The following is a 144,179-nucleotide window of genomic DNA, read 5'->3' on the forward strand; positions in this document are numbered from 1 at the left end:
GGATGGTTCGGAGGTTCTGGGGGGCAGGGTGGTCAGGGGACAGGGAACAGGGGCATTGGATAGGGCGTGGGAGTCCCGGGGGGTTTGTCAGGGGGCGGGGGTGTGGCTAGGGGTCGGGGCGGTCGGGGACAGGGAGCCAGGGTGGTTGGATGGTTCAGAGGTTCTGGGGGGCAGGGTGGTCAGGGGACAGGGAACAGGGGCATTGGATAGGGCATGGGAGTCCTGGGGGGCCTGTCAGGGGGTGGGGGGGTGGCTAGGGAGTGGGGCAGTGAGGGGACAGGAAGAGGGGTGGGGGTTGGATGGGTCGGGGGTTCTGAGGGGTCAGTCAGGGGGGCGGGAAGTGACTATTAATAACGGAAATGCTCGAGGCCAAACCAAGTTCGATAATAATGCGATTCCACTGATAGTGCGGTAAGATTTTGGGCTCCCGAGGACCGCGTTATATCGGGGTAGAGGTGTATTAGAATTGGAAAAGGTACAGAAAAGGGCAACAAAAGTGATCAGAGGTGCAGAAAAGCTTCCATATGAGGCGAGATTAAAAAGACCGGGACTGTTCAGTTGAAAGAAGAGATGACTAAGGGGAGATATGAGAGAAGACTACAAAATCATGACCGGTGTGGAGACAGTGAAAGTGTTCCTTACTCCTTCACATAACACAGGAATCATGGGTCACCAGAAGAAATTACCAGGCAGCAGGTTTAGAAAAAGAGGAAGTATTTCTTCACACAATGCACAGCCAACCTGTGGAACTCATTGCCAGGGGATGTTGTGAAGGCCAAATGTATAACTGGGTTAAAAAAAAAAAGAATGAGATAAGTTAATGTATGATAGGTTCATCAATGGCTAGTCGCCAGGTGGTTAGGGATGCAGCCCCCTGCTCTAAATATCCCTAAGCCTCTAACTGCCAGGTGGGTCTAACTGCGCCATGTCACTACCGGTTCAGTCAACAGAGTTATGCCGATTTACTGGAGGTGAGGTTCTGGCCCCAAATGTCTGAGTTTCCACACAAACCTGTGCAAATATTACTAATTTGCATCTGAACATTTACAATACAAAAGCTATGGTTTTACTCAGCTCTAGTTATGGTGGAGGATCAGTATCATTAGCTCCATTTCCACAGGGGAGGAAACTGAGGCGTTACTCACAAGCACTCAGCAGGCCAGGGGCAAAGCTGAGGACAGAACCCAGCTCTTCTGAAGCTGAGACCACCTACTAGCTGGTAGGCCACACTGACTTCATCCACTCAGTTATGAAGAGTATATTTTTTCTTCAAGAGGCTTCTGTGCTTTGGACAATTCTCCCTGGGTGACAGGGAACTCGGATGAGAAAGAGCGACATGGCCCATCTGCCTGACAAATGGCTGGCCTTGGCTGCAATGGGACCAGTTAAGGGGTGGTGAGTGGCATGCCCATGCAGGGAGACTGGCATGTCAGGGAGCTGTGCCCTTCTCCGGTGCCTCCATGCAAGGGGATTTTGGACGCAGGGTTGGGCGGAGTGGGGGCAGGGCTCGTAATTCCGTGACTAGGCAGCTCCACCACCCCTTCTCCTCATGAAGGGGATACAGCTACCACAGGGGTGCGCTACAGTGGGGATGGGGGGATGATTCCTTCCCCCCCCCCCCCGGCTACTGCAGACCTACCTGGTGCACAGCCTGGCGACTCAGCTGTGACTGGAGACAGGATTTGTCCCTGTGCAGAGGGCAAAACCTTCCAACGTAGTTGCCTGAATGCCCATATAGATCGCTAAATAGGCAGCCAGGCTGCCAGGGCTGAGCGTGTGGCAGTGCTCCAGAATGTAATGTGGGAACTAGAGTAACTGAGAGGAGAATTTGCCCCCCAAAGGGCTATGTACATTTTAGGGATAACAATCATTATTTTACGTCTCATCCTGAAAATGGACAGCTGCTGCTTTCTTCTTCCGCGGGAGGAAGATCGTGGTGGTATCTGGATTGGCAGTCGGGAGCCCTGGCTTCAATTGCCATCTCTGCCTTAGGCTTCCGCTGCGCCCTTGGGCAAATGACTTGAGGACAAATGTTCAAAAGCTCAGGCCTAGATCGTCAAGTGCTCGGCCCCCCCACCTTAATCTCCCTGTTCCTCACTTCTCCATGTGCAAACTGAGGCTAATCGCATTTCGTTTCTCCCATCCTTTGTCTATTTCGAGTGCAAGATCTTGGGGAAGCAGCTGTCTCTTATGATGTGTTTGTACACCACCTAACCCAATAAGGCACTGATCGCAGTTGAAGTGTCTAGGTATTACTGTTATTAATTCTTCTAATATGCTCTATATACTCAGACCAATGAAGTGTGATTGCTCTCTTCTAGTTCGCTTTCTAAAGCATTTAATATTTTGTCTGAAAAAAAATCATAAATATAAATGGTGCTGTTTTGGGCCCATGGTTTTTCTTTTCTTTACCCAAATATACATTCATCTGGAAACAAAGTAATACAGTTAAGTTATTGCAAAATACTGAAGTGTGATCCTACCAAAATGTGCTATAAATGTTTCCCTCCTCCTCTCAAAGGAATCCTTTCAACCTGGACTTCAGAGCAGGTAAAACTTCCCAGAAAATATCATAGTCAATGAATTTTTACATCACAGGGTCTCTCTTCCACTCCTTTCCTGGATTTTTTTTTTTTCCTTTTGAAGTGGAAACAGTATTCATTTTCAAAGTAGATTTGTGTAGTCAGCAATGATGAAAATGAAGGTAGCTGTCAAAAATTCTGCCAGAAGGGATTTCTCTGCTTTAATTTCTGCTTACATTATGAAGACAAGTAAATTATCTTTTCATGGAATGTTTCCTTTTTTTTCTGGAAACGCTGCTGATAAATGATGTAATATTCTAGGGTCTTTCTCCGCAGCTGTTGGAGGCCCAGAAACAGTCTCTCCCCTACACCAAAGTAGACAGAGATGCCAAGCAAAACCTGAAGCTGACTTTCATGATTAAATGTTATGGTATCACAGAGGGAAATAAAGAATCTACAAATATTATTTTGAAAGCGTTAGCTTGATTGAACTTTCTTTCTTTCACTGTTGTTGTAACAGGGATTAGGAAAAACCCAAATGACGCTGCTGAAATAGAAGCCAAGATGAACGGTGCCTAATGCAGAATGGCAATACTGGCTTATAACAAACTTGACAGGAATAAGTTATAACTATGGTGGCAGAGAGGAAGCTTGTATTTTGATTCAGTGAAACCGTAACCCATTTGTGTGAAGGGATTTATTGCTTTTCCTACGTTCAGATTGTCACTGCCATTTCCAAAAAAATCAGACTGGGGGGAAGGGGGGGCGCAGGATTGGCATAACTGAAAAAGACAAATAGTTCACCCACAAACTCTTGGAGCCTGGCAGCGCAGCGTAAGCCATGTTTTGAAAAAGCAGCCCACTGACATCCTACTGGTAAAGGCCTCTTTTACTCAACAACTAAAATAAATTAGGCCCCTTCTTGACATATTAGTTCAAGTAGCTTATCTTAGGGGTAATGGCTGCTTAACCTATTGCAAGGAGAAATGGATTCCTCCCCCCCCTCCCCCAACATAAACACTCCATAGAGTATCTAAACATTGTTTGGGAAGCATGCTTGACATCTGACATCATGCAATTTACTATTCTGCAGGGAGAACAGGTCTGTCACATATGACCCATACCACTTCCAGGCAAATATTTGCCTGTGGCCCAGACTCTGACTCCCTTAAGCATGGGAAATAGTACTTTCCCCCACAAATACTCCCATGGACTTCATGGGTGATGCTCACAGTGAGTAGGGACTTCTATCTGCAGTTTTGTAAATGCATCGCACTGGGAGAGAATGCTAAGGGTGAAACCCATACCTGACCCTACTGAAGGCAAGAGGAGTTTTTCCATAAACTTCAGTGGGGCCAGGAATTTACCCTAAATTTGCCGACTGTACCCACACAAGGGAGTCTGACTTCCCTTTAGCTTTCATAAACGGGCTACCCAGACCTTGGATCTAGGTGTGTAGGAGTCAGCAGACACTGCATGCCTGCTTACTCACTCCCCAGAGTAGGTAGGCCGGGAGAGGGTATGGAGGGGTGAGGAATGGGTGAGTCTAGCTGGTCAGCTGAGCCAGCTGGTGGGGGAGTGTCATACTTTGCTGCTAGAATAGGTCAAAATCTAGGGGTGGCTGGGGAGGAATCAAGCCTCTGAGGAGTGCATCCCCGTCTGGGGTGGCACAGCTTAGGTTGGCTCAGGACAGTGTCGAAGGTTGCAAGCTACCCCCTGTTGTTTCTCTGTAGTTAACAGGTTTGTAAGGCGTGCTGTATACAAGTGGACCTCTGCACCTGGGTTACGTGTAGCTAAGTAGTGTAATGGAATGCCCACCCTGATGGGACGTGAGAAGTCAGTGAGATATTTTAAACAAGGACCGGGGCCTGGTTTAAACAGCCATGCTAGGGCCAGATATGCAAAGAAAGCTGCGATGGGGGCATGGAAAAGGATCCTATCAATTTCTGCCTGTGCAATGCTGTCCTCCTTTCAACAACGTAGTGCTGTTTAAGCACACCCGTCATTCAGGTAGTGCAAAGCCATGCTCCCCCAGGGGCGCTCAGTGAGGACCGGTGCAGGAGCAGGTGCTCCGTCCTTTAGAAGGCCGTACCCTTCACCCCCTGGGTGCGTCCAGCCTACAGGATGGTCCAGTACGGAGGGGACCTCTCCTTCTCACCCCTCCCCACCCACTTTGGGGCAACGGGCATCCCCAGGGAAGGGAGCAGTCCCTGCAGTCCTCGGGATTGTGATGGACACTAGAGCAGTTGTGCAAGGTGAGGAAAGACTCTTTGCATCCTTAATATTAAATTACACAGACACACACACAGTGTTAAAAACATTATTAAAGTTCAAGGTCAAACACTCAAACTTGCTCTTAAGGTTGCCTGTGCAACTGTTATCTGCTTCTCTGTCCCCCTCCCCATCTCACCAGTCCAGTCTTCCCACTGGTTCCTTGTCCAATTCCAGTCTCTCTCCCACTCCCTGGCTCCCAGTTCCCCTCATTTCCATCCTGGATCCCAGTCCCAGTCTCCTTGTCCCAATGTACTCCCCAGACACTCACTTCCCCTCAAGTCAGGCTCTTGTCCTCTCTGCATTTGAATCAGACAGCTTCCTCCTCACTGCCTGGGCATCGGCAGGGGGGTCACGGAGAGCATAGGAGAGACAATGCTCACATTTCCAGGACCTGGTCTGCAGCACCAGCCCATAGCTGCAATTGCAGGACAAGTCCTAGTCAGTCCCAGGCTGGAGCGTGCTCATCAAGGATGAACGCTCTGGAGAATTTAGCTGCAAAACCCTAGCAAGTCTTTAATGAACATGTGCCAAACTGCAATTTTTAAAAGTCTTATGACTCAGCCAAATTTGGTCACAAGAACGTTTTTAACATGGGCAAAATGCTGTACTTCCCCCCTAACTTTGTTCTCAGAAAGAGCTGATCTCTTTTGGCTGAAATTTTCTGAAAGATTCAGCCTGTGGTCAGACATTGCAAAAACTGCAGTCCAGATGGTTAATATCCGGTAAAGTTATAAGAAACTGAAAAGTGGGACTCATAATGAGACACGTCAAACAGCTTTAACAGTCCCACCCATACCATAATGGATCAGATTCATCCCTGGTGAACACCACTGAAGTGAATGGAGTTGCAACAGGAATGTACGCTTTATATCAAGGGTAATTTATATATACTTTATAAAGTGTTAGTAAGTGACTAATGGACATTATAAGTGCATTACAGACATGAATAGCACATGTTATGGTTGGTTATAAGAACATCAGTAGAAGTTATTATTAGAGCTGGTCAGAAAATGGAGGTTTAGTCCATGAAACTTTTCAACTTTTTAAGTGAAAAATTGAAACCTTTAAGCTGAAATCCAAAATTCCAAGTGGGACGTGTTCCCACAGTACTTCATAACTCCATTCTCCAATACGGGCAGGCTCCCTGGCCAGACTACATTCCCCGCCCCCTCCTCTTGGGGAACTGTCATGGTGCATTCTGGCAGTCCCTGGCTATGCTGCATCATGGGAGATGAAGTCTGATCTGGGTATCCTGCTCTTCGAGGATAACAGGAACATGAGGTAGCCAAATTACCAAATCCCATGAGGCATGATGGTAGCATCTCTGAATCAAAATATTTAGATTTTTGGCCATAGTTTTCAGATTTCCGTAGTTTAGTTTATTGAGCATGTTCAGGGCTTGTCTCAACACCAGTTCCTGGAGTTTGTTTTCTATAGAAAGCAGCCAGGTGGGACAGAGTCCCTGGAGAAGGGGAAGACTAGAGTGGCAATGAAAGACTGAATTCAGGCAATTTCCAAGAGAGACCATCCCCACATCTGAACTGAGAGAAACCTGCACATCAGAAGATCCTTTCCAGAGAAGAAGCTATAGGGGCAGATTGGGTCTGATAGGTTCCCTATATTAATACAGTAGCCCTGATTCTGGGTTTCACATTGAGGGATGCTTTGTTCTCCTCCACCAGCAGATCCAGCCCCCAGAAGAGGTACCTTGCACAAGGGCTTCTCATGTGGCAAAGAGCAGCCAGAGTGGCTCCTACACCACCCTCCCTCATGGTTGCTAGGGAAGGGATGGTGCAAGCCCAGGACTCCTTTGCACCCTGGTTACTACAACAGCCCCTGGGACTGCTGATAGCTGGCACTGACTAAAGTTGCCATTAAAAGAACTTGGCACTGAGCATCTCAAAACCTGCTGTTCAGCAAAAAATACGGGTTGGGGTAAATGAAAAATGTCAAGAATTATTTTTAAAAAGTTTCAGAGTAACAGCCGTGTTAGTCTGTATTCGCAAAAAGAAAAGGAGTACTTGTGGCACCTTAGAGACTAACCAATTTATCTGAGCATAAGCTTTCGTGAGCTACAGCTCACTTCATCGGATGCATACTGTGGAAAGTGTAGAAGATCTTATTATATACACACAAAGCATGAAAAAATACCTCCTCCCACCCCACTCTCCTGCTGGTAATAGCTTATCCAAAGTGACCACTCTCCTTACATTGTGTAGGATAATCAAGGTGGGCCATTTCCAACACAAATCCAGGTTTTCTCACCCCCCCCCCCCACAAACTCACTCTCCTGCTGGTAATAGCTTATCCAAAGTGACCACTCTCCTTACAATGTGCAGGATAATCAAGGTGGGCCATTTCCAGCACAAATCCAGGGTTTAACCTATCCTTGCAACAAAGCCCGTTGCCAACTGTGCCCTCATATCTATTCAGGGGACACCATCACAGGGCCTAATAACATCAGCCACGCTATCAGAGGCTCGTTCACCTGCACATCCACCAATGTGATATATGCCATCATATGCCAGCAATGCCCCTCTGCCATGTACATTGGTCAAACTGGACAGTCTCTTCGTAAAAGAGTAAATGGACACAAATCAGATGTCAAGAATTATAACATTCATAAACCAGTGGGAGAACACTTCAATCTCTCTGGTCACGCGATTACAGACATGAAAGTCGCTATTTTACAACAAAAAAACTTCAAATCCAGACTCCAGCGAGAAACTGCTGAATTGGAATTCATTTGCAAATTGGATACAATTAACTTAGGCTTGAATAGAGACTGGGAGTGGCTTAGTCATTATGCAAGGTAGCCTATTTCCCCTTGTTTTTTCCTACCCCCTCCCCCCCCAGACGTTCTTGTTAAACCCTGCATTTGTGCTGGAAATGGCCCACCTTGATTATCCTACACAATGTAAGGAGAGTGGTCACTTTGGATAAGCTATTACCAGCAGGAGAGTGAGTTTGTGTGTGTGTTGGGGGGGGGGGGGGGGTGAGAAAACCTGGATTTGTGTTGGAAATGGCCCACCTTGATTATCATACACATTGTAAGGAGAGTGATCACTTTAGATAAGCTATTACCAGCAGGAGAGTGGGGTGGGAGGAGGTATTTTTTCATGCTTTGTGTGTATATAATAAGATCTTCTAAACTTTCCACAGTATGCATCCGATGAAGTGAGCTGTAGCTCACGAAAGCTCATGCTCAAATAAATTGGTTAGCCTCTAAGGTGCCACAAGTACTCCTTTTCTTTTTAAAAAAGTTATTTCACTCAAAATGTTGGTTAAAATGGTAAAAATATTGCAGAAAAGTTCAAAAATGAAGCTTTTCACCCAAAAAGTGCAGACTTTTTGTTTAAAAGGTCATTTCTGCACAAGAAACTTTTAGTTAAAACATTCTGGCCAGCTGTGATAATATTTTATGGAGACCTTTTACAAAAGGTTGATACCCCCTTTTATTTAGCCCATGGTCTCACTAGACTTCATTACCATTTCCCAGAATATCTCTGTGTTTTCTTTTACATCTGTCTTTTCAATAGCATAGTACTGATCCTGACATGTAACAGCTGATGCTCAAACTACACTTCACCCAGGTGGAAGGTTGTAAGTGATGGGATGAAAATTGTTAATTAGCAATATAGGGCTCAGTGGCCTTTACTGGAGATTTCAATGGCAGTGGCCTTTGACACTGTGCAGCATGTCTGAGAGGTCACCTTGCTCAGACAGGTCCCTGGCCATTAAGGGATTTCCACTTAAACCTGGTAAGCTATAGGCAGCCAGCGCAAATCACAGGGCAGTGATGTCACATGCCCATGGTGCTCAACCAGCAAGCTCTACGCAGGCCCTTTGCACAGGGATGACACCCTGAGCTACTTAGGCACTGATCCCGCACCCCTGAATTCAGTGGGTGTTTTGCTGTTGGCTTGAAAGGGAGCAGGAGCAGGCCTTTATTTTATGTCCAGTCCTGCAGTCATTACACAGCCAAACCATTGCGGAAATTCATTGGGAGTTTCACCTGATTAAATGACAGCAGAAGCTAACTGTACATGTAGGTGCCGCACAGCGTGGGCGACAGCTCCTTCGTTGGTGCAAAGGGGCATCGAAGCGTCTGAGCTGATTTACAGCAGATAAGGAGTTAGCCCAGGAACTCTGTTCTTTTTCTATTTATCGTGGTGGCAGCAATTTGCAGACGTTTACCAGGAACAGGCCCAATAGTTCAGAGGAAATTATGGAATATCCTCAGCAGACCCTAAATTAGTTGTTTTTAAGTTATAGGAGCATAAAATCATAGCATCTGACACCAAACCCTTCCTTAAAACTGTAGTAGGGCCGTGCCAAACCAATTGTTTCCAAATTCCGTCAAAAATATTGTCCTTGGGCAGCGAGCTCAGATGCTAAATTTCAACCCAGAAGGATTTTTATGGCTGAGTGACAAATTTCTTGAAAAAGGGATTTATTATGAACACAACTTTAACTAGCGTAGTGTGAACAGTGCTGCAAATCTCATTAGCTGAGCTTCCCCCCCACCCTTTTTCCCCCCAGAGAATTTCAGAGGGTGTGACTGGCTGTGGGAAGTAGCCAGCTTCTGTGGACACTTCTGTTGTAGCAGGGAGGGAATGCAACAACTCAGTTACCCCTCCCTACCTTTCATCTATGGAGATCTGATTGGGTTCAAAGAGTGTCCCGAGTTGGAAGCTAGAGGAGGTTTTCATGTAGTGATCATGTGCATGGGCAGCTTGTGGGGCTGCGTTTCATGACCAAAGCCCCCAAAGTGGACTTTTATGTAATGAATTTTAGTCACTGGGGGACATGGGCAGAGCTTAAGATTTGAAAGCAAGGTTTCCCAAATGGGGAGGCCGGAAGACCAGAAGGGAACGTATCTGCCAGACTCGTTTTCTTCTTCTGGGTTTAACTGCCACATTTCATTTTTCAGATGATGGGTAACATAACAAGACTCTGCTCTGTATCTATCAAACACCAGGTAGGGAAGTGGCAGTGGAGGGCTGGTTGGAGGATTCCGTTTATGTGCATAAAGTTTGCCTGACTTTTGTTTTCCGGGGACAGTGTTCATCAAGTTTCTACCGTTTGAAGAGGTATTACGGGTTATTCTGGTGTCCCCCAGTTTAAGTAGAAAGAACCTGAATATGGCACAACCTTTCAAAGCAGGTGATACTTTTAAAGTGTGACCATTAGTAGTAGTAGCAACAAATATTTATATTTTGATAGCATCAGTACCCTCCCATTTTGCTGGATGCTGCCCAAACACAGAAAAGAGACAATCCCTGACTCAAAGGACTTACAGTGTAATGATCACACCAAGTATCCACCATAAAAGCTTGACAGTAGGGAGTGAGGTTGTGCTGTTGACAACTATAGTGGGAATTGAAATCCAGGTAAAGGCCCCAAATAAAAAGTGAACTGAGCGGTCTGTGGGCTCACCTCAACATTGTCTTCTGAGTTTTCAAGGTGGAGGATGTGGGAGTAGTGCCCGGATCATGATATGGCTGGAATGAAGATCTTTTAGAAAAAAAAGTTAAGTTAAAGGTTCTTAAGAGTCCTTGGCCTGCACTTTCCCAAACCACAGTCATAACATCCACACACAATTTGCTTGAATGATGTTTGAGGGATGAGCAATTTCCACTCCATCCTATCCCAGTGTGGAAGATGCAGAATGGGAGTGGAGAGCTTTGGCATACCTATGTTGGAACCAACAACGACTGCCAACACACAGCGCTATCACCACATCACCTTCTTCATCTCTCATGCTGATCATATTCATTCAAGATTAGGAGACAGAGAAATTGAAACAAACAAACAGATAACCCCAACTACTGTGGCTTCTGGTGCCTGTTCTTTGCAACAGTTGTTCAGAGAGGTTTTCTACAGCAGCTGACACCGTGGCTGTAAGCGTGGTGCTTTTATCTTGTCTCTAATGTTCTCTTCTTGTAAAGTAGCTTCTGGCAACTACCTTAGCACTAAATATGAATGAACCTAACTGACCACGAATGGTGGTGACTCAAGGTTTGATCAAAAAGAAGAAGCTCTTTGACCAGGAAGCAGTGATGTTTCATCATGCGGCCTTTGGTACACACTCCTTTAGAAATGCTGAGGTTAGCAGGAGATTCCTGCTGGCGTGCATTTTGCAATCCTGGGCAGTTGCAGATATTCTGCAGCCACGTAGTTAATATCTGTCTATGCAGTCCTACTTTACCGATGCAATGAAGAAGCTTCTTGCAGGTGGTTGGGAAATTGCTTCATGCAACTAAATGTGCCCAAGGAAACATTGCCTCTCCGCAGTGCTGCAAAAATTGAACAAATTCCGTAAGCCAGTAAGACCTTGTGCACTATTCACAGCCTAAGAAGTGTTTTTCCTATTGGTAATTGTCATCTAACAGATGCAGAAATTGCTAGCTTTCCAGCAATTTTATGCATGATCTGGGCACAACCCGGAATTTTTGGATTTATGGGTGTAACTGGTAACCCCAGTCTGACTGATAATAAGCCCGGTCTCAAAGAAAATATCTGTCAGCTTAAAGACAGCAGGTATACCTACTGTGTCGGGCTTTATAGACCCGCCTTCTTTTTCCATCAGATCTTACAGAAGTGGTGTTTAGGCCAAAGAAACAGTCACACCGAGACAAATCCAGAAGAAAATAAAGACAACACACATCACAAGGTTTACCAGCTAATCAGTTGCTGCTATCCTGCTACCCTAGCCGATGTGAAGAAAAAGAAGCACTTCAAAGCAGCATATAATAAGATGGGTGATGAACAACAATTAAACCAACCCCTGCAGGAAGACATCTGCTTGAAAGAAACAATGACTTCACAAAGCTTTGAGATCCATTCAACACCTTCTCCTCTGTCAAGGGCATGTGACAAAAATCAGCTAGGCCCCGATTCAAAAAGGAGCACTTAAGGATGTGCTTAAACCCCTCCCTCTTCAGGACAGCTCCACTTCACTTTAAGTGTGTTTTTATGTGTTGTGATGAGCAGGGTGCTTTTCTGAATCAGGGCCCTGCTTCGCCTAGATGTGCCTTTCTGCCACTGCAAAAAAAAAAAAAAAAAAGATGTAGAATCTCGTCCTTTTAGTTTTTGCACCATATTGCACAGCGCACTTGGAAAAATGGATAGTGAGCCGACTGGCTGACATTCATCCACCTGTACAGCTGGCCAAAAATACACCTGTGCCCTACCGAGGTCTCTAAAATGGGGCTCATGTGGGACAGAAGTGCTGCCCAGAATTTTTGCTGGTCCTCTGCGTAGGGGTGCATTTCATCGATTGCACAATAAATAAATAAATACAAATACAGCAGAATCCAGCTGAAAATAGGAACAAAAATATAAAAAGTGCCAGGTTTATTTATGATCTATAGAGCATGACACTTCACAGGCTGAAACATTCAAACGTTCAACTACCTATTGTCTAAGGCAGTAGGACAACCAATTTCCAACTAAAACGAGCGGGAATGAGCATCCAAATTGCTTAGGCAGCTTTGAAAACCTCATCCAGAAATTGCAACAGCCCTTCCCAGAAGACCTTAATTCAGACAATTCCACCATGGAAGGCTGTGATTATCAGGATTGAAATGTTTAGTGAAAGAAATGGGGTTTGAGGAGGGAGCTGCGGATAAAAGGAGTCACTTGGTACATGACCCAAAGGCAAAGTGTGAAAGCAAAGAGTGGATGAACAGAAGGAGAATGGTTTTGAGGGAAGTTTGAGAGGAGTATAGTGAGCAAGGACTGTGGGAAGAAGAAGGAAGAAAAGCCCACTAAAGTCAGTGGAAAGACTCCCACTGGGATTTTGTTCTGGGTCTTGTTGCCTCCATTACTTGGGTAGACTGATAGAAGAAATGGCTTTCCATTTTACTTTCTCTTTATCACAATTTAAAAACTAAATCCTCTACAATCAGCTTTATATTTATATCAGGATAGTTATAATCCCCTACTGGTCTCCCAAATAAAATCCTTATGAAAGGTCTAATAGGGTTTTTTTATCATCATTTAATTTACAGCTTGGATTAGAAAGTGGCTTTGTTATTAGCTGATGATTGCAAACAGTTCTGAAGACCTTTCCATTATTTAAAAATCCAACCAATCACTTTCTAGCTCTTAAAAACAATAGTAGCTACCAACAAAAGTAGGAAATTGGAAAAGCCATTAATTGCTGTCTTCTAATTTACAAAAGTAAATTCAAATTTCGGTGCTTTTTTATTACCCCCCCCCAAACATTAATTCATCAAATGCATATCATTTTGAAGAGCAGAGCTACTATAAACTTGAGTAATAAGTCCCAACAATGAAGTTAAGTTACAGCCGAAAACCATGTTTTATCAATCAACTGCTACTTTAAAGCCTGACAGCTTTCGTAAGCAGGAAAATGTCAATTACATAAGATATTTGAACCTGTGGAAATAACCCATGGAAACACAAAATGTCTGTTCACACATCAAAATGATCCAAACTAAGAGGAAGTTAAAAACCAAAATGCACTAAGGAATTATCTGATGGAAAAATGGAAACTTTGTAATTAATTTTCAAGAAACAGTGGCTAATTAATTTCTTTGATGAGTTTATAAGGATATTTAGGGTTGGAGCAAATGAGGTAACTTCCCTATTTTTCCTGATGTGTAACAGCTATGGAAACACTTTCAAATGAGTGTCCCATTGTTATGAATCCATTTGGTAATCCTTGAATAACAATGATCATAAATAAAATGCCTCATAACAAAATTAAAGGACAAATTTTTTTTAAAAAGCATTTTTCACTGAAAGCTCAAACCTGGAAAATTAATTTTTGTGACGTAGGAAGTGTGATACTTTTAGGCTAAGAAATACACTGTAATGAACTACCCCAATTTATTACTGCATGTATAGAATCCCTAGTAGCTTGGCTTACAAAGTTCTATCAAATGCACTTGATTTAGGAGCTCAGCTCCTTCTGGAAGTCAATGGGAATTGGGTACCTGAAGTGAGGTCTGCAGAGCTTGGGGCAGCTAATACTCCCACAGTGCCACTGGGGGGCTATGCAGAGACACAGCCAGGGAGCATGGGGGAGAGTAGGCACCACAGGAAGTACTGCCCAAGAAACCCAGAGCGACAGTACCCTGCGGCCCTCTGACTGGCCAAGTGCCCCTACTTAACCCCAGGGTTTGGCATAGGAAGTTGTCTGTGCAACCTCACAGACTTTGGCCTGCCACAAGACCAAACTTCACCTCGTCTCCTGATCTCCGGTCTTTGACTCCAGGCTGACTTCGACCCTAATCCCGGCTTCTCAGTTCTAGCCCAGAACTGCCTCTGGTCTATCTCTGACCCCGGCCTGACTCTGACCCTGACTCTTGTTTATGGGAACTGGCCTTGTAATTTCTCCAACTCCTGCCCGGAGACTCCTGTCCTTGGTGGGCAGGCCTCAGCCCAGCTGTGACTGCTAGGCCAGACCACCTAAGTCATGGTCCCTTACACATATGTCCCTTGGAAAGACCCAGGCATCAGGGTGAACAAAGTATGAATAGTTTTACGTTTTCCTAATTTATAAACTGATGAGCCCTGTAGAAACACTTTTTAATAAATACATAAATAAATAGCATATAAATATGTCACTTTGTATCTACCAGAGTGTCTCTGAGATCACAAGCTATTTTGGCATTTTGAATCTGGGTGCCTAACTCCCTTAGGCTCCACATGGGGCCAAATTGATCCCTGATGTAACTTCACTAAAGTCAATGGATTTAAACCAGAGAGGAATATACTGAGCAACGTATCCCATTGCCTATCAGCAGAGCTGGTCAGAAAACATCTTTTTTCCATGGAAAATTTCATCTTTTGGTTTAAAAAAAAAAGTGAATAGTTTTTGGCTGAAAATCAAAATTCAATTTCTGGCTGGGATGTTTCAGTTTGGGGCTTAAAACTGATTTTTTTCATTTTTTGGCCCAAACCTTTTTAGTTTTGGAGTTATTGGGGTTTTCTTAAACAAAAAGTTGAAATTTTCTCCGTAAAGCAGACGTGCTGCAAAAGTTTTTGTTTAATCAAAATCCCAATTTTCTGTCAAAAACAATACAAAAACCTGTTGTGATGGGAGAATTTCCAGCCAGCCGAACCTTTCAGATTCATTCTTGACAAAGTTACTTAGTCTTGTCGGGTAAGGTACTGGAATCTCAGGAAACATCTCAAGTGCACACTAGGCTAACTGTTAAATGGTGGGAAATACACTTACATTGCTGCCCCTTCTACTGATTGTCTCGTTTCCAATGCAACATTACTACATAAAAGAAATCCTTTGCAATCCCATGCAGCCCAGTGACCCAAAGGGAAGGAGTTGAAAAGAGCATTTTTTGAAAGCCAAACATGATTTATCAGGTAGGGCATGAAATCCTGATGATTTAGTTGGGGTCCTATTTTGAGCAGGGGGTTGGACTAAATGACCTCTTGAGATCTCTTCTAACCCTAATCTTCTGTGATTCTATGATCCTTAAAGTGAAATCCTTAATTGCCTGGTTGTTCACTGTACAATTTTTCCCTATTAAGCTGATCTCAGTGTGATATACACCAGCCATTAACTCATGGAGCCAGATCCTTGGGTAGGTGGCACAGCTTGGGTAGGTGGCACCCACAGCCACAACTGTGACTTCCTGATCCTCAGGCTGCTGGGAGCTAAGCAGCCTGTAAATTGTACCACTTGCAATAATCCTCATAGGGCCATTTCACCAGCAGGGGATTACCAGCATGCTCTCCACCCACAGCCTCTGCAATGGGTGAGGGTGGAGAGGTGCCACTGAGCCAGCATTCTCTCTATGTGACCTGGAGGTTCACATGCACCAGAGGACTCCCAAGGTAGCTGGGAAAGGCTGCTTTGTGCCACCAGAGAAGTGCAAAACAACCTTACCAGGGGCCGTGACCTGGCTCACAATATGTTGATGTCAAAAAATGACGTTGATGTCTCAAAACTAGCCAGTGGGCTAGATGTCATGCAGCTTTGAGACTGGGGAAGAAGTTTATTTAATTCCTGGCAGCTCACCTGAATATGAGTTTCCTTAGCATAGCCGTAGACGGCTGCCTGAGTGAAGTCACATGCATACTTGAGTGTTTTGATAAAGCAGGGCCACATGCCCATATTCCAGCATCCTCACTTCCGTGGTGAATCTTCACTCGCATGACTAGTCCCACCAAGTTTAATGGATTCTTGGTGTTCGTGAGGGGTGACACATCCTATCGGATTATGAAAGATGCTCATCATGGAATCATACCAATGTAGGGCTGAAAGGGGCATCCAGGGGTGATTTAATCCACCTCCCTGCACTGAGGCAAGATTGAGGAAATTTAGACCATCACTGACAGGTGTTTGTCTAACCTCTTCTTAGAAACCTTCAGTGACAGAGATTCCATAACCTCCCTAGCTGACCTCTTCCGGAGCTTAACGATCCTTATAGTTAGAAAGCTTTTCCTAATCTTTAACCTAAATCTCCCTTGCTGTAAATTAAGCCCATTACTTCATGTTCTTCCCTCTGCGGACAGGGAGAACAATTGATCACTGTCCTCTTTATAAAAACTCTTTAACCTATTTGAAGTCTCTTATCATGTTGCCCTCAGTCTTCTCTTCTCTAGACTAAACATTCAGTTCTTTCCATCTTTCCTCATAGGTCAGGGTTTTTAAACACTTTATCATTTTTGTTGCTCTCTCCAATTTATCCACATCTTCCTTGTTCACAATGGAGTGAACTAACTCACACTGTGTCTTCTAGATTAATGTTCTGTGATCACCGATTGCGGGCTCTGATGGTCATCTTAAAACAAATTCCCACCAAGCTGCCTGACATCACTGGATATGATTGCTGACACCTGTTTAGTAAATAATAAAATTACTTCAGATCTTTTCAGCACCAGGCTGTTAAGAGCGGGCACCAGCAAAGACGTACCCTTCAGCATGAACAGGAGAATTCATTAAGCATCATGGTCTTTAAACTCTTCTGGGTTAAGCTGCAATTTACCTCACACTATAACTGTTAGCAAGTGATTTAGTGACAAGAAGTAGACGAGGTACATTTCCCTGGAGGGCACAATAAATACGGGGTTTTTTTATCCTAAAGCATTTGCTCAGCATGTTTATGCATTCAGCTAGTCAAAGTTAATTCATTTCCAGTAGCTTGACAGGGGATTTTTATGCAGCAACCAATGAAAAACTTGAGTGAGTTCATCTCTTTTTACAGTACGATTTGATGAGGTTTTCCTATATGATCTAATTTTGCATTGGAAAATTAAATAAAAGTTTAGTGGTAAGGAGGAATGAATTCACTAGCACATTCAGCTGGACTCCTGGTTGAAGACAATGCCTTAACATTTTGGAAAATGTTATCTTTTTTCGTTTCTGACACTAATAGGATAACATCCTGTCGAGCACTAGCCAGTGTTACTTCAAGTGTTGGGCACACCCTGCTGAGAGGGTCATAAATAGAATTCTCAGCTCTCCTCTAGAGTCTCAGAGTTCATTTTAAATAAAAATTGAGTCTCCAGATATTGTGGTTGTGACGAAAAAGTTCAAACACAAAGCATGTGAAGCCAATGTGTGAGCTTGCCGAGAGCCTGGAACAGTTATTCTGCAGTATAAACTGCCACATTCATTTCAATGTGTGCTAACGTAGATTCCAGTAATGATATCACCCAGTATGCACCTGCAGCCATGTGACTCTCCTGATGTATCATGCCAGTTGGTCGGAAGGGACGCCATGTTGCATCGTGTGAGATGTACTCCGGCCCTGGAGCCCAACCCATAGAAGAGAGATTGGGCATTAGCTGAATTACAACTTACATGAGGCAATGCGCCACTATAGATAAATATAGTTTAATACTGAACTGGCTCAAAATGAAGGTTTTTTCGGTCAAAAACCAAAGTATTTTGGTGAAGTTTGAACCTGTCTAAAATGAAATATTTTGGTTAAGTTTTCCTGGCTGAAAACTGAAAATTTTTGGCAAATTGAAATTTTCCCCATGGAAAAATTCAGTTTTGCAGCAACTGCATGTTACATCGCAAAATCATTCCAACAGAAAACGCCCAGCCAGCTCTAGTTGTTAAGAACGGGCTTAAGCTTAATCAACATACACCAGGTTTAAATGGATTTAAGAGGATTCACACATGATTTTGCACAGGTTTCACTAAATCAATTTAAAAAATACACTTTTAGCTAAATGGGTATAACTTGACATATAAATCGCCCTTTAAAAGGGCCTGATTCAAACACTGCTGCTTCTCCAACTATAAACACTGTGTAGCACTAATGCTTAGAAATGCTGTAAAATATTGTGCACCCTATGGTAAAGTGAATACACTGGAAAGTGGAAAGGTCTTTTGCTAAAGTGATTTGACTTAGGCATTTGCAGGAGCTCTACTCGATATTAACAGCCAGCCTTCAGAGGGCTAGACCTGTCAGTGTGATTTCCCCCACCTGCCCATTCTCCGCAGTGACTCTTTAAATACCTTAATGAAGAGGATATGATTTTGCTCTCCGTTTCTGTTTATTTTTGATGCGATTAACATTTACCACAGTCTCAGCAGAAAGCAGAAGTCATGCCTCTTCTCAAATTGGATATTAAGCACTTAGTGTTTTCCTTTCACTTTGATGGCTTTGGATCAGGCCTGTAGCTCTAAGCAAATGGTCAACTACATTTAATTATGCTTGTGGATGTTAAATAGAAAGATAAAGTAAAAGGTTGAGGGACAGTTTTATCCATCTTGGATCACCAAAAAACATAGTACACCACAGTTCGCTGAAGGAATTAACTAGTGAAACTTCCTTGGGTCATTTCACCCTATAGCAACTTGCATAGAATTGGAGGGAGGAACATAGGTTGCAAGACAGAAGAGTTTGGAGAAGGCACCAGAAAGCCAGTCTGGGTGCACATGGCTGGAATGCTAGCTAGATTTGCAGCCTCTCTGTACATAGGTCTCTTAAAGAGACTGTTTTGTTTTAGACCTAGCATGCAGTACACGAAACACAGCCATCCTGAATATCTCCATTTTTGTAAAGTGGGGACTGTGTCATATTGCCTGGTCAAAATGGACTGAAGTTTCTCATTCTTACTGGAACTGTTCACAAAAGCGAATCAGTAATGTTCCAATTTATTTACAGAATACATTTCCCATTCATGCACAGTTTTGCATGCAAACCCACCCAACACTGAGTCTTAGAAGATGTTTCATGTTTTTGATGGACAAAGAGGCTTGTAATTTAGTTGCATCTTATAGTCTGGGGAAGTTTTCCACTTCTTAAAGAGGTAATTCTGCCTCCTTACTGTTCTTAATAGTGTTACTGCAAATCCACTACCTTTCGCCCCTCAGCTGTTAGTATGCATACGGCATTCCTGTGTAGCTTTCAGGTCAGTTGCCCATGTAGTCTGAGCGGGTGTCTTGTTGCTATGTTTGGAATTTGAATATGGCAGTGGATCGTAGGCTTTCGCTTTCCCCTGTGAAAGTAACTGAGACGTACTAGCTAGTCAACTCGGAATCTTTTCTCGTAGCCATTTATGAGCCTAACTCCCATTGCCTTTCAATGTGACTTCAGCTCTTACGTGCTTTTGAAAATTTTACTCCACCTCACCCTTTGAAAATAGGAGTTAGGCTCTCAAGCCACTGAGGCACTTCTGAAAATTTGACACGAATTCATGATGTAAAGCTGTTGCAGGAGTTGCTCATGCTTTGGTTTGCAGTCACACTGACGGGTATATTCAGAGAGTTGCAGCCTGTTATTTAGGGTATGTCTACACTACATCGTAAACCCAAGCTCAAACTCAGGTTTAAGCTCAACCCCCCTCCCCCCAACCCCCACCCCATCCACACACAAACCCAACTGGGATCAGCAAGCATTCAGGACCTAGCATTATTTTCCCAGGATATTTTTTTTGCACATGCAGAAAAAAGCAGCAAAGAAACAAAGAAACCCAATCTCCCTTTTCAGAGTAACAGCCGTGTTAGTCTGTATTCGCAAAAAGAAAAGGAGTACTTGTGGCACCTTAGAGGCTAACCAATTGGTTAGTCTCTAAGGTGCCACAAGTACTCCTTTTCTTTTTGTAATCTCCCTTTGTTATTCAGCATGACAAAAGTTTAGTAACTTATCCCAAGAGATAGAAGTGTTAAACTACATGTTCTGGCCAAATCTGTGCTAGGCTAACTTTTCCTTTTCCAAAAACTAAAGCAGAGCTTTTCAAAAGTACCCAAAGGGTTTAAAAGCACAACCCTCGTTTGAATTTTAACAGGACTTACGAGCCTAAATCTTATAGATGTTTTTGAAAAGCTCTCCCTAAATATGGCAGAATGCTGCAAAAAAAGGTTTGCAAATATTAATTCAAATTCCAAACAGTTGTTCTGTTCCACCACATTTGTGCCTCATCTTATTCACTATTTATGAATGGGTTTCTGAATGCCTGGGGAACTGCTATTCTTTGTATGAGAACAAGAATGTTTATGAATAACTTTGGTGACCAGTTGTACCTCACAAATAACTAACAAATAGCCAAAGTGAACAATTCACCAACATCCCATAACCTGTGAGGAGCTTGGCCAAAATATTTGAAAAATAAATATTTATAAATACAGCAGGTTGAAATTTTTGTAATTTCAAAATTGGAAAGAAAAAATGGGAACAATTTAAACAAACGTCCTGCAATTCCCATCCCCTCCTCCCCCTCACACACACACCCTGCTCAGATTTTTCAACTACCGATACAGCTGGATGGATTGTTTTTAAACATTTGAATTCTGAAAATTTGAATTTAAAAAAAGGCTAAACTATTTTTTTATATTTGCAAATTTCCCCCGTTCTCCCCCCTCGATCAGCTCTACTTATAAATAAATAGGGTTACAGAAATCTAAATAATTTCACTAACATTTCATCTGATCAATTATTTATCATGAATAATTCAGCTAGCTTTACTTAAAATAATTTCCCAGGAAAAGCCGTTTCCACTAGAGGAGTTATCATTCACTTCCACTGTAACATGAATCTGGATACACTTCATAATACAGGTAGATTTACTACAGTGCATTTACACTTTATTTAGCATGTAGTCACAGTGTAGTTTCTGTTACATGTAAGTACCAGTAATCCATACACCTGGAAGCCCTATACAATGGCTGAATGATTTAGTCTCATGCTAAATATGTACATTTTTAGCATCCTAGTAATATTAATTACATGGCAACCAGACTAATTACATTGTAATTATAGTGTAAGTATGCTGTAGTTAATGTACCTGTATTATGAAGTGTATCCAGAATTCTTTTGTTAGCAGCTGATATTATATGGGTATTGTGTTTCAGGGCTGCATCTCAATGTGACAAATGAGTGATCCCCCTCTATATGGGCTTCTTTCGGTTGCTCTTGCAATATCTAAGGTTAATTTTGCCCTAGGGTTGCATATGGGTGTAACTAACCAAAGAACTGACAAAGGGCCAAGTTCTGCTTTCAGTCCCATTTGTGCAACTTCAGTGACTTTCAAGGGGGTAAACGAGGATAGAATTTCAACCACAGCCTGCAGATTTTTTTTTTAAAAGGCTGAAAAATACTACGTCAGTGTGACATTATTATTGGCACACTTACATTTTGGGAGCCAGATGTTGTATTCTTTGCACACGTAAAATGCCTAGTGACTATACTGCAAGCATTCATGGAGTGCAGGATCGGGACCACACACAGCAGATAGGGACCTCTGCTTTGCCTATGGGGAACGTAAGTTACATCTGTCATGCCTTCTTTTTTAATGGAGGATCCATGTAAAACCTTGATTTAATATAGCTAGGTTTGACGGTGCTTTTTTTTTTTTATGATGCAGAAATTCGGTCATAAACAGTTTTTGATCACTGCCGGTTACAGCTGCGCTCAAGCCTTTCCTTAGCAACTGGCTAAGCTGTGGCTTCGTGCTTTTTATATCACACCACCGAGGGTTAGAACTTGCAAGGGTTATCCTGGGTCAGTTTTTCATTTTTATTTATTTATTAATTAAATTTTTAAAAAAAGGTCTTTTATTAGTGCTCTGGAGAAACCAACCCAACACGCTGCTGTGAGTTTTGTGAGCTGAACCCATAAAAAATTAAATGCATTTATGAATTTTTTAATAAGAGAGCAAGCCCAGTTTCTAACTAGATGTTATGTTGTTCCGTTGTATATGTGCAACCTGATAGCCATGTGTTAAGGTGGGGGTAGAAAGAGTGGAAAACCCCATGTTCTGGGATATTTTCAAGGATTTTGCTCATTTTCATAAGTGAAAATTGTAGTGCAAATGCTTTTTCTGGGTTATACATGCTTTGCTGGGCGACAGTCGGGTACTTTCTACTGTCGAGCTAATACAAATGTTGGCACCTGTATTTTAGCACATTTAAAATTTGCTTCGGGAGTTGCTTTGGGCATCTCACCTTGATGTCTCTCCTAGTGTCATAAGCTTAATGATTTTAATCAATGAAGTTCAATGCTTCTTCTCAGATAAACAAAGACGCCCTTTACAGAGTGGGAGTCAACGCCTCCGGAAGAAAACAGAGAGGAGCATCTGGCAAGTCCAATGTAAAAGTATAAGTAGGCAGGCAAAAAAAAAAAAAAAAAAGAAGAATTTGAAGAGCAACTAGCCAAAGACACAAAAACTAACAGCAACATATTTTTAAGGACATCGGGACCCTGCCAAACAAGCAGTGGGGCCACTGGACGATGGAGGTGCGAACGGAGCACTCAAGGAAGACAAGGCTGTTGCAGAGAAACTAAATGAATTCTTTGCATTGGTCTTCACTGCAGAGGATGTGAGGGAGATTCCCATACCTGAGCCGTGCTTTTTAGGGGACAAATCTGAGGATCTGTCCCCGATGAGGTGTCAATAAAGAAGATTTTGCAACAAACTGACAAACGAAACAGCAATAAGTCACCAGGACCAGATGGGATTCACCCAAGAGTTCTGAAGGGACTCCAAAGAACAGTCTACAAAGCTATTTCTGAATTCGCTGCTCAGGCTGGAGCTCGGGCTGTGAGACCTCGGGACGGTGGTGGGCTTCAGAGCCTAAGCCGCAACTTCACACTGCTGTCTATGTAGCTCGTTAGTGCCCTAGCAGGAGCCCTGCGATGCCAAGTCTGTCGACCCAGGCTGGGATGCTCACTCCCACTCCCTCCAGAATGCTGTGTAGACGTACTGAGTCCCACTTCAGGCCCATGACAGTGAAACACACACATTTATTACAGAGGTGGTTTGCTTTGAAGCTGTGCACTAAATCTAAATAGAGGTTAATTCTTGCTCTGTCTGGAACGCTTCTCTTTTCTGAGTCTATATACATCTTCATTCATTTACAGCTTTGCTTTTTCCTTTCCTCACTTTCACTTACAAGAAAGAATGAGCTCCCAGCCATTCATTCATGCTCTTTTCATTGTGTAAGTGACCCTCCTTTCACCATTATAGCCTTGATTCAGCAGAGTACTTAAGCACGTGCTTATGTCTCACTGGAGTTCTATCACTGTATTCATCAATGCATACTGCATACAGGGCCAGATTGTGCCCAGTCCTGCATGGAGAGGAGAGGAGAAGATGCAAGGAGAATTCCCTTAGATCACTGCACAGGAAATGGGCACAGACTGTTTCTTGACTGCCCTGATTGCTCCATGCTAGTATTGCAGGCAGCACTGGCCACCTCCAAGGGGACAGGAAGCAGCAGAGCGAGGGCAGTGCATTAGCCTCACTTTCCATCTCCTGAAGCAGTCAACAAATCTGAACCTGGGGAGCGTGCGTGGCACACATTCAGAGCAGTGGAGCCTCTATTAAATAGAGGATTCCTCATAGCTCAGTAGCCCCCTTCCTGATGTGAGCTTTTCTGAGACTCAGAAGTCATTCTGGCTAGGTCAGATGCAATTCCTATGATGGCGCCCACTGTTACCCAGGCTCTCCTCACCCTCAACAACACAGACCAGGAGTCAATGCCTCAACCTGTTCCCGAGTGTTTGACTCATACAAGAAAGTGACTATCCTGATAACTACCCAAGGCTTGTTACGAACAAAAGAAGCTGCATGTTTCACTTAAATTTCATTCTTCTCTTTATTTTCAGGGAGACTTCATGGGGACGATGGTTTGGTGAAAGAACAACAGAGACTTCGGCATGAGGTGTTAATTGATGTTTGAAGCTAGTAGACCTTAACGAATGTTAAGGAATGATTAGAAAACTCATTCTGTCAGAGGCTGCTCATTTTGATGCAATATTCTTAACAACGGAATTAGCCAGGATGGGCAGGAGTGGTGTCCCAAGCCTCTGTTTACCAGAAGCTGGGAATGAGTGACAGGGGATGGATCACTTGATCATTACCTGTTCTGTTGATTCCCTCTGGAGCACCTGGCACTGGCCACTGTCGGAAAACAGGATACTAGGCTAGATGGACCTTTCGTCTGACCCAGAAGGGCCATTCTTATGTTCTTGTATTTTTTGCAAGCAACGTTTCCTACTATTTTCACTCCATAATCATACTAATTCGATTCGATAACTGGGTGTGTGTGTTTATGCATAAAAACACATACATCTACACATGTATATATGCATACTACATATATATATATATATATATATATATATATTCATTCACACTCACGCATATATATTGTGATGGGGCAGCTACCCCACGCAGGTTGTGAAAGGGTTGATTGTCCCATTGATGTCACGGGATCATTCCTGTTTCCACTGAAGTAGCTGGGGGAGGAACAAATGGCAGTTCCCCATCCAAATCCCATTGATTTTTCAATGGGAATTAGTCTCTTAACTCTAACTGCCATTTGTCCCCTGCTGGCATTGATGTCCTTGGGAAGAGGTTACTGCCTATGGGAGTAATCCACTCCTTTGCAGAGGGCGAGCTGGAGCCTTTGTAACAGTTTAGTCCCCAGGTGGGTTTAAGTGGACACAAGCGGTGAATAGTTCTTGTGTTGGCCCATTGGCACAGGAGGGAAAGCTGGATAAAGCAGGCAAAGTCTGGCCCAGCATTAGATCTGTGAGCTCCGACAATATGAGTATGTGTGTTCTGTTCCTGAAATCAGCGGGGCAACTTGTAGAGGAAGGTGCCACGCACCGTAAGGAAGGGTGGTAGAATCAGGCCCTTTGAAATAATCCATTGCAACTCGCACCTCCTGGAGCCTTATTTGGCGTGAGCAGAACTGCTACAAAGGATCTTAAATTCGGATTCATAGTGACTTAGTGCAGTTTGGCTGGGGTCTGCAAAAAAGAGTCTTAGGGAGTTAGGTGCCCAAATTCCAACAAAAATCCCATTGTATGGGGTGCCTAAAGCCCATAGGCTCCCTTGAAAATCTCAGCCATTGATCTGATCAGTGTCAGAGCCTTCGCATATATGAGTCCTCCCTGCTCTGGAAGCATAAATGGGGCGACAGTGGATGTAGACTACATTTACAATGCCACTAAAAGAGTCGTATTGTAAATGAGAGTTAGGCTCAGTTCCTTTCTGACAGGTTTCAGAGTAGCAGTCGTGTTAGTCTATATCCGCAAAAAGAACAGGAGTACTTGTGGCACCTTAGAGACTAACAAATTTATTAGAGCATAAGCTTTAGTGGGCTAATTAATTAATATGCAAACTAGATACCATTAACTTGGGTTTGAAGAGAGACTGGGAGTGGGTCATTACACTGGGTCATTACACATATTGAATCTATTTCCCTACATTAAGTATCCTCACACCTTCTTGTCAACTGTCTAAATGGGCCATCTTGATGATCACTACAAAGGTTTTCTTCTCCTGCTGATGATAGCTCATCTTAATTAATTAGCCTCTTGTATGGCAACTTCCACCTTTTCTGTATGTATATATATATATATCTCTTCATACTCTATGTTCCATTCTATGCATCCGATGAAGTGGGCTGTAGCCCACGAAAGCTTATGCTCTAATAAATTTGTTAGTCTCTAAGGTGCCACAGTCCCTTTCTGGTTGCTCCACTGATGTAAACTTGTGGTTTTATCTCTGGGCCCTAGACCTGTATTACCCATTGCTCGGTCACCTTGATTGTAAGGAGGGCACGTCTTCCTCATCAGAAATCCCTTTACCGTAAGTCTCTACCACTACGGCTCGTCTACTTTACAGTATAATTAGATTATAAGCCTGCATTGAGAGTAATGTCAAAGGTCCATGGAAAATCCGTGTTAAGTTTCAGGTTTGGAATAAACAATTAATGAAGCAGAATTTCTTGGCCCAAACCTCTGCTACGTTGAAGGATCTGTAGTAGCTTGCCTCTGTGATGAAGCTTAAACACGCTTATAGTGCAGCAGCGTTTCTAGCATTTTAATGCTAATTATATAGGCTGTAATTAAGCTATATACCAAATGTCTAGTTCTTTGAAATGTATTAATTTTCGGGATGTTCTCAAGCACCCAGTGGCTGAGGAACAATTGTAAAAGAAAACAAGGCTTGAATAATGATGACAGTTGCAAATAATAAGAATAACCTTTCCAGAACAAAAGGCTTAACATTTTCCAAAAAGCATGTGCATTATGATTTGCATGTATTTGCAATTTGTACTTGCCTTGAAGGGACTAACCTCAACTCTAAGCACTTTGGAATAATTGTGGGATGACATGAATGGGCACTCTACTATTGAGTCCAGTTTTCTTTGTTTCAGCATGCCAGGTTGTTGAGGGTTTTTTGTAGCGTTCAGCAAATGGAAACCAAAAAGCATCTTCACATCCATCCAAGTACAAAATAGCAACCGAGCTAGAGAAGTGGTGTAAAAGAACGTTTTCTTATTTGGAAAAAAAAAGAAAGGTTTGAATGGATGCAGCACACAAGTATAAAGGGGCACCATCCACTTAAAGCACAAGCCTGTCTGAAAATGTTACCTGACCAATAGCAATTAGGATAACTGTAACTGAAAAGGGCTAGAGTTAAAAACAAACAACCGAACACCGTGTTTTTCACAGGGTCCCATCCCCCCTTTAGTTTACTTTGTGCACCTGACAGCATGTTGTCTATAGGCCAGTGTCACTATTTCTGTTTTCCCTGTTGGTTGTGTGGGACTTTCACACAGCAACAGGAGAGTGAAAAAATGGGTTGAAAAACTAGGGAAATGTGGTTGTAAAACCACCCCAACCTCCGTGGGGGAGGGAGTGTTTCATGGGCAGATGTAACACCACAAACTACTTGTAAAGCCTTGTTTAGAAACTATGAAGTAGGTTGTAACGAAGCAAAGACTCACCAGTGCCTTCTGCTGGTCATCTTGGGAATTACCTGTTTCCAGCCTTCGGAGTGCCAACGGGTGTCTCGCCTGCCTTAGGCCCATGTCCCTCACGGACCCCGGTGCCCTTTACCTCAGGGTTCTGCCCCAGCAGTACCCACGCTCTCTGGGTCTCCCCTTCCAGGGGAACCCCCAGGGCTCTAAACCCACCTTGCCTCAGTGGCTACTGCCAGTCATCATCTAGCCCCCTCTCACTCGGGCAAACTGCAGTCCGTAATGGCCACTCATCATTGGCAAGGGGGTTGGACCAGCTGCCTCTGCCTATCCCCGGGCTGCACCTCTGCAACCCCAGGACCTCTGTAGGCCTTTAACAAGGCCTCAGCCTGGGGATTTACTAGTCTGGAGCTCCCCAGCCCTATTCCCCAGCACTGCTCCAGTTCAGATACCTTCCTCTCAGACAGCTAGCCCTTCTCCCTCCAGGGCTGGAGAGAGACTCCCCTGCCTTCTGGCCCACAGCCCTCTTATCAGGGCCAGCTGGGACCTGATTGAGCTGGCCACACCTGTGATCAGCTACTCACTCAGCTTCCCCCAGCTGTTCTCACTCCTCTTCCCAGTCGCAGCCCTCTCCAGGGCTGCTTTTAACCCCTGTTCTGCAGGAGTGGGGCAGCCGCCCCACTACACAGGGATTAAGTTGTCAGTGTCCTATTAAGGAAAACCGTTCCCGTCCCCTCTAACAATAAGGGCGGAAGTAGGAGTCAAACTGGGGGTGAAAATAGCAACACTCTTCTAAGCCCAACCCACTTAAGATCCCCAAACAAGATACCACTTCCAGAAGTTGGGTAAACCTATGTAATATGATCACCCTCTGTCTTTCTTTCATGCTTTGCTCAGCAGTGAAATAGTTAACAAGTAAGCTCCTTGGGCAGGGACTGTCTTTTTATTCTGTGTTTATACAGCGCCTAACACAGTTGGGGTCCTAGTCCATGACTGTGGCTCCCAGTCACTATACTATAATTACAACTGCTACTACTGAGATGTAACAAGAAGAGGAGTACTTGTGGCACCTTAGAGACTAACCAATTTATTTGAGCATGAGCTTTCGTGAGCTACAGCTCACTTCATCGGATGCATACTGTGGAAATTGCAGAAGACATTATATACACAGACACCATGAAACAATACCTCCTCCCACCCCACTCTCCTGCTGGTAATAGCTTATCTAAAGTGATCATCAAGTTGGGCCATTTCCAGCACAAATCCAGGTTTTCTCACCCTCCGCCCCCCCACAGACAAACTCACTCTCTTGCTGGTAATAGCCCATCCAAAGTGACTACTGTCTTCACAATGTGTATGATAATCAAGGTGGGCCATTTCCTGCAGAAATCCAGGTTCTCTCACCCCTTCACCCCCCTCCAAAAACCACACACACAAACTCACTCTCCTGCTGGTAATGGCTCATCCGAAGTGACCACTCTCCCTACAGTGTGCATGATAATCAAGGTGGGCCATTTCCAGCACAAATCCAGGTTTTCTCACCCCCCCCACCACCACCACACACACACACAAACTCACTCTCCTGCTGGCAATAGCTCATCCAAACTGACCACGAAGTGGCCCACCTTGATTGTCATGCACAGTGTGGGGAGAGTGGTCAGTTTGGATGAGCTATTGCCAGCAGGAGAGTGAGTTTGTGTGTGTGTGGTGGGGGGGGAGGGGTGAGAAAACCTGGATTTGTGCTGGAAATGGCCCACCTTGATTATCATGCACATTTAACAAGGACTCCACAGCCTGCAGCAGCCCAGCACTGGGGTTTTGCATTCCCATCAGCTTCAAGAGCAATCCCAAGAGCAATGAAGTTAGATTATATATTTTGAGAGGCAGTTTCAGTTTCTCAGTGATACCAAGGCTGAACTTGTAAAAACCTGAATTTTAATTGGTTTCAAAACTCCTGTTTCCAACTGGAATACTGGAAATATTTCAGTCAGTTTTAGCCTTTACAAAAGCTTGTTTCTACAAAATCTAACTCTGAATTTTGGGCCCAATCTGAGTTGTCAGTGTCTCTACGTCTAAATGTGGGTATTTGCGGTGAAAACATTCCTGGTATTGTCACAGCTGAGTGAATCAAACTTTTTGTGCTTCCTCCCTAGCAAAAGGAAACAATTTTAGTGGGCCATTCCCAATTTTCCTCCCCACATTTCCTAAAGCAAATTATAGTCTGGTGCACTGGCCACCCAGCCAATAAAGTCGTGTGGTTGCATGAAGTTTATACAAACTTGGAAAGAGATGGATAAGTTTGGATGAGTGTGAAACCCTGTGAAATTGAAACACAACAGCTTTGGTTACCTTTTATTTGTCCTTGTTTTACTTACTTCGCCAGTTCTGCTTGGAAGCAGAAAGGCCAAAATACCATCAGAAAAATTGTTCTTGGGACTAGAAGGAAGAGGCAAACTGGAAACGAGAAATACCAGATATCACATGAGAATAGCTATTGTTGAGAGGTTTCCAGCTCAGTTTGGTGGGCCCTGGGATTTTAGTTAATTTAGAAAGGCATCCCGATTTGGGGGGTACTTATCTGAACTCTGATCTTTCTCACTGCTTAAAATGGACATCTTTGTTGAGAATGGACATTTCTAAAGAAGAGAAAAGTAATAAACCCTCTTTGTCCAACAGTGCACACTAGATACACCCCTGCATATGTCAAAGTCCACATATGTTAACTTCATTAAAAACAAGAAAATCCATAGTACTGCACTGTAGGTTTATGATACATTAAGAGTCACATCAGGGCAGCCGTCGGCATGAGATCCAAGAAGGAATGCACTTTATGTTTCCAATTACAGATAATGCTCAATTAATGCACTGGATGGGAATGAAAGGGAGTCACTATTTATAAAACCCTTGCCTCTTTCTCTTCCTCAGATCCATAAATCACTTTAAAAAAAAACTTGACAAACAATTCAAGGGTTGCTCAGAAGCTGGAGGAAATTAATAACCAAAGGGTGCATATGCACTGCAATAGACTTCTTGTTATCATGTCAACAAACAAGAATTCTCAGAATTGGAGTGGCATCCTGCTCGGGTGACCAGATGTTCCGATTTGATAGGGACAATCCCAATATTCAGGGCTTTATCTTATATAGGAGCCTATTACCTCCTACCACCATCCTCATTTTTCACACTTGCTATCGGGTCCTCCATCATCCTGCCGTAGTGTCTTTTTGGTTATGGTAAATCATCTCATCTTTTAGAATAATATATAGAAACTTTGACCCCTTTTGCCTCCTTCATCACTGGGTTTATATAATTTGAAATGTATGGAAAGAAAAAGAGATTCACAGAGTTTACTCACCTCCTGTATAACACAGAAGTGCACTGTTATTCCAGTATTGAGCCCAATAACTTTTGTTTGACTAAAACATCTCTTCCAGAAAGGCATCTTGATCTGAAGAGAATCCATCACTTCCACTGGTAGTTTGTTTCAACAGTTAATCACCCTTAGTGTTAAACCTTAGTGTCTCCTTTCTAGTTTGAATTTGTTTGGCTTAGCTTCCAGCCATTGGTTCTCGCAATGAGAAAGAGAGTGAAATTGAGAGACTCACCCATGACTAGATGTTAGAACCTTCCTGAATTATGGACTAGATACTGTAAAAAAAAAATTAGAGGATTTAAAAAAAAAAAAAGTTAAAATAATAAATAATTTTAAAAGGTTGACATCAAAATGAAACATTTCAAAATTATCAAAACAAAACATCACATTTGACTGGAAAATATTTTTGGTTCATGAAAATTATTAAGATTTCAACTTCTCTCCCCAATTTGGGGGAAATTTGTTGATATCATGATCATTTCTGTGGGATGGGAAAAACGTTTCCCACCCACCTCTAGTGACTACATGATCATGCAATACTCTTAATTTCAAACCAAGGTTACTAATCCATGGCTGAATCCAGACAGGGGCAGCCTCAGCAGCTGCTGGCTTGTAGACGTTCTGCATCCATTCTGACACGGCAACTACAGAGGCTTCTCCCATTTCAGGAAGGTGGTTCCCCTCAATACTAAGCCAGGTCTCTTCTCAGGAGCATTGCTCCAGGGCCTGGTTCCGATGTCAGTTACAATGATGTAAATCAGGAATAATTTAATTGGAGTAAAACAAGTACCGGTGCAAGGGAGATCAAAATCAGGCCCACAAACTGCGCCCTGCTCCTATGCTATGCCGGTGGCATGGGATTGATAGCTGAGGTCACAGTGAGCATGCCCCGTGCATCTGCTCCTGTCCTAACCCAGGAACAGATTCTTTCCTTGCTGGCTAATGTCATTCACCCAAGAATGAAAGTGAAAAGAAATACACATGCTCAAAGCATTTCTCCTTGGCTGACAGCTCCAAAACGGAAGTCAGCCAGAGAGAGGAAAAGGCAACGCCGGGCCCCAAAGATCCATATCGCAGCGGAACTTGGGAGCTGGAAGGAGAAGAGAAGCACCTTCTCCAGCCATCAAGGTGAGGGCTCACGGCAAAATTAGGGAAGAGGTGAGACAAAGAGAGTTCTGGGCCCAGGCCCCTCTCACCGATTGCATTGCAGGACAACAGGGGTCATTCCAGACCTAGGAGAAACTCTTGCATATTGTGCAGTCTTGGACCTTGATTAAACAAAGCATTTGCCTTGATTTCAGCCACTGGCATAACAGCACCGGTGCAAACCCCTTGTGCAGATGGGCAAAGCTGATTAAAATCACAGTTTGCACCAGTGCCTGCTGATCCCCAATTTCAAGAATAAGTAAACTGCACCGATGCAAATCATGGTCTTTATCTGTCTACACTAGGGGTTTGCATCACCACAGTTACCCATGGCTAAAAATCAGGGCAAATCCCCCAAGGCAGACAAAGCCTCAGTGGGGAGTAGGGAGCGGACAAGATTTTAGACAGAGATTAATGACGCAGAGATCTGGACTGATCTGCAACTCCAGGCCACTGTGCAAGCCCCTTGCTGTGCAATGCTTTTTAATCTTTCGCATCAAGCCAACCAAAGTGAGTTAACCCACTACCCAGCCAGCAAACGTGGGTGTTCACTATTTCCCTGCTGTAGAAGACGGGTCTATTTTCACCTGGACACAACAAGTAACGTCATCCGCTAGTAATTTGGATTTTCTCTCTTCACTTTTTTTTTTTTTTTTTTTAAATCTAGGTCACCAGAAAAGTTCTTGTTCCATCGAAAATCCAGTCCTTTAGCAGCTCTTCATTCTGAATCAGACACATGTGAGGACAAGGTTTTTCCAATGCCAGAATTAGTTATGACAGACATGTGGTTGTCCTGTTAGGAGAAAACGGTCTGTTAAAAATACAGGGTCTGAGGAACATTGTTTCCCAGTAATCGGTTGCACAAGTTTAATAGCTAGAAATGGTTTCAATATTACATTTTCAATTTAAATAATAAAACCATATGTTAGTGGGCTAGCATCATAAAGAGATAATTCAGTTCAGGGACCTGTTACTTTGTTTTGGAATTAGATTAAGTCATAAATAAATACTACTTTTGTTCCCATCCAAACAGCCTCTTAAGACATTTTCCACCTGTTAAAGGACGTGTAGTATTGGGAGTCTTTCACAACAGTGGAAACTGGCTCGAACTTTCAACGCGTTTGTAAAAAATAAACCAATGTTGATTTATGAGTTGAACTATGACAGTGAACATGTAAGCAAATAAAAACAATGAACTGAGAAAAAAGCAAATATACTGTTGATTTGGCATTGCATGAATCATGCAGCCAAGCCCAAGAGAAAGAGAGATTCCCAGCTTCAGAGTGATGGATTGGGAAAGGGGATCTGATCCCTGGGTAATGAAATGTGAGGGGGTCTTGCCTTGTGCTATTGACCCAGAGGTAGCCCGGAGGAAAGTGATTACTTCTGACTGTGCAGTGTTAGTTAAAACAATCCCCTGGGCTCAAATATCAGCTATTAAAATAAATTCAGGAGACAGAGGAAGTGATGTTTATAAGTTGGAAGTTTGAGCCGCTTTTTAAACAACTGTGGATCTACATATTCTGAAATGGAAATGTGATACATTGGGAAGAGGGCAAAAGGAAATGACAGGAGGGTAAACCAAGGGTGAGCTAAAAGAACGAGGAGTACTTGTGGCACCTTAGAGACTAACAAATTTATTTGAGCATAAGCTTTCGTGGGCTAAAACCACTTCATCGGATGCATGCAGTGGAAAATACAGTAGGAAGATATATATATATATATATACACAGAAAACATGAAAAAATGGGTGTTGTCATATACACTATATAGTGTGTATATAAGGGTGAGCTGTTAGAGAGCAGGGAATCTGGAAGAAAAATTGTCCTTTTCCCCCCTTTTTCTTGAGACATTCTTGCAGGAGAAATTAAGGTACAGAATTTCTGATTTAAGGCCAGATTCTGGTAACCTGATTTATGCCAAGTATCATCTTGCTCTACAAGTAGACCCATCTGTTTACATGGGATTACTCACCGAGTAAGAGACTGTACAAAATGAGTAAGGGAGTAAGAAGTTGCCCCTTGTAAATGATAAAAAGAATGTACTGTTTTATAAACATGCCGTTACAATAGTTCTGAATATATTGCAATCTACGGCTGGAGGTTCGCAACTGATTACTGGAGCTGGCTGAAAATTTTCCCGGTGGAACATTTTTCCATAAGAAAATGCCATTTTGTTGAAACTGAAATTTTTGTTTGGGAATGTGTCAATTTCAACAACATTGTGTTTAGAAACAACATTGAAATAAATAATTTCAAAAAATTGAGTTTATTTTCATTATAAAAAAATAAAGTCAATCAAAACGAAAATTTTTATTGGTCCGAAGTGAATTTTTTTTTTTCAAAAATTTTATTTCACAGGAAATTTCAAAATTCTTTGGTTTTGTTCCTATTCGGCATGAAAACAAATGTCAAAATCACAGAATTTCCTGTAAAACAAAAAGTTCTGGTTCCCACCCAGCTCTATTGATTACCATTTGAGTGGCAGTCACTGGTAAAAGTTATTTAGCAATCCAAAGCTCTAATTTGGGAACCAGCATGGCTAGAAGAATACACTGGGATCAGGAAATCAGGGCACTGGTCTCAGCTGTGCCACTGACCTACTGTTTGACCTTGGGCCAGTTACTTCAACCCCTTTTCCTCTCCCACTCTTCGCCTGTCTTGCCTGTTGAGCCGGTGAGCTCTTTGGGGCACTGATGATCTCTTATTATATTTATAGTACTTAGCACTAATTGGGGTCACAAGGTGCTACTAAAATACAAACAGTAGTGTAAGCAAAAAGCATTATTACTGCCTCAGTCCATCTGGAGTTAAAGTTGACGGAACATTTTTACAAAATGTGAACTCAATCGTAATGCTAATCACTATAAACCAAGCCATGTTTGGTTTGCCTGTAGCTTTTGTTCACGTATCAATATTTGTGATTTAGAAACCACTGAGTTATCAGATACTTTTGTGCTGGACAAAGAACCAGGACTGGTCCAGCCTGGTTGCCCCTGAAGACACCACAGACAACACTGGTCCATCTACTGGAGGGCCACAGGCCATTGGTTCTTTTGTGCAAGAAGACAGCACCATGTAAGGGAGAAGATGGATTGCATGGGAATAGGGTGATGTTAAGCCTCCATAGTTTTGGACTGATGGATCAAACAGACATCCAAACTATGGACTAGATTTATGTAATTTGGTTAAGGGGAGGTTAAATTGTTGATCTTGTCGCTCATTGTTACCGCAGTAGTGCCCAGCAACTTCAGTCAGGATTGGACCCTAGTGTGTTTTGACACATAGGGTGAAATTAGCAAAAGGGCTCATCATTGGCCTGACTCTATTCCGGATGAAAGCAATTGTAAATCTTCTAGTAACTTCACTGGGCTCTGGATCAGCCACGATAAGAATTAGTGATGCTATGAGGTGGTGGTTGGAAACAGGTTGGTTTATCTGCTGCCACGTCATAATACCCAGCACTAATAACCAATCATGCCTTCAGCCTCCAACTTCCTTATCTCATCCAGCTGCTCAAAATTCTGGTCTGAAGTCCCACCCATCCCCTTTTGAGAGCCTGCCCCAATCCCCTAGGCTGTATTCTATTCGTGGAATAAAAGAATTTAACATCATACTCTGGAATTTAAGCCCATAGTATTTCAAAAACTAAGTACATGAGCAAATTCAAGGACTTCTGATAACTCATGGAAACCCTTTGAAAGGGAATGTATTTATGGCTAGGGAACATGACAAATTCTTAGCTATTTTCTTATTATCGTATAGTTATATTATTTCTTATTATAACTATGCTGTTTTCCCTATAATTATATAGATAGAAGGTACAATCCTAAATTGGACAAGATTATTTGTCTGAGCCCTGATTATGTACTGGGACTTTTTCAGGATGGCCGGGGCATTATCTTACTACTGTTCTTTGAGGCCAGGGATATACAGCAGCCTTTTCAAAACCAGCTGACTGGCTTCCCCACTCATCTGAAACCTCATTTGTCTATGATACAGATACACCGAAAAAATCTCCTTGTGTCCCCATGCACAGCCCTGTTATGTCCTTGTTTGGATTTAAGATGTCAACACCTTAATTTCAGGGAGAAATTCAGAGCTGTATTATATGTTAGTTTCCTCTACCCCTCTGTAGTTTAAAAGCACTTTCAAATGTGTAGGTGAGGGAAACAAAATGGGAGCCTTCTTGTATATAACTTTGCCTTTCAAACGTTTCTCTGAAATTTGATTATAGGCTTTCAGAGACAAAAGACATGTCAGTCACCCTGTCTGGAGTTGACAACAATGACCCTGACAATATAGTTGCTCAGGAGTACATCCTCAAATACTGCTCACAGAGATCCAAAAAGTATAGGACGTTTTAGCGGTTGAAAAGCGTATAGACTTAAAACACAAGAATACTGATTAATCTCTGCATCATGCTGACAAGGTTGGCCTGACCATTCTATTACCTTGTTTTTTCATGTATTGGTAACATCATCGTATTATTGTGGTGTTATCTGTGTGTCCTCCCAGGCTCTCATTAGTAGAGCTGAGCGAGTGCCGGAAAATGTGGTTGCGAAGGTTTGTCCTTAGAAAGTAATGTACCTGTGCGTCAATGGTATTCTTGGCCTCTTCTTTTCATTTTTGGAGTCAAAGAGTTTAAGGCCAGAAGGGACGACCAGATTACCTACTCTGACCTCTTGGATATCACAGGCCATCCACACCACACTGCACTGGTACACTAAACCCAACAAGCGAGGGCCTTGCAAAACTTTGATCAACATTTTTAAATTAAAAAAAAAAATTCAGTGAAAAACTCAAAATTCAGAACATTTTAACCAAGCCTAGCAACAATAACATGGGTAACAAATAGTCAATAGTCATTGCTTACTAGTTACTATTTTTACGAGGGGGAGGCAGCATGATCTAGTGGCTAGAGCACTGGACTGAGACTCATGAGACCTGAGTTCTATTCCCATTTCTGCCGCTGGGTGACTTTGGGCAAGTCATGTTAATAGCTCCTTGCCTCAGTTTCCCTATCTGTAAAATGGGGATAATAACACTGAGCTCCTTTGTAAAGCACTTTGCGATCTATTGAGGAACATATAAACTATGAGAGCTGGGTATTATCAGTGTTAGCTTGTAAACTAAACTATGTTTGCATAAACAGCTCACTAATAATTTTGAACAACAAATTATTAAACATGCAAGTAATTAGCAAACAAAGGCTACACTCATTCAATTAATCGGAGACTGCAGATAGGTTGGCTAATTTTCCTCACAGCACTATTTGTGCTCCAATACTCTGTTCACTGCATTTAAAGATATAATTTTGAAATCTAATTTGATAAGCGCATGTTTGTTTGCAAAATATTCATTAGGGTTCCTTTCAGTCTATAGCTTCCATCCCTGTAGCATCGGACACCCTCGTAAACTTTCTCTCTCTTTCCTGCCTCCCCAGTGCTCCTGTGAGGCAAGTAATTGATTAAGGATTAATACCCCTATTTTATAGATGGGGAACTGAGCCACAAGGAGATTAAGTGATTTGCCCAAGTTTACCCAGGAAACATATGGCAGAGCCAAGTTTGAGTTCTGTGTCTTAAGCACGAGCTCATCCTTATGCTTCCAAGCTGCCAGTGGCCCTGGAATCCATCTTGAACCACTTATTAGAATTATCTCCCTGAAAACGAATTGAAAGTCTAAGCGATCAGGAACTTTACCTAAACTTCAGAGGCAGGTTAATATGAGAGCGCTCTTTGTCCTGGTTCATTGGACAGGCTCTTCTGGCACAACCCAGAGCATTACAAACACTCACCACTTCTTTGTGGGACTACTTCATTAGACTGTTCCTACAAATCAATCTTTCTAGCTATCGGTTTCCAAAATCTTGTCCATAGTGGCTCTCATGAAAAACAGACATGAACAAAACTTGTGCAAAGCATAAAAAACAAAAAACCAACAACAACAAGGAAAAGTCTAGCAGTGAACGAACCTGGTTAGATTTGGAGGTTTGCTTCAGATAAGCATCTGAAAGCCGCTTGTCTGAAAGATATCCAAAATTCTGTTTTAGCTCCCCAGTGGCTTTTAGAAGGTGGCATTTGCAGTTCCCACATGACAGCCCACAGCCGAAATCGACAAGCAGCCAGCAAGACGATGATCATTTGTAAATGAGTCGGTTTACCTGTGAGCACAGCATGTGCCATAGTAAAACAAGAGAGATAATTAAACAAGGTGATAGACCAAAAGAGAGCAGGAGTCATTCTACTGTCACAATTCTTAAAAGGTTTAAAAGAAAATCCGACACATTGGCATAGACTTCGAGCAAGTACATCCTGGAGGAAAAGCTGCAAGTACATCATGACAGCAGTGCACCTTTATCCTCTTCTGTTCTTTGAGAGCATGGGGGGACTGGAAATGTTCTGCTCATTCGCTGTGCAAAGTAAGCGGAGACTAAGCCATATGGTGAAGTATTTTTCCCTCACTGGTACAATGTTAGGGTCTCCTTCGATGGAAGTTTTGCCTGAGTAGGGTCCCAACTCAGCCACAGATTTAAGCACATGCCGAACTTTAAGTACATGCTTAAGTCCATCAAAGCACAGAAGCAAGCACGTACCTATAAGAATGGCCACAAGTCTATTTCTATATAGCAAAGCACTTATGCAGGTGTTTAACTTTAAACATGTTGGAATTAAGCACAAGCTTAAAGCTTTGCGCTTTGCTGAATCGGGGTGAACTCCAGCATATGCCTAAAGTTAAATATGTGCTTCGATGCTCTGCTGAATCAGGGCTGAAGTGAGTAAGACATGTGCAATTAGGCACAGAAATATACCAACCAGTAGAAAGCCAAGAAGGGGGACTTCCTTACCTGTTGTGATTTGGGTCTGGAAAAGCGTTGGAAATCTCTACAGCTTCACGTGGGGAAAAAAACAATTTGTGCCACTGACAATATGAAGTCAGCAATGTACATTATAATATTGGCCTTTTTTAATAACAAGATCTTAAACCAACACTTGCTGTGATGGCTTTTTAAAGCCAGGCACTCATTATAGATGGTGGGCGGGGAAATGGTAAAGGTTTTTCAAAAATGTTTATGAAATTATTGCATGGAAATGTCTAAAATTTCAACAAATGTCACCCAGCGCTACTGGATCCATAGTTGGGACCAGATTGTGAACCCTTTACTCACACTTGTGAGGAGGGGCAGTCCCACTCCCCCAGGTAGTCCCACTGAAATCCTCACCAACATAAGGGCACCTCAATAAAAGTGGCCTGACTTTCAGAGGCACTAAAGGTTATTTTCAGTGTAAACTCTGGGGACTTGGCTCCAATGCAAATCAGGCCTCTTTTAATAAAAGGGGAGAGTCTCAAAACTGTTGGCCTAACTCTGCTTCCGTTGACGTTAATGGCAGGTTCACTGTAAATAGCTAACGAGATGCAGAGCACTGCTGTAACAGTTACTTCTGATTCAATGGGAACAGAGATAGGCCAGGCCTGAGTCCTTTTGAAAATCCCCGTGTAGGTACCTGAATATAGACTAACTTCAGTCACCCAAATTTGAACAAAGATTTTCGACGGAACTGGCATTTCATTGGGCCTTGGCTGCTTAGCCACCTCAAGCTATATTTGCAAACCCCAGACTTTGGGTTTAATAATTCCTGAATTTAAGCCCTTCTAGCAATACTACCTGCAAGCACAATGTGCTGTCCATCACTATAAAGTGTGTCCTTTGTTAGAGGCTGGCTTGAGTAAAGAGAGAGAAGTGACAAGGTGCCCCAATATTCTCTGTCCATTATATTTTAGCTACATGTTAAGGAGTAAACTACATTAAGCAGATGTATGGGCCTTAAAAGGAATACGGCTGGCCCAGCTGTATGGCACGGTGATGTTCTGCAAGGCAGCAGTGTTCTTCTGCCAAAGAAAGGTCTGCTTTGAAAGACTGTTGTAGTACCTGTGGGATGAGTGGGCGACACTCAAGAGAGTAAGAAGGAAGATGAAATAAAAGTATAAGGAGAATACTAAATGATAAAACAGAACCAGAGCAGTAATCCCTAATTCGGACTATGTAAATAACACTCTAGAGGCCACACCCTCTTTCTAAGATTAGACTTCCTTGGTGTACATATTTTACATACATAAAAACCACTGCACACCGTTTGCTAACCCATCGGCCTAGGACCACAGCACAATTCTAAGATTTAAACACGCCGGTGATAAATGTGCTGTTATTCTGGCTGCAGCGTGTTATTTCTGGGGTATCAAGTGAGCTCTTATTATAAAAACAGAAAATTGGAGTTACATCTGGTGACTGACGCATGTGACGGTATCACTGCGAGGAATTCCCGTTTCCTGAAGCTTTTCAATTAACTTGGTGCACTTGCCTTCAGGTGCGACACACTTCGTTTTTCAGTGGCGCCCCCGCTTCCAAGCTGTAAATCAATGAGTAGGTTATTGTGCTTTTGTAGGAGCACTTTTACCAGTAAAATGAAACAGCAAATTATAAACCCCAGGGAGATTTATATAGCACGAGTTGATGAAACGGTTACTTTCCCCTTCCTATGCTCTTTCAGAGAGGCAGGTTAAAAATAGCTGGAAATTTACAAGAATCTCAAACCAAATCTGAAAACTACAACCTCAGCAACTTGCTGGGCTTGGCCTAGCAAGCGCAAGATTTACTGTTTGCAATTTCTTCAACTTGTTCAGTCATTTTTATTATTTTTTTTTTCAAATGCCCCTCTCCCCAAGTTGATGACAGACCTGGCAAAAACATCTGTGCAAATAAAGCAAGGAAAAGACTAGGGAAACCTTGGCAAAAAGCCCTGTGTGTCTGTTATGGAAAAGAGATACGATGAAAGCATCCCTTACCGCTCCACCCCAAAGTCTCCCAAGTTCTAATTTGTCACCTAGGATATTAGGACTCAATCATTATTGTTATTAATTTGCACTGCTGTCAGGCCTAGAGGCCCCGATCCAGGATCAGGACCCCCAGCATGCTAGGCATTGTGGGTAAAATTTTCAAAATCATTTAAGTCTAATTTTCAAAAATGGCTTCAGAACCTAAGTCTCATTGAAAAAGCAGCAGGATTTTGAGGATCTGGGCCTAAGTCCTGAGGTAATTTTTGAAAATGAGATAGGCTCCTTAATCACTTAGGTGATTTTGAAAATTTTAACCCATGTAAAAAGGTGGTGTCTACCCCACCAAGAGCTTCTATTCTAAGGCCCTGATCCTACAGAGGCTTACTCACAGCATAGGCCGTATGCACTGAGTAATCCCATTGATTTCAATGGGACCGTCATACGGTGCCTAGTTAAACAAGTGCGTACGTCTTTGAGGGACTGGGGTCTAATCCCATGACAAGAATAAGCAGGTGAATACAACAAAGAGACAGGAGGAGCACAAGGTAACAGTGAGGGGATTGTGACAAAGAGCAGTCACGGGGCAGGGTGGGGGATGGGAAGCAAATGTTCCGTATAATTTCTATGCACACCCGTTGATTTTATCCCTGCCTGAGACATCTGATAAGTGCACTGCTGACAACGTCAGGATCTGCCTGCCAGTATTTTCCATTCTGAGACGGTGTCAGCTCGAGTTCAAGCACTTGGCAGTGGCTAGTGGCATGGGGCTCTGAGACTCTCGATTTACCCCTCAGTCCCTGAAGCACTGGTTTGCATCTCCTTTTGCCCCAGTGGCATTTGTGACTGAATCCAGTCGTCTCTTCTTTACATGACTGAGATGTCCTCATTTCCTGTTTGGCCTCTCTCTCTGTTCATACTGCCGGAGTCCCGAGTACAAACACAAGCTGGCTCTCCTTCTGAATCATTCCTGACTCATGGCCTTAGCAAGGAAACACCAGATGCCCACCCGTCTTGGGACTGGCTTCTTTATTGCCCTTCCAGAAGCCCTCGAGGTCTGGCAATAAAATGACAGAAACCCCCAATAATTGCATCATCCCCCGCTCCCTGCTGAGACCTCTGCAATAATATATGACACACCATTCACAAAGCTGAACTCCCTGTTCACATCAACATCTCTGTATTTTAGAATGATCAGCAAACCTGTTTCCTCCTCTCCCTCTTCGCATGGGACACAGTCACGTAAGCAATGAACAGCTCATTACAAATCCACTTACCCAACCTTGCATCCTTCCCTGCTCTGCATTTCTGTGCTCAAGAGCCCTGTATTTTGCTACCATTCTTAGAAAACTCCTCTTCCTCTTAAAAGGTGTTGGGCCTGATCCTGTTGGGATCTGAATACAATTGACTGTGGAAAACAAAACAAAAACAAACCGATGAAGTGAGCTGTAGCTCACGAAAGCTTATGCTCAAATAAATTTGTTCGTCTCTGAGGTGCCACAAGTCCTCCTTTTCTTTTTGCGGCTACAGACTAACACGGCTGCGACTCTGAAAATTTTCCCTGTGAACATTGTTGACCAAAGCTGTTTGTCTAATTTTTTCCACAATATTTTCCAGATTTTTGTCAAAAAACAAAAAATGGGGCTTTGTTTTTGTTTTGCTTTTTTTTTGACAACTAAAAAGGTTTTGGCAACCCCTCCCCTTCCCCCCAACACACACACATTTTAGCTGAAAATTGAAAAATGTTTGGTTGTTGGAAGAAAAATGATTGATTTCGTGGTTTCCGATGGAAACAAAAATTGTTGTTCAAGAAAACAGATTGTGTCCACAAAATGTTTCATTTAATCGAAAACACAATTTTCTCTGGGAAAAAATTTCAACAGAACATTTTCCACTAGCCCTCTCATTTCAGTTCTCCTGCCTGGTGATACCCTCATCCCTCTGCAGTTGTTTAAATTCTGCCCATCCGTACAACATTGTTCATAGCCGGTGTCTGTATTTGCCTGAAAATCTTCACAATAAAAATAAAGGCAAAGGCCCAGATTTTTAGAGGTATTTAGGCACTGCTCAGCTGAGCATTGCCATGGAGCTTAAACCTGGTATTCAAAAGTGATTTAGGCACTCAGGAATCTAAATCCCCTTGACTGTCTATGGGATTTTGGCACAATGTTCATAGGGAAAGTTTTCAGAACAATGTTCCCTCTGAACTTGACAGATGGTTTTCCATTCACTTTAATAGAAACAGAAATAAGCCAACATGGAGCATTTTTGAAAACCCTCCTGTGACAGTGCTGTAGATCCCGCACACATTTTTTCTTTTGCCACATGGGGTTTGTTTTTGCCCCGTTACATATGCTGTGATGCCAACACATAATGGAATGAACAAGGTGGTGGCGGGGGAGGGGAGGGAAGTTCAACATTAACTATGACCCGGCTTGGCTTTGTAGGACACAGTCAAAGGCAGTGGTCTAGTGACTTAGGCCGTGGAGTGGGACTTGAGACCTGGATTCTATCCTTGGCTCTGCTAATCAGCCACTGAGTGACCTCAGGCAAGTTACCGTGCCTCAGTTTCCCCATCTGTAAAATGGGAATAATGATACGGACCTCCTTTGAGATCCGCTGATGAAAAGCACTAGATCAGAGCTAGGTGTCCCTATTACCATAAATGGAGCATCAGACTCACTCCTACAGCAATTTGATCACACAATCTTCCCACTGAAGTCCAGACAATTAGGAATCGGACCGGATTTTGTCTTGCCCTCGGGTGGGCTCTAAGGATTTAAGAAGGGTGCAGGAAGCTTCCCTTCTTCCACCCGCGAAGCTCGTGCAAGTACAAGTAGCAGTCACTGCACTCCCATGGAGCTCACCTCACTCCACAGGAGGCAAGGGGAGAAGGCGGGGCCATGACTTTGGGCACTTTCTGCAGAGGCTGTGGTGTCCGCTGGGATTAATGCCGGCACCTGCTCCAAAGGATGGTAACCCCCACCCACTAGAGCACTGCAGTGATACACTGTCCCCGCATAGAATCATAGAATATCAGGGTTGGAAGGGACCTCAGGAGGTCATCTAGTCCAACCCCCTGCTCAAAGCAGGACCAATCCCCAATTAAATCATCCCAGCCAGGGCTTTGTCAAGCCTGACCTTAAAAACTTCTAAGGAAGGAGATTCTACCACCTCCCTAGGTAACACATTCCAGTGTTTCACCACCCTCTTGGTGAAAAAGTTTTTCCTAATATCCAACCTAAACCTCCCCCACTGCAACTTGAGACCATTACTCCTTGTCCTGTCCTCTTCTACCACTGAGAATAGTCTAGAACCATCCTCTCTGGAACCACCTCTCAGGTAGTTGAAAGTAGCTATCAAATCCCCCCTCATTCTTCTCTTCTGCAGACTAAACAATCCCAGTTCCCTCAGCCTCTCCTCATAAGTCATGTGTTCCAGACCCCTAATCATTTTTGTTGCCCTTCGCTGGACTCTCTCCAATTTATCCACATCCTTCTTGTAGTGTGGGGCCCAAAACTGGACACAGTACTCCAGATGAGGCCTTACCAATGTCGAATAGAGGGGAACGATCACGTCCCTCGATCTGCTCGCTATGCCCCTTCTTATACATAGATACTGCCAAAGTGGTACAATCTATCTAACCTTTAAGGCTTAACTCTATCCTCATTACACCTGGATAGAGAAGTCAATGGGACTGTTCACATGAGGGTGCCCATCCATTTCCCTGCGTTCATCAGGATATTAAGGACTAAAGGAGTTAAAGCAGTGAAGCAATTATTCCAACCAGGGCTGCTTGAAAACTTTCTGTCCAAAATTTTTGACAATGGAAAACTGGGCTTTCGACAAAACGAAGAGTTTTAGCAAAAGTGTCTACTTGACTTGGAAGTTGTCAATTCTTCATCCGAAGATCTCCAAATCAAACAGTTTTGACCCAAAAAACTCAGCCAAACATTGTCCAGCTGTGGCAGTTTTTGACTGAAAAAAATCGTTATTTTTCAGTTGCTAGAAAACCATTTTTAAAGAAGTTATCAGGGTTCTTGGTTTGTGAATGAAAAGTCAAAATTTTCTGGAGAAAAACCCAACCTTCTCCTGCAGTGACACATTCACCATTGGCTTATGCTGGCAAAATCCCAGACACAGTGCAGAAAGTCTGCTGTGGGGTGGAGGAAAGTGGTTGTGACCTCCTCTTTTCAGGCCATCAGCAAATGCATTGATTCACTGCATCCTTTAAGAAGCTTCCACCAGTGGTGCATCTAAGGAGTCTTCAGTAGAAGCTCAAGCTACCCCAGCCAGCAGAAGCACAAAGTAGGGACTGGTAGAAACTCCTGGAGCCCTGTGCCATGGATGAAGCCAACTGGAAAGAACTGAGTCTGTCTCCCTAGTGCAGGGAAGGAAAGTTTGCATTTCCTTGCACCATCTGGGGTGAATAAGGCCCACAGACGATTGCTGCTGTTGCTCCAAACCTCACAAATGCTTGTGCGTCCCTAGCTCGTAAATGTTCACAAATGGTTTGAGTTTCTACACTCATTAGGGCTTAGAGGGGTCATTTGTCAGGACCAAAGAAGTCCTCCCCAAGAACTCTGTGTAATAAGTCAGCAGCTGTCTGCAAACCACGAGGAGACATTTGTTGCAGTCAGCCCAGCCTGCTGTCAGCAAGCAGGCCCCTGACCAGCTCTAGTAAATGTTTTACTGATTTAATATTAAATTAACTGTCCAGGCAGCAGGAGTGTGTTATTTTTAATGGTATTCTGATAGGAGGGACTGCGCTTTGCTAGAATGCACCTGTAAAATTAGGCTTGCATAGAATTCTGCAAGAGCCGTAAAACGTAATGCCCTTTGTACAGAGCTTTCAAAAGCTAGACATGGGGAATGTTACATGATTTCAATTTGCAGCACGTCCAGTGACAGAACTGGGTTTTTCGAGGAAAGGAGGGAACTGTGTGCTCTCTAAGAATCAAATGCACTTGGTCTTGAATTTAACACCCCAATTCATCTCTGCACTGCCCAGAGCAGGCGGCCTGTGAGGAAGTGCAGCCATGGAGTAGGGTGGTATTTAGGAAATCTGGCTTCTATTCCTGGATAAACTTGGTGACCTTAGGCAACAATAATAGCTACCTCCTATGTAGTGTTTTTCACCCACAGAGATTAAAGCACTTTATGAAAGTGGAAAATATCATTATCCAGCTGTGGGGATTAAGGCACAGAGAGATAAAGTAATTTACTCAGCATCATCCAGTAGCTGAGGCATAAACAAGAACTCAGCTCTCCTGACCTCCAGTCCCATGTTCTAGCCACTGGGATATACTAGCTGCCAAAGGCAACATCAAGAGGTGAGACGGGTTCATGCAGTAGCATCCGCTCCTAGAGCCACCGTGCTTGAGAAGATGATGGTCACGATTGATCTCATTTACACCTGTTTCAATCCAGAGCAGCTCCCATGAAATCAGTGAAATCACACCAGTGCAGAACCAAGAGGAGCGTAGAATCAGGCGAAACGTCCACAGGAGATGTGGGGAGTGCATACTGGAACAGAAATGGGACTGCTTGTATGAGGTTTGCTGTCCCTGAGGATTTTCAGCAAGTATTCCACAGGATCAACCTCCTCACAACTAAGCGCAAAAAGAACAAAAGGAAAGAACATGAACCTAATTCTCAAGCACCAACTTTATAACATCTTAGAATGACAAAGGAACATAGCAACAACAACAACTTAATGTGTACAACAGAAGATGGCCACCTGATAATCCACATATATAATCTTCACAGTTATACATCGACATAAAGAGATATTAAATCTCAGCAGGTCAGTCCCCACAGAAACACAGTCAGAAGTAACTCAGAGCTCCCAGAAGCTTAGGTTCAGTTAACCTGAGTCTCCGTTACAGTCTTTGATCACCAAAATCTACACCAGGAGTGGGCAAACTACGCAGTCAACATCCGGCCCGTCAGACCATTTAATTCGGCCCTCAGCTCCCGCTGGGGAGCGGGCTCAGAGATTGCTCCGCTCTGTGCGGCTCCCAGGAAGCAGCCAGCCTGACCCCCCTCTGGCTTCTACGTAGTTGGAGGCGTGGCCAGGCAGCTCTGCACGCTGCCCCGTCTGCAGGCACCGCCCCCGCAGCTCCCACTGGCCGCGGTTCCCAGACAATGGGAGCTGCAGGGGTGGTGCCTGTGGACGGGGCAGCGCGCAGAGCTGCCTAGCTGCGCCTTGGAGCCGGAGAGGGGACATGCTTCCAGGAGCTGCTTGTGGTAAATGCTGCCCGGAGCCTGCACCCACAACCCGCCCGCTGTGCCCTACTCCCCTGTCACAGCCCGGATCTCCCTCCTTCCCTCCGAACCCCTCAATCCCAGCCCGGAGCCCCCTCTTGTACCGCACGCCTCCTAGTCCCACCCCAGAGCCCGCACCCCCAGCCAGAGCCCTCACCACCACCACCACCCCTGTGTCCCAACAGCCTGCCCCATCCCTGATCCCCCTCCCGCCCTCCGAACCCCTCAGTCCCAGCCTGGAGCCCCCTCCCGCACCCCAAACCCCTCATCCTCAGCCCCATCCCATAGCCCCCCTCCCGCACCCTGGACTCCTCATTTCTGGCCCCACCCCAGAGCCTGCACCCCCAGCTGGAGCCCTAACCCCCTCCTGCACCCTTACCCCCAATCTCGTGAGCATTCATGGCCCACCATACAATTTCCATACCCCGATGTGGGCCTCCGGCCAAAAAGTTTGCCCACCCCAATCTACATGGTCTGCTGAGTCAAAAGCATAGCAACATCTTCCCTCCACTTGCTTGCAGAAACCTCCAGCTGGAACCCATGCGGACTCTGCCACCTCCTTTGCTGAAATCACTCAGTGGCCTAGTCAGTTAACTAGTTAACCAACCGCTCAATTTAAGTATGTAGATAAAAACAGCAAGACAAAAAGCAGAGAACAGCAAAATATCATTGACTCTTTCCTAATCATCACATTTAAATGAGAGAAGAGTTGGTGACTCATAACTGCTTGGGACAATTTAACTAAAACAGTTTGGCTAAAATCAAATAACCATCCAAGTATACAATTAAAATAAAATAAATTCGTTTTCCCTCCCAATTTCTCCATTGTGTAATTAACACTGCCAGGGCTACCCTGTTGGAAGGTTAATGAACAGTATCACTAGCCTGCTGCAAAATGCTTCAGAGGTAGAGGAAACCAGCCTGCTTTCTGCTCTTGCAGCTCAGCTTCTCCCAACCCACACAGACGACTTGCCCTCAATGGAGTGTGAGGCCAGCTACAGGGAACCTATTGAGCATACCCAAAACTAGCACACCCAATTCCAGAAACTTCTGGGTGTGGACTTAATTGTGCATCTGCCTAGCAACAATGACCCAGACACAACTCACTCCTACCCCCCTTCTGTATTGATTCCTTAAAGAGGCATCTCCCTATTAGGCACATGGGTTACACATGCATATTAAGATCTGTGTTGCCAATAGAAGAGGAGAATTTTGCCTTATGTCGCCATCATTCACCTTGCCGTCATTTTCTAACTGTTGCTAGTTTCTCTTGGAACCATTGTAATTGCTGTTTAATCATGGCAGCCTTTCTGCTTTATTAGTTCAGATGTCACATACCCTCGGTGGCATTCCAACTGAGATTTTTGACCAATCCCAAAACTTTTGAGACATGATTTTCATTTAAAAGAGAACACTAAAGCTACAAAGAGTAAAGAAAAGGCAGTGAGTATAAAAAACAAACTCTTAATACTTCTAATTAAGGGTAGCAATTTAAATCTTAGATTATAAATACTTAAGTGATGGGTCACAGGCTGGGATTAAGTTATAGGATTTGGAGTTTTTCACCACTAGGTTATTATTGGGTTGAATCCAGGATAGGTAAGCGAATACTATCTGATGGCTATCCCATGCCTGATATGATTGAGAAGGTGGTGTCAATATAATTCCTTGTTAACATTACAAACAGCAGAATCACAATTCAGCACCCATAATTCCACTCTCAGCAGAGAGGTTCAGGATTAAGTGGGAATAAAACCAGAACCCTCACAGCCTTTAATTTTTATTCACACAACTAGTCTCGCTGAGAACGAGAGGTCAAGTATTCAGCACGGCCAGGGCTGCATTGTCAAGCCATCACTAACAGTATCTACAACTCAGGTTTGAGGCAGTATGGAAAGGCTGTCCTGCCATTGTTTTCTTTCTATCTGCTTTGTTTACCGAGATTATGATATGTTTTTCAACCAGTTCTATTTAACCTCAAGACCATCGAGAGCATAGGGCCGGATGGGACCTTGAGAGGTCATCTACTCCATCACCCTACATTGTGGCAGGATTAAGTTTACTAAACCATCCCTGACAGATGTTTGTCTAACCCAGGGATTGGCAACCTTTGGCACAAGGTCCGTCGGGGAAATCCACTGCGAGAAGCGGAATGGGCCGAGGGATGTGCTGGCCGCCGCTTCCCCCAGCCCCCATTGGCCTGGAACGGTGAACCTTGGCCAATGGGAGCTGCAATCAGCTGAACCTGCGGATGATGCAGGTAAACAAACTGTCCTGGCCTGCCAGCAGATTTCCCTGACAGGCCATGTGCCAAAGGTTGCCGATCCCTGGTCTAACCTGTTCTTAAAAACCATCCTTTTTATTACTAACTAGCCTGGAAGGCCATTACTCACCTCCATCTTCAAATTCATCCTCCGGAATAGAGCTGATTGTGATCTGGTTTTTGGTCCCATGAAAAATTTGGTGAAACGCAAAGTTGTTTCGTTTTTGTCACAATTTTCCACCAAAAAAAATTAGAGGTTCGTTTGTTTTTTCAAAAAACTAATAACCCCCAAACTGATTTTCCCTCTTGGTTTTTGGCAATCAAAACCCAAATCAGTTTTGGGGGGGTTGTTTTGGAGGGAGGGGGGAATGTCTGGATGTCAGGAAAAAAACCTGAAAATTTCCGAGAAAAGCAAACACTTGCTATGACAATATTCAGTTTGTCAAAAGCACAGTTTGCTGCGGAAATGTGTCAGCCCAGGAAGGACCCATTTCTGCTGCGGTGCCCACGTCAGAACAGTCAAACAATGATGAATATTTCAGAGGGGACAGGCCCAGTACATTTATATGACTCCGCCGCATGCGATTGCTCACACAGAATCAGAACCCTTTGTAAGATTCCCATTGACTTCAATGGATGTTGGACGGAGGCCACTGCTATCTTTTTCAAATGTATGATTTTTATCCTGTTACCCTAGCCCTTCTGCCCCCTTTCCTCCTATTGTTTATGATGCTCATTTGCCACTTCTTGTCTGACATTAGACAAATAAAGCTCTTTGGGACAGGAGCCATAGCTTCCTATGTGTTTGTACTGGGGCAAGCACTTTGAGACCCTGATCTTAAATGGAGCCTGTGGAAGCAAATGTCACAGAAATAATAATAATGTCAAAGTAATGTAACAGTTTTTGTGAAAATAGACCAGTTTAATGTTGGTTTTAGAAGTGATTTGTGTGAACAACGTGCCAGTTTCCTCCAGGCATGCGGTTCAGTTTTGGGCTTGAGGATTATGACATTATAAGAAAAACTGGGCAATTTTGGATGATCTTTTTATAGTTGACAAATATAGATAATTCACTACCCAGGCAACTTTAGTTGAGAGAGTCAATATGTACTTTTCTCAAAGGATGTGGTGAATTTGCTTAGTCCCATTTCTGAGTTTGATTTACAACCACATGATTTCATTAAATAAGAACTTAACATGGAGATTTCTGCCGGCCAAGTTTAGTCAAGGTTGTATTCCACAAATCCCCAAATTCGGGGGCAGTGGGTGGGGAACTGTCATATTTTTCCAGAAGACATCCCTTTCCCCCTGGACTTTTTTTTAAGCTTGCAAAACAGCATTTATTTTCTCCTAGTGACCATGAATTTTAACTTTTCCACTTTGTGGCCCTGTAAAGACTATGATGACTTTACTTTGTTAATTAACAGCATCTTGTTAGGAAATACAGAATACATTTTCAAGCTCAGTGTTTCAGTCTCGAATTGGTTTCCAAACGCAGATTGGAAGACGTGGAGTTCTCTCCTACCCACATCTCCTGCAAGCCCATAGATTCACATTAAAAGAGCAAGAAGTGTGTAATGAAGTTCTCCCCTTTAATTATGGGATGAGAAACCCATATCTTGGCAGCTCAGCTACATTAACACAGAAGGAAGCGAGTTCCAAAGAAAATTCAGGGACGGAAGAGAAAAAAGAGGATGTAAACTGGCCAAGCAAGTAAGTTATGTTTATTGTGCCAGACCCTCAGCTGGTGTAAATCACCAAAGCGCTGTTGATTTCAGAGCAGCTTCTCCAATTTACATCAGCTGGGGATCTGACCCATTCTCTTCTTTCTACAATGTCCTAAAGGCCAAAACTATGTGCAAATGCTAACACTACTCCTATGTTGTTCTTCACCTTCACACACAATAATGCTCTGATTGAGGGCCGGGTCCTCAGAAGACATAAATTAGGGTATTTGCAGCTGATGTAAATTGGGGTAACCGGGCCTAAGTAACTGTAGGAACACGGACTAAAGAGCTGGTTCAGGAAGGGGGTAAGTGTAGACTAAATACAGAATGCCAGACCTCAGCCCAAAGGGGCAGCTGAGGATTCTGCGGGCACTGCATGGCCCGCTCCCCACACAACACAAGGGTAGAGTGTGAAGTAGGGAAGGGAGAAGGCGATCTGTTGATCTCCAGCCAGCGTAACAGTTCCTAGAAGATTCTTCCTGCTGCTCTAGATTATACCAGAGCCCAGAATTAAAGAAGGTGGGGAGGGGAGCAGAAAGGTGGTTTACAGTCATTCCTCAGGTTCTGTACCACATACGGCACAGATGAACCCCAAGGAACTGGCCCAGTGTATGTAGATTCTGATCACAGTTGGGTGGAAACCCCACCTGCTTACACTTAGCTGATCCAGTTTTTTTCTTCTTTTCTGACACTCCTTTATGAGCTGTTCAGGCCTTTGGCTTCAGATCACAAATACAACTGTCACCACAGTACCATCCACCATGACTCATGCCAGAGCATGTCTTTGAAACATCTTTAGCGTTCTGGTCATTGCCCCTAGTAATTGTGTTTACATCATCACCAAGAGAGAGAGATACACAGCGAAGAGGAAAAATAGACAACGCTGCTTAGTGCTCTGGGCTTATTGTTTGAATAGTTAAAGACTTTGCATCTGGAAAGAATTCCGTTAATTTGTGGTTAGCACCCATATATCAAATCCATGAGCTTCCAAGTAAACAGATGTCACTGTAGCTGCCATGGAGGGAAATTGGCATTGCTAGCTTGTGGAGAGAAGTAAGGGAACAGACTGGTACAAACTAATCCAAAAAGGAAACATTAACCCAGATGCATAGAGGACAATGAATGAATTGTTTCTTAGAATTTTTCAACTTTTAAAGTGTATTAAAATGAAGAGCAATTAAACCACAAATGACTCAAAGACCAACTTTAACTTGTAAATTATACACACACACACACAAACAACATATGATATATAATACATATATACACGCACATATGGAATAAAGATAATCAATAAAAGATCACATCCCACGTTCATGGCGATAAAACATTTATACCACATCATCATGAACTGTATTCTCCATATAACATAACCTAAATAACCAAGTTACTAGTGGTCCCTTGCTTTTGCATAAGAACATAAGAATGGCCATACTGGGTCAGACCAAAGGTCCATCCAGCCCCGTATCCTGTCTGCCGACAGTGGCCAATGCCAGGTGCTACAGAGGGAGTGAACCTAACGGGTAATGATCAAGTGATCTCTCTCCTGCCGTCCATCTCCACCCTCTGACAAACAGAGGCTAGGGACACCATTCCTTACCCATCCTGGCTAATAGCCATTAATGGACTTAACCTCCATGAATTTATCTAGTTCTCTTTTAAACCCTGTTATAGTCCTAGCCTTCACAACCTCCTCAGGCAAGGAGTTCCACAGGTTGACTGTGCGCTGTGTGTAGCCAGTTTGAGACACAGTAAAGATGCCTGACTGTCAGAGGGCAGGTGTTCAGCATTAGAGCAAGGTACAAAAAAAAGGAGAAACATTTTATGAATTTTTTTTCAATTTCCCCTTGTTTTGAAATTTAAAAATATGAAACATTTAAAATTTGAAAATATCAAACAGCTAATTTTAAAATGGGGCGAGGGGTAAGGAGAAGAAAAGTTTTGAAAACTGTCAATTTTTTTCCTCCCCCCATTTTAAAATTTGGAAATTTCACCTTTTGAAATCTCATAAAAATTCGGGAAATTCCAACCAGCTCTCCTCAGCACTCACTGAAAACCAAGCCCTTCTGAAGATACCTCAGGTTGGGGACCTAAAATCATGAGTCATTTCTGAAAATTTAGGCCAACATAACTGACAAAAAACCCAAACCAAACAAAAATATCCCAGCCATTTCTTAATAAAATGTATAATTTATATATTTTAAAAAAATATTGGCAGTATTTTTGGTAACCCTGCACCTGTGAAGCCAGGTGCCTTACTCAGATTTAGGGGGGAAATATACAATTAATAAATTTAGGACACTCTAAATAAAAACATCTACAATAATTTAGCTAACTTAGCAACATAGTAAAAACATCTACAGTAACTTATTTCAGAGTAGCAGCCGTGTTAGTCTGTATTCGCAAAAAGAAAAAGAGCACTTGTGGCATCTTAGAGACTAACAAATTTATTTGAGCATAAGCTTTCGTGATGCATCCAATGAAGTTAGCTGTAGCTCACAAAAGCTTATGCTCAAATAAATTTTTTAGTCTCTAAGGTGCCTCAAGTCCTCCTTTTCTTTTTACAGTAACTTAGTAACCTATACAAAAATGACACAACTTGCCCATGTAAGATGTTAGTGCTGTGAATCCCGTGGGGAAAATGAGAATCTCCCTTATCTAATAGCATTAATCTCCTGTTTCTAATTCTGGTACCAGTGGAGTGAATATTGCCTGCATCTGTGATGATCGTATCCACTATTGTTGTCGTGCGGGTCCCAGGATATTACAGAGACCAGGTGGGTGAGGTAATCTCTTTTATTCGACCAACTTCTGTTGGTGAGAGAAACAAGATCGAAAGCTTGTCTCTCTCACCAACGGGAGTCGGTCCAATAAAAGAGACGACCTGACCCCACCCTTGTCTCTCTCCGGTGACTGTCATTTAGAGGAAGAAAATGCCACACTTGCAGGAATAGAAGGAAAGCGATTGGTGACAGGTTGGATTAGAATCATAATGTGTGTCTAGAGCTGCTCAGAGGTTTGGAATACTTGTGTAAGTCCCAGAGAGATGGGTCAGTGGGCAGAGGGGAAGGTGAAGTGGGCAGCGGAGTGTTGTCAGTGCAATTTATTACAGAGCTCTGCAATGTATCATGTGTATTGCCGCCACATCGTGTGTGTTTGACTGTAGACAGATCCAGAGAGAGACAAACAGAAAAATATTAATTGCAATTAAATATATCACTCAAGTCAATAATCTGCTCATCAGGTATAAGCAGAATCTAGCAGAGGACTGCAGAACTGTGGGGGTAGGGGAGAGGTAAAACAGAGCCCAGCTAGGGCCTAGCTCCCCCTCCCTTCGCCCCCATAGTATTCCCACCCCCTGCCCCCCCATTCTGTGTCTTTCCATCTAACTCATCCCCTTCTAATACAACCCTACCAAACAGATTGCAAACAACAAAACAAATCGTAGAACGGATGTGACGCTTGCAGCCTTCATCTTCTTCGCTCTGCTTGTGTGTTCCGTCTCCTTCCCCCACCCTGTGTCCATCTAGTCAATGTAGACTGTCAGCTGTTTGGGGCAAGGACTGTCTCTTGTTCTGTTTATACAAAGGGGCCCCGACCTCAGTGGGTCTCTCCCATAATAAGCCTTATAAATAATAGTGAGGGCCTTTTAAGAAAACTAGCCTTTCGGTATAGGAAAGGAATGATCATACTGCATGCTGCTTCTTTCACTACAAAGCAGCAAATTCTTCTTTAACCCCAAACATATTTTAACTTCCTACTTTGAGAGACCGAATGATGGTTCATTGTTGTGATTAACCCTAGTCCCTGGTGAAATACCAAGAGCTTTTTCCTCGGTGCAGGGAGGGATTTCCAACACTATCTAAATGACTTAGGAGCACAAGTCCTATGAACATCCTATCCACAGTTTAAAATATCTTCTGTGTTACTATGTTCGCATTATTTGCTGTGGGCAGATAGGAAATGCAAAGTTTGTCAGCTAGGCCTGCAAGAAATGATTGCCTAATATAATAATAAACATATAATAAATCAGCTGCAAAGTCATTCCCAACTTTATCTAGATCTCCCAGTGCGTCTTGTAGAGGTCACATTTTCCAAAGAGCTCAGCTCCCATTTAGGAACCATAATAAGTGGGCAGATTCTGTCAGCTTCCAAGGGCTGAGCAGGTTTGAAGATCTGGTCCCAGAGGTCCACCTCGGGGGCTGTGATCTTGCAATGAACTCCCTGCAGGTGCAGAAACCTGGCCATCTAAAGGTCATTCCTATACTGAGGCCTTAGATGATCTTTATTCTGTGGATTGTATTGATACTAGGGTAACCAGATGTCCTGATTTTATAGGGACAGTCCCGATTTTGGGGCCTTTTTCTTATATAGGCTCCTATTACCCCCCACCCCCATCCCAATTTTTCACACTTGCTTGTCTGATCACCCTAATTGGTACTAACTATGTGCTTGTTTGACAGGCTAGTCCTATGTCTGGCACCAGTGAAGGATTAAGTGACGTTTTAAGCAATCTCATATACCACTCCCAAGGGACAGTTAAAGTCCAGTCGGGATGTATCTGTACTTTTATGCCATTTCGAGCTGTGGAAAGTTTGTCAGGTGGACCCAGACTGAATGCATGATTTTTCATCCCCATCATGTGAAATTCACAGGGTTGTTTTTTTGCTGCTGTGTGTTTTGTTTTTTAAAGACAGGCATAGCTCTGAGAGTGTGGCAGTGTTTCGCTTTGAATGTGTTCCAACGCTGCCATTTGAGTCGTGTGTGGTTTGTATATGAGGCCCAACTACATAAACCCATGGGAATTCTACAAGCAGGAGTGCAGCCCCTGCAATAATCATTTTTATTAGCAGTCGCATTAAAAATCCCCAAGGCAAGATTTGGACTCCCCTTTGTGCTAGGTGTTATGCGAACACATTGTAAATTCTTCGCATCTCTTACTATCTCAACAAAGGGTGGAGGAAAGGAAGGCTTTATTGTCCTTATCGACAGATGGGGAACTGAGGCACAGAGAGAGTTGGACCCAGATTTTTAAAGGTATTTGGGCCGTGCTGCACTCAGCACTGCCTAAGTGATTTAGGAGCCTTAAGTTTCAATTCCCCCCCCCCCCCAAAAAAAAAAAAAAAGAGATATAGGCATGTCAGAGTGCTGGGCAAAGCAACACCTAAATACATTTAAAAATCTGGGGCTAGGTGATTTTAATCCTCCCAGTAGCACAGAACTGCTCCTTGGACTGGGAGCTGAAGGAGATTTACCTCTTCCCTGTATCTGCCAAGCACCCATTTTAGCTGCTAAGGATGCGTGTTGGACTCAGGATATAGTCTGCATTTACTACTAGCATTGACAAGGTTTGAACCAGTGATCTAAAAGGTGCAAGATTCTAGCATCTTAGTTGTAGGGGTCCCTTATGCTGCTTTATATTTGATTATGGTTCTAGAAAAAATTCAGTCCTTACACTTAGTGTCAAGCCAGTGGTAAATCCCTCTTTGATTTCAGGGTATGTTCTTGTGCTTTCCTTCACCTCACACATCTGCTGGCATATTTACAGTACATGCTCAGGGTTATTTTATTAATTTTGTTTTTATTTTTGAATTAAAACTGAAAGTTCCCCAGGGAAATTATGCAACGGGAAATAGCCACGTCTATAAAATTGACTCACAGGTTTTAATGATTATGGTAAATGTAATTATTCTATTTAAACCTTGCTTAAACAAAAAAAATTATTCTTTTCTTCCTACATGTTTTTTCCTGTTTTTGTATCCTTCAGCAGGCTGGAAATATATTAATTTTTGTTTTTTAAAGAGAAAGATTCTAGACTAGGTTGGTCGCTTTTTGTTTGTATGCTTGCTTACTTTTTGTCTTATACATGAAAAATTAGACAACATACTATAAAACTTATTCAAAACATCCTCAAATTGTTCTATTAGCAGCCAAATGGTATTAAATGAATTATACCTTTAAAATGGTCTTTTGAGCTTTGATCCATACTATATGTGGCTTTATTTGCACAAGGAATCAAAGAATTCAGAGGTGAAGGGGTTAAAATAAAGTATAAAGCTGTGTGAAAAAAGGGGCATATTTAATTCAGGAGTTACCTAACACGTACCTTGCATTATTATTATGAAAGTTGAGCTTACAGATCTCAATCATGATTACGGCCCGTTGTGCTAGGTGCTGTACAAACACTTAAGAGATGGACATGCTCTGCCCAGAAAAGCATGCAATCTAAAGGGCAAGTGAAAAGATGGATTCTTATCCCCAATGTATAGACTGGAACCAAGGCTCAGAGAGACTAAGTGATTTATCCAAAGTCACACAGGTAAGGCTGATTGGTCCCGGAATTCCCATTCTATGGGAAATTCCCAAATCAATCATAATCATTCCACAGTGGAACGAAAACTCACAAGTTTGAAATTTTCCATGGAACCATGGGAATCCCCAAATCCATTCTGATTAAATGAAACTGAGAAGGCTCCATTAGCCGCCTGGAGCTTGAGTGCCCGCCTGGTGGGCTACTGAGAAGCCAGGAGTTGAGAAACTTTGAGAGCCCTGGCTCCAGCCGATGTTCCTGCAAGGGAAACCTGCCTTGTTTCTGTCAGAAGATTTGATGAAAGCGACACATTGCCTCAAAACATTGAATTTTGACAAATTGGTATTAAGCGATAGACAACTGGGGTCGAGCTAAAAATCAAATCCCAATCTCCTGAGTCCCAGTCCAGTGCCTTAACCTCAACACCATCTTTCCTTTCAGTTATCCTGCCAAGTATATTATATTTTGGAAATTGTTGGCAGCCGTCAAACCCTGTAGCTGAAAAGCATCTGTGCTCCTCTCTTGTGTTCTCAGGGGCAAATTTTGCAAATAAAAATGTGTCATTAATATATTTTAGTTTAGTTTAAAGATTAAGTGATTAACACAGTCTTGTTCAAAATAGAGAGGAACAGGCAACTAATACTGCCACTACTACTACAAAAAAAAGCTAAGTGGTTCAATTTTATGTTTTTCCTGTAAACAAAGAGCAACCGTATCCTTTCAGTCCAACAATCTTTGTTTTAGACCAAGGGAGAGATTTTCAAATATGCTTGGTGTTAATCTAATTCCCCTCCTATTCAAATCAGTGGTAAAACTCCCATTGACTTCAATGGGAGTAAAGTTAGGTCAATGTTGAGTGACCCTGAGTGAATTAAAGCAAGAAAGAATCACAGTAAAGTCTAACGAGAGCACACAGTGTGTGTCTCCTCTGACAGTCTGCAGTGATTTGTACTTAAAATGGCAGGCAGTCTTTGCTGGAAAGGGAACTTTTTTCCATATAAAGTTGCAATATCCAGAAAATAAGTCATAAGAGATACAAGATACGGACCCCATGTTCAGCGCCTCATGCTCATAGACTTGCTCAACCTCATATAAATGCACTGCTCTATTTAATCACTCTGTTCCCCCAATCCTGGCATTCTTTTTCTAGCACCAATCACAGCTGGAGCACTCTCTTCTTCATATAAATCTCCATCACCTTCTTTTTCTCTCAAACTTGTGACAGAGACTCCTTCTTTAAACCTATGTACAAAAAAAATCTATTGTATTGCAACTAAAATAGGGCCCAATCTTGCAAGCCCTTATTCATAGGACAGACTTTCCTCTCATGAGCAGTCTGACTGAATACCCTATGACTAAGCCTATGACCCAGGACTATTGCCTTGAATATGGGTTTGCAGAGTCTGATCCATAGTTACCAACTATACCCAGAAATCTGCTCGTGTGGAGAGCTACAATGATTGGAAGAATAAAAAAGTCACTCTGCAAAGCCCTAATAACGAGGAGTCCTTGTGCCACCTTAGAGATTAACAAATATATCTGGGCATAAGCTTTTGTGGGTTAGAACCCACTTCATCAGATGCATGGAATGAAAATACAGGAGCAGGTATAAATACATGAAAGGATGGGGGTTGCTTTACCAAGTGTGAGGTCAGTGTAACGAGATAAATCAATTTACAGCAGGATACCAAGGGAGGAAAAATAACTTTTGAAGTGGTAAGAAAGTGGCCCATTACAGACAGTTCACAAGAAAGTGTGAGTAACAGTAGGGAGAAATTAGTATTGGGGAAATTAAGTTTAGGTTTTGTAATGACCCAACCACTCCCAGTCTCTATTCAGGCCTAATCTGATGCTCAAAGGTATTTAGGTGCCTAACTCCCATTGGGAAAATTAGGTGCCTAAATATCTTTAAGCATCTGTGCCCAAGCTACTCCTGCTTGAGGGGAACACTCTGCAGAGAACTCTGAAGTTCACTTTATAGAATTTTCCTGCTCCATCCCCCAGGGGTGATTTCATGGAAGAGGGAAAGTTGGCCCATGGTTTCAGGTCAAAACTGGAGGTACTGTATCCCAAGAAGTTTTCAGGCCTCCATAATTAGATTATATGCTTTATAAGAACATAAGAATGGCCATACTGGCTCGGACCAAAGGTCCTTCTAGCCCAGTATCATGTCTTCCAACAGTGGCTAATGCCTGGTGCCCCAGAGGCAATGAACAGAACATCAAGTGATCCATCCCCTGTTGCCCATTCCCAGAGAAATAGCTGAAAATAAGCACTTACCTATTTTTAAACAACTTCCATTCAAAATAACTAAAAGGTCCAGATCCTCATCTGCTGCAAATTGCCATTGCTGCGTTGAAGTAACTGGAACTATGCCGATGGTGATTTAGCCTTCAATGTCCACACAAACCATTTTTGATGACCACTTACAAAAATGTAGACTAAAGATGAAATGGGGAGGAACAAAACCAAATCACAAGCCAGGCTGGTTTTGTTTTTCTTTTTTTGGCAAGAAAATCTTTCCAGGAATGTGACCTGATTGCAGTACATATTACACCGAGCCCTTTGCTTAGTGAGCCCATTGCCACAGATGTCAATCTTACTGCCCAAGCTCCAAGAAACATTTCCGTTTCCTTCCCCTTAACGGCCACCACATATGCTCTGCCTGCAGTGGGAAGTCAGCCTTTGCAACAGATCCCCGACTCTTTCTTTGGCTGGATGACTCACAGAAGAACTATTTTGCAGACCGACTGACCTCGGAAACATGCTCCCAATGAAATCAACAGTCCCTGATATCGGTCTAACAAGGGAGGATACAAACCTAGAGTCAACCACCCTCATGGCCACAGCAAAAGATTCTATGTAATTATTAAGCCTCGCTTCCAGTAGCACTCAAAGTGGAACAGGCAGGATGGTCCTGTGGTTAAGATACTCGCCTATAATTCAAAACATATGGGTTGAATAGTTGGTTCTGCCACAGACAACCTATGTTAGTTGATGCAACTCACTTAATTTCCCTACACCTCAGTTTCCCCATCTGTAAAATGGGGATAATCGTATTTCCCCCTCTCACATGGGTGCTGTGAGGATAAATATGTTAATATTGGTGAGGTTGATTAGATACTATGGTGACGGTGGCCATATAAATACAGAAACAGAAACTCAAATTTCATTTTTGAGGTTCCAAAAGCAATCAATCGAAGCTGTATGATGTTGCACATCTGCAGAACGGGACTGAAAAAGTAGCTGTTATTCTAGATGCTGGAGCACACTATATAAGAGATAGTTCTGCTTGACATTTTTCAAACAAAAAGTTTTCGGGTTAAAAAAGGGGCCTTTGTTGAAACCAAATTTTTTTTTGCAAAAAATTTTCCACATTGTCAACATTTGTCATGAAAAATGTCCTGCCTTCTTTTTTTATTTTATTTTTTTCAAAAAAGATTTTAAATATTATATATATATATATATATTCATTTATCAAAAACATTATCAAAATTCGAATGGGTTTTCAGCAAATCAATCATTTCAATAAGCGTACTCAAACACATCAATAATATACATTTTGCTAAACTGGGGCCCAGCGCACTTAAGAACATGCTTAAAGTAAGCACGTGCCAAGTGCTTTGCTGAATCAGGGAGTACACGTACAAAATCGAAATAATATTGAAATCAAAACATTTAATTGTGATGAGTTTTCTTCACACTTGTCTGAGGCCTAGTCTACACTACAGAGTTAGGTTGACACAAGGCAGTTTACATCAACCTAACTATGTAAATGTCTACACTAAAGTTTCGGTCCTGCTGATGTAACTGCCCTGCTATGCCGATTTAACAATGGCACCTCCACAAGAGACGTAGAGTAAAGGTTGACAAAGTATCAGTGTAGACACTGCGTTGCTTACGTTGACTGTTACTGGCTTCCAGAACCATCCCACAATGCCCCACACTGACAGTACAGTCGGTACAAGTGCTCCTGGTGAGGCTGCCCACCACCAACACAAGGAACGTAGTGTGGACACACAAAAGCGATTTAATTACTGCAGCAGCTGTATTCCAACATAACTGAGGTCAACATAATTTTGTAGCGTAGACATGCTCTGTGTCAGAAGCAGTTTTGTTTTTAACACTAGCTTGGCAGGTGGCAGCTCTTATTATGGAACATGCTTTAGTTGATAGGATCATTTTGAGCACAATATATTAATTAGCATTTACAACATTGAACACTAGCTTGGGAGTAGCGCTTTCTTTCAAGGTATTTTATAAGGAATTATCCTGCATAATTGCCCATCGTAAATACAGCAGTCTGCAACCTCGTTACTGGTCATGAACACTGCATCATATGACATTGTTACGCATCAGAAATACAACCTTAAAGACAATTACACGGGCTAATGAGTTTCTCGCATATGGTAATTGTGTCTCTTGAAGATATTAAAATAATTGTATTAAGTAACCAATCCAGAATCATTTTTTAAAAGGTCATTCAGACATCAAAAGCATCCAAAAATAATAACAACAGAAAAAAACATTGAATAATTATGTTGGAGTTTCACTCAGTGTTGGCCTAACTCTGCTCCCATTGAAGTCAATAGGAGTTTCACCATTGACTTGAATGGGAGCAGAATTTGCCTGATGATAATGCTTTCGAACCCCACCCTACGCCTCCAATATCCTCTCATTGCCTTTATGTTTCATACTGTGCCATGTTATTCTTAGATCTTACAGAATCAGGGCCAAATCCCGCAGTCATTATTCAAGTAAAATTTCCATTGAAGTCACAATATTGACTATTTAATAATCTTAATAAAGATCATTCCCACTGAGTCATATGTGCACTTATTGAAAACAATTAAAAAAATCCAAGGTCTCATTAACCCCCACAAAGTTAAAAACAAAAATCATTTTAAAAAGCGAAATTTTTCATTTTAAAAAAGGAAATTTAAGAATTCCACATGAAACAATTCAGCCTTTACTCAGACCAAAGCAAGACAAGTGACTGAATTTCTTAATGCACATGCTCTTGCATTTGTAAGCTTGTATTCACAATGCCTAGAGCCCAAGTCTCCAAAGAGAGAGTCCAGCAAATCTTCACATGCATTGGCAAGATTTAAATTGACACTTACTATGATTGCATGAATATGGTGCTCAATATTTGCATACATGTTTTCTGTGAATGGCTATTCTGGTTCGTTAATACCGTAGAGCTGCTTCTGTAATTATGGGTGTTGTGCACATCAGAGCTATTAGGACTCGGGCCTGTTATGTATTTAGTTAGGGTTACAATTATGTGATTATTATACTATTGTCGTAGGCCTTGATACTCAATGGATTAGAGCGAGAGAGGCATGGTCTAGTGGTCTAAGTGGAGGAATGGGGGGCTGGGAAAATCTTGAGCTCCAGTCCACCTACACATTACATTTCCTTTATAGCTATGAGAAACCTCTGCCTCAGTTTCTCCATCTGTAAAATGGAAGCTATAATCCTTACCTACCTTCTAGCAGTATGGAAATTACTGGGCTAACAATTATAATGCCCTCTGATTATGAAAAGCATGATACCATGTAAACTATAATACTAGTCAAGTTATTGTTAATTGTTATTATTATTCCAAAAATATATTCAGAGAAGGAATTTGGTTCTTACAGGAAGAAAAGAGATCCTGAACTAGCTCTGTGGCAGCCATCTCTGCATCATCAGTATGTTTGTGTCCAGCAGAATATTATATTCCAGGAGTAAAATACATGCAGTGGGTGAAATCCTGCCCCTATTGAATGACGTCAATGGGAGTTTTCCCAATGACTTCAATGGGGCCAGGATTTCACCCAATAAGTGTTGCCTTCCAATACTGTCACATGGGAAAGAGGGAAGGCTATATTTTGGGGGGTGAATAGTGACAGAGCTCCTGTGCCTTTGTTCCTCACGATGAGAAAAAAGAACAGTTTGATACGGTCTGTTCAAAGTCTGCATCAGGCCTGCATAAAAAAAGAAAAAATGGTTGACATTAGAAAAGGCAGCATTGAGTAGATAGGGCACTGGTCTGGGAGTCAAGAGACCTGGATGCTAATCTTGGCTTTGTCTGATTTGTGTTAGCAAAGTCATTTTACGTTAGTTCTCCCTTCCACGCTTTGTTTGTCAAAGCGCCATCTGCTCTTTGGGGCAGGGTCTGTCTTTTACTATGTCTGTACAGGTTTCAGAGTAACGGCCATGTTAGTCTGTATTCGCAAAAAGAAAAGGAGTACTTGTGGCACCTTAGAGACTAACCAATTTATTTGAGCATAAGCTTTCGTGAGCTACAGCTCACTTCATCGGATGCATCCGATGAAGTGAGCTGTAGCTCACGAAAGCTTATGCTCAAATAAATTGGTTAGTCTCTAAGGTGCCACAAGTACTCCTTTTCTTTTTATGTCTGTACAGTGCCTCGCTCAACTCAGGCCTTGATCTTGTTTAGTGCCTCAGGGTGCTACTATAATATAAGTAATAACAGAGATGTGTGATAGCTACATTTTAATATACTCTTGCAGAGATTCAGACTGCAATTATGTATAATAGAAGGCTGAGAAGATATTTCACTGTATATTCTCCTCCTGAGGTACCTGACTATGTTAACACCCTTTAACTTTAAGTGGCATTATGAGGCTGGAAAAAGGAATTTGTATTATGACGAACAAGATTACGATAAGAAAAAGGAGGAGGAAAAGAGGGAAATGTGGATGATGTTGTTATTACTGAAATGAAAGAACTCCTGTATAACCAGAGCAGTTGAGGAAATGTGTTTTTAAAGACCTTAAGAGAGGTCATAATGAGAGTTTACTTTGTAGATGTAATCACAGTTTACAAGAGTATGTTTCAGTTCCCAGTGGTGTCCACAGTTAACACAGGGCACCAGTAATTTTCCAGATGTGTCTTTCTTCACAGAGAGGGAGCAAAACCAGCAAGAAGAACTGGAGTGACCCAGCTCTTGGGGAGCCTCTGAACTCCTCTACATCATTTGGCTGGGACGCCCTCCTGAATAGTTTTGGTTGTTGCCTGGTAACCTTGGCATAAATTCCATTACAGAGCAATTGAGCACACAGGAGGAGTGAAATCTCAGAGGATTAGATGATCCAGTTTTACGGGCACATAGTACTTCTTGCGTAGACCCACTTCTTCACAGATGAGTAACTGCCTTTCAGTAGCTGTTCCAACTGCTGAACAGAAAGGCAAATTGTTGAAGGCAGCATCAACATCTGTCTCCTTGACAAAAAAATACTCTAGGGGTGCAGAGTAATGGTCCATAAAAGTACAGCTGACAAAAGTTACTCACTGATAGTGTTGGACCATTACCATAGAATACCAGAGTATTTTTTTTTCCTGAGGGTTGCCATAGAACCAAACTGAGGGACACATACTCTGAGGCAAAATATTGACTATATCCATTGGCCACATCTCTGGGATGATGCCAATTACCACATAAGATAAGGGGAAATTCAAGTGAAATCAGCTCTGTGCCTTGCACGTCCAGAAAAGGACTTCAGCTAGATATTAATTCTTATTATGTTTAATTTTGTGCAGACAGTAAAAGGGCAATTATCCATAGCTACCACAGACATAACAAAAAATACAACCAAATTAATACCCTGACTGAGCTGGTCAAAATGATTAGGACTAAAAGGGCTTTTGTTGTAAAAAAAATTTTTTTAATGGACACTAAAAAAAAAACACCACACAAATTTTTCAGGAAAAAATGTGTCAACATTTTCCATTTTTCTTAAATGTTCCTTTTTTAGGATATATTATTTCTCTATTTCAATCAAAAATAGTATTGACGGGGCTATCAAGATGTTTCCTTCTCCAAAACATTTTTAATCTCCTCCCCATAATTCTAAATCTCTCCCTCCATCCATTCCCCTTGCTCATCTCCGTTTGACCCCTTCCTCATCTCTCCTTGGCCTCATCTTCCCCTCATTTCTGTTTGGCCCCTTCACCTCTTTTCCCATAGCTCTTTGACACCACCCCAATCCTGAGTCATCTCCAGGAACCCCTGCTCAGGCAGATCCAGGACCATCTATCCATGCTTCGCGTTTTGTAATGTCTCCCATCACTATTGTGCCTGAGCATCTTCCCGGTAAAATAGATTGACAATAGTTAAATCCCTAGCGGACTTCATAGAATCTCTGGCTCTTCTGCTGCCTCAGGTTATAGAAAACTCTGCTGGGGGTAGGATCCTTTGTTTGGAGGAGTGAGTTTAAGAGGGGAGCAGTTGATGATGTCGATGTCATTCAGATCAGGGTGGAAAAGCTCTATCAAATCAGGTTTTGCATCCTTGCCTAAAGGTGTCAGACTCTGGATTCATCTGCTCTCCCCGGAAGTCCTTCTCACAGGACTCCTCATTCAAGATCTTTGTCCCAGCTGAGCTGTCCCATGCTCTGTGATCTGCATTATTCCAGGCGAGCTGTCTCCAGGTGATTGTACATGGTGATGTGGTCTCTGACATCGCTAGGAAATGATCCATTAATTAATCAGAGGATGAGGACCAATGTGTTGAATTGACCGTGGAAGTGGACTAGAAGCCAGTGGAGGAAACAGATATACTCATGGCAGCCAAAACCATGGAGGCGGCTGCATTTTGCACTGGCTGATGCCTATGCCTTGTTTACACAGATGCTGTGACTACTGGAGGAGACAAATGCATGGATCACTGAGGCCAAATCCTTATCTAGGAAGAAGAAATGGAGTTTCCTAGTGAGCTGGAGATGAAAAGACATAATTTTACTACTCCCTGGTCATTGACATTCAGGGTTGAGTCACACAGAACACTGAGGCTGTGCCCTGATTTGACAAATAAGTGCTGTATGTTTTCCAAGGATAGTCTGACAGCAGCCCAAGTTATTTTTCATGTAAGCACCGTAATGAGAGAGTGACTCAAAGCAGTGCTCTGCTGAGGAGGAGGAGCACTGCTAAATGCATTGCTAGGATTGTTAGAAAGACCACGAGAAGGGGAAAAAAGCCCTCCTGGGAGATGGTCTATTTTTAATGAGTTCAAACCTCTTCCACAAATGAAGTGAAACATTTTAAAAGGAAAGAATATTACTTGTGTTTTATTTGTTTCAGCTACTTGGTTACAGCTCCACGCGGACACAATTAATGGAGGAAATAGAGTATTTTATAAGCCCAGGACTCTCAGATAGTTGTTCTGTGACCATGTGAAATTCTTTGCCTTAATCACCACACATTCCTTGTGGGAAGGTTGTACATGGCCTAAGATAATTAACCTGGGGTTCAGAATAGCTTGTGTCTAGTCACTGAATGACAAGGGTCAAAATGGTGTCAATTAAAACACTGTACTGAGTTGATTAATAGCTGATTTTGCCCAAGAGAGGAAGAAAGGAAGGTCTTGAGGTTAAAGCACTGGACTGGGATTCAGGGTCTGGATTCATTTCCCAGCTCTGCCACACACTCCCTGTATGACCTTGGGCAAGACACTTAATCTCCCTGTGCCTCAGTCCCCCATGAGTAAAATGAGAGGAATAGTGTCTTCTTTCTGTCTTGCCTATTTAGACTGTAAACTGTTTGGGGCAGGAACTGTCCCACACTTTGTGTCTGAACAGAACCTAGCACAACAAAGACCTGGCCTCCATTGGAGCCTCTAGGTCCTACTGTTCCCAGACTTTGTCCCTTGGGTTTGTGGACACTCCAAGGGTGGCCCGCTTTAGCCCAGAAGAAAGGAAGGACATTACTTAGATTGTAAGCTTTTGGGGAGCAGGGACTGTCTTTTTGTTCCATGCTTGTACAGCATCTTGCACAGTGGGATCCTGGGCCATGACTAGGGCTCCTGGGTGATATAATAATACAAATATTATGAACAACTTTCTCTATAGCGACTCATCTGACTGACTCAAGGAATGCAAGCAAAAGGATCCAGAAAGGATTGTCACGCTGGAAGGAAAGTGACCAACATGTAGGGCTCCTGGACTTTTGGATGGAGACGACTGGGCCAGATCGTCATCGTGTGTAAATCATCCGTCCTGATTTACACCAGCCGAGGACCTAGGCCAGAATTGGGAGATCCTGGAGAAGAAAACTCTACATTCTATACTGCATGGTGTCCTCTCTGATGCAAAACATTCATTCTAATATGCTGCCCTGCAGGCTGTTTTCAGCTCCGAGCTCAGTCCAGTTGAGAAGGTTTTGGGGCAGTAGATTGTAAGGCTGAGCCAAAACAACGTCTCACACATACTGTAGGCTGCCCCAGCATTCCTAATATCTAAACTATGCAGTCGGATAAATAAGCAAACAACCTAACTGCCCTTTCCCCACCATCCCTCCAATAAATATAGTTTATTGTAGACACAATTCTTTGAGGCCACATCCTGATGGTGTGAATCCATTCCATTAGGAGGGCAAAGGTGACTGACTTCAAGGATCCTTAAAAGTTAATCCAGTGTCGTAGGGGCAAAATTATATGCGATGAGCTCTAAAAAGTGTGATAAAACTGGCTTTAAGTGCACAGCTGGACAGCAACCTATAAAGGAAGGATTTAAAACCATAATAAAAACTTTGTAATCTAATTACAACAGTAAAGTTAAAGGTGAGCTATTCGCAACATGAGTCACATGCACCATGGCTAACCTCTGACATCTTGAATATATTACGTGGTTTCTTCACTTCAAATTTCATCCACTCTCCAGTGGGGCCTGGTTTTATGCAGCTTTCTGCATTAAAAAAAACATATCGTGTTGTACAAGCGTGGAACCAAAAGACAGCCCCGGCCCTTGTGTGGCTGCAGGGTGCTGTTGTAAATCTCAAGACCAGCATTTTCAAAAGTGGCTGTTGTCTTGAGTGTCCCACTGGGGACCCCGTAGATTTTCACAACGTTCTGAGCATCCACAACACAGACTGATGTCTGTGGGAGCGGTGGGTGTTCAGCACATCTGAAAAAATCAGAGCTCCAGAAACTCGGGCACCCAAAATAAATGGACACTGGACATTTTGGGCCTGGTTCTCCTTTATACTAAAGCCACTTTGCCCCACTGTAGCTACATAACTGGGCTGTACAGTGGGAGTGGATCATGGTAACACCCCCTTCCTTCCTAAACAGAAAGAGTGGCCAGATTGCTGGGTGCCGTAGTTCACATTGGGTCTCATGCCCTCATGCATGAAAAAGGGTTTGAATTGCCATTTTCTGGGTCTCCTTATATGTCCTCTAAAGCCTTAGGGAAGCAGACAGGTGCCCTGGCCGCAGTCTAAAGCAGCATATAAGAAGAGACTGTAATGGTGCAGATATTTAAACACAGTTTTGCTTTACAGCAAAGGTATTTCGCCAGTTGCTATAGAAAAAACTAGCTCTCCATGGAGAACTTTCCATCCATAGATTTCAAAGCACTTTATAAAGGAGGTAAGTATTATTAACACCACATTACAGAAGGGGAAATAGATGCACACAGAAGTGAGGTGATTTGTCGAAGGTTACCCAGCAGGCCAGCGTCAGACCTAGAGCTGAACAAAAGTCAGAATTGCTGTCCCATGGGAAATTCCATCATTTCAACCGTCGTTTTCATCCCCAAAAACAGGATGAAAAGTTTTGGGGGTTTTTTTTAAGTAAATTCCAAAATATTTCAGTTCAGAATTGTTGAAACCTTTCATTTTGACATTTTTTTAAATCAAAGACACTGGAGCAAAACATTCCTGCAATCTATATGTTTCACTACATTTTGTGTTGGATCAATATTAAACTGCAGGTTCCTAGCCCAGTGCCTAATGGGAGTTGTAGTTCAGGCCCCTATTGTCTCCTATGAGCTGGGGTCCCAGGGAAGACTCCCACAATGCAATGCAAACCAAGCCAACTGAGCTGCACAAGTTGAAATAAAACTTTTGAGGAGTGGTCAATGAAGTCAAATGAAATAGTCCGATTTGGGTCAAATCAGCATGAAACAAAAGTATTTCATTTTGATTTTCTCAATGGAAAAATGAGATGATTTTTTTTGGCAAAATTGTAATTTTTCTGTGGAAAATCATTCTGATGGAAAATTCCCAGCCATCTCTAGCTAGGACCTAGCTCTCCTGAGGCCCAGCCAAGTGCTTTAGCCAGTAGACCACATGCTCCTTCTGTGACCCCACCTATGAGGAGATCAGAAGAACTACCAAAGATGGGTGTGGGGTGAGAAGACGTTAGTATGGGTTAGAATGGACAACTTGAGTGGTGAGGAAAGGAAGGCTGGGGTATGGGTTAAGATAGATATTTGGGGCTGGTAGCAAAAGAGGCAGGCTATTGGGAAGCGGCACTTCAAAGCTACTGTGGACAGTTGAAATTTGTGCTGGAAGGCCCATCTGAATGTTGTTATTTAGAGGGAACAGAAGATGGTCTTGTGAGTAAGGCACTAGAGTGTGAGTCAGACAAGCTAGATCCCCTTCCAAGCCAAGTCTCTTCATCCCGCTGTGGCTCAATGAAATGGGGAGAGTAACACTTAGATTGTAAGCTTTGTGGGCAAGGATCCTCGCTGACTGTGTTTGTACAGCGCCTTGCACAATGGGGACATAGCTCAGCTGGGGCCTTTAGGCTCTACCATACTATAAATAATAAGTGCTTCCCTCTACTGGTACATGGGAGAGGTTCATGGTTCAAGGATGCCCCGTTGAGGGAGACTGTCACAATCCAGCGGCAGGACTGTGGCCTTGTCTTAGCAAAATGTATATGGCCTTGTACATTTGCGACATTCGCACTGAGGAAAACTACATTGACTCTGCTACACTGGTTCCAACAGCTAACATAGACCCACTTCGTTGATCTCTGATGGGGCTGCCGCTTCTGGTAATTTGTGGAGCAAGCTGCATCAGCGTAAACCCTGCTTTGCCTCACACCCATTAGGGGATTGCACTGCTGCAACCACCTCAGTGTAGCTACACTAATGTGAATTTCTCTAATGGAGACAGGCTCTATGTAATACAATGAAGGCTACAAAGCCAAATGGTGCATTACAGGGTACAGCCAGCAGCACCAAGCCAGAGAGAGGCTCCAAAGAACAAAACCTCAGCCACAAAGCAGAGAGAGTTTCTATCGCGTGAGTAGTGCAGCGCCAGCAACCGCACACCAGGGGTGCAAATGACTTCCGTAACGCACTGCAACCCTGCACACGTGAGCTCCCAGCAACGCACAGACCACAACTGCCTTAAACACCAGAGGTCGGAAAGGCACAGAGAATAGGCAGCAAATATCCTGAGAAGGAAACTGGAGCAAAACCAAGCTTGAGGCAATCCAGATTTTATCACAGAAGATGCAGAGATGGGTAACTATCTGATGTGCACAGTTCCAAGGGCCAGCAGTCTGCAGGTCCACCCAGCCACAGACCAGTGCATTGTGCCACATTTTTGAAACCCACGTGCTCCAAGAAGGTGTCTCACTTGTGCATGGGCAACCCATAAGCTCGGATTTGTGCCTGCAGACCCCTCTACCTGCAAAGCATTGAAAATCTGTACCATTTATTTCCATTCTAAGCAGCTGCCAGCATCTCTGAACCCTGATCAAGCCAATGCCTTCTTTCCTCCTCGTTGCCTGGGATAGACGTGTGTCTAATAAGAAGAGGACCCAGGCCCTGTGGGTAAAAGAGGCTCAGTGAAACATCGGACGCAATGACTATTGCAGATTACACTGTGTGCAGCTGATTGCTCCTACTCAGCCATTGCCATGGCTGAAACGGTCTCCCTGAGACGCAACACAATGCGATTCAAAGCAGGGGCTGAATAGCTCCGAACTGGTCATCCTGTGCAATACCCACGGCTGGCTGCCGGGGAGGAAGTGAGGCAGTTTGAAAGTTTTGTGGGAAAAGACGAAGATTTGGCCCATGCAATCCCAGAATGCTCTTCCTCCAGCTCTGGACTGTGAGACTAGGCCTTGCTATCTGCTATCCCCCCCTTGCACCCTGCATCTCCATGGTATTGGTGAGCTTACTGCTTGGCTTCCCCAAGGCGGGCACGTGGTTGTGTGCATGTGTGTACAGGGGAGCATGAGCATATTGTACCAGATGGAAGGCCTCTCAATCTCCAGCCTTTATAACGCTGCTTTGGGGGAGCACCGTGCAAGAGACTTTCCCAACACCTCATCTCATCGTCAGTAGAACTCCTTCTTTGATCTCACACAAGCTTACTGTGAGAGCCTCACACATGGCTTTAAGCCCCGTCTTCCTGGTGAAGGCAGCATGGGGTACAACAGTCTTCAATTATCGTACATGCTTCTTGGCCCCTTTTGAGTGTCCTTTGCACGGCGTCAGGCCAGTGTTCATGATGCGGGACGATCAGCTGGGGAGGGGAGGGATTCAGCAGCTTGGGAGGATGGGCTGAGGAGGCCCACCCCAGGGGGAAGGTCCACCCCAGGGGCATAGTGGGCGTTATAAGTGCTTGGGTTGCTGGGCAATGTAAAATGATTTGGTTGCTCAGGCACGTGGAGAGTGGGTGTTCTTAGTATGTATCTCTAAGTAGGAAAAATATGGGCATTATTGGAGAGAAAGGCCTGGCGGGGGGGGGAGGGGAGGGGAAGGACGGGACAGGACGGGATAAACAACAAATTGGCTGGTGTGCGTGAAGAAAGAGCCCAAAACACATGGGTCCCGATCCAACACCCACTGAACCAATGGAAAGGCTCCCATTGGTTTCACCGGACTCTGAGTCAGGTCCATGACAACGCCACAGGAAACAAGGCCAGCAGTAATAGTTGGTGGTGACTAGAGTGTGGTGTGTTGCATAGGGGTGCACCCTGAGGTTTTCACTGAGGAATACAGCTGCGTCTTTCTAATGTATCCATTTGGCTTGTGGCACCATCTTGCTGCCCACCCCCCATCAGATTCTAGGGATCTGGATTGTGGATTCTCTGGTTCTGGATTGTGTAGCCAACATTTTTGCATAGCTCTGTCAAAATGTGGCTGCCTTTTTTTCTCTCCTTCCCCCTGTTCGGTGAAGTGGAAGAGTGACCAAGCGGATGCTGATGGACAAGAGACCAGTGACTCGACCACCCTACTGAGAGAATAGAGATCAGACCGTCTGAGAACTGTCAGCCAGTGGGAACTTTCCCAGGGGATCAGCAAAAAATAAAATAATTGAACGTAGGTGATTCTGCAGTTGTGAGACATTTGGAAAATCCAGACTGTCCAACCAGTCTCCCACTCACATTCTTGCCTGCATAGTATGCCGGGGTCTAACAGTAAGGGCTGGAAATATAAAACAGCCCAGAATACCAGCTGGTTTAAGACCTACTATAGAATGCGGAAGTGGGGATGTGGAGACTGCCTCTACGTTTTTGTTTATAAAGGTGGGAGGGGGGTTGCTTCTGCTTTTACATTTAGCACAAGTGGAAAGGAAATGAGTTCTGCAAGGCTTAAGAGGCTGGGAGTTTACCACGTGTACAAATGAGGACCTTCATTTGGCCTCATGACACCTACATGCATTATTAGGCCAGCTGGTATACATTGGCACACTCTCCAGGAAAGTCAATAAGGCTGCACCCATTTAATCAGCTGAGGATCTGGCCCATCGCAGGAGCAAACCAAGCAGAGAGGTGCGATGTCTGGACCTGTAGATGTAGATGTAGCCTAGTCAGTCCAAGCTGCTCTTGCATATCAGTGACATGTTTTGATGTGAGATATTGAAGCTGGGTAGCCTCTAATTCCCCTAAAGGCCATAACAGGAGAAATTATAACAAGGGTTCAGTAGGCCATCAGATGGTCTAACAAGGGTGGGAATTGTGCTGCACATGATGAGTAAAAGAAGCAGGGTGTTCTAGTGTTAGGAATGCATCTGGAGCTTTATTTCAGGCCTATTTTCATTTTCTTGCCTGTTTTATTTCTGTATTTTAACCCCTCTTTGTGGTGTCCTTCTGCCCAGCTGGGGACAATGCCCTGGAAATGACTGGTTTGCAGGGATCAGTGCTGCCCCAAATTCTTGAGGGGACTTGTGGCTAGATATGGGTGAACTTCCAAAGGTTCAGAGCTTGTGTTAAGATAACCCTCCAAAATCTTGCCACTCCAATCTGCACCACCCTACCCTTGCCCCTCTTCCTCCATGGGCCTATCAACCTCCCCACAGGACACCCCAGTCTTCCCCTCAACTGGCCTGGTCTCTCCTTTTCCCCTGTGCTGTTTTTGGATGGAGGCCCAATACTCTTGTACCCTCCGCTCTGGTGCCTTAGAGCGGGTGTAGAAGGATACCCCTAGCTCCTCAGGTGGCAGATGGGGATTGAGCCTGCTTGACAGAATTCTGGAGACCCTCAGCCCTAGAGAGTGTTCATGGACTGGAAAGCAGCTTCTGCAACACTCACGGTAGCGCTGATAGTCCCGGTGCAGAAGGAAGTGTGATGGAGCAGTGCTCCAACCACCTTCCCTGCAGAAGAAACCACCAGATGAATGAGAAGGAAATAATTCTCCCTTCCTCTTCCTAACCTGCAGAAGTGGCTACATAAACCAGGTGGCCATGCCCTAGCAAGCTGGGAAGGGGGATTGGCTCAACAAACCGCCCCCGGAGACCTTGGACTGAAGAGGTAGGAGGCCACCAGGACTTGTAACTGCCCCGGGGAAAGGGGAGGAGGGAGATGGGGTCATCTGGAAAAGAGTGATGTCCTGTTGGGCCATAGGCCCTGTTGGGGGTCAGGAGTAGAGTTGAGATAGATCCTGGCCTTTTCCTTTGTACACCCCAATCCCAAGGCAAACCTTTTTGGAGGGAAGGGGGGAAACAATTCATCATGGCTGTTCCAATTCTGATGTCAGGCTAGCCATACCCCAGAGAAGCAAAGCCTGGCTAGGATTGGTTCTATGGTTGGGTGGACATTTGGGGGTGGGGTGAGGGACAATTCTCATTTGATGGAAAGCGGTTCACCCTTCTTCTCACTGAAAGACACTCTCCCCGCAAAGGACTAAGCATGCCAGGACAGATCCCCAGTGGATGTAAATTAGCAACGCTTGCTTGAAGTTGTGGAGCTACACCGCATTACATCAGCTGCGGATCTCCCCATTGTCTCCGTACCACTCCAAGCGCCTGTTGATTCAACTAGCAAAAGAACAGGGGTTCTCAAACGAGGGGTCGTGAGGGTATTGGGCGGGGGGGTCACAAACTGTCAGCTCCAGCTGTGAGCCCCATGCATGCTGGGGCTCCGGCTGTCAACCATGCACGGGGCTGACAGCCCGAGTCGTTCAGAGCTGGGTGACTGGAGAGCAGCGGCTGCTGGCCAGGAGCCTAGCTCTGAAGTTAGCGCCACCCCCACCAGCAGCAGTGCAGAAATGCGAGTGGCATGGTGAGGGGGGGTTGTCATTTTTGGGGGGGGTCACAGCCTGAAATATTTTCAAAGGGGGTCCAAGCAAAAAAAGTTTGAGAACCCCTGAAAAGAATAAGCTTGAAGTTCAAATTAATCACTCTCTAGCAGCCCTGCCTAATGGCCCAAGGCCACCCGGTTTGCTAGGAGCTTTATTAAAAGGCAGCAATTCTCATTCACCTCCTACTTGTATGCATGTATGCTTCATTCACACCCCCCACTTACATATATCCATTCTCTCATTTACATTGGCAATTACGTGCGTGACTTATGGAGACACCAGTCGCAGCTATGTAGTTAAGGCTGACCCAGATTTTTCACTTATTAGATTTAAATATTGAACATATCACAGTCTCCAGTATGTGTTTTTGGGGGTTCACCTACTTACCTTTCCTGCTGATACAGGATGATCTAAAAGCACCTCAGGAACATAAATTAATGAGCTTCACAACTTTGTATGTGAGACAGGGAATCATTATGTTGATGGATAAACTGGCAAGGCAAGAGGCTAAGGGTATGTCTACACTGCACACTAAGACCGGGTCTGGGCTTGTGGGCTCAGTGTTTCCAAGCCCGTGCTTGAGAGTCCACGCTGCATTGCAAACCTGGGTTTCAAATTGCTGGACTTGGGTCTCACAGCGATGCTAATGCATCTGTACTGCAATTTGCAGCCGTTCTGGGTTGGGTCTGTGGCTTGACCTGCATCCACATTGCAAAATGACAGGGCTTGGACCCGAGTCTCAGCAAGACGGGGGCTCTGATCCACCCCCCACCACAGGATCTTAGGATCTGGGTCCTGAGTGCTGTCTGACCCGAGTCAAGCTGATTTGCGTGTGGATGGAAGGGGAGTGTGGGTTCAAACTTGAGTCAGAGCCTGGGCTTCATGTACAGTGTAGACATATCCTAAGTGACCTACGCAAGATCACAGAACAAGGCAACACTAGAGTAAGGAATAGGACCCAGTCCTCTTCTCCAACCCCACTGGCTCTCTTACATTTAGGTAGGCCAGTTATTTGTATTTTTGGCTCATATATATCCACTTGGATGTCAACGATCCTGCTGACATTATACTGTAATTATGTCCTGCTAATGGAAATGATCTGTCTACTCATTTTCCATCCGTAACATTTGGCTGGTTTCACCTGGTAGTTGCTTGGAATTGTCATGGCAGGTATGAAAGTCCAGAGAATATAGGGATTTATAACTTCATGTGAGTTATGGTGTTTTCCAGGCAGCAAAAGCAAGCATGACTGTGCTATCAGATTTAGACTTAAACAGGATGCTGGAGGAAAACATGACAGCTCTGAGCTTGGATCTCAGGTAGCAATAAAGTAAGCAGAGGCATTTCAAGTCACAGTTCTACTTTTGCTTTTTTGGTTAGGAAGTTAATTTGTCTTTCTTTCCCCCCCTCCCAGAAATTATTTACTGTTCTCCAATTTTCAGATTAAAAACTCTGAGCGAGATTCAGCGACTCTAATTAAATAGCAGCTACATTCCCTTCTGTACACTCTGGGCTTTATTCCGCCCTCAGCTATCTCTTGAGATCAGTGGGGTTCTGTGGCTGGAACGGAGCATAAAACTTGGCCTGTATGTGTTAACGCCAAAGTAATTTATTCTGCAAGTCAGTGCTAGCTCCAAACAAAACCAGTGCTAACCTTTTTCTTTCTCCCCACGACGCAAGCACACGCCACACTTTCCTCGACTGGAGCTCGTTGCTCCCTAACTCCAGATACGACACTATAAACGCTGGCTACGATGCACGTTTTGACTTGAAAACGCAGCAGCGATCTGGGATTTTAATTCAAACAAATTTGAAAATTGATTCAGACTAAGCTGCAGCTGCATCCCTAATAGTCACAAGTCAAAGTGGCTAAACGCTGGAGCTGTAGTAACCTCCTTATTTCTTTTTCGTAGGAGAAAAGGAACTGAGTAGACCTGGAATATTATAATTAAATTGTCATTTGTTACTTATCTGCTTAAAGGTTCTGCCTAATTAAACACAGCTCAGTTTTCACGCTAAGCAGTTACCTACAGCAGAGGGTGTTTGTTTTTTTTAAAAATAGAAATCAGGGGCATGCACAGACTGTCTGTTACAGTCTTCAGAGAGTTTATTGCCAGCCTCTACAGGTTATGCTTCATTAGTACACATTGTCCAGGATAACCCAAGGCTTGTGCAGGTGTGTTGGCAAAATGCACACCACTTCCACCCCCACTCCCACCGCACTTCCAACAAGCTGCTACTTGAAACACTGTGTGGCAAAAATCACAAGGAGTTCTTAAGTTTGTTAGCTTGGAATTCGCCCGGCAGATGTGCCTGCGACATGGTGGGCAGAACCTGGAAGGGAGTCACTGGAAAAACAAAACCATTGAGTCTAAACTTAGTATGTTTTTCCATGATTAGATGAAAAACGTGCATTGGGCTTTTTTGTGTGTTCTTTAGAATCATGCTCAGAAATTAAACATTTTCTGAACAACAAAGACAGGGTTTTTTAATTGTTTGCTGCCTTTGGCCTTCAGAGATGACTATAAGGAATACATTCCAGTCCATTCTCGCTAACCCGTTCATATGGGGGTTTGACTTCCCTCCCACAAAGGTAGCAAGCCTAATTCGATCTCTGTTGCTGGACTCAGCTCATGCTGTGTACACATCCCTCTCAGATAATCAATAATGCCGACAGCATCTGTAAATAACTATATGCACAGCTCTAACACAGCATCCAAGACAAAGACAGAAGCTGGGAAGTGAGCCTTTGCATATTCAGAACTTGGTAAAAGGACTGAAACACAGTGCTGGACTTTATTACTGTATCCTAAAACCCATATATTAGATAGCATTTTTCCCTTGTAGGAATCTGGCCATGTATCATGTGATCAAAACGCTAAACATCTTTCTCTTCCCCTCTTTCTTAGGGAAAAACCCCCCAGTAAATCACTACGTATGATAAAGTACAGTGATGGCGTGGAGCTCTCCTCTTGTGGGGATCAAGCCAGACACGTCTGTAATTAAAAAACGCATGGGCCTGCACTGTCTAAGATAAATACCTGCTCCCCATGCTAGCATGCATTTGTAGACTCACGTTTTTAGATCCAGAGGTCCGAGGCTCAATCTCTACAGATGTCCCATTACACAGGATGGCCTGTGCAGGGCTTAGGATGAGCTTGCCAAGCTAGGGAGAGTATGTAATCCATGCTAATGCCATGTGACCCCTTATCCCATTCTACCGACTAGACCGTATAGACAGCTTCGTAAGTCTGCTACTGCCAGGCTAAGCAACCCGATCCTTTGGCTCATCCAGTAGAATCCTAACAGCCACGAAGGTATTTGGGCTACTCTTTCTGGGGCATAAAATATAGGGTACATTTTCAGAAGGTTTGAGGCCTCAGTTTCCCTTTTCGGAGGTGTAGTTTGCACCCTCCTCTTCCCCCCACCCCAATATTTTTGTATTTGTAAAATGAGCCACAGGAGTCAGTCTGAGCACTTATGCCTCAAGCTACCCAGCATGTACCTGCTATAGATAATTTGTGCCCCAAATATTCAGAACTGCATTGTGCTCAGTAATTCGGTCACTAGGGCAATAAGTATGGGCACAAATTTTGCAGAGGTGCAATGTACCTGCAAAACAAAGCCTTAGAGTGGGTAGATTTAGGCAATAATAAATAGACTATCGCTCACCCACCACCTCTCAGAGCTAATGGTTCCGTCACCTTTTGTTAAAGCTTCTATGTAGTTCATTCCCTGTCTGTCAGCTTCGTGCACTTATTAAGTCATGTCATAAACCTGGTTTGTAAGTGTGAGGTGTTTGGCAGCACCTATCGCAATGGGGACCAGATCCTTGACGAGAACCATAACAATAAAGAAAGAAAAGGAGGACTTGTGGCACCCTAGAGACGAACAAATTTATTTGAGCATAAGCTTTCGTGAGCTACAGCTCACTTCATCGGATGCATGCAGTGGAAATAAATACAGATTTATTCCCACCGTTCTCTTTAAAAAGAAGTAACCATTGGAGGCACTAGGGGATGCTATGGCTCCACAGACGGGACAACGCATGACACCCCCTGTTGGAGTTAGCTCAGAGCTTTAGTGTTTGGGAGTTCCCTAACAGGTCTTGTGCTGGAGGCACAGAGCCCCCAAGAGTTGTGAATCTATCTAGCATGTCTTCAAAGAATGACATTTACATGTCTCCTCTCTGCAGCTACGAGGTCATGTGAGCAGATGCACCACAGGGACTGGGTCATCTACCGAGCGTGACGCTGTTAACGTGCAACACCACTGTGCAAGCGATCGGGACCAGACGTGATCATCTGGGGACACTCACATGAGCACTCTCACATCAGTTCAGAGTCCCAGGAAAGACACAGCTCTGCGTGTTACATGCTCCCTGGCATTGTTTTCATTGCTTCGCCAACCGCCACAATGATGTGTCCCATCACCAGTGTGTCAGCAGCATCTAAACCGGCATCAGAGCTGAGCCTGTTTCGCCTAGCTCTGCTTGGTGCATGGCGTTTGCTTAGTGATTAACTTGTCCACTGACATACCCCGTCTCCCAGCGCTTTCGTTCAATTAACTCTGTTGACTTAGTCTCCGTTTGAGCAGTAACTGGATTTAGATAAAGATGCCACCAAAGCAGAAAACACAGCATCAGCTCTGTGACTTCTGACAATGTTTGTGCGGCTGATAACTCAGCTGGTGTGGTGACTGGGGACAGTCATCTGGACTGAAAACTCCTCTAAAGTGAAAACCCTGTGCAGTACAAATGCCCTGGCCTGCACTTCGGGGTCAGGAGCAAGACATGCAGAAGGCATTGGTGCTCTAGTGTTCAACCGACACATCAGGGGCCGGATCCAAACCCCACTGAAGTCCATGGAAAGACTTCCATTGACCCCAATGGGCTTTTGGATTAAGTCCCATGCGATTTATGCTCTTCACACTCAGCAAGACAGGTATCCACATCTACGCCACACTGTTAAAAAGCAGCTCAGTAAAAAGGTGGAGTTTAAGAAAGTTGCAGCTAATATGCATGTCTTCTACTTATCATTCATTATGCATTGTGAATGGAAGGAATTGAGAGGAACTCCAATCATCAAAGAAGCAGCCTTTACTAGTCATGAAATTCCAGATAGCCAGCACCTAAGCAGTACCTTTCAGTGAGGGGGCACTGTTAAATAGCACTGCCTTTTGCAGAGGGAAACAAAATCAATCCTGGAGGACATCCTCAACTGGTATAAGCTGGTGTGGCACCACTGAAGCCAATGAAGCTATGCTCATATCATATCCACCAGTTGAGAGAACTGGCCCGCTGTATTTTACCACCCCTGGGTCAGATTCATCCCAGACTAGCTTCCTCCACACAATCCCTGGTGTAGGTTCTTCGCCTCGAAGAGTTCCTTATGGTTGGCCCAGTACATTGCAGCTGAAGTCATGCACCCTCCACTGGCAGAGGAGAAAGGTATGGCCCAGGTTGACTGGGGATGTGCTGTTTTGGCAGACCAGCCTCCAGCGCTGGGGCACCTAAAGAGCTAGTGGAAATTAAGGTAATTTCTACTCCTTCTGAAATGCCTAGTTAAGGCAATTTCACCTTCCTGCATCGGTAAGAGAGAAGCCATGCCAATCACTGCCAGTGCAAACACCTGCCTCCAAAATACACTTGCATCTCTTCTGTTGTTTTAAAACTGTGCTCCCGATCCTTCCTGTTGACCTGAAAAATGCGAGGAGGGTAAAATGAGTCAAATGCTGTGGCAGGTTTGAGCGCACGGCCTTTGGGTCACACATTTCCCCTTGCACTGTTAGATCGGTAGGGACAGGGACAATGGAGTGGGGCTTCCAGCTATGGCTGAACCCAAGGAGCATTGCAGACCTCCAGCAAGGGGCCTGCAAGGAGTCTTCTGGAACTCAGGCCAAGGTCCTCAAAATAATTTAGGTACCTAACTCCCAATAGGCACCTAAATACTTTTCAGCATCTTGGCCTGAGTTCCAGAAGGTCACAAAAAGTCTCTGACCCAAAGAAGGTACAATCTATAGCTCCCTTTCCCCTACATGGAGGCCTGCTGCAGTTTGGCCTCTGCATTTGCTTTCCTCACTGCCATGAAGCAGGAGACAGAGTCCTAAATTTGCTGTCTTTGGGCTATTAAAGGGCTATCTGTTGAACTATTAATGTCAGGGGAGAGTTTCAAAAGCAACTGAGACAGACCTGTGCTCCCAAACCCTGTAGGCACTTTTGAGAACTTCCCCTCTTCATTATGAGGCCAATGGCAAATAGTGCCCCAACTTCTGTTACTACTGTAGGAGACCCTCTCTCTTACCAGGCACATACATACATATATATTTTACTGCTAGTACTTAGCATACATTAAGCACATATTCTGTAGTCATGAAAGATGGCAGCCTCCCAGTGTTTTGCACATCTCTGAGCCAGTCAGCTGTTTGCGTGAAAGCACAGAAGGGACTGTTTTAACAACACCAAGAAGTTGGTTAACTCATCCAGCTAGAGGTGGGGACAACCTGATGTGCCCAACCTGCTTTGGTAGCCATGAGTAATAGGTCTCATTTGGTGCCCCCTTAAAAAAGTGGAGCTTCAGGGTTCAGCACCCAGGCCTATACCACAATATGGACTATTTGGGGTGACTACCAAGGAAGGCCAGACATCCATTGCCATCAGTGGTGGCTAAAGGTTTCAGTCGGACAACTGTGATCATTAGATTGGCAGCAAACACTGGCATTAGGCTGTTCTTCAGGGATGGTGGGTTTTGAAGAATGTGCCTGCTATGCCCACTTTTGAAAAAGGGTCAAAATAGGTGTTCCAAGCAGACAAGCTGCTAGAAATCAGAGAGGAGCTTTACAGATCTGACATCACAGTGAGAGTGACAGGACGGTTACTTCCATTTCTCCATACGAGACAGTTTGGCAACAGAAGAGCCAGGCCAAGAGTCAGCTTCAGGCAGTCAAATCTGACTGAATAGATCACATACAGCACTGAACTGAAATTAAAGCAAATTAAACGTCCCAAGCCAGGTTCTGTCCCTTGCTCCGGTAATGCAACGAAGCCTGGGAGACAGCAACCTGACTCCCTGTGTGCGGGAATCCTCCAAAGGCAAAGAACCCCGATAATTGCTCCTAGGCTACTCTCCCTTCCAGTCCCAATCATAGGGGCTTATGTGGGAGAAAGCGAGGGGGTGATCCCCAGTTGCCAGAATGGTCTTGAAGCTGTGCAGCTTTATCTTGGGGATTCTTTTGGGGCTGGCTGACCACAGAATCCAGGGCTGCAGGGAGGGGTATAAAGGTAGCTTAAGCCATCCCCATCTTGCATTGTGCCAAGCGCAGCTCCTGACCAGCCCAGAATCTGGGCTCACAATTCAACTCAACAATTCTGTGTGTGTGGGGAAGGGTGGGGAGAGGTAAAGCTCAGTGAACTCAGGATTAAAGCCATTGAGGGACTACCCAGGTGAGATATCTGGCATTGGCAGCAGTGGACAAGCTAGAGTCACCATCACGTTTCATCCCTGTGAACTCTCTAGTACAACAAGAACACAGGGCCATTGAGCACTGTATGCTGACTACTCATTGCCTCTTAATATAAAGCGAATAGTGTTGTTTATACTCCATTACCCAGTTCCAAATTACAAACCGGGGCTCACAGGAAGCTTGCAAGGCTCTATCTTTTCTGTAACCTCCTGGATAAAAGGTCAGTTTTCAAACATAGTGTTTTCCAGATACACTATTTGAAAAATATAGAGCTGTTCAAATCCTCTGCTTCCTTTAATGCTATTTTCAGGTTGTTTTCTCAAATTAAATATCAGGCTTAGCAGCATATGCTAGCTGTATGATTAAAGGGATGGTCTCACTCCACAGGGCTTGGGGTTTCCATGGCCCTCTAGAAATAGCTTTCCCTGTGTGGGCCAGGTGAACTCCAACAAGGTTATCATTTCCTAATCTTTCCTCAGCTTTCCGGGTGGGGACGTGTAATGAGAGGGCGTGATCTCAGACTAACCGCCTGTGGAAAAAAAATCTACCCAACAGCTCTGGGCTAGAGTCTCAGATGGGGTAAATCAGTATAGCTCCATTGCCATTCCTGGAACCAGGCTAATTTATGCCCACTGAGGATCTGGTCCTTTATGTCTGGTGGGAAATGGGCAAAGATTCCAAGGGGGGAAAAGTGATCGGGGGAGGGCAAAAATCACAAACAGTTATAAAGTTTTCCTCTGCCGGGTGTTTTTCTTTCTGGTTCAGGTTTAAGATGACCACTTTGCCCACACTTTTTCCCTTTAGGAATGAGTGACAAGGCAACAGGCAAATATGCCTGGAGGAAAAATACTTGTACAGCGAAGAGACGAAATGGACCTAACAAGGCAAAAGGTCTGGGTTTTACATCCAGCTCTGCCACAAATTTGGCATGTTCAAAAGACACAAGGGTTGTGCACCAGTGGGAGGAATGTTCTCACCCAACGCCTGATTTCCACATACTCGCTGGAAGCTTTGGGCAAGTTCCTCAGCGGTTGTAATTGGGTGCAGCAGCTCTATTGAAGTCAATGGATCTGTGCCCATTTAGTCTCTGATTCAGCGAGGCAGATGTCAAACTTTAAGCTCATGAGTAGTCCCGCTGAAGTTAATGGGCCCACACCGGGTTCTCAACGCCACAGGCGCTGGGTTCACTTATACCGGCTGTGCGTCTGGCCTGTGGTGCACGCAGACTTTTGAGCACAGACTTCTACACGTGAGAGTCTTCACTGCCGTATGCCTCAGTTTCCTCCTCTTTAATGGGGGGAGAGTAATGCTTCCCTACCTCACTGCGGGGGGGCTGTGAAGCGAAACACGCTATTGTTTGTTTGTGCCTTATGATCCTCCGCTGAAAGACAGGCTGGGATTGAAGAGTCTTATTATTGGGATATAGAGCAATAATGTGTTGAGGTTAGCCAATGAGCGGCTCCATTCTGGGAACATTTTCCTGCAATTTAAATGACCAAATATTTCATAAGCCTGGTGAGGTGACAGAACAGATAATACTAAGTTTAAAAAGCCTCAATACTTATGTTCCCCTCCTCTTCATATGAAGTCACTGGGGATCAGGCACTGGATTAGGGGCATAGAAATTGCTTCATGCATTGCTAGGAGGCATTCAGATACGACAGCAATGGGGCACTGTAAGAACCTTTAGAGAACAGAACAGAATCTGGTTTTAATCCCAGTGTTGTAGCTAACTGGGTGACTTTGGGCAAGACATTATCTGCCATGTCTCAGTTTCCCCATCTATACAAAAGGAGCCAATGGTACGTCCTTTGTAAAACAATTTATGGTCTAGGAATAAGTGCTCATTATAACTATTATTCAGAATTGTGAACAAAGCCAAGCTGTGAGCTTGCAGATGGGCTCTACCGAAGACAGCTACCATATTTAACATATTTTCAGTTCATAGCATGGCTTAATTATATTTTCAGCAATTACTTAGCAGCACAGCAGGAGCGAGGGCTGCAGCCTGGCGAGTGCTAACTTACAGTTTGCAGTCATAGCACTTATCTACACTCGCTGCAGAGTCTGGTGCATCGTGTATGGTCATCATGTCCCATATCAGTTATAAAAGTTAGGAACGTTCTGATGGAACTATTCTTGCTGATGGCTTTGTTACGAGTTATCAGGTCATAAATAATTGTTTATAGTAAGCAGTGTATGTTATGTTAGCAAGTAGTGCTTAATAATTACTGTATAAGGGACCAAGCAACGGATGCCATAGAAATCTATACACGTTTTGAAATATGGACGTGTTGCTGTATTTGAATTCACAGCTATAGGAACAGTACCATACCTGTATCACTGGAACAGCGCATGGGCTTACAGTTCAGCATGTTAGGCAGCAGGTTTAATACAAACAAGAGGAAGTAGTTTTTCGCACAATGCGCAGCTCATTGCCAGAACTGGAACTGGGTTCCAAAAAGAACTGGAAAAGTTTGTGGAGGATAGGTCTATCAATGGGTATTAGTCAGGATGGGCAGGGATGCAAAACCGTGTTCAGGGAGACCCTAAATCTGACTACCAGGACCGGAAGACGAAGATGGTGCAGATCTTTCCATAAATGCCCTGTTCCTTACGCTCCCCATGAAGCTCTGGTACTGGCCACTGTTGGAGACAATATACTGAGCTAAATGGACCATGGTCTGACCCAGTATGGCAGCTCTTATGTTCTTTGTTTTTGAGGATCAGGTCTAATCCTGGTTCTGATACTTATTTGCTGTGTTACTCTGACATGCCACTTGCTTCTTTGACCCTCAGTAAAACTGAAGTAACAATAAGTGCCTAAATCCCCTCTGAAACTGTGATTTAGATGCCTAAATCAGGTAGGCATCGCAACAGTGAGCACCGAGTGCCTAAATCCCTTTAAAAATCTGGGCCTTAGGCACTGACATTGGCATCAAAAGATCTGCCACTGACCTGCTGTGTAAGGTTCCTCAAGTTACTTCCTCTCCTTGTATTTCTGTTTTCCCTCCTGCCCTTTGTCTGTGGGTTTTAAGAGAGAATGCTAGATAGGATGTGGCCACAACCTGGTTGATTTCCAAGCAAAAACCCAGGCTGGAGTTAGCGGTGCTCACGGCTGCATTGGCTCGCCTTTTGCATTTTCCAGACCATGAGCTGTGCACAGGAGGTGGAGGAGGGAGTGCAAAGCAGCTTAACTCCTGAGTGGGGTGGGGGAACACTACCGCAAAGTCCCTGGAACGTTGCAGAAAGGTACAAGAAGGTGCAGGATTCGCCCCAACGCTGCTCTGCCTCTGTAGGTTTTCACAGCCATGTTGCACTGTCTTGTCGGCACAGCTGCCATCTCACTGTGGAGGAGAGAATGCCCTGGAAAAATCCTAGGTCTTGACTTCCCTCTACCTTGCCCTTTGGGCAGTCACTTTTACCTCCCCAAAGCAGAAGTTAAATGCTAGCAGATCAGAATGGCCGGGTTCTACACGGGTTGGGCGCCCGTGTGAATGACTGTAGAAGGTGCAAGGCAGTCCTGGGCCCTGGTCCTGCAAACACTGAAGATGTGCTGAACTTTAACCCCAGGAGCAATCCCACTGCGCTCAGCCGGGGGCTCTCTCACTAGCAGTAAGTGATGCAGTAAGCAGGCAAAATTGTAGGAAAGAAATGTTTATGAAGCAGGCTGAGTGGCCAGTGTTACATGTGGTGCTCTCTCTTGAGTGCCTGAGCCTTTGGGGCTATACCCAACTAAGTCACTCTGGCCCTTCTACTCCTCTTCCACTCCTTGGGCTGTATTTCAAGCTTCTGAAGATTAGCATTTCTCCATTAGCTTCAGTGGGATTCCTCACATCCTTACAGTTAAGCATGTGCATGACTGGGGATCAAGAATGTCCATTCAAGAGGCCTTATTCTCCTCATGAGAATACAAGGCGCTAAAGAGATGCCAGAGCCGAGGGCAATTAAAGAGTTCTGGTGCTAGGATTCCTCGCCGAGGTACTTAGAGTCCTCCTCTTCCACTGACGTTAATAGGAGGGTTGGGCACTCGGCGTCTGGCTGGATTGAGCCCAGTGGGTGCACACTTAGTGTGTTCTGGTAGATACCATCTGTTAGTACAGAAGCAATGTTTTACCTATAAAGTAAATTACGTTACATGGGCTATAATGTGGATTTTCAAAGAGGACCCACCTTAGAAACATTTTGTTTAATAAAATAACTTAATTAGAAAAAAGCTTCTGGCTGGTGTGGTTGAGGCAGTGATAATTTTTCCTTCTCAAATCATTTTCTCTGTTTATTATGTGTAATTATGGTGTAATTACATCTTCATCCTCTAGGCAAATTATGCAATCAGAGAAGGTAAGTGGTTCATTTGCCACTGCAATTAGGCCTGACGTTTACATCTCTCCGATAAAAAAGGTCTGCTGTTGTAAAATGTAAAATACGTGGCACGAAGGATACGGAACGAATGTGGCTATAAAAGGTTTTATTGGCACTCGCTCTGTGTCACCTTCACCACACCAGGGTAATTAATGCAGCCATCCCAGACACACATGGGGAAAAATGCTATCTCAAAGTACGCCATCCTGACGCTTGCTATGAGTTGGCCCACTGCGGGGATCAAAGTGTAAGAAGACAGGCCCAAGTCAACAACCCTTATGTAAGTAATTCTTACTGTCATGAGATAAGTACACCCTGTCACCCTGGAGGTGGGGCAAGGGCATGGTAGCCTTGCGATTAAGTCAATACGGCTACGCTCAGCCTCAGGGCTCTGTGGCCCAATGGCCGGCACCAGTAGGGCTCCCCTCATCTGTGGGGAAGTGCAGCCTAATGGCCAGAGTCAACAGGGCTCCCCGTAGTGGCAGGGGAGCGCAGCCCACTACCCAGAGTCAATAGGGCTCCCCTGGACAGCAGGGAAGGGTGGCCTACTGGTCGGAGTTATTAGGGCTCCATTGGACTTCAGGGAAGCACGGCATACTGGCCAAAGTCAGCAGGATTCCCCCTGGGGGCAGGGAAGCGTAGCCTAATAGCCAAAGTCAATAGAAGGGGGTTTGGTGGGCTGCCTCCAAAGGGAGGGGGCAGCTGGGTAGGGGGACCCAGGCCCTCCCTGCTCCACCAGGTCCCAGCCCAGGGCCCTGGTAGTGGCGAAGGGGTTCACCATGAAGTTGGCAGGAAATCTGCCTGCAACATGCTGACTGCTACGGGGACACTGGCTAGTCCCTCCCTCGGCTACTTCCTACCTTGACTCCTGCAGTTGAAGTAGAGGTGTCCTCAGAGTCTCCAGGCCCCTTGGGTGGCAATCTCCCTGGGGCATCTGCCAGTACCTGGGTGCCTAGCTGGGTCTCAGCATCCCCTATTCTCGCAGCCTGGGCTTCCAGCTCTCCCTCGGTTGGAGCCAGAGAGGTGCATCCTTCCTCCTCAGAGGCCAGACCAGACTGAACTAGGCTGCTCCCTTTTATACTCCAGCAGCAGTTGGAGCATGCCCAACAGGTCAGGAGGCGTGGCTTCTGCTGTTCAGAGGGCTGCTTTAACCCCTTCCGCTCCAGTGCGGGGCAAGTACACCCCGTCACACTCACCTATACACTCCATTGGGTTTATTAATTATTTTTATTTGTATTACGGTAGTGCCTAGGAGCTGTAGCAGTGGACCAAGACCCCTATTGTGTTAGGTGCTGTACAAACACAGAACTAAAAGACAGAGCTTACAGTCTAACACAAGAGACAACAGATGGATGCGGACAGAGAGAAGAATACAAGGAAGCAGTGAGACAATATTGGCAGTGGCATCAGTGCGCTTCACTCACTTGAGTTGCCCCCCACCTCCCAAGTTGTGGAATCAAAATAAGGCGGCTTTAGGCAGCTATGAAGGAGAGAATGATCATGAGAAGAATGAGAAGGAAGAAAGGGAAGCAGGGGTTTGTACAGGGTTGTGTGCGCGTTTTCAACTGTTAAGAGCAGCTCCGTCGGCAAAGCTTTCCTGTGTTCCAACACAGCGCTGGCCAGCTGCAAAAACAAGAACTACGGTCCCTGTCTGCTGGCATCTCAGCTTTTAAATTCCCTTTTTTACATAGAGCTGGTTTCCTTCTCCTCCGGGAAAGAACACATGCCTCGGGCATCCAACTGAAACTCCATTTCACCCAGTTGGAAGTCAAATGCGCCTTCCAATCAGCTTCAGAAGGCATAGTCTTGACTCCCTGGTCCTCTGCACTTTGTCTGTGAAGCTATAATAGAAGGGAGCGGAGCTCAGAGCAGCTGGCCGGCAGCACTGTGTATAATTTTGGCTGCCCCATTCTCTTTTCTGTCAACAACAGAAAGTAGATTCCTCCTCGTTTCCTTGATCTCGTTACACTGGAGTTTAAATAAAGGGTTGAAGGCAGCTGCGGAATAAACGCTCTTCTGACCTAGGCAGCCACGGGGTGTGATAATCACTGGTGATCAGGTCATCCCTGCAATCTGTGCAAGCAAAGGGATCCAAACCTCAGCAAATCCCAGCTGGCAGAGGGTGGGCAGGGGAAACACCACCTCTGCAAATTCACCTTCTTCTCCTTTAAACACAGCCCCCCTAGAGAGGTCTGGACCCACAATTGGATGGGGTTAGGCATTGGCTGGGCATTGTTCTCCCCCCCCAGCGCCAGCGTAAACCACCACCAAAGATAACGCTATCACAGGTAGCTCTAATGTAGTCTTTCCCCACTCCATACCGTGGAACCTCTCGTTAGGGGACAATGGCTGGCTCCATTGGAGACACGCTGCCATGGAGCCAAGGGTGCAGAGGGCAGGGGTGGATACTCTGAGATCTTCATGGTTTCAGAGGGATCCCCTGGATCTAGGGCCCAGATTACCTGCTTGTTCCAAGGGGGACGGGTGAACTCCTACAAGGGAATGATGCAAAGGAAGCTTCAATGAGTTGCCAGTCCTACAGGTTGATTATTTCAAAATTCAGGCTACTTCTTATCCACTGTGGGCTAGCACTTAAAGCCCTAATCCAGCAAAGTACTGAAGCTTGTGCTTTAAATCAATGGGATTACTCATGTGCTTAGAGTTAAGCCATGCTGAAGTACTTTTCTGGATCAGAGTCTAAAGCCTGGGGACTGGGAGTCAGAACTCCTGAGTGTTCTTGGCTCTTCCCTTACTCACTGTGTGACGCTGGGCAAGTAACTCAGTCTCTCTGTGCCTCAGTTTCCCCCCAACTGGAGCAGTGATAGAACAGCAGTTGTTTATATCTGCATGGTTACTTGTATATGGACCTAAAGGATTCTTTAGCTCTGATGAGTCAAAAAAGGCATTTCCAGTAAAATTAAATAGATTCAAGATTGTAACGTGGATAAGGTGGTAAGACATTTATGTGATTACAGAGAGGAAACGCGGGGGTGGGTAAATCATACCTTTTTGCCCCCCACAATCATGAATAGGTCATTTATTGGTCGGCTTCGCAAAATTTGATATTTTACATATATTATTTCGATGATAATATCAATTTTATTTTTAAGCTTTTTTTTAAAGATTTTTATCCATTTAAATTTTTACCATTGCATGAAATTATGGGGTTTAAGCTTTTTATTCTATTTGTATATATGCTTACAGTTTAAATGTTTACAGGAGATGATGAATGGGCTCAGACAATGGCGGGTCAGACAACTATTTAAGGGCAGCGGACGCTGAAATTCAAAAAGTTAAAGCTTTATAACCATTAAAACGTGAATTGTGAACATTACCTAGCAAAATATACAAAGTATATACCCTTAAATCAATCTCTAATAAGTTGTCAAATGGCATTTTTTTTTTACGATGCCTATCTGTAAATTTCAATGACTATCAGTGGAAATATGTTTCATCGGTTTGTGTGTGTGTGGTGAAATCGACGTTTGCAGACTTTTACCAGTAAAAAGCCAATCTTTCCAAGCCTACTTATCAACTACTGTGAAATCTTACAGTGGCATAAAGAAATGGAAGTGCATACCAGCGCTGATCCAACTTCCACTGATCTGAATGGAAACCGTCTCATTAATGTCACTGGCAACTGGATCAGGCTCCAAATGCAGCATGTTTTCGTGCTGGCCTTTTCACTTTGACTTTGTAGCACTTTAAGTCTTAAAAGAGACACTGTTCCATTAACAATCATTTCCACATCTCTAGAGTCCTACAGGGGTCATGAATTTACTTTTAAAAAAACCAAAACAAAAAGGAGAAATGTGTATACCTACCACCCCGCTCATCTTAACAGTTGGATCCTGCAAAACATTTCACAGTCTCCAACATATCTATCCTCAGAACAACTCTGTGAGGTGGGACAGTGCTATTATCCCCATAGTACAGCGGGGGAACTGAGGCACACAGAGGGAAAGGGTTTGTTTAGATGAGCATTTAGCTTGTGGCAAGCTGGGGTGTAAATCTACCCCACACTAGCAGGGAACTAAACCCAGGTCTCCCATGTCCTAGGCTAGAGCCCTAATCACTGGGCATTCCTGCTTCTCAATATACGAGCTGAAATCCTACATGTGAAAAAGATGGGGCCTGATTCTCAGCAGCTTTGTGCCTTGTATAGTCATGCGCCCTGCAAAAGTAGGTGTCAAATGTCACTCTTCTGTTATCGCTGCGATTGATCTCAATGGCAGGGCAATTAAGAAGCAGACCCCTGGAGTTGCCAAGCCCTCACCGAATCCATCAGATTTTCTTCTTAATGGAGACTTAAAATGTACAGCATTTATCGTTTAATCATTGTAATGACTATCCTGCTCCATTTTTAATTTCACAAAGGACTGCGAGCTGCTTTTAATAACATGTTTCACACACAGAGCATCTTTCATCCAAGAATCTCAAACTGCAGTTCAAATATTAATGAATTAATCCTCACACCGCCCTGCGTGGGAGGTAAGGGTTATTAGCGCTCATGTTACTGATGGATACTCTAAAGTACAAAGGCCCAGATCCTCAGAGGTATTTAGGGAGTTAGGCACCTAAATATCTTTGAGGAGCTGGGCCAAAGAGGTCAAGTGACTTGCCCAAGGTCATACAGGTGACTCAGCTACAGATCTGAGAATAGAATCTTGCTTCCTAGTTAATTGTTTTAGCAACTAGACGCATTCCAGGCAATAAACATTGTCAGCACCTGCATGAAGCCCAGCTAGTTGAAGGTGAAACCAAGAAGCACTTAGAAGAGCTTGCCTCTTTTATACCTCTGTCAAGGGTGTTTGCCAGGATTAATTGGTCTGCAGCCTCCGGGTCCTTTTGGACTCCTCTTTGGCTACATTGGCAAACACCACCTATTCCCATCTGCCACAGCCCAGAGCCCCATCCTAATGGATGCAGAGCCAGCCGTGCATTAGTGACCTATAGTCTTGACAGCTGCAACTCATTAGGTCTAGAGATGAACTCAGACACCCTGAAAACAGGGAGGTTAATTAGCCATTGGGACAATCGACAAGTGGCTGTGGTGGATTCTCCGTCACGAGCAATTTTTAAATCAAGACTGGGTGCTCTCCAGAAAGACATGGTCTAGTTCAGATAGGAATTGTTTGGAGGGAGTCCTGTGATTTCCAGGTCAGACTAGATGATCATGGTGGTCCCTTCTAGCCTTAGTAGCTATAAATCTATGAAAAAGCTCCAAATGGTTTAAAAAAAAAGAAAAAAAAAGTGTGTACCAGCCCACCTGCTCAGCAGCACAAGTTCCACCCAAATACAGAATCCAGTGGCAGGTCTCTGGCCCTCAGTGCCCTAGTTGGCCCTAGCTAACGGAGATATCCTCTCTGTGTGGTCACGCTTTCCCATTGTCAGTCGTCTGGGAGAGGCGTGGGAGGGAGCTAGAACTTTCACGAAAGGCGGACCCAGCTGTGGACCTTGCTCCCAGGTGAGATAAGAATGATCACAAAACTCAACTCGATCAGAAATAAAGTCCAACCTCATTTCCGTGAGTCAGCGTTCCCGCAATTAATCCCAGGCACCCTGACGGACATACTGTCTCTCTCTCTTACCCCCACAGGGTCCCTCACACCCAAAACTTCACACCGATCGAGCTACGTCTCCAACAGGCTAAGAAAATGATTTTGATTTTTAAATACTTGAAGGCTGCTTAGATATTCCAATGCTGGGGACAGCACAAATACATGGCGTCACATGCCAGGAAACCAGCACATGGCAGAAGGATTACGCCGAAGTTACCCAGGGCCTCTCTGACCCTCCCCAAAGCCCACAGACAGGCCATTGCCGAAGTCCTGGAATGGTATTTCAGGGTGGGACCTGGCATTCGCGGGGAGGAATCTACATGTTTATGCATGTACGCTACGTGCCCCAAGCATGGTTCCAATGCATACATACCTTTGCAGACTACTGGTCCTAGCAGGGATAATCTGCATAGGACTGTTTAGAGCAGGAATAAGATGCATATTAGCATTGGGTATATGTGTACACACACACACACACTCATTTGTGGGGAGCCAGGATAATAGAATACAATATTTTCAGAATTTGCTCCAATGGTCAGTGGTGTCATATCAAACCATACCACCCTCAGGGCAGGGTCTGAAACCAGTGGAAGGGCACGTTTTTATGGCCTACCCGATGGAACAACACAACTCTAGATTGCATTGCCAGAAATTCAGACGGCAGACAGGCCTGTTTTGACATGTCCGGCCCTCTCAGAGTAAAGAGCGACTCAGCATGAGTTACGTGGTGAGACTCCAGCCCTTTGTTATCGAACACAGCTGAGAAGTTGGAGGGTAACGGCTGTGTCGAAGGGGCTGATGCAGGAATGTATGTGTATTTCCATAATGGATCACACCCGGCCCACTTAGCCATGAAGTTGTGATGGGACAATGGAGGCATTTAAAACTGAAACTAAGATATAAATATTCAAGTTTGACAATGGTGCGATGTGAACCTGTAAGGCATAATGTAGCAGTGACAAGAATGGTGTGATAACCATAGGCAGTGCAGTCTAGTGGATAGAGCATTGGACTGGGATTCCATTCCTACCTCTGCCACTGACCTGGTAGATCACCTCTGCATGCCTCCATTCCACATCTGTAAAATGGCAAAAGCAATATGACCTTCTGTGAAAAGTGCCTTGAGATCTACTGATGAAACATGCTGTATAAGAGCGAGGTATTATGATTAATAGAGAGAGACAAGGATGGCCTTTGATGTTGTGAAGGCCAAGATTATAACAGGGTTCAAAAAAGAACTAGATAAGTTCATGGAGCATAGGTCCATCAAAGGCTATTAGCCAGGATGGGCAGGGATGGTGTCCCTGGCCTCTGTTTGCTGGAAGCTGGGAATGGGTGACAGGGGATGGATCACTTGATGATCACCTGTTCTGTTCATTCCCTCTGAAGCACCTGGCATTGGCCACTGTCGGAAGACAGGATACTGGGCTAGATGAACCTTTGGTCTGGCCCAGTATGGCCGTTCTTATATTCTTATGACCTCATGGTTAAGGCACCAGACTTAACTCAGGAGTCCATGTCCTGGATTTGATTGAGTCACTTGATATCTCTTCACCTCCGTCCCTCATCTATCAGATGGAGATAATCTGACTTCTTTTGTCTGGCTTTTCCTTTTTAGGCTGTAGGCTCTCCAAGGCTGGGCTAGCAGCTTATTATATGTTTGTACAGCACCTGCACAAGGGGACTCCCGGTTGTGGCTACTTGAAACTTCTGTCATACAAATATTAATAACGCACCTCCTCTCTACAGCGCATCTTAAAGCTCGCTGCTGCTGCTCTTTTAAAATTGAATCCATAATTCACTCCCGATCCTCACTCAAACTTTGTATGTGAAGAGGTCCTCACGTTTTATCTCCACTCTCCCAGCCCCCAGACGAGCAGACGCTGCTGCCGATAACATACAGTTCGAATGGCTGAGTCCGTCTTCTCGCTGCCATTTGCACCAGATCTCACGGCTGGATAGGCTCTGTCTACAGTTTGTCCAGTGTTAAAAATAAAGACAACAATAGGGGAGTACAGGTGGGTGAAACCCAGGCTCCACTGAAATCAATAAGAGCTTTCCTATTAACTTTAACGGAGGCAGGATGTCAGCGTATTGTCCTAAGCAAAGATGGGAGCGAGGGACAGGGAGAGAGGTGAAATAGGCCTTGATTCTCCTCTCACACCGGTGGAGATCAGGACTAACTCCACTGACCTCAAGCCAGTCACTTAGTGGCATGACTAGTATAAGAGAAAGCCCTCAGGTATCTGTCTGGAGCGGGGCTACCCATTGTAGGGGGTGTGATGCCCTGGGTCAGGTTGCTATGTAGTGCAATGCCATCTCTCTTGGGGTCAGGCACCCGTCAACACAGCTACACTGGTGCAGCAAAGTGTGAGCAGGATCCGGTTCCTAGTGAATAGAGTGAGGCTAACTATGGGTATCTCTACATTGGATTTAATTTCCAGGTTGGGTGGACATAGGTGCACTAGCTCTGACTGAGATAAATGCTAGAAATAGAAGCACAGCCATGGTGACACAATGGGCATTCCACCGGAGTACCTACCTACGGTCCAGGGTGAGACTGTACTTGGGGCCGTCTCAGGGATACAGGGCTATTTTGGTGCACTAGCTTGATCAAAGCTAGCACATGGACATGTACCAAGCTGGAAATGATACCTCCAGCTTGAGTGTAGACATAGCCTTAGATACTTGTGTGGCCCCCATCGCTGCAATGTCGGAGTGCCTCACAATTGTCACTTCTCCTCCTAAAGTCCCCGTGCAGTAGGGCACTGCGGTCATCCCCATTTCACAGATGGGGAACTGAGGCACAGACAGGCTAAGTGTCTCAACCACGGTCACACGGAAGTGGATGATAGCACACAGAATTGAACCTGTAGCTCCCAAGTTCTAGGCTAGTACCTCCTGCCTTCCTACATAGCTCATTAGCTGTAACTAGCTCAGGGCCAGATTGAAAACCCCTTATTCATGTTGCCAAGCAAGGCCTCTGCATTTCCAGCCCTTAGTGAGGAAGATGAAAAGTCTCCAAAAGGAGAATCCCTTTGCACCCATAAACGTTCCCCTCTCCTGCTAAGAGCTGGTGACCCTCCACTTTGCATCTTTGTTATATGCATGCCTCTGTGCAGGCACCCAAATCCTTGCCACATACTGATGATGCTCATCCCAGATGAGCTATTTGAAACATGGGCTTGGCCTCATGAAATGCAGCCTCATTTCCACATGAAAGGGCTGGTAGAAAATCAAGCCAGTTCATCTGCACTGATAAGAATTTGGCATTTCTTTCGCCTTCCCCCCTCGCCACTTATCTGTGATTTCTATGTACATTCGTCGCAATGCATCACCGGAGGTGGGATGGGTTCTCTCAGCTCTCTTTCCCTGAGCTGTGGCAGTATTCCTTTGTTTTACTTCCTTCTGCTATCTCCACCGTGCTGAAGTCCGATTCCTCCCCACAGCTGCAGTTTGGAGGACTCTGTGTTCTTGCCACAGCTGTGATGCAAGCGCTCTGCTCCAAGGTTAGCCAAACCTGGCATGAGTACCCACTTATAGTCTAGACACCCGTCTAACTGTAGTGCTAATGCTAGGTTTTAACAGACTGAGCTCTGCATTCGTCAGAGCTCTGCCCATGGTGATTGCTTTGATCTTGATCCTTGAAAACCACAGACACTGGGAAGGTAAATGAATTTCTGCCTCTTAAAGACTTTGACGGCAAGTCCCTTATTGTTGTTTTTTCCCCACTCCCATTCGCTCCTTTCAACTGAACTCCATTGTAAAGGCTTTGATTACAGTTGCAAATCCAATGCCAACCAGTGTTGATCCTTCCCTGGTTTCTACTGTAGAATCATTTAGCAATATGGGGCCGATCCTGTGGCCCTTATTCCCAGGCAAAAGTCCCAAGGATTTTAATGTGCACTCTGATTTGTATTGACTTTGATGGGAGTTTTGCCTGAGCAAGAACTTCAGGATTTGGCCCTGTATTTCTCAGCAATTCTGTGGAGAGAATGAGAAGTACAGTGTTTGGCATTAGATCTGTAATGTAAGGGCTTTGGTTAGTATTGTTAGCATCACAGGAGAGCCTAGAGGTGCAAACTGAGATCAGGGTACTGTGTAGACGCATCGTAAGAGATAGTTTTGTTAATCACCTCAATGCAGGGACAAACTAGATAACTCAGGCAAATAAAGCCATTTTACAGATGGGAGACTGAGGCACAGGATGTTTAAACTACTTGTTGGTGGTCACACAGAGTGTCTGTGGCAGAGAGGCTTTGAATGGGGCAATGTAGCCTAGTGGATAAACAGTGGACTGAAATTCAGGAGACCTGCATTCCAGTCCTGGGTCTGCCACTGGCCCGCTGGGTGACCTTGGGCAAGTGACTTCTCTTCTCTGAGCTTCAGTTCCCTCCTCTGCAAAATGGGGGTGATGACACTCCCCTCCTCGGTAGCATGCTTTGAGATCTATTGATGAAAAGCACTACATAAGAGCTGGGTATTTTTATTAATGCAGATATCCGGAGTCCCAGTTCAGTGCCTTAATGAAAACAGAAATGAATGCGACCTTCGTCAATGAGATTCTTGGAACCCCAGTGATGGGCCTGGTATAAGATCAGACAGCTATGACTCTAGTTTACAAGGTATTGGAGTTTTGTGTGAGTTGAGATTGCAGGAGTTGGCTCGTAGATAGAAAAAATTGGTAGTTTTCTTACTAGCTCAGTATTCCCATAGAAAGCAAGGGAACCTTTGCTCGAGAAAGAGCAGGTGATTTTGACACAGCGTTTTTATTTAATAGAGCATGACAGTCATAGCCTGCAAGATGCATGGTCCCTCTGAATTCACTGTGAAAAACAGCTTGCATTGTAGACCTGATGCTACTTCTATCCAATTGGCAACACATCTATTTATTTAGATGGGAGCAGGATTGGGTCATGTGTCCTGAACCCAGGAAAGGAGCAGACATTTTAAAGAGCACTAGTTAAGTCTAGTTTAAAAGGAGTAAATAAAATCAACATTGGTGATTTTGATAGCAAGATGTACACACCGTTCCATCTATGTATCAGTGAAATCTTCTAAGAACTGTGGGTGAAATCCTCCTCCTTTGCAGTCAATGGGGGTTTTGCCATTAATTTCAATGGGGTCAGGATGTCACCTTAAATGTTTTCATATTGTTTCCCCATTCTCTAACATATATTCAACGCAAGTGAGCTGCAGCAGCCTCTGGAGTGGCCAGCAGAACAACAGTATGGGAAGGAGAAGTCAAGAGGGCTTACAGATGATCAGCATCTCTGAAAACCAAGAAGCATATGTCGGTGTCACATAACTATTCAGTGGGAAAGTGGCAGCCCCCAGGTCCCTTGACTTCCAGTACCGCCCACAGTGTATATAGCCTACAGCTATTAGTGGCCAGTAGAATATTAGAGATAGGTGAAATAGTTGCGTTAGAAGACTAAGAATTACCTTGCAACGTAGCTGAAAACTTAGAATTGGAGCTGATTGGAAATGTTTGAAGTTTCAACAAAAATGTTTTGCAATCTTTTTTCAACAAATGATTTTTTGCTGGTGTTTTGGTCAGTTTAGAGATGGATTGAATTTTTTGAAAAATTCAAAACATGTCTGCCAAATGTTGAAAATGGTCCACGGACACTTTTCAACCAGCTTTCAGAATCTCTGCTGAGATTCATAAGAATTTGATTAGCATTTGTTGGGTACAATGTCACACATTTCTCAATGGCCTGATTTCAGCCAGTGTATAGACACATCAAACACTAGGAGTAAAGCTGGGCTGATATTTATGGCCTAGTCAAAAAGATGAAGTATACAGATTCTCCCAAAAAAGCCTCGTATTATAAAATTTTCAGGATGATTATCAAACTGAAGATGATATTCCAGAAAACACAATGGATGAAATGCTGGCCCCATTTAGGTCAATGGGAAAACTCCCAGTTGTTGGATGATATTCTGAACTGAGCCTCAGAAACACTGGAGGTTCATACCTTCTGCATAAATGCCCTGTCTAAAGTCTACAACTAAGTGTGCTGTATACAGCCATGACCCTAAAAAGAGGTGATGAAAATTTCTATTTTAAAGACAAACAACCCTGTTTAGAACAACAGCTATGGGAAGGGGAAAAAAGGTTTTGAACAAACACCACCGCCTGCCAGTCGTGCCTCTTCCAGTTTCTAACACCAAATATTTGTGAAGGTTCTGACATGCTTGGTTAATATTTTTTTCCTTAACTTTTATTTTTGCTTACTGTTAGTTCTGGCACTGACATAGCTGAAATACCTTGACAAAGTCTGTTCTTGAAGTGTCTCCAGCCTAGATGGCAGCAAGAAATGCTAGATTTCTCGCTCTCTCAGACACACACACACACAGTCTGGGCAATATTTTCAAACATGGGTGTCTAAGATAAGGCATTCAAATAAGCGATCGATTGTCAGAGGTGCTGAGCACCCACAGATCTGACTGTGGTCTAAATTCCAAATTCTTACCCAAACTGCCAGCCCAGTTTTGAAAACTCAAAAGATCAGATAAGGTTTGGAAGCAGGATATAAACTCTTTGGGACAGGAACTGTCTTTTCATTCTGTGTTTGAATAGTGCATAGCACAATAGAGTTCTGGTCCGTGATGGGGGCTCCTAGGTTCTACCTCATACAAATAATAAATAAACAAACAACAACAAAATAAATAATCGGAAACCAGTCTAAATCTTGTGAGATTTATCCGCATTAATAGTTTACAGACCAGAATCAAAACCCTGGATGCATATACTAGAGTTGGTCAAAAAGCAGAAACATTTCTTCAAAGAAAAATGGCTTTTCAACTAAACAGAATGGGGGGGGGGGAGAATCCATTTTTGTCAAAAAGTTTTGGATTTTCATTAAGAAACTTCTAAAAACTGAAAATGTTTTTGCTTTGAGGTTTTTCAATCCCCCCCCCCCCCCCCCAAAAAAAAAAATTCAAAGAAATGTTTTGGTGGAAATAATAATGTATTTTATGGAACACTCTGACAAAAGCACTTGGGGGGCTGAACAACATTTAAAACAATTTTAAAAAGTCACTTAATTGACAGTTTTCCCAGGGGGAAAAATTCATTTCCTGGCCAGCTCTACCACATACCCCTGAAATCTGAATCTGACTCAAGATCCAAACTTTGTGGCTGCTTCCTTTTTTTTATAATAGACCCAAGAAAAATCCCAGATCCACTCAGCCCTGATCTCTGAGCCAAGTTCAAAACCAGATATGAATTTTGTAGCCCAGTGTCATCTGAAATAATAATTTGTTTAGAAACTACTTGGGCCTTATATGGAAGACCAGCGTGGCCAAACTGTTAAACAATAAACAATTCTGTGCTTTGTCTTGTCACAATCCCATTCACACATATAATATGGTTTCTGTCAGTGTCACACAAGGACCTTCAGAAGCAGGAAATCCAACATTAAGGCTGGACTTAGGGGAATGTAGACGAGGCACCACACAGGAGCAGAGCTGTGCAGGGTGGGAGAATGGGGATGCACTAATGAAGGACATCACTGAGGCCTTTAAGGGGAGACAACTGCTATCCAAAGCCATTTTCACCCAGCATAAGCCTATAGGGTAGGTACCGGTGTAAACACAACCATCCTCCCTCAGGCCTGGGACACATGGAGTCCAATAAGCACCAGTGATGCAGGTAGTTGCAATTTACACTCACAACCCCCCAGAATGGAGATGAACTGAGCCACCGCCCTTGGTCTATTCTTTAAATAACATTATTTCCATGAAGAAATATGGATAGTGATGTTGAATTGATCCTAGAGCAATTCCTTCCCCCACGTACGTATTATGAAAAATATGTGTATTTGAGGTTTTGATTGAACTAAATCATCATCATTCATTATGTGTTACAATAGAATTTCGGGGCCACGACTCAAATCAAGGCCCCACTGCGCCATGTTCTGTACATACACATAGTTAAAGACAGTCCCTGCCCCCAAAAGAACTTACAGTCTAAATAGGCAAGATGCTCAAAGGTGGTATTATTATCCCAATTGACTGATGGGGAACGTAAGTATCGCAAGAGAAAGGCCTCAGTGCTGCAAACACTTAAGCACATTCATAACTTTACTCCTGTGAGGAAAACGGTGTAGATACCTAAGGGCTTGTCTACCTGGCGCCGTAGTCTGAACGACGGAGGTGTGATTTGTAGAATGCACTAACGCTTTGTGCTCTAACGCCCCCATGTAGACTCGGCTGGAGCAAACGAAAAGGTACCAAGTTCATGTTAATGGAGTCCTGTTTGAAACACCCTATGTGATTTGCATGCGGGAACCGGGTGTCAGAGTCAGGAATTAAACCCAGCTCTCCCATGGCCCAGTCCAGTGCTCAACTGCAAGACCATCCATCTAGAAATATAAATAATCAGTATGAATTAGTCAGAAGTGGTACCTGGGTTATCACCAGGGGAAATTTTTTATTACCATTCCATCATCAGTTTTCTCAGTGAGCTGAATTTCTGTCAAACAGTCACTGGTAGGATCCACCGGACAATCAAACCTTTAGCATTTGGAGGGATTATTATGTATTTCCTATAGTATCAGCTATCGTGAACTAAAATGGGGAGGGGGAAAAGCAATTAGATCTTGCAGTTTTTAAGGCTGCACTGCGTATAAGGTAAGAAAATATCATAAATTTTATTTCATGACTTCTTGCCAATTGTTAAAAATGTGCAGTCCATATGAATTCATATAACAAGGATGGAATGTTGGGAAAACCAATAAAGATTTTGTGGTCTGAACTATAATGAATGTAGTTTGATACAGAGTCTGTTTTTCACAACATGGCAAAATGAATCATAAAATACTGGACCTTGAAACGCCTGCGTTTTTAACAATAGCCTGGGGACAGTTTACAGTGTAATGAATTGTAATTAACCCACCTTCAAAATCTTTTATGAGTATTTTGCCAATTAGCTTTGCATGCTTGCTAATGACTCAGGGCCCGCGCATCTCTTCACGGAGCAGGCTTTTACAGCACATGCTGGCCTGTTAAGTCAGAAGTATGCAGTGCACTGAGGTATACGCAGGTAAGACCCGGCCAGTATGAGCAACGTACAGATTTCCCCAATCCCACAGGCTTCGCCCACCTCCCAAACCCAAGATAACTGTAATGTATAGCAACGTCAAAAAATGTTGGCTTCTGAAGGATCGCGAGGAATGCAATGGGCTTGAGCAGGAACATCTGTTGTTACTTAGTACTAACATATATAATGCTGCTAATTGCTGAGCCATCTTTGTTTTCCTTACTTAGCACTGGGGTTAGAATTATTTTATTTTTGTGGTTCATGGCTTCCTGCCATTTGCAACACAAGGTCCACTCTAAAGAAAATAAAACAACTACCGGGCTGCCTACTTACATTGTATAGGGTTGGGGTTTTGTTTTAAATTAAAGGGAATAAGTAGAGCAACGCTCAGTGCACAGAATCGTAGCTCGGATGCCTGGTTTTTTTAATGTGCGTATTTAGCGACACGCTCCCGTTTCTCCCCACCCAGAGCGCTACCGCTGTCGAATGGGTGAACTGGGGAAATCACCGCTGGGAACCTTTGTCTCACATTTCACGTGTTCCATTCCATAGCCCTGGATGTGTCAGTCATAGGCCCATTCCATTTAACTACTATTTGTTCCTCTGTCCTCACTGAACATGGCTTGGTTTCAGATCATTAAAGAGCGGGACCCAAAGCGAATTAGATTTCCTTTCCCCTGAAGATCCTGTGGTCTTTCCACATGCAAAGCCCAGTTGGTCTCAGTGGGAGTTTTATTGATGAAAGGATGGATTATGATCTTACAATCAGCCCCAGTAAAGGGCAGCCTGTAACTCCTTTGCCCCAGGAGCAGGGCAGGAAATAGACAGACTCTGCCACAGTCTGGGCTGGGCTTTCCCCCCTCCCTGCACCAGGAGGGAAGTAATTTGCATCAGCCCTTTTGCTGGCACAGCTCACTTCCACCTCTGAGACCACGCGGCTGCACTGCCCGGTGTGCTGGGGCGGGGCAATCGGTGCGCAGAGGGGTGTAGCAGCCTGTCAGTGGGTGCTCTCCCCGAGCGCAGGATCTGTCAATGCACATAGCCAGCAGAGGATAGCGAAGCGCCTCCATACTCCTCCTTGCTTCCCTGCACAAACATACAGCCAGGCTCACGGCCGAGCCCCAAAGGACTGCAGGATTTGGCCTGGTTGGTTTCTTGCACAAATGCAAAGGATGCTAAATAATGACAGTCCACGTACAGCTTGTGGGCCAGCAGATACCCCCCCCGTGACACAATTCAGAGCAGAAGGATGTACAAGTTCAGCTTGGACAGTATCACCCATCACTCCCTTGCCTTGGCCATCTCTTACTTTGACTAGCATAAACTCCTCCCCTCTGGACTCCTTGCTTATCACCTTTTCCCTCTCCTGTGTACGCAGTTAAAATTATAACCCTCCTCTGGCTCGCCAACCATCTTACCCACCTCCTCTTGAAATCGCTTCACTGGCCTCCCCTACTTTCCATTACAGGCTCAAGTGGCTCTCCTTCACTTCCAGTGCCCTGCACCATTTCATCTATACGTGCAACAATTTCTTCCTATTCTCTAGCCCCCAGAATCCTAGGCCCTACCCAATCCGGTCTCACTAGTGTTCTGCTTGTCTCCTCCTACAGCCAACCTCAGCTTCAGGCCTCTTTTCAAAGCAATTCCATGGGCCAAGTGATGTCCCGACACCTTATTTCATTCACCCAACCTTCCAATACTGGTCTCTTCTTCAAAGCAGTCTGGTCACGACCTTCCGTGATTTGTACTGAATAGATCTGAATTAAGTTGCAGACCAAGTGTGTCACCTGCCTCTGTGTTTGTAACGGTTGTAATTGTGCCTTTCATATAAATAATAAAGCCAAGCATCTGGCTGTTGGGACGCGTCCCTGACCATAGTAAAAGTACAAAAAATGGTGTGTGGGATTTTCAAAATGTTCAGCATTGGCCTAATTCTGCCCCAACTGACCTCAATAGGAGCGGAGTTAGGCCAATGCTGAGTGCTTCTGGAAATGTCACCCTGTGTGCCATAATTTGGGATCTAGCCACAACCAGTGTTTTCATATAGAAACTTTGCCACTTCATTAGGCAGATTTCATCTGCTGGGGTAAGTAAGTGGCTTTGAATATGATCAGAAACCAAATTAAAACAACTTTTAAACACCATTTGTGATGCAGTTAGACTACAGCACTTAGCCAAGATCTGCATAATTCATCCATCTAGGCCTTGTGATCAGGGAATTAGTCTGTTCCCTTGCGGCGATCTGCATCTAACTCACTTTTCCTTTAATTCAGTACAAAATCTTGTAGATATTTGAGGGAATTTCTTACCCGGTTGGGTCAGCCACACTTGCCTCTGATACAGTCTGCATGTTGGTACTCCTTCCCCATCCCTCCCAGCCCGAATGTCCATGGTTCCTCTATGGAAAATTCTCTGTTTACCATGGAAGAATGCTGTAGTTATAGGGCTGAATTTTCTGGGCTTTCTTGATTCCCATGCTTCCCCAGCAAACCACCAGGATTTGGTTCAAATGCTGAAGATAGCTTGTTCTGGCATTCTTGTAGCAACAGACCCCGGCCTCCTGGTTTGAGAAGGGTGGGTCTGGATTGACACATCTGTCGTTAATGTTATCTTAGCCTCACGATTTCTGCTGTTTGGGAGCATGAATGCTCTGCATTTGAAAGCATCCTGTTTGCATAAGAGCTTGTAAGCGCCCTTCCCTTGATCCTGGGCCAGTCTAGCCCCTAACCCTACTGGACTAGCATCAATTATCATTCCAATGTGAAATATGCTAGTGTACCGGCATCAGCTTGCCATTTCCTTATCTCATGAAATGTTGCCTCCCCTCTATTGTCCCAAGTCCATGTCACTCCTTTGTGAGTCAGTATCTAAGTGGTTCAGTAATAGTGGTCAAACCAAGGGTATACTTAGCAAAAGAATTTGCATAAGTACTAGGAAGTTGTGTACTTCTGAGGTGTCCCCTGGGGGCCCTATTTCGGATATTTCCTGTTTCTGATATGCTCTAACACCCTCTGTACGTGGCTGTTGTGTGCTTTCTGGTCCTTTCCCCACACTGTCATGTCATTGGATATCTTCTGGGTTCCTTCACACCCCTGCACATCCTGCGGTATGGCTTGCCAGTTCACTTCTGGGGCAAAGGACCTCATGGACATGAGGTGCTCGTACCTGTACAAATCCTTACAAGTCACCAATCCAGTAATCCCTCTGGAATGGGCTTTGGATCAGACCCACAGAGCATGTGTTGTAAGATAATTGTTGTTGCCTTCAAGTATTGCACATCTTCACACTCAATTCATGAGGCCACGGTGGGCCCCAGTCTCCCTAAACAGGCAGAAACAGCTCTCGATTAGAACAGGTTGAAAACTGGGATGAAGTGAGCTGTAGCTCACGAAAGCTTATGCTCAAATAAATTTGTTAGTCTCTAAGGTGCCACAGGTCCTCCTTTTCTTTTTAGTGAAAATGTTCATTAAAATGTCATCCTTTTTGTCAGAATTAGATATTTGGATTAAATATGTTGTTCACATTTCAAAAAACTCTCTGCCTGATCTAGAGAGGTTCAAAAACCAGATGAAATTTTCCTGAACATTTTAATCATTTATCAACATTTTGAAACATTTATCAAAAAAAGAGAAGGGGGAGTTTTTCCTCTATAAGATGTCCAGGGCTGAACCCTGCATGTTTGTTCAGTTTTCGGAAATACAGTATTTCCTTAGGACATTAGCTATCAATCTGCTGTAGAGCAGTGGTTTTCAAGTTGTGGTCCACGGACCCTTGGCGGTCCACAGACTACGTCTAAGATTTCCAAAGGGGTCCGCACCTCCACCCAAAAATATAAGGGTCCGCAAATGAAAAAAGGTTGAAAACCACGGCTGTACAGGCTATTTTTACCATTCTGTCTTCTTGGCATAGCATGGAATCAGAGTTCTCCAGGTGTTTAATCCTGCACCATTGAAGCTAATGGGAATGTAGCAATTAACCTCAATAGGAGCAGAATCAGGCCCTGGATTATTTTAGTCAAGCTAACACTCCACCAAAAAAAGGGGGTCAAAACATTTATTTAAAGAAAAAGAAAACATATGGTTAGCTAATCATTTAGAATTACTAAACACCTCCACAAAATAGTTGTCAGTCTTCTGAGTATTGCCATGCTATTTGAAGATCGGCCGCAAGTGTCTTGGGTGTTGCTTGCGCCGCTTCTTTGTGTCTGGGCAAACAATTTGGATGATGATCACTCAGGTAACTTAATCTGGAAAGGCTGCGGTTGAAATGAAATCAGTGTCGCTAGGATTGCAAAGAGAGGAGAAGACAGTGAGTATTTGATTCCTGCTTAAAATGGAGTCGGGTTCATAATTGTGGGGTTCCATCCAAAGCTAGATAGCTGTCTGTAACACAAACATACAAGAGGGATTCATTAAATACCTTGAAGTTTGTGTTGTCATGACAAGTACTAAGACTTCTTTGTAGCAGTTCTCAATCGAACTACTATAGAAAGGCAGCCAATCTTTCTATATGATAAAAGAAACTTCATAACTCATTCCCTGTCCGTATGCAATAACTAGTCAGGGTAGTCATGTGTGTTTCCTTGGTTGGAACTATGCTTGTGTGCTATTGAGGAAAAAAACCTCTGGGGAAGCTGATAATATATCTGATTGGAGAGCAAGTGGAAGAGGGAGAGATACTCATTCTAACTGCTAAATCGTCTCAAACTGGGTCATTCTGTGTTATTTATTCTTTTGATCATGGGACATTGGAAGTGGAATGGGAGAAGATGCCTCCAATGCCCATGCCCCATCCAAGCTCTCCAGGAAGATTAAATACAATCATTTATTTTTTATATTAGAGTAGCATCTGGAGGACCCAAATGAGATGGGGGGGGAACTGTCCCAAGGTAACTAGCTCATGTAATGAAACAGGGCTCAGGTCTCCTGTTCCAGTCCAGCTGCTCCCAGTTGTGGCAATTAAGAGGGTGAGGCAGCATCAGGGAACTATAAGAAGCTGGGTGAGATCCACTGTCTCAGAGCAGACTGAGTCAGTCAGGAGATGAGAGCTGCCAGAGAGAGAGAAATTGGCTTTTGGGAGAAGACTGGAGGCAGGAAAGCAGCAAGGTGTCTGCTGGCTGGCATCCCCAAGCCAGAAAGCCAGGGCCAGAGTGGGCTGAAGGAAAGGGAGCAGCGGAGGGGCATCTCCGTGCTGCAGAGCTGGGCCCCAGAGGAGCCATGAGACACTCCCAGCAGAGAGGATATAAGATTTCTCAGTAGGAAGAGCAGGGCTATGCCCCAGCAGGAAGGGCTGGGGTGGCTGTCCTGGCAGTGGGATAGAGGACTGTTAAGAATCCAGATCTGCCAGAAGACACCAAGATGGTGAGAACAGAGCTGGGTTTTTAAAGATTACTTGCATGGGGTTGAGGTGAACAATGCTGTGGGCCTTTTGGTTTGGGATTCTTGCACTTTTCTGGTTTAATAAACTGTTGATGGACTAGAGAATACACTTGTACGGACTCACTGGGAACCCAGGAGGGAAATTGCAACAAAGGGCCACTTGCAGGGCTGCTCTGAGGCCTGGAGGAGGCCACTCCTTTACAACTCCATCACACAAAGGGCTGTGCATACATGAAGAAATGAGACAGCCCCTGCCTTAAAGAATGTACAGCCTAAATAGACCAAAACAGACAAAAGGAAGATGGGGAAATGGGGCACAGAGACATTAAATGATTTGCCCAAGATCATGTAGGGAGTCAGTGACAAAGCCACGTTGAAAGCTGGGTCAGCAATGTGAAAAGCTAGAGGGGACTGGGATGGAAGATGTCACCTCTTCTTCTCCAGTGTCTCTTTAGGGTTGATACTGGTTTCAGGTTGCAAAATACAATGGCGATTTCTAAGAGATGAACACATTGTAGCCTGCAGTAAAAATTGTCTGTTCATGTTTTAGGTTGCCCAATTTATTTATTTGTATGCAAATAATATCTGCAAATAGCCACTCCCTATTTTGGGATTTTCCCTGAAAACTTGGGTGGAAAACAAGGTAACTCTGGTTTTCAGCCACAGCTTTTTCTTTCTTTTTTTTAAATCAACTCCAATTGCCTTTCATTATATACATTGATGGAGATAGGGTGCCCATCAAACAAACAAGGAACCCTGATAATGTTGGCTAGCACTAGCCTGTATGGTCACTGCTAGCCAGTTCCTTTTTTATTGCAGTTAAACGCAAGCTGTGCATGAGATCAAATGTAATAATTGCAATCAAGTGATTTAACGAAAACTAAAAAGGAAGCCACCTGTACAAAGAGGAAATGTGCTGCAATTTCATTCAGATGAGCCTCAAAAAGGAATCCAAGAAAGTTTCTCGCTGCCAGTCGGCTGGGAACTTTGAGAGTGAGTTGCCATACTCAACATTATTCCAACTGGTAAAACATAACGAGCCAATGGAGCTCCACCAAAGTCAATACAGAGCAGCTGAGGATCCGGCCCCCTTGACATGGAACAGTTAAGAAGACTGTGGGTAACATTTTCAAAAGTGCCAAAATGACTTAGGAGCCTATATTCCATTTTCAAAAGACACATAGACCCACTTCCTCAAAGCTAGTTAGGGACCTAACTCCCTACTGAAATCAATAGGAGTTAGCCACCCAAATACCTTTTGAGATTCTGTACCTTAGAAGGCTAAGGTCTGGTCTACACTAGAAAATTAGGTTGGCATAAACACATCGCTCAGGGGTGTGAAAAATCCACAGTCCTGTGTATTCAGGGCTAGGGCAATGGAAGAATTCTTCCATCAACTTAGCTACCACCTCTCATGGAGGTGGATTACCTGCGTAGACAAAAGACCCGCCCCCCTCCCGTCGCTGGAGATGGTATCTACACTGAGGCTTTACAGCCATGCCGCCGCTGCTGTAGCGTTTCAAATGTAGACAAGCCCTAAGTCTCGTTAGAAGCCCATGGATCTTGAGCTCACCAGTAACTAAAGGCATGTCTGCACTGCAATGTGAGAGAGCTGACTGCAGGACATGTAGACATACCCGAGCTATCTTTGCTTTAGCTAGCTCGAACAACACCAGCAGTGAGCCCACGACAGTACAGGACAGCTGCATGTCTACATCCCCAGGGTCCCGGGGGACTTGTAGAGACCCCACAATGTGGGGTTCACGGCTGTTATCTAAGCTAGCGAGATCCAAGCTAGGCTCACGTATCTTGACCCGACTGCAGCACAAGACTGACCCTACGCCACTTTGGAAAATGGGACTTAGGTGCTTATGAAAATGTTACTCCATAGCTCTGGGGAGGGAGCTATTTCCAAATGAAATCTACCATATCAAGTTCTGTTAGTCTGCCTAGCACGTTACATTACTAACCCAGTGACAAAGGGAAACCTATTTAAACCCTCTCACTGATCCATGCCCCCCAGTTCAGTGAGCCTGTTTTGTTTCACTCACCTGGAGAGAGGAATATAGCTGCCTAACTGCTATCCTTTTTTTTTTAGAGAGATGTGCAAATGGTCCCTTTCTCCCGAAAGTCTGAGCTATAGACTTGCTAACACTAAGGAACACATTTCTGGTTGATCAGTTACAGACACACATACACACACGCACACCTGGAAGCATGTTGTTTTACACACACACGCCTGGAGGTGCCTTGAAGCATGTTCTTTTCTACATCCCCAGAGCAATCTTTACAATCCCCAAGGGCACACACCAGCAGGCTGAACATAAGGCCTGGCAAGAATGCACTCCCCAGCGGGGGCATGCACAGGTTTTGTGTGCCCCCATCAAGCAGAGAGACTCTCAAAAGGGGTTTCAGCGTGCCAGCTACTTTAATGTCAGCTATGTCTTAAATTCAGCCGGAGCTGTCCAGAGTGGAGTTCTGGTAAATATTTTCAAACCTGCAGGGCAGAAGCCCCAAGCCCCGATGCCTCCTCCACGGCAAAAGCCCTGAGCCCCGGTGCATCTCCCACAGGGCTGAAGCCCAGAGCCACGAATGGAGGGAGGCAGCGGGGGGCTCTGGGAAATACTCTATGAGAATTTAAGCCCTGCTCTCTATCATATGCACCCTCCCCTCAGTGTGAGGAAGGTGAGCACATACATCTACTTTTCACCCTCCCTTAAAGAATTTCACAAGTTTGCAGTCTCCTCCTTAGAGAGAACCTGATCATTTTGCTCTTGGACTTAGCGTCTGCCTGGGAAACAGAAATATTTCTTTGCGTTATCCCCACTTTTCCAGAACAAATAGACTTTCTAGAGTCATCGGAAGTATCCTTGTCTGCTGAGAGTCAAAGCAAAGAGAGGTCTGCAAAGAACTGATGGGTTCTGCCCTTACCGGAGCCTTCCATGTTAACTGATTACAGATTAACTGCAGCAGAGTCTCAAGGGGGTTGCTTGAAGGCCTGAAGGTTTGGAGGATTCTTTTTAATAATTCTCTGAAAACTCATTTTTATCTGCTTCTTAGATGAAAGCTAATATTCTCATGCTGTGCTGCTGGGAAAAATTAGTCGGGCATAAGTGCTGGTACTGCTCAGTCCGCAGTCCCAGTGACAATGGCAACGTTGCCTGTCTAACGGCATCAGGAACAGGCCTTAATGAAAGGGAGAGTCAGAACCTGGTTGGCTACCTTAAAGAACATGTCCCAGATCCTTTACTGGAGTCAACCGGCATACAACCCTTAACTTAAAAATTGACGCCAGTAACGGCTCTCGTCTGTGTTCTCTAGGATAGCTGGGATGATGCCAGTTTATACCAGCTGAAGCTCTGGTGCTGGGTATTTAAGAGATTAGAATCAAATGTAACAACATAAATTCTGACTAAGCTAAGCTGTCTTTTAATAAACTATAGTACTACCAACCAACACCGCAACCTCTCCTTGCCAGCTTGGAAACCAGAGATTAACTAGACTGTTTCTATTTTTATGTTAAAATGGAAACAGAGGTGGGAAGGTTTCATGGAATTTACCAAGCCAAAGAAATTTTTTCATTTTAAAATTCAAATGGAATAAAAATTACAGTCTTCCAGTGTTATTATGGAATAATATGTAATATTAGCTCTCCACTTGCCCGACCTTTAGCAGTGAAGAATCAGCTGCAGCAACTGGAGCTTGGGAGTCTACTTCCTAAACCAATCTAATTCCCTCCAAGGTCTGCCCTTTTTTTTTTTTTTGAATTATTACACCACCTGGCACAGGGAATATTATTGACTCTGGAGAGTAGTCTCATTTTGCAATAATTTTTACAGATTGCTAACTGAAAAACAAGAACAAAAATGTACCACTAGGTAGCTGAAACCACTGATTTTCACTCTTCCTTCCTGCCCCTATGTAATTTATTGCAACAGACCTCAGCTCCCACACTAAGTTAGGCACTTTGGCTCGTCTAAGATCCTTACTGTGTGTGGGCACCAGCCCAAGGAAAGAATCAACCCAAGTTTGTGGATTTCGGACCACATGGCATGTAGCTCCCACAACCTTCGCTGTGTTCACATCTCCATTTTGGGACAGGCACAACGAACATAGCTTTAAAAAAAATAAACTATTAGACTGACCTCTTCTGATGTAGCATTTCACTGTTGTAGCTTAAGAAAAGAACCAACCCAAACCCCACAACTTTGCTGATGTTCCAGGCAGGGCTTTGCTTTTGCCTTCAGTGGGGTTTCAGACAGGTGCAAAGATCTGACAGCGTGGAACTGTAACAGGATCAGGATCTAAAAATGTTACAGAGACTTTAACAAGTAAAATATCATAGCTGCCTCTGTATTACAGGACTACAAAACTCAGACTGGATGACAATGTGACAACGTGCTACTGAGAGTTATTCGCTGATTTAGATGAGGTTAAAAACAAGCGAGCCAAATATTTGTCCGTCTCTTGAACTCAAGATTTTTTTTTTTTATTTGAGGTTTGAAATAGAGCAGAGAGTTTTTCTGTTGTGTTTTTTTACATTTCATATCCCCCTACACTTCCTGGTTTTGTATGTGATCACAAACCCAAATACCAAAATATTACAAGAAAGGCCCATTCTTGAGGTAACTTTGAACCAGCAATCTCATGAGAAAACTTGCTCTCCTGAGTTTTCCAGCCAAATTACCAGAGACCAAGGATGGTGGGATAAGTTCAGCTATGCTTCAAATATGCAACGAACCCACTTGAGGTTCACCCATCACTTGTCTAGACAGACATTTCAGAAGGGGATCATATGATAGTCTGTCTGGGAATTTTTACCTGTGATTGTCCAGATCATTTGCAACAAACTGGAGAAATGGCCTGAAGTAAATAGGATGAAATTCAATAAGGACAAATGCAAAGTACTCCATTTAGGAAGGAGCAATCAGTTGTACACATACAAAATGGGAAATGACTGCCTAGGAAGGAGTACTGCGGAAAGGGATCTGGGGGTCATAGTGGATCACAAGCTAAATATGAGTCAACACTGTAAGGCTGTTGAAAAAAAAGTGAACATCATTCTGGGATGTATTGGAGAGTTGTAAGCAAGACACAAGAAGTAATTCTACTCGGCGCTGATTAGGCGTCAACTGGATTATGGTGTCCAGTTCTGGGTGCCACATTTTGGGAAAGAGGTGAACAAATTGGAGACAGTCCAGAGAAGAGCAACAAAAATGATTAAAGGTCTAGAAAACATGAGCTATGAGGGAAGATTGAAAAAATTGGGTCTGTTTAGTCTGGAGAAGAGAAGATTGAGAGGGGACATAAAAGATTTCAAGTACATAAAAGATTATTACAAGCAGGAGGGAGATAAATTGTTCTTCTTAACCTCTGAGGATAGGACAAGAAGCAATGGGCTTAAACTGCAGCAAGGCGGTTTAGGTTGGACGTTAGGAAAAACTTAATGAGGAAGAACAGTGTCAGAGTAGTTAAGCACTGGAATAAATTGCCTAGGGAGGTTGTGGAATCTCCATCATTGGAGATTAAGAGCAGGTTGGATAAACACCTGTCAAAAATGGTCTAGATAATACTAATCCTGCCATGAGTGCAGGGGACTGGACTAGATGACCTCTCGGGGTCCTTTCCAGTCCTATGATTCTATGACTGTTGCATGTCAAAAGAGCTAGGTAATGCTCTTCAATTGAATAAACTCGCTCAGGGAGTGAGAGAGCTCTTTGGAGCCAAGGCAAAAATTTTTTACCCAATTCTTTGCACCTGCAACAGTCAGGGAAATAATGTGATGGCCACATCTTCCTCTACCACGCTCCGATAGGGACTCTGGCAATGTCCCAGATCTCTACTATGCAAGTCTGTGACAGCAGACTCTGGGCAAGATGCTTAGGCCCAGATTCTCAAAGGTATTCAGGTGCTTAACTCCCATTGAAATCGATAGATGTTAGGTTCCTAAATACCTTTGAGGATCTGGGCCCTAATCTTTCTGGGTTTATCACAGCCCTTATCCTGCCAAGCAGGTGAGTCGGGGGGTGGGGAATAGAAAAATATGCAAAAAGATCCTCATGTTTATGATTTAAGTATATAGCAAGTGTTTATCTTTGAGGGTGGCATTGAATTTTTTTCTCCTCAGTGCAGTGGCCCTGTATGATCATATAATTTGACCACCTTCACAACCCAAGCCATAAACTTTGTCCAGTCAGTCATCCTCCCGTCAAGCATAGTAACTAGTGATTAAACTAGTCCATGTCTTTTAGAGAGGCATCCAATTTTGATCTGAAAACATCAAGTGATGAAGATTCTACCCCATCCAAAGCTGTACCTGGGGTTAATTACTTCAGTCTTAAGCTATGTCTGCACTGAAATAAAAGGGTGTGTGTGTTTTTTAACCAGAGGACAACCATGATGTGTTAGCTACCCTGCTGTAAAACATGGTGGAGACAAGGTGCTATAACTTTACTGTGAGGTAAAGCATGGGAAGAGGTTATAATACTGACCTAACCTCACTACCTTGTGGGAAACACCACAGCACCCTGTCTGTGTTTAGGATTGTACAAAAAGATAACTATCGCATGTTAGTCATCTCTGTGTAAAAAAAAAAAAAAGTAAAACTACAGAACCCACACACCTTTCTGTCAGTGAAGAGAGTGTCTTCAAAAGTTGTGCCTTATTTCCAGTTTGAATTTTTCTCACTTCAACTTCCAGCCACAGGCTTTTCATGTTATGCCTTTGTCTGCTTGATTAAAGGATCCTGTAGTCACCCTGTTAACTCTATCTTTGACAAACTAAATAGATCACTCTTTTCAAGTTTCTTTGTAAGGCCTGTACAATAGCAGATTACTAGACATGGATTCAGTCAAGTACCTGGGCTCTTATTGGGAAATCCAACATGAAATAAGAAAAGAAAGCCTCACCAACGTAAAGAATACAGGAGGGAAGAAGACGACAATTTGAGTTTCAGGGCCAAATTCAATGGAGCTGTACTGATTTGCATCAGCTGAGGCTCCATAAAGGCTACCCAAATATTGGCTAGAGATTATTGGGCATTTTAACTGATAATTTATTAATATTTTCATATTAACATAACGTACAATTATTATTGTCTTAGCCCTCTGCACACAGTGCATTTTAACCATTGAAAATCCCTGTAGGCAGAAAAAAACGTGTTCCATTTTTCACGTTGTTTGGCTGGACTTTGTGCACTTGAGTTAATAAAAGTGATGGAAGTGTCCTTCTCAAAGCGTTTTCGGTTTCAGATGATCAGCGAGATAGCCTTGTGACTAATGCACTGGACTGGTATTATGCACTGGAGTGGATTAACACACTAGACTGGTTCAGTTTCCAGCTCTGCCATAGCATTTTTCCTTCACCTTGGGCAAGTCAGGTAATTTCTCTGTGCTGCAACTCTCTCTCCAATGAGGATGGCGATAATCCTTCCTTTGCCTGTCTTGTCATTTAGACAGGAGGGGAGGGATTACTGCTTGAGATGTGCATGTATAGTGCTTAGCTGAAAAAAAATGATGACGATCAATTGTTCTTTCAACAACATATTTACCATACAAATGGGAGGGAGTTTAAAGACTCTGGACAAAATTAGTATACGTCAGAGTACTCAGAGAAACTTTTTGCTCCTCTCTACATACTGCTGGGCCCAATAGGGCTCAGCAATCTTTATCCACCATGGTAAACTCAGCATAAATTTATTCAGAGGACAACTTCCCATTGAGGCTCAAAATAAATAGCTCACGTTTCCCCAAACAAGTCCTCTACTGTCGCACTAAAGGAGCAGCCCAGGCTGTATTCAGCCCAGACTTCCTCACAATAGCACATCATAAAACCATCATCCATCTGGCACAAATTTAAGGCACAGCTGGAAGTATTCGATACAAGAAAGAAACCAAGGACAGAATTAGTATCCCACAAGGTTGTTTTCTCAAGTCACAGATGAAGCACAGAGCCATACAGCGAAGTCCATCATACGCCCCTCAGCCCTTCTCAAACGAAAAAAGGGCTGTCTACGTTTTATATTCTTTGAAAATACCAGTTTGTTACCTTCTCCTGGCAACAAAAAGGGGAGGTAACAAAATTATGGAGGGATGAAACATTCTTTCTGGATCAAATAGGATTAAGATATGAATTCGTCTTCATCATACAGTATACCTGAAGGATGCACCTCTAGTGGGAGTCCACGAATATTCATTCTTTCATAGGCTAACAAAGATGGAAGGAATTGCAATATGTATTTATAGTGGATGAGTACCTGTAGCAAGACTGGCAGCGAGGGAGAGCCACACCCACCTATATGCCTACAGTACCCTAGTCACTTGGCTAAAGGTTATAAGGAAGCTGCAGTGGTAGCATCTGCTGCAGCTGCTTGTATTTCTAGGCAGCCTCTGAGCACATCTACTGGATTGGGCTCCACGTGCAAGTTAAGTGGAGGAGCACCTATATCCCCCACCTCGTGGATTGCTAAGCAGAGGTCGGTGCCTCCCTGCAGCCCAGACTTCGGCACGTCTCTCTGAGAGGGGGGGAGGGGTGTTGCTTAGCACACCACCCTTTGTGTCTGCATCTCCCTTGGCTAGCTTAGGTGGCTCCCAGCCTAGCATGCCAGCTTTGTGGATCTCAGCCTAAGGCACCTATCTCTCCCCATTCATTGTACAGGGAGCCAAAGCACCTCACTCAAGCTTTGTGGATCAGTGTTGTTCCTGTGATTTTCTGGACACCTAAAATTTAGATGTGATGGGGTTGGGTGACAGAATGCCTAAGGCCCTTTGTGGATCTGGGTCCACCGGGATGGCCAGCCCTAGTGGTGAATGCCTTGATTCCCTGCCAGCCAATGCAAACTCTCCCACTCCCCCTATGAAAAGCAAGTGCCCACAGCTCACCAGCTGATCAGCCCATCTCTACTGAGCCCTTTGATCACAAATGCACTACAAGGGTTATCCTCGGGCCCTCCACATTTTATTTTGCACAGAACACCATAAAAGTTAGGCCCCACTCTTCTTCAGGGTCCAGGATGGGAGAACAGCCTGTCCTGATTAACTACCACCAGTACCCTAAATCCTCTTGCCTTTGCATCCCGGGACCTTTACTTCTTGCGCTGTTGTTGTCAAAGCAAGACCTAGGTTTGGGGTTACCGTGTGTCACAATGAGAGGGGTCAGTGCCTGTTGGAGCAGTCGGCCTATGGTGCTGGCATTTGAGAGGAGAATATGACAGATATGACATGGATCTGAACAGGATGTTATAACTCGACCATTCTTGACCGGGGTTTGTCAACACATCAAATTGTTTTCCGGGGCTCAAATGCAAAAGGGAAAATACCAGCAGCATCTGGATTGCAGGGAAGACTTAAGTTTGGCCAACCCAGGGGGAGTGCCAGGCCTGCTCCAGACATGTTCTACCACCACCCCAACGCACTGCTGCCAGCCCATGCTCCTAAATGGGCATGGAGAGGACCGAATAGCAGCAGGACTGCAGAGGCAGGTTAGTTTTCTTGTTCACCCTGACAGACTTCCCAGTCTGGGAGGAATTCCCAGTTGGAGCCCAAGCAAGAAGGAGTTTCCAGGTGTAATTTAAACTGCAGAGGTGAAGCTCTTGATCTCAGATGACATACGGTACATGTGTTATTGACCTGGAACAGTAAGGTGACTAGATGTCCCAATTTTATAGGGACAGTGCTGATATTTTGGGCTTTGTCTTATATAGGCACCTATTACCTCCCACCCTCTGTCCCAATTTTTCATACTTGCTGTCTGGTCACCTTAGAGCACCCTCTCCTCATGGGATCACTGTCCAGATACAACTGGCAGCCTGGGCCTGAAGGCAGCACCCTCCTGCCTTGAGTGCAGGAAACTGGACTAGATGACCTCTCGTGGTCCCTTCCAGTCCTACACTTCTACGATTTCCCCTTTTATTCCTGCACTATGATAGCAATCGGGCATCACAAAGGAGCTAAAGCATAGAGTGGGTGAGTCTTTAAATCATCCACAGTCAATATGGACAAGATGGTCCCATAGGACACCTGCACAGGAGCAAAGTATCTTTCCTCCACAGGCTACCTGAACTGGAGGTACCAAGAGCCTGGCTGAAGTGGGTGAGGAGTGGTCAAACAGGGATGGGGAACAGTTAGAGCAGGGGTGGCCAACCTGAGCCTGAGAAGGAGCCAGAATTTACCAATGTACATTGCCAAAGAGCCACAGTAATACGTCAACAGCCCCCCATCAGCACCTCCCACCCACCAGCAGCCCCGCCGATCAGCACCTCCCCACACCTCCGAATCAGCTGTTTTGTGGGGTGCAGGAGGCTCGGGAGGGGGGGAGAGGGGGAGGAGCGAGGCCATGGCAGGCTCAGGGGAGGGGAGGGGACGGGACAGGACGGGGGAGTGGGGGCAGGGCCTGTGGCAGAGCCAGGGGTTGAGCGGTGAGCACCCCCGGGCACATTGGAAAGTTGGCGCCTGTAGCTCCAGCCCCAGAGCCGGTGCCTGTACAAGGAGCCGCACGTTAATCTCTGAAGAGCCGCATGGGGCTCCGGAGCCACAGGTTGGCTGCCCCCGAGTTAGAGTCTTGACTCTGTTTATCTGAGGATAGTGGCTCAAAAAACAAAGACCTGTACCCAGCTCCATGCATGTACGTGGTGGTTTATGAAGTATAGATAATATAAAAATACAGTTTACAACATCATACAGCTTATGATCACAGAGATTAACAACATGGAATGGTTTGGGGCCTCAGAATGGGTGCTTTGGTCTTTGTTTATGAATGTAACCCTTCTGCCCGTCAGAGTTGGCAGCAACAAGGGCCGGGTTCAGTATCTAGGGGTTCCTTTCCAATAACACAATGCAAAAACGGCTCGAGCCCCCACCCAGTGACCTGGGACAAATATATACCACCCCCGCTGGGCGCCTCCAAGAGACAATACTTCCCCTCTCGCAAGCACAGAGTCTGAGTGTAGCAAAATCCTTTTAATAACAGAGAGAAACAATGTGGCATTATGTTGGGGAAACACCACCAACAGGATTCAGAACACAACCCATGAGCAAAAAACCCACCCCAAGCAAATTGGGGTGTGTCCTTTCCCTTTGGTTCTAGAGTCCAGCAACCCAAAATCACCCAAAGTCCGAAAAGTCCAACAACCCAAAAGTCTCTGTCCCTGGTCAGTACAGCCCCAGAGTTCAAAAGTTTATCTGCAGAGTTTTACCTCCCAACCTGGGTGGAGATTGGGGGGGTTACATGGTCCAAACCTGATTGCCCCACCTCTCCATGGGGCTCCGCTCCACCAGCCGTCCCACGAATCGCTCTGCTCTGCCAGCCACCCCCATGAGCTGCTCCAGGCATCCGACAAATTGCTCTGCTCCACCAGCCGCTCTGCTCTGCTCTGCCCTGCCAGCCATCCCGCAAACGGCTCTGCTTCAAGAGCCTCTCTGCTCTGCTCTGCCAGCCGTCCCGCAAACAGCTCCGCAATAGATCTTCAGGCTCCCCCACTACTTAACACAACAGTCAGTGATCTCAGCTCTTAGTAAGTTTAGCTCTTTTGTGATTTCAGCTTGTAGTAGGGAAGCCTCAGTGCTGGTGCACCATTGGCCCAAAGTGAATTCAGCTCAGCAGCCTGTAACTAGACTCCTAATAGAATCAAAATTAGCTCTGATATTCCACAGTAGAGAGAGAAAAAAGTGCAACTAGCACGTGAAGCCCATACCACCAAGTATTAATACCTGTCCCCAGCCTCTTTCTATTCACTGGGTTTTGGAACCCATGACCCTTGCCTAGCGAGTGCTGCTTAGTTAATGGTGAGTCCCTCCATTATAACAAAAGGCCAAGTACAGTTCCACTGTCCTTGATTCACATAATCAGGATAATAAAAGTCTATTCCTGCCCCAATAACAGAGAAACTGGGGCTCCTACAGAAGCCAAAGTGACCATCTAGGCAGGGTGGGTGTGCCTATGCAAATGAGATCAGCCCCTGAAGTTCTTTTCCACAACCCACCATGACTCGCCACCAGATGTCAGGGAAGAGCTCATCCTGACTCTGCTTACATGAAGTTATCATGAAAATACAGCTGGGCTTTCAAGAAGCCACACGCTGCTGAGATCAGTCAAGTTTATAACTTGTTGGTACTGGTTCAGGTTGTATATTCAACAGGGGTGAAATCTGCCCTTGTGGAGAGGGCCAGTACACAGCCTATGCACCACATAAGCCTTCAAAACAGGGTCTTCATTATACTATTTAAGTGGCACCTAGGCCTTGAAATGTACATGATGAATTTCACCTCTAGCAAGTAGCTGTTTTGGTGTACATGCTCGTAAAGAAGTCTGCCTTCTCAGCTTTGCTATTTTATTTTTTTTTAATATGATGAGAACTTTCATTTAGGAAAAAGGAAATGGCAATAGTCTAGATTTGTGACTTTTCGATGCTGTTGGATTCTGATGTCGAACATGTAGCTTCAGCTTTATACACAGCATTCAAGGCTCTACGAAAAAACAACCTTAAATCTACCAGTGCCAACATGGGTAGGTGAGGGGAGGAAATGTGAGACAAAAGCAAGCAAGACCACACCCACAACCTCAGTTATTCAAAAACTTTGACTGTTCAGACAACCCAAAATTCAACCTCTCTTCTTTCCTTATAGGAAACATAGGGCCTGATTCTCCATTGCTTTGCACCTGGTGTAGTCATGCAAACCTGTGCCAAATGGATGCAAAATGCTAGCATTCTGATCCGCAGTGGTCCTGAAAGAAAGAGTTTGGTTTTCCTTTGTTGGGAGAGAAAGAGTTAATGGTAATCACCTAAACGAAGGATGGGAGAAAACACAGGATCAGATCTTCAGCTGGTGTAAATCAGAATAGCCCCATTGAGTTCACACTGTAAAATGCGGACCATAAACCTCACTTTCTCCCACCCTTTTAGTGTTTTGCCTATTTGGAATGTAAGTTCTGGGTAGGGACTGTCCTTTACTATGCATATATACATTGCACAGCACAATGGGTTCCAGATCTTGATTGTGGCCTCTAGATGTTACTCTAATAGTGATAATACCATAAGCTAGACATCAAAACTGAACTTGTACACAAAGTTTCTCCAGTTGCGTAAAACAAGTTATGCAGGGGATACTTTCCACTGGGAGAAGATGAGGGCTTGACTTTTCTAAATCACTCTTCAATGCTTTGCTATTTGTAAATACCAAGGTTTTTTAGTTTACAAAGTAGTCCAGCAGATTTTGTATGATTATTTTTTTTAAATGTACAGTTCATGTCATTTAAATATTTAAATATCTCTCTTCAAAACCCCATTAAACTAGAAAGTAACACTAATGTGAAACACAAATGTTATATAGATTATGTCCATGTCTAGGAGATATAGTAGCCAGCTAAGTAGAAGGTAAGGGAAAAAATGAGATCAAAAATCTAGGTCAGAATGAAAAGCTGGACAAGAGCCCACACTTCCAAACTTGGGCCTCCCACACAAAAAAGTAAATCATTTTTTAAAGGGAATAATGGCCTTTTCAATCCTCCAATATTCTGCAAAAAGCTCTTCCTGGAAATACTATTGTTCCGTTCCATCGGTTTCTAGGACAACCATTATTCTCCACTGATTTTACAGATACTTTCTTGCTTGTGTCGCCAGATTGTGCCTGACTTGCCTTGTTGCTCCTTAAAGTTGCAGAGCCACCTTTCCTTTGGCTTGCCTTTCCCTGGGCACACTGGCCTCACCCCATCCTCTCTCGCAGATGCTTTCCCCTGCTTCTTGTTATATGTACACAATATTTCAATTTTAATCTGTGTTTTCCCCAGTACAACAAAACATGACTCTGCAACATTTTAGCAGCCGCTCATCTGTCCTCTTGCAGTATGATTTTTCCCCCAGTAGCATCCCAGCAGCACAAAAGCTCCCGTTCTTTTCTCAGCAGCAGCTGGAGTCCAATGTTCACATCGAAACGTGGACAAATCAAGGCTTGTGCTCTACTGAATTTAGCATGAACTGACATACCCTTTTCCCGTCCACATGTTCCTCTCTCAGATGCTGAATGAGCCATTGCCAAATTGTTCCACAGCTCCTTGGTCCCATCCCAAATCTTTATACGCTGCAGAATTTATACTAGGCTACAGAAATCTTAAGAGGAAGCTTGGTTTCCTGGTTAAGGCACTGAATTGGGACTTAAGAGAACGGTAGGCTCCCTTCCTTGCTTTGACACAGACTGTGTGTGTGACCTCGGCAAGACCTTTAGGGTATGTCTTCACTGCTGAGCCAGCCTGACTGATCAATACTCAGACCTGAATGGGCCAGCCTAGCCCGAGTACAAGCAGCCACACTGCAAAGCCCTACCCGAGTTACTGCACCCGTAGAAGTGCTACATTCACCCTCATGTGTCACGACTCGCTAGGACTTCGGGGGGCCATACCCCATGGTTCTTTGTGCTGCAGTAAACTGAGGCACTCCGTGGCTCTTTAAGAGTGAATTAAAGAAGAACTTGTCTCTCCTTCTGGGCATGCAGGGGGAATTGTGGGAAGGCACTGAAGGACTATCTGCACCCAGGTGATTTTGCCTCTATCCCCTCTGCAAAGTGAGAGGGTTACTAGCCTGAGTGACAGCAGAATCCAGGCTCTAACCCAGGACTGCCCAACCTATGGCCCGTACACGGCCCACCAGAGCATTTCATAAGGCCCGGGGCCTACTTCAACACAATATTCTAATGGCCGATTCCTGAGAGTTTCGTCATCACGCTTACATCATTTTAGTTTTCACATGTGTGTAAACAGACAATTCTGTACATAGAATCAACCTATCTAAATGCATATGAAACAAGCTGAACATAAACTATAAATCAGTACAGGCGTCTTTAAAATGTATTCAGATATGTAGAATCTGTTTGGCCCACATAAGATTGTGCTCAGGTGTATGCGGCCCTCCTGTGTAGAATGGCTGGGCACCACTGCTCTAAACTATATCCCCAGCAGGGCCAGCTAGCTTGGCTTTAAAGCTCCATTAAATGTGGATGGGAGGCTCTTGTGGGTGAATGGGAGAGAGGTTAAGGGCAACACTCAGGTAAGAGCCCCAGCTAACTCAGACACACTCTTTTAGGGTAAAATTTTCCAAAGTATCAAAATGACCCATCCCATTTTCAGAAGTGATTTAGGCACTTTGGAACCTATGTCCCATTGACTTTCAATGAGATTTAAGCTCCTAAATAATTTTTGAAAATGGGTTTTAGGCTCCTAAGTCATTTAGACACTTAAAAATAATTACCCGTATTCCCTCTCTAAACTGGAGCTAATGTGGCTTGCTGTCTCCCACACTTTGCCTGTTTTATCTAATTAAGTTGCAAACTCTTAAGGGCAGGGGCTCCTGTTTCTCCCTATGTATGTGTGTGCCTGGTACATTAATGTCTGGAGGTGTCAAAGTGTTATAAACAATCATAAATCTTCCACTGAGGGGCCTGACACTGCATTCTTCATAAAGATGCAAAACACCCATTTATTTCTGAAAAAAAATAAAGCCTACCATCTTTGCGTCACATTATTCTCTCTCAGGTATTGTATTTAAAATTTGTATTTAAGGGAGGATGGGGTGGGAGGAAATTGGCCACAATATGGTTAGAAGAACGTACCAAAGTTGTGCTTCCCTTCCCACCCTTTGATCTTGGTGCCTTAATGACTAATTAGTGCTAAAGTACTGGGAAAATACCTCACTTAAGGCATTTTAAAGCTTCTCTTTGTATAGATAAAAAACGATGACTCACATCAAAGGATAACCACTAAACGTGCAAGAAAGGGAGTAAAGCAGAAGCCTGTCTCATGGGGATGTTTGGCTAACTGGCCAAAACTGGAGAATCTGCTGGGCTTTCGGTTCTACTGATGCTTCCATTCAATTCTCCAGATTTTTCACTCCTGGACTTGCACAGAGGGAAAAGCTAATAAGAAATGTGAAGGGAAATCTGTGCCCCAGAAAGCGAGGTATGTGTTCAAGGAGATGTGAGCCTTCAAACCTTGTCCTCTGATGACGGATCAGGGAGAAATGTCATCAGATCCTGGATGCAGTGTAGCTGGAGCCGTATCAGTCCCAGGATATTACAAAGGCAATTCAGGTGAGGTAATATCTTCTATTGGATCAGTTTCTGCCTCGTCTCTCTCACCAACAGAAGTTGGTCCAATAAAAGATATTACCTCGCTCATGAGATCCTGCGGCAGTCGGCAGAAAAATAACCACCACCTCAAGCATTCAAACCGGAAATCATTCAGCTTTCTTCTACGGCAGGTTTTTGTTCTCACACTTCATTTTCAGGGTGTCAGGCAATCTCTCAGCAATCAGGGTGAGGAAGGCAGATTTTCCCACATCAGCCTACTGTGTGGTTCTTATACCTTCCTCCATAGCATCAGGTATTGGCCACTGTCAGAGATAGCCCACTAGAGTTGACAGACTTCAGCTCTGATCCAGTCTGGTAATTCCCCAGTGCATGCTATTTAGCTACTGGAAGGAAAAATGGGTCTTATTTCCACTCCCAGAGCTATTGCAATGTGGGTGCTCTAAGATCAAACCTGAACAGTTTATTTGCCTTTTTTTGTAATGGAATATGGCCCCAATCCTGCAAGCAACCATCTTGAGGAAGGGCTGAGGAATTGGGCCATATACTCTATTAAAGACCTAAGGGTTGTGAAACCCTGATGCCAAGTTCTGTGAGTGAAACAGCTTCCCTGGCTTCTCCTTTGATGGAGTCTCCTTTGATGGAGTCTCAAGGTTTCAGAGAGGGACCTCAGTGTGTTGCCATGTAATGGATCAGCAAGTCAGCAGTACAATCTACTGAAACAATTCCAATGATTATACCACCTAGCTAAACCTTCACTCCTGCTGAGCACTCCAGAGTCCCACTAACCTCAGTGGGAGTTGCAGCTGCTCAGAAGGGGCCTGGTGCTGCAAGGTGCCAAGCAACGAGAGGCGCAGTCAATAGGAACTGAGGGCACTGAGCAAGCACCTGGCAGGATGGAGTCCCCAGTGACCAACACGAGGGCTCGTCAGGAATTTTCCATCAAAATGATTCTTCTGTGGAAAATGAAGTTTCTGCAAATTTGAAAATTTCCCAAGGGTAAAATTTAAACTTGCCAAAATTTTGCCAATCAGAAAAATTGAAATGAAACAATTTTTGTTTTGAGCCAGGACAACATTAAACTGCATCTGCTTAAGCTGCAACAGTGACTCGTGGGTGTTATAGCTTCAATGTGCCATGCCTCCGTTCTCTTGTATGGGCCAGGCTCCTTGACCGCAGTCTCCCCTCAAGTACTGCAATATGGGAGTCACGTGATTGCATTGCATCATGGGAGATGTAGTCCACCCAGGTAGCCCAGTCCATAGGAAAGAATGAGGGCGTGATCCACACAAGCTACGTCTTCCGTGAGGCACTGAGGCGTGATAAGCAGAAGCTGTTGAGGGGCAAACCAAAACATTTGGATGTTTCTGAATTAAAAGATTGTTTAATTTTTTATTGGGTGAAAAAAATTGATATTAACAATTTCCCACGGAACAGATATCCCTGGTTTCACTCAGCCCTCGTCAGCACTCTCAAGATCTGCTTCTGCATCTGTAAATGGGTGTGGGGTGAGGCATAATTCATTAATGTTTGTAAAGTACTATGAGATCTTCACATCAAAGGGGCTCTTGAAGTGCAAGGCATTAGTATTCAGTTAGCAGTAAACAGTTTTTAATATTAGCTACTAATGCTGCAGGAAGTGTTCCCTGTGAAATCTAAGGGAACGAAGAATTTGCCGGGCTCTGCATTTCATTACAAACTTGACATTTAGCTCAGATTCAGCAAAATGACTGCTAACATGTAGAAACCATGCAAGTGAGTCAGGGCTTGGTTTCAGGTGAGCTAGGGCTACATACATTATTGTACGGCAGCGTCATGGGAAATGAGCAGCGTTTCATGATTGTCATACAAAACCCCTTGGCATTAGCTGAATTTCACTCAAACCCAACATCCAAAGGAAATCTTAGGTAGGGGGTGCAGAATTCAGATACCACAGTGATGGATGACCTGTAAAACTACAGGTATGGAGATAGGAAGGTAGAGTAGATCTCATCCAGATTAAAACTGAAGGAAAAGGGTCATACAAATATAAAGAAAGAATTGGTATTGGTTTAAAAGCAGAACCTATAGGTGCCAGCTGATCTCATGGCTCCATTGTGCTAGGCATAGCGCAAACACCTAGTGAGAGAGTTGCCCGAACAGAGTTTTCAACAGATTAGATTGATGAAGGAAGGGAAGGAGAAGAGAGGCCAAGTGACTTGGCCCAGGTCCCACAGAATATTAGTAGTTGAACTAAGAACAGAACACTGGTCTCCTGAGTCAGGCCAGGACCTTATCCAGGGAACCACACTGCCTGCCAAAAGAAGTATCCAAAAAACAAAGCCACCGGGTTTCACACAGTTCTTGTACTGACAACAGTACTTGGTGTCTGTAACTGACAGACTTTGCTTTTCATAATATGAATCCCTAAACCCAGGAAGAGAACAACAGTGACTGGGCCCCAGCTAAGCAGTGGCAGGAAACTGACAGCACGGACTATGAGCACCTGGTCTTAACGGATTATCTTTGCTCAGTGTCCCCAAGAAAGGCACCCTACTTCTAAGATCCCTGCTCCACATGCACTGCTTTCCAATCCCAAACCTGGCCATCAGTTTAATGCTGCGTATATACAAAAATGGAGCAAAAAGAAAAGGAGTACTTGTGGCACCTTAGAGACTAACCAATTTATTTGAGCTTTAGTCTCTAAGGTGCCACAAGTACTCCTTTTCTTTTTGTGAATACAGACTAACACAGCTGCTACTCTGAAACAAAAATGGAGGTAACCAACAACAATATACCCTAAATCAGGAACCAGTTCTCTGTTCTCCCCCTCTCTCCAAATATCCATCATTGCTTCCCTGAAGGAGAACAGTCCCAGGAGATAACTATGCAACTGGCTGGGTTGCTAAGATGTCAGGAGTAAACCTCAACAAAAAGACCCATCTTACATTACACCCTAAATGAGGCAAGCCTCATGGCTTTGGCATCTCCGTGAGGAGTGAATTCCAGAGTCTAGGGAGCGCTGCTGGGAACACCCTGTCCTCCAGCACCTACAAATTTAGTCTTGGGCACTGTCAACCAAAGCTTCCCCACCACTGACAATTGTTAGGGTGGAACAAATTCCTTTTATTTTCAAATATGCCAGTAGCCTCAAAGTCATTGTCTTGGTGCTGCTGAGTACTAGATTGGGATTCCACAGATCCAGTTTCTATTCCTGCCTAGGAAATTTTAGGCAAGTTAATTTATTTATTTCTCGGTGCCTTTGTTTCCCCTTCTGTAAAATGGGGGTAATGAAACTCATCTCCTTTGACATTGCTGCATGAAAAGTATTAGGTAATCAGGAGGTCCTTTTATTTTCCCCTCAACATTTAGCAAGCTGGATTGTGCCAGTCTTCTCAGAAATAGACGATTTCGAACTCTGCTCACCCTGTGTCTACTTAAACTAAGCTTTGGGTTTTGCTCTCTCTTTTTTCAGATTTCCAGGTGTGTCTGTGTGTTTCCCTGTGGCTGCTCCATTTGAATAGATCATTTTTCAAGTCCTTGTGATCACTCTAAGGTATTTATTAGAGCCATCTGAAAATTTTCCATCAACCTCCCCCTTTTTCCCCCCCCGATGGAAAATAGCTCTTTAACTAAATGGAAATGTTCATGGGAAAATTTCCACTGTCATCAACAAGCTGAAAACTGGGGGGGAAGGGGGGGATTGATTTTCAAGTTTGACAAAAACCTGAACGTTGTATGAAAAACAATTGTTTTAATTGAAGTTTTTGGTGGGATAAAAAGGTCACTTCCCAACCAGCTCTAGTATTTACATGCTACTGAAGGTCTTACAAGGGACCGTGCCCAGAAAACGTCAAGGGATATCCAAGATAATCCTATCTAGAATGCTGATACCGAGAGCACAATAGCACCGTGTTGTTACGGTGTCTCTGTGAAAACAGACTGGTCCAGATCCCCAGCTGAGATAAGTGGATGCAGCCGCAATAACTACAATGGAACCACTCCCATTCATAGGAGCTCTGGATCTGGCCCACTGTCTCTTCAGGTACGCAAGACTGAGGATGGTATATTTTTGTGTGATTGTGGATGGCTTGCATGGCTCTGTTACAGACTTGGTGAATATTTTATGTGGTTTTCCACAGGTACTGTCCAATGTGACAGCAATGTGTTGCTGAGGCAGAGGGCCCCCCACGACTATATTGCTATGTTCTGTGTCATATTGCAACACGCTTTTGCATTTTGATGATGTTTAGGGGAGGATGGATGATCTTGTGGCTGCAGCCTAGGATTGAGAGGCAGTATCTGGCTTCTATTTTTGGCCCCATCACCAGAGTCCTATGAGAGCTTGGGCATGCCATTTAAACTCTTTGTGCTTTAGTTTCCCCATATGCAAAAGGAACTATTATCCTTCCCTACCACCAGATTGTCATTAGCATTTAAAATTTGAAATCCCCTTGAGATCTATTGGCTTGATTGACTTTACTGGGCTTTGGAGCAGGCTCTGTGGACAGACGGTTCCATGGAAATGCAAACACCAGTTAAACCAGGGCTGTTGCTCAAACACCTCAGTTGATTGCAACTCCTATAGCATCACCAGGGAAGAGATAGTCTCCTAGCCTGAAACCATCCCATTCAGGGCTTTATAGATTAAAACCAACGCTTTTAAGTGCATTTGGCAAGAAGCTGCAGATTGCAGAGAACAGGTGTGGTGTGATCCCAGAGGAAAAAAAACAAAACCTCAAAATGGACCTCCACCTTCTGCCCCATCTGAAGATTGGAGAAGCACTCAGGAATAGAACATGCTCCTGGTATAACAAAGGCATGGATGATTATAGTGAGGTCACTGTGGTGGTCTCCACCATTTGAGGCCTCTCTGTAGTAATAACTAAGCTTGTGAAGCTCCCTCATCACAATCCTTGAAGCGCAGAAGTGTCTGGAACTGACAGAGGCATGATGAAGACTGGGGGGTTGCCTACTGAAGCTCTGAGTTAGGAACCTCTCCGTAGGAAAATGTTCTGCTTCCCATCTGGTCTGCTTTCCTGCAGAGAGAAAGGGCTGGCCCGAGATAGCACACCTGACACACGCAGGTCTAACACACAAGGGCCAGAGCTTCAGCAGATAAAAACTGGCAAAGGTCCACCAAAGCCAGTTTAGACCATCTGAGGAGCTGGCCCATGGAATCCACATTAGGATCAGCCAATTCCTGAAAGGTCCTGGTGGTGAATTGACTTTCCAGTCTACATGAGGAAAGGCAAGAATATTTTGCAAAGCCATATTTCAGATAGGCAGAATTGCTGTCTAAAGGCACAAATATCATCACTTTTCAAAGCAAAGACAAAAATGTGCAGTTGCAGCTCATTAAATTAGGTGCTAATTTCACTAAATCGTTTGTTCAAGCATTACACAGGAGTCCCATTTCAGAGAGTACTAGTACATAGTGCCGTAAGCCTAAAAGCTAATTTCTAACCTAACCTAATGATGCCTGTAATCATGACCTCCCATCACTGCCTCGTGAATCAGATCTTATGATAGTTAAAATAATTAACATCAAAGCACAACTGGTAGCTTGCTAAATTCACCCTCAGTCATAAACCATGAGCAGAGTGCCAAACGTTAGACTGAATTTTCTCTGTGCAGCTTAACAAATTCAGTTTAGAAACCTGCTTAAGCTTGTGTCACCAGAAAGCTACCATCCAACAATATCATTCCATTGAAACGGACAAGCTGTTTCATATCAGTGGGCACCTTCACCTCACAGCTAGAGGGCAGAGGGCAGGCAACATATCAGTCCAGGAGTGATGCAGGGCAGAGCAATGATGTGCTGCTAGAGAAGGGAGATCCTACAAAATTCCCAACCCCTAAACCTGTGGTAAGCCCTGTGTATGGGGTGCTAATTCTCACAGAGAGGAGGACTGGGGGAATCTATTCATTTATTTTCCCTTCTAAAACAGAAACCATGGGAATCACCGCACTAAATCAGACCGGTGGCCCATCTAATGCATTAACTTGCCTCGGACAGTGGGCAGTACTGAATGCTTCAGAGGCAGGCACAAGAAAACCTGTAATGGGCGGTTTGAGATAACCTGCCCATGGGGAAAGTTTCCTCCTGACCCCCATTAACTAGAGGTTGGTTTAAGCCCTGGAGGCATGAGGGTTTGTGTGCCTTCCAAACTCTTGGGGGGCAACACTGGTTACTATGGTGACTCTGGATTGTCTTTTATTATGGTTCTAGGGAGGAGCAGGCCTCCCCTGCCTTTGGGGTGAGATCACCTTTCTGTAGGAGCCGTGTGGGTAGGGCTGGAGGAGTCAGATGGGGAGGAATTACTAGGCAATCCGGATGGTCAGGCAGGGAGTCTGATTTCATGGGGAAGAGGGGTCTGAAATAGAGCTCCAATTTCACCTCTGAACCAAGGTCATTTTGTGGCTAGCAAGCGAGTAGTAACCACATGTTTATATTTGATGGCTGCTGTCCAGTATCTGGATGAAATGAGTTGGTGGCTTCAGTCCAGTTCCTAGTGTGCAACTATAAGCATCATAAAAACCACCACCAAAATTGGTAGCTAGTGGCCTCTGTATTGGCAGCCTTGTCTGAGGGACGAAGAATATGGAGACAGTGCTAACTCCTCAGCCATCAGGCAGCGTCAGTCCCAACCCTGTACTCTGCCTGTGGGTGAGAATGAGACGGAATGGCAGTCCCTAGGTAATGAACAACATTTCATTAGCATCTTTTTCATTATGAAGATACTATCACAAACAATAGCTGTGCTGCAGAGAGATTTGTAGCTGTTAATAATGCTTGCGTTTTAACTTCCTGATGAGCCCAAATCACCCAGCTGAGACCTGGCGTTACATCCACACTCAGATTTGGCTTTGCAGTTTCCGCCCATTATGGAGGCCTGTTTCCCATTATAAAGGCCTGAGCAGCAAAGGGTAAATCTGGAGATTAACTTCCCATCGGAAAAAACTGTTTGCCTGGAATGCAGATCCTACATACCCTGGGGTACCTTCCCCACAAGCACAGACCAGGTGGGTGCAATGGAGCAAATAATGAGGTGTGTTTCCCTAAATCCAAGAGCAGATGGAGGAGAGCTGGCTGAGGCTTAATCTAGTGAAGTTGTAGGCTTGGGAGAAGCAACTGGAAGACGTGATGAGGGTGATCTCTGCCCCTCTTGTGAAAGGAGGGCAGGCACCATCAGTGATTCAGATTTGCGATCTGGGGGTGAAATCCCGGCCCCGTTCAGTTGTCAATGGGAGTTTTGCCATTGACTTCAGTGCATCCTGGAGTTCACCCTTAGTTTTCTTGAATCCAGAGCTGCCATTGGCAGGTCAAATATGGAGCTGCCGGACAATTTTTGCAACAAGAAGGTTTTAGTCTAAAAATGGGTGGAGAGAAAAAATGACGAACATTTTTATTTTTGACAACACTTTTCATTCCTTGAATGAATTAGAAACAAAATTTTTGAGGGAACCCCAAAAATCTTTCAGTGTTTTTGACATTTTTCATTTTGGAGAGTGGTAAAATCCCTCCTCTCTCTCATGGTTTCCCTGGAAAAGGAAAAACAGAAGTGGGGAGGGGGAAAGGGGAGGAAAAAAACACATTCTCTCATGTATTTACTTTTTTCCCCATTGGAAAATTTTTTAAAAAAAAAAGTGTGAGAAAGCGGGGAACAAAACACGCTCTTACACCTCCCCCCCCGCTGGAAAAGTTAGAAAGACACCCATAATCTTATTTAAAAAAAAAAAAAGCCACGGGTTCTTTAAGGATCACAAGTGAGCAGAGAACCATCCAGAATCTGGGACCTGCAGCAACTCTGTGCATCGCAGAGGTGCATGAGTTCAGTACTGACTCAGAGGAGGACTACTGCCATCAGCAAAATTCTTGAATCTCTTCAATACCCGAGCTTAGTTCATTAAAGGTCTTCCATCCAAGCACTGCCCAGGCCTGGCCATACTTAGTTGAGGAGAACAGCCTCAGGTGACATGACAGCTGGAATGAGATGAGCAGGATAACACTGGTCGGTGCCTTCAACTTTCAGGTGTGGTTGTTAACTCTACAGCTGGAATAAAAATTTCAAAAGCATCTCAATGGTTAGGAGCACAAGTTCCATTTTCAAAAGGGACAGCCACTGAAGCTTTTGAGTCCAATTGATTTTCGCTGACACTTAGGGTACAAATTTCGAAAGGACCTCAGCACCTAAGACATTCAGACAGTTTGAAAAGTTTACCCTAAGACCCATTGAACGCCGGTGGGATGTAGGTGCCAAAATCAATTTGGTGCTTTTGAAAATTTTATACGAAGACCTTTTATTTTCTTTAACCTATTCACTTACTGAAAGGAGATGGGGTGGGGGGCATTTCTTTAATCCAACAGCTTGTTTTCTAAGGCTGTAAACACTGACACTGCATTGCTCTTCAAGCTATGAAGCCAACTGATCCGCCATAGTCACTGGACACAGAACCAGCCGCAGGATATCAGCAGCAGCAAAGGCTCTCATCAAATATTTTGTTGATATTCTAGGGCTGCGGAAATCAGACTCTGCCCGAGTTGGAGATTTGCCCCAGGATTACCTCTCGGCAGAGATTTCACTGGGATCAACATCGGAACATGCTACTAAATGTGAGAAAGTTACCGTGAAAATATTGGGTGAGTTGCCCGAGTGCAATTGTTTTTTAAAACACTATAGACAGCATAGCCCTGATTGAGCAAGTACTTTAGCACGTTTGTAACTTTAAGCATGCAAGTAGTCACAAGGAAGTCAGTGGATATATACCAATATGTTCTCTGTGCACCTTTACGTTGTTTCCCATCCCAGAACTACGCACAGAAAGACATCCATTGCCAGTTAGCAGAACCACATGTATGTCCACCTTCTCAACGAATCTCTTTTCTGACAATGGTACATTTTTAATGACCTGGAGACATCATTAGAATATCGAATTTAAATTGGAATGACTGCTACCTGTGAATGGTTTAGGAAAATAGCGTGTCACCATTCTATTTGCAAACTCATCCTGAAAGAAAAGACAGAGCAAGAAAAGGTCAAACAAAGTCGACCAGAATTATTCAACACATGGGTTGGATTCCATTTGCGAAGAGATTAACGAGACAGGGGGCTATTTGGTTTAGATGGGATGAGACCAAAAGGAATCTAAGCTAATGGAGGCCCCACCCAACTCCATACAAAAGCCTCGTGCTCACTGCACACTCAGTGTCACCCCACTTGAGGTCTGGTTTTATTGAAAAAAAATTAATTCCAGAATATCCCTGTATGTGCCCCCAGCCTCAGCCTGAGCCTTCTCCCTAGGTTCCACTGCTCCTTCCCGCCCGAGCTCTCTGCTACAGAGCCTAGCACCACAAAGCTACTTCCGCCACATTTAAATTCCAGGTGGAGTCCAGGTGCGACATCTGCTCCTGTGAGTCATCAGCAATTAACCTGAAGCTCCTGCAGGGTTCCGACATCTGCTACTGGGAGGGGTGGGGGAAACAGGAGAATCTTGGCACCTTATTTCCAGGTGCTAGGATAGATGAAATCCACACAGTAAATGAATGGAGAGAGAAGGGCAGTCATGTATTCATATTTGCCATTTTCCTTAATATAGGAGCCAGGGGAATACTCAAGGGAATATTTATTTAAAAGAAAGAAAATATACTTTATGCACCCGATAACTGATGGAACTTACTGCTGCAGGGTATTATTGAGACAAAAGAGCTTGATAAGTGTTGAACAAGGATAAGCACACTTATAAGAACAGCTGCACAAGCGAGGAGAACAAGAAGGTTATTTAGTCAAGATGTCAGCTGAATATCATCGGAGATCTAGAATGAGTTCCCCACAAAATAGAATGGACTTTTAGGGAGGTTATGGAGAAGATGTTAAACCTTCCTCTGAAGCATCTGACATTGGCGACCAGATATCACACTACCACAGATGGACCTCTAATCTTTTTTCAGTATGACAGTCCCTATCTTTTCACTATAGGAAACTCTGATATGAGCTGTAGGCAAGGTTCTGTGTCAATCATGCAATCAATAACCCCATTCATTTCTCCCCCCCCCCCCCCCCCCCCCAAAAATGATGGAAACCAGAAAATCACTTATTTTGACTTCTGATTTATTGTGCCTGTTAGTAGCAATTTATTGAGCAAGGAATGGAAACTGTACAGCATCCAGATGCTCTGGGTAACAATTAAAAGTGTGTTACTGAAGCACGCAGTCCAGAGAGATCAGCTTGCCTATATTTTAAATTTCTATTGGCACAAGGCGAAATGACTAACATATGGATGCGAGTCTCTCTGAACATGACAAATTATGCAAGAGTAATTGTCACATTAACATTTATTCTTGATTTTTAAGGCTACACTGCATGTACTGGACTTTGGAGAGCACGGCAACACAGAATGGAATTTAGCCTATTGTGTAACAAAATTAATCTACATTTGAGACTCTCTAATTCTAATGTTTAGAGAATTGAATGAACTTGGACGTTTCTCCATGTTGCTTGTGAGCATCTATCAAAACAACTTTTGGAAAGTGCATGAGCTGTGTTTCAAGCAGACACGTTCACTTCTGCATGCCAAAAAACTTATTCGTGTTTTCAAGCTCCAAGCAATGCAAAGCAGCGTCCAAAATGTCCTGATGAGAGATATATGCACTTCCTCTGAGACAATTCACATTAGGTGTGCGTTTTATTGCTATTCTTTTTTATGTTGTTAACATCCTGCCCTCTTTCCTGGTTCCTCCCAAAGAACTACAATACAATTTGCAAAGCTCCCCTTTGTGACATGTAACAAACAAGCTCTAGTCATTGTCTTTCCACTTCATACAATGACGCAAGAACAGAAGTCAAGATGCTAAATATATTCCTGTGTTTGTATATGAAAGCCTCCTCCTCCCTGAATATACTTTTTAGATAATTTAACATGCTTTAAGCACACTTTTGTAGATCACCATTTCCATGAAAAGCCAAAAGGCAAGATACTTATTAAAATATATTATAAGAAGAGTTTATTATGCAGTGACTCAGGAATGTACTAAACACCATAATAATAATCATCCTCAACATTTCACCACCTCTGCATAGTGCCATAAAGGGCTAGCTCACAAACATACCACTGGTAATTTAAAAAGAAGAGGACAGTGCATTACACTTCCCCATACTTTTCCCACATTTATTTAAAATTGTATGGTAGGTAGAAACTTTACTTCTGCAAATGTGGTTCCTGGAGCTGTCACAAGCTTTCACAACAAAGCCACAAGAGAGTTAAGTGACAGGGATGCCTTCATACTATAGCCATAATCCACCCTCTCTGTCCTTTGATTTCTCAGGTTGACTTTCACAGCTCATAGAATAGAGCCACCTAATGCCACATCACCACTGATAATGGCTGGACCTCACTGAGAACAGTTGAGAAGCCACCAAGAAGCCCCTGAAGGATTCCACCATCTCTGCAATGCCATTTGCTTCCAGGAACATTTGGAAGCACTGCAACCACTTCCTTCAGGTCTCTGCCAGACTGAAGAATCCAAGTGGCTTCATTTGCTCCATTTTTGCCAAAGGTTGAAGACTAAAAATGGTGTCCTAAATCTGTGAGCGGATTTTCAAAAGATCTGAGGACCCAGTAGCTCCTCACCTTAGTAGGTGCCTCAATATAGATTCAGAAAACAAAGTTTAGACCATTTTGCCAAAACCTGAGTGAACTGATACCAGTAAAGTTCTGAAAAGCACTCGACTTTCACCATTACCAGATTTCCCTCCATTCTCCAGTTCACCAGCAAAAACATAAGCTTAAATAGCAGGGAAACTTGATGCCTCCGAGTGGAAAAGGAAAAGAAATGGAAAAAAACATTTTGCCGAAGGGGTGGGGGCGGGGATGAGGAAGGTAATAGGGATCAAGGGTAATATTTATAAAAGCTTCTAAGTGACTTGGACACTCAAGTCTCATCGAAAGTATCAGTATCTCTGTAGATTCACTCTAGATGAAGTTCTGGTCTGTATTATTTAGGAAAGTCAATGAGAGTTAGGTTCCTAACTCACTTAAACACTTTTGAAAAATTTATCCCAAATACGTACCATATCAATGGCTAATGTCATCCTTTAATCCTTCTAGTGAACAATATTAGAGTCTGAGTTTTAGAAAGGTTCCACAAGGAAGGAACAGGTATACCGCTTCTTTTATGCACAGCATTTTAAGACACTGAACAGAGAAACAGGATTCTCCTAACCAGCTAAGGCCTTCATAATTGTAAGGCAGGGGTTTTTTTACCTTATTTTCAAATTGACTTTATTTTCAAAACCTCGAAGGATGCAGCACCACTGATATCTGTCACTGGAGGGTTTTATATCCCAGGCAGCACAAATAAATTGCCTAACTCCTGCCAAATTCAGCTGAAAAAGGTCAGACTAAGGCACAAGCATTGAACAACTTTGTATTTGAACATGGCTTTGTAAGAGGGAATACTGGGTGTGTACATGTGGGAGATTCCAACTAAATAAAGAGTTGATTTTTTCCTTGTGATTGTCAATATAAAAAATGTTTTCTGAAGAAAAACAGATGGCACAAGAAAGCTAACTTGCGGACGTAAATCTACAGAAGTTTCTAGACAGTGACATGCATTCAGAGATACTTCTGATGCGGCTGTTATTATTAGACGTATTGCAGTAGCGCTTAGAAGCTGTATCTGAGATTGAGGTCCCATTGTACACCACATATTAAGAGACAGTTCTTGTCTATTTTGGGGGCAATCTTTACTATGCGGTCTAAACAGACAAAGAAAGTGTTGTTAACCCCATTTGACGTATGGAGAGCCAAGGCACAGAGAGATCACGTGAGTGGTCGGAGGTTTTACAATGACCGCGTGGCAGAGCTAAGAACTGAAACCAGATCTCCTACGTCCCGCGCCCATTCCTTAACCACAAGGTCATGCTCTAACTTCCACAGCTGTGTGGTAGAATGGTGTTGCCAGTTCACAACCTACTGGAGAGATCTGGAGATGGAGTTCTGTTGAAAAACCCCAGAGCTTATCTCCTAATGCACAGTCTAGTTAGGCTCCATTTAACTCCATGGCCATTGTTTCTAACTCTCCTCTGGGCTCTGCCATTAGTGTTCCAAACAACAATGTCCAAACGAAGCTAGCTTCTCCCACCATATACACTGGCAAAAAATTCAGCAACACCAACTCCTGTGTGAAAACGCAGCCTCCGAGGGCTACTCAACTCAGCGAGTGTTTTGATTATTTGCTGAGTTAATGCTCGTCATGATGGTAGCTTTAATAGAGCATAGCGGAAGTGGTTTTCTCATCCTGCCAACGTTTTTGTGATTTCAGAAGTTCTTCCCCCGTCTCAAAATGGGACAAAAAGTCAAAAACTCAAAAATTTTCACAAACAGAAAATCGGCAGGGAAAAAATAAGTTTGGATCAAAATATGTTAATAAAGATTCCTAAATGTTTTGTTTTGATTTACCATTTAATTTTTTTTATAATAAAACCTATACTATATAGTCAGCTTAACTTTCAAAACAAAAAGTTGTTTTGAACAAAAAAAGGAAATTTTTCATTTTGAAAATGTCAGAAACAGGACAATTTTGAAACGTTCTCTCAAGTCAAGAAATTAAATGAAATCAATCCTTTCTCAGAGAGTCTTGGCATTTTTGACCCCAAGAAAATGGTTTAAATTTAGATTTAAACTTACTCGGTTTTCCCAAGGTTTTAAAGAGGAAAAAATTAAGCCAAAAATATGTCACTTACATCTTTGGGCCAATTCTTTCCCTTTTGCGCTTTATCTCCTTTTTTATGGAGATATCACACGCAACACACACGTGCACATGTACAAATGCACAATCTATTTCCAGTGATGGACACCAAATTCTGAACAGAGAAAAGCTGCACCGAATTTAAAGAAGAGCTGAAGAAAAAATACAGGTACCATGCAAATAGCATGACAGTCCAAGCCATGAAGGGTATAACTAAGGGAAGAATAGAGCCTAAGGCATTATCTACACCATATAATTGGCCATGTTAAGAAAGCATTTCAAAGACAGTTTCAGCTAGCATGGTAAATACAGAGGAGGCATTACTTTGGTAAAACAGATTTTAAAAACCCTTTGAGACAAAGTGATGATTTTAAACAGACAATTTTTTAAAAGGCTCAAGAATGGGGAAAAATTCATGTACCATCGGCCATTTTAGACTAAACGTTCTTTAAAAAAAAAAAAAGAATAGTTCTTTAACATGATTTTCTGTTAATGCAGACAAGGCCTTGGGGCCGGATCCTGCAAACATATACGGGACTATTTAGTGGCACTGCTGACTGCCACCACCATCACTACAGCTGGGAGGAAAGGTTTGCAAGATTAGGCACTTTAGGCTCCAATCCTGCAAAGAAAACTACATGGTGAACCCCTGAGCCTTCCGGACGACTTTGACTTTGCAGGATTATGCACTTACTTTTGGAAGTTTATTAGGACAACTCAGCAGTCCCCTGTGGCTCTCTGAATCTTGCCAGTCACAGCCCTGATCCAGCAAAGTACTTAAGCATGTGCTCAGCTTTAAGCAGCTGATTGGCCCCATGCTTAAAGTTAAATATGTGCTTAAGTCATTTGCTGGAAGCCTATGGGACTACTCACACACTTAAAGTTCAGCACATGCTTATATATTGGATTAGTGCCTCAATCCACATAAACTAGGCACATTTTTCGAGCACTTACTCCACAAACAGAACTTTCCTTTTCAGTGTCTACTGTTTCATTCCATTAAAACTAAAAGGAAATGTTGCTTTCTTTAATGGCACCTAAAGCTTTATAAGTTGGATTGTAGTATCAATAATTACATAAATTCTTTACCAAGGCTTTATTGGAAGAGAGCTGCCCATGCTGTTAAGAATCTAGGAAAATAAACCCATCCAATGTGCTCCTGTTTTTCAACTGAGCACAGGAATGTCTAACAGAGAGTTAATACCATTGCACATGAGCCATTTCACCTACAGCAAGAAGTGAAAGCATGCGACTACACCCAGGGAGTGATCACAGAGCACCCTGCAGGGAATTTGCTTCCATTTCAAAGGGGAAGATCAAAACTCACAAAGGAAAAAAAAAAATCCCAAAGATGCTCCCAGCCTGTGTATGAGATTAATATTGGGCCCAACCTCAGAGGCTTTCTGAGTGGAACGGAAAGATGTGGACAGAAAGATCACAGAGCCACTCCAGTGCCTGATTATTTATGCTCCGAGTTTGATCCTACCTACACCATTGCGTGAATGGGAGTTTTGCCATCAACTTCAATGGGAGCAGAATCGACTCACCTTGAGGTTTATTGGCTGTCTGCATAGAGTTTAAAAATATATATGGAAATTAGAGCGAGAATAATTTGACAATGTCATGATATTTTGGTTTTACACGCACAAAAAAGAAAAAAATCCTTCATTTTTGGAGCATTATTTTCTAGCAAACGCCTCAGGGGGTTATAAAGGAAAATAGACAATCATTTCGACCTTGATCCTCCACACAGCTATTCTCCCTCCTGCTCCCTGCATGGAGCTCCCTGCAGCATTAGTGACTTATACAGCGCACAGAATGGTAGTGTTGGCAGTGGTGACTCCATACACTCAATCATTCAAATATTACACTCCCCAGAAGAAAAACAAAAACAAACCCCCCCCACACACACACCCCACAACAGGGGGAGGGGGGCTCTTTTGTGCCAATTGTACAGAAAAGGGCATTTGCCCATGTGAGCCCTGCTCGAAAGACGCTGTCAAAATAAGAAAAGAATAACCATGCATTTGAGCAAATCCTTGCCTGTGTTACAAACAATAGGCATATAAGGGCCCAGTTCCCATTGACTTCCCTGAGATTCCTTTGAAAGTCCTGGCCTTCATTTATGGGGAAAAACAAAATTTACTTTTTTCACTTATTTGAGGGGGAGGGCTTTTCTCCTTTTGGCATGACATTCCTCTTGGCCAGTACTATTAAACTGGTCAGTTTCACAGACCTTTCCCTTTTCCATTCCCATGGAGTGGCACAATGGTGTTGGGTTTGTGTTCACAACCTGACGGGCAGATATTGCCATTAAAAGACACATTCTGATTGTTATTCATAGGGAGGTTTTGTCAAAGCCTCTATTTTCTTTCTTCAATTAACAAAGTCTAATTTCTGAGCCCAGGCTGCTGACAGATGACGGGGTCTCTACAGTGTGACTAAAGAAAGAAACGTTTCTATTGAGGTGCTTATATCATGCCCCTCACCACCTACCTAAAGAGACTGTCCCTCCCCCCCAAAAGCTTACATTCTAAACAGACAAGGAAGCCAAGGTACATCTGCCTTTAATTTCTAATACTAGACCACCACCCTTTGCAGGTGACTCTCCTCTCCGCTACATGGAGTGGTGATTGGCTCTCTCCCCATCACCATCCCTCACACCCCTCTTCTTCCAGATCCCCTGGAGCAGTGGTTCTCAACTGTGGTCCACTCCTTGTGCAGGGAAAGCCCCTGGCGCCCCAGGCTGGTTTGTTTACTTGCCGCATCCACAGGTTCAGCCGACCGCAGCTCCCACTGGCCGCGGTTTGCCAGGCCAATGGGGGCTGCAGAAAGCAGCATGGGCCGAGGGACGTGCTGGCCGCCCTTCCCGCAGCCCCCATTGGTCTGGAGCAGTGAACTGCGGCCAATGGGAGCTGCGATTGGCCGAACCTGCGGATGCGGGAGGTAAACAAACCAGCCCGGCCCGCCAAGGGGCTTACCCTGAACAAGCGGTGGACCACAGTTGAGAACCACTGCCCTGGAGGAATCTCTGCAGTAATGGCCTGATTTTACTGCTATTGAAATCACTGTTAAAATCCTGGTTTCAGAGTAGCAGCCGTGTTAGTCTGTATTCGCAAAAAGAAAAGGAGGACTCGTGGCACCTTAGAGACTAACCAATTTATTTGAGCATAAGCTTTCGTGAGCTACAGCTCACTTCATCGAAAGCATTCAGTGGAAAATACAGTGGGGAGATTTATATACATAGAGAACATGAAACAATGGGTGTTACCATACACACTGTAACGAGATTATCACTACAAAAGGTCGTCCTCCTCCTTCCCCCCCCGCTCTCCTGCTGGTAATAGCTCACCTTAAGTGATCACTCTCCTTACAGTGTGTATGGTAACACCCATTGTTTCATGTTCTCTGTGTATATAAATCTCCCCTCTGTATTTTCCACTGAATGCATCCGATGAAGTGAGCTGTAGCTCACGAAAGCTTATGCTCAAATAAATTTGTTAGTCTCTAAGGTGCCACAAGTACTCCTGTTCTTTTTGCGGATACAGACCAACACGGCTGCTACTCTGAAACCTGAAATTTAATCTCTGTTGATATCAGGTGAGCCCAATATAAATGTTTGTCTAGAGCTTTTATTCCTCCAGCCTGGATTTTACACCAGAAGCTTTGCTCTTTCCAGTCTCTTCCAAATGTAATGGAAAGAGAGGGATGTTATCTTGATATCTGGGACCTATAGAAGCGGATTAAGATTTATGGGTGCCCTGTGCACAAAGAACATTGGGCCCCCCACATCCAGTGCTTCTGTGGGGGCCTTCAAATTGGTCAGGGCACCTGGGCATGGGCCCCAGGGGCCTGTGTGTTGATCTGCCTCGGAGTACAGAGGTGATTTTGCTGGCCCTGCAGGGGTCCTGTGCTAGGAAGAATTCTCCCCTGCCCTTTGCAGCACCTTTACAGCCAGAGCAGCATATCAGGGTGGGGAGCGGGGGAAGAAGCGCTCTCCCTTGAACTTTTGGTTTGTAACTTTATTTGTTATAAGAACATAGATGTCTTTCACTGCTCTTCCCAGGGCCAATAATCATGGAGTTGCAGCAGGTTCAGGCCTCCATTACCGATGGTTTTTTCCCCAAAGGAACTTAAGCAATTGTGTCTTTTAGGCCAATATTCTAGATGTAGATTCCTTGAGGAAGCTTATTAATTATTATTATTATTATATGTTTAATGGATCCTTTGCATTTTTGATTTAAAAAATCATAAATCAAACTGTAGGTTTTTCTGTCATACAGACAGAGGAAGGCCAGCAAAGGTGTAGGCTTCCTCCCATTTATAAATTAGTTTTCACTAACTAAGTTCTATTTCATGGGGACCAAAGGTCAAAGGTTTAATTCTACCTGCCTGAACTTGTCTGGCTAATGTGAGTAGCAAGCGGCATTCATGCTCACGAAGAAGAGAGTTTGCGAGCGAGTCACTTCTCGTTCAAACCTCTTTCACTTGTAGATTTGATGGACAATTTGAGAGACACTAGGACAGAGTTCTGACTAGCATCTTCTCTACAGGCCAGATCCTCAGCTGATGTAAATAGTCATGGACCCCACTGATCTCAGCAGAGCCAGGTTGGTTGACACTCCTGGCCCATGCAAATTTAAAGTGCTCAAATGTTTCACCATTTGATGGAAGTGATCATTTCTCTTTCCAGTCGGATATAAATATTAGAAGAACTAAAAATCAAAACGATCTTTTTGCCTCTTATCTTCAATAAATTCATCTCTCTCAACCAGCATCAGAAGCAAGTGCTATTTCTCTTTGCCACTTGGGGTGGGGTTTTGTTCCCAAAAGTTCTGCAAAAACAATGCTGCATATGCAGGAAATTCCCTTCACATCACAGTGGCATGAGGCAGCGGCGAAAGTTTACAAAGCATGTAAAAATATAAACACAAGAAATGACCTCATTTTTGCCAACGTTCAGGCTGATTATATAGGTTTATAGCCAGAATTTCCCCCGTGTTCTTATTTTTGCTTTCCTTACAAGGCTGCTGCAGTCTCGGATCCAAACCGGGATGATGTAAAAAAAGGAACTGCCCTCATGTCACGTTCTGGCCCGCAGACCTCCTCCCTGACCTAGCTCTGCATTCATCCCATTTATCTGTGAACTCAGGCACCATTTTAGCTTGTGTAGCAGGAGGGTCCATCCAGTCAGCAACCCTATCGATTCTGAATCTGCCCCTTGTTAGGGACACACGCTTATGGCAATAAAGGCGGGTCTTGTGCTGAAGGCCCGGGAGTGGGACTGAGGAGACCTGCATTCCATCCCCAGCTCTGCCACAGACTTGCCTCTAGGACAAGTTAACCCACCAACTGCATTTTGTCTTTTTTTGTGACCCATCCTTAGAGATATGCCTCCTCCCTCCCAGCCCTGCAATCCTAACCTTGGCCTGGTGGAGAAGGGAGGTTCCAGGGGCAGGGAGGGCTGTTGGAGAGCAGGCCCACCCCACAGTCACCCTGCCAGGGCAACTCCCCTCCCAGCTCCACGCATTGCAACCTGAAGCATGGGGGCGCAGTGCCTCTCAGGTTTGGCCCCACTGTCTCTCCATCATGATGGAGGGGTGGCAGAGCCAAATTTGAGTAAGCGATGCTGTGACCTGGCATATGGTGGAGGGATGGTCTGGTCCAAACCTGTGCATTGTTACCCTGTGTGCTAGGTTGCAATGCCCGGAGCAGGGAAACAGGCCCAGCCCCACAGAACAGGAGCTACCCTCCACCCTCCCTCAGCATGGGGCCAGTGTGGGGTGGTCTCACCCTCCAACACCCCCAGTGCCAGCATCTCCCCTCTGCCCCAGGCTGGGAGAGGTATATGTCCGCCTGGGGCCCCACAACTCATCAAGAGCCTTACCACAACACCCACTGTTGGGTTGGGACCCACCATTGGGGAAATGCTGCTCTATGACCTTAAGTCCAGGTCCTCAAAGGTATTTAGGCACCTAATTCACACTGGTTTCAATGGAAGTTAGGCACCTAATCCCTTTGAAGATATGGGCCTTAATCTCTGTGCTTTAGCACCCATTTGCACAATAGGGAGAGTAATGCTTCATTTCTCCTACTTCTTTCTGTCCTGTCCATTGATACTCTAGTATCAAGTATCTAGTATTAGAATGTTCTGTCAGTGTATCCCGCTGGTGAGTGTGCTACAGGTCCCCCTTTAGGCTGATCGGCAAAAGACAGGAGTTGGTACAGCCCCAGCTACGGGGCTTCAGTTCAAGCTGTAGCAGTTTATGCCTTCAGTTCTGAAGGTCCTTGATTCAGAAGCTGGGACTGGGTGACAGGGGATGGATCACTTTATGCTAGCCTGTCTGTTCATTCCCTTTGGGGCACCCGCCATTGGCCACTGTCAGAGGACGGGATACTGGGCTTGATGGACCTTTAGTCTGACCCAGTGTGGCCGTTCTTATGTTCTAACCCCTGGCGTGTTGGCCAGGATAGTGGCCATCACACTAGCTCTCCTGCAATGTTTGTTCTGTCTCTACCTGAGCACTTGTATGGCTTGCAAGGTCCCTAGCAGCTCCTGGTCAACAAATAATAAAGGTTACTTGAATGCAGTTCACACCTACCCTGTACTTCTCTATCACTCTCCTCCTTTATTAAAGGGGCACTTCAATGTTACATGCAAACTGCTTTGTTCCCAGGAACAGCATTAGGGGGTGTTTACTTTTCTAGGTAGAATAGAAAGAGCAGAAGTGAAATCTGTCCTTGCCAGTCTTAATTAGTGCTTCATTAAGCCGTTTGAAAAACTTCTTTTCTGTTCTCCTTTGAACAGGTTATGCTTTGCCTTTTAAAATTAGCTGTTTAGCTGGCTCCTCATACCTGAAAGGATGGGTGGAGAGATGGCCATCTGCTCACAGAGCAAGGCTTTTGTCTCACAAAGAGAAGATCGGCTGATAGATGGCGTGTTCTCTGCCTCACCTGGGCCAGCTCCTCAGGTGGTATAAACAGGTGTCATTACATTGACTAGGGTGGAGCAATGCTCATTTCCATCAGCTGACAATCTGGATCTTGTATGAACTGTGCAGAAAGCTAAAGTCAAGGGCACTCATCTTTTAGTGCAACTCAAAGACTCAGGGGACTGCTGAAATATTATTACAATTAAGGTGGTCAGAATTTCAACAGCAAATCAGAAATATAGAAGTAAGGCTAGGACGGTACATAACCTAGTGATTTAATGATCTAGCCTTTTACCTCTGGAGCGAAATAGGATAAGATCCCAAGTTTCTCCTACATGCTTTGGTACAATCTAGCCTAATTTTCAGCCTTTGCGTGAGAGATCTTCAGGAGCAAGGGTCCTGCAGGTCAGGATTGTCATGATTTTGCAGAGCTGTTTGGAGAAGTTTGCAATCTTCCTTTCCACAAGCATCCAAATAAATAAAAGAAAACAATACAATACAAGACCAGTCTTATTCAGAACCTAAAGAACCTGGCAGAATTGCTGAAAAGGAAGACAGTAGTGACCGGGACAGGAATTAGAATGTTCTGTCAATGAAACTGGACTCCATCCTCCATGAGAGATCAATGTTCATAAAGTAGACATTGCTACATTCTGTCTCTCGCTCTTCAAGGCTACAATCCTGGAGCCTTTAAGATTCCACCTGCCCTGCAGCGTAATTACATTAACTAATATGGAGTTCCTGAAATAACACCCCTAGAAACAACCCTCCCTTCTTGCTAGGTAGACTCTAGGCTCTAAGGCTGCCAGGAAGTACTATCAAGAGGATGGGGGCATTAGATCCACTCCCCAAGGCATTCAGCAGCTTAGAGCCTAGCAGACAGTTTCAGAGGCAGAAAGTCCACCACTTTCTTCACAAGAAAGACCAGTTCGAAACCAGTGAAACGTCTCCCACGCTAAGGTAACTGGAGGGGCCCAAAACAGATAGATAAATAGGAAAAGGGGGTGGCTAGGCACCCAGTAAGCAGGTTGATCCACATTGTATCCCCATAGAATATATTTCCAACCTAGAGAAACACTATCTTACCCAAGCGGAAATTGACATGGCTTCCCTCTGGCAAGAAATGCTGAGGGAGTGCAGTGGTGGACCGACAACCTCATTTCACTGTGGTGAATCAACCCTTGGCCTACAGAGGGCCTTGCCAGCAGAGAGAGGTGTAGTTTGCACCTCCTGTCACATGCCTCAGTGAATCTAGCCTCATGTAGTAAATTAATTACTTTTTACCAGAGATAACCATCATCCCTCCAATAATAAATGATTCTAGGATAACGCAATGAAGGCAAATATATAGAAACGCCAGTAACCCTGAGTGCATATTTAATCACCTCATCACTGATGGTTTGGCCAACATCTCAATAAAATGGATTCACATGAATCAAACAAGCCTTGCTTTGAAGGGCAGAAACTGAACTCCATGCAC

At 44.1% G+C, this 144,179-nt stretch overlaps 2 long non-coding RNA genes across 3 annotated transcripts; one reads left to right on the forward strand and one right to left on the reverse strand.

The window, feature by feature from the left end:
- Positions 1-29,568: 29,568 nt before the first annotated feature.
- On the reverse strand, positions 29,569-87,016 carry LOC114021527. Of its 2 annotated transcripts, XR_006289962.1 has the most exons (5): positions 41,598-41,731; positions 39,767-39,896; positions 37,463-37,651; positions 32,074-32,279; positions 29,569-30,615 (listed from the first exon to the last, which is right to left on the reverse strand). It is a non-coding gene; the product is annotated as an uncharacterized LOC114021527 (long non-coding RNA). The 2 variants fall into 2 exon arrangements; XR_003566053.2 differs by lacking the exons at positions 29,569-30,615; positions 39,767-39,896; positions 41,598-41,731 and adding an exon at positions 86,841-87,016 and having other exon boundaries at positions 32,113-32,279.
- Positions 50,452-55,390, forward strand: LOC122465258. The gene is made up of 2 exons (XR_006289963.1): positions 50,452-50,563; positions 55,041-55,390. It is a non-coding gene; the product is annotated as an uncharacterized LOC122465258 (long non-coding RNA).
- Positions 87,017-144,179: the final 57,163 nt, after the last annotated feature.

The sequence above is a fragment of the Chelonia mydas genome, chromosome 3 (genome assembly GCF_015237465.2).
Source record: "Chelonia mydas isolate rCheMyd1 chromosome 3, rCheMyd1.pri.v2, whole genome shotgun sequence".
In the NCBI taxonomy this organism is placed as follows: domain Eukaryota; kingdom Metazoa; phylum Chordata; order Testudines; family Cheloniidae; genus Chelonia; species Chelonia mydas.